Source organism: Arvicola amphibius, chromosome 4, assembly GCF_903992535.2.
Source record: "Arvicola amphibius chromosome 4, mArvAmp1.2, whole genome shotgun sequence".
NCBI classification, from domain to species: domain Eukaryota; kingdom Metazoa; phylum Chordata; class Mammalia; order Rodentia; family Cricetidae; genus Arvicola; species Arvicola amphibius.
The window spans coordinates 43,268,494-43,410,111 of record NC_052050.1 but is presented as its reverse complement, the minus strand read 5'-3'; the positions used below and the strand labels follow the sequence as shown (position 1 = coordinate 43,410,111).

At 48.1% G+C, this 141,618-nt stretch overlaps 4 protein-coding genes across 6 annotated transcripts; all 4 read left to right on the top strand.

Annotated features, from left to right (window-relative positions):
- The first annotated feature begins 25,188 nt into the window (after positions 1 to 25,188).
- Positions 25,189 to 47,749, top strand: Sez6 (seizure related 6 homolog). The gene is given in 22 exon segments (XM_042054876.1): positions 25,189 to 25,381; positions 25,425 to 25,463; positions 25,466 to 25,512; positions 25,514 to 25,636; positions 25,638 to 25,874; positions 25,876 to 25,939; positions 25,942 to 26,094; positions 26,970 to 27,103; positions 34,648 to 34,843; positions 38,377 to 38,562; positions 42,237 to 42,405; positions 42,498 to 42,664; positions 43,411 to 43,605; positions 43,825 to 43,963; positions 44,050 to 44,246; positions 44,760 to 44,954; positions 46,218 to 46,409; positions 46,489 to 46,686; positions 46,958 to 46,996; positions 47,245 to 47,362; positions 47,448 to 47,550; positions 47,720 to 47,749. Coding segments are annotated over 22 exon segments (3,114 nt in total).
- A 5,441-nt stretch (positions 47,750 to 53,190) lies between these two features.
- Positions 53,191 to 102,316, top strand: Phf12 (PHD finger protein 12). Of its 2 annotated transcripts, XM_038326233.1 has the most exons (15): positions 53,191 to 53,843; positions 54,480 to 54,661; positions 79,039 to 79,111; positions 81,549 to 81,942; positions 85,330 to 85,450; positions 88,229 to 88,361; positions 91,302 to 91,466; positions 94,204 to 94,362; positions 94,898 to 95,693; positions 96,984 to 97,109; positions 97,705 to 97,848; positions 99,161 to 99,259; positions 100,038 to 100,120; positions 100,613 to 100,751; positions 101,092 to 102,316. In XM_038326233.1, the coding sequence occupies exons 1-15, from the start codon at positions 53,778 to 53,780 to the stop codon at positions 101,424 to 101,426; spliced, it is 3,015 nt and encodes a 1,004-aa protein (XP_038182161.1). In that variant the 5' UTR covers positions 53,191 to 53,777; the 3' UTR covers positions 101,427 to 102,316. The 2 variants fall into 2 exon arrangements, with proteins under 2 accessions (XP_038182161.1, XP_038182160.1); XM_038326232.2 differs by having other exon boundaries at positions 53,192 to 54,661.
- A 1,709-nt stretch (positions 102,317 to 104,025) lies between these two features.
- Positions 104,026 to 109,947, top strand: Dhrs13 (dehydrogenase/reductase 13). The gene is made up of 5 exons (XM_038327837.1): positions 104,026 to 104,207; positions 104,294 to 104,412; positions 105,721 to 105,844; positions 106,010 to 106,321; positions 108,968 to 109,947. Exons 1-5 carry the CDS (start codon positions 104,081 to 104,083, stop codon positions 109,414 to 109,416), a joined length of 1,131 nt encoding a protein of 376 aa, XP_038183765.1. The 5' UTR covers positions 104,026 to 104,080; the 3' UTR covers positions 109,417 to 109,947.
- A 54-nt stretch (positions 109,948 to 110,001) lies between these two features.
- On the top strand, positions 110,002 to 130,969 carry Flot2 (flotillin 2). Of its 2 annotated transcripts, none has more exons than XM_038326096.2 (11): positions 110,002 to 110,203; positions 118,759 to 118,840; positions 124,586 to 124,676; positions 125,620 to 125,743; positions 127,760 to 127,878; positions 127,997 to 128,110; positions 128,214 to 128,333; positions 128,417 to 128,631; positions 129,042 to 129,225; positions 129,507 to 129,656; positions 129,734 to 130,969. In XM_038326096.2, exons 1-11 carry the CDS (start codon positions 110,155 to 110,157, stop codon positions 129,770 to 129,772), a joined length of 1,287 nt encoding a protein of 428 aa, XP_038182024.1. In that variant the 5' UTR covers positions 110,002 to 110,154; the 3' UTR covers positions 129,773 to 130,969. The 2 variants fall into 2 exon arrangements, with proteins under 2 accessions (XP_038182024.1, XP_038182025.1); XM_038326097.2 differs by lacking the exon at positions 124,586 to 124,676 and adding an exon at positions 123,052 to 123,142.
- Positions 130,970 to 141,618: the final 10,649 nt, after the last annotated feature.

Below are 141,618 nucleotides of genomic sequence, written 5' to 3'. Positions count from 1 at the left end.
GACCATTCCACAGGAGCCATGTTTAACAGATCTCTAGTAAAGACTGACAGCAAGTTTTGCTATATTCCAGTCATACAGTACAAACCCATCCTCCGGGTTCAGGGCAGAGGGCTGTATTCTGGGACTGTAGTCTCCAGTGGACCCTCCTGGATGCTCAGGCAGTAGGAAGGCCATATTGCAGGTTCCCAGAGAGCTTGCTTGCCTTCCAGTCCATCCGGAGTCTCACCGTCAGGGCAAATGAGTGAGACCAGTAGCAGCCTTTAAGTCACTATGAACCTTCCTGATGTATAAGGTTCAACCTACATTGTGGCTCATGCCCATTCCCAGAGCTGTGTAGTCCTGAGGGACCCAGGGAATACCTACAATAAAGAAAGGCAGGCTCTCACAATTCTTGCTAGTTTCCAGACTTTCTGTGCCTGTTCCCCGATTCTTTTGGCTATTCTTGTTTCCCTCCCCTCCACTCCTCTTTTCTGGCTTCTCCTTACTTCAGATCCTTTCCTCAAAGGCTTCCTTCCTCCCAGCTTTCTGCTACTCTCCCCCTTTTCCTCGCTTCTCCAAACAACTATCCAAAAATCCTCTCCCAGCATCTTCCCCAGGTAATTCCGCATGACACCTGCTACTTGGGATTCCTGACAACAGGCAAGGTGGCTCCCCAGAGCCCACAAGAGAATGTACAGAGAATCAAAGGAGCAGAGCTGGAAGACCACAACGACCAAAAAATCTGAGGAATAAAAGTTAGGGCAGACATCACCTACTTCCTTTTGGGGGGGCGGTGTTTGAGACAGAGTTTCTCTGTAGCTTTGGAGCCTAGTTTCTCTCTAGCTCTTGTAGACCAGGCTGGCCTCAAACTCACAGAGATTTGCCTGCCCCTGCCTCCCAAGTGCTGGGACTAAAGGTACACCACCACCACCTGGCTAGAAGTCACGTACTTCCAGGGTAAGATGGAGGGAATGCAGTGGACAAATGATTGGTTCCTCTACAGATGTTAACATCATCCGCATGGTCGTGTGCTATTGACCTAACCGTGGTCCCTTGGATCTAAATAACAGGCTCAAGTTCCATACAATTATGACTAGCTTAATGTTGGCCTGTGGCCTGCTGGGATTCCTCAAATCACAAAGAGTCATAGAATCTTATTTTTCCACATGATTGAATGGGGTAGCCTTTGGGTTACTGCCCTTCCTTCAAGTTTCCCTCCATCTGAAACAATACTGGTGGGCTGGAGATACAGCTCAGAGGTGGAGCGCCTTTTTATGAAGTATGAGATCACGTGGGAGGCTCTAGTTCCTAGCACTGAAAATAAAAGCAATTAAATTAAAATTTAAAACTAAAACAGCCGTAAAGACCCCTGACACTCACGTGGGCCCCATTTTCTCTATCAGTTCCAAAACCCGAGCTGGTACTGGCAAAAAAAGATCTGTGTCACTGCGTCTGTGTTCTGGTTCCACAGAGGAAATAGAGGAAAAGGGTCTGGAAATTCGGGACTGCATGGGGACCGAGGGTGCTGCCTTTAGCATCCCACAGCTTGACCCAGGTTGCCTCCTACCAAGTGAAGAATGTCTCCCCAGGACACAAGTGCCACTGGCTTTTAACTATAATATCAGGATAATTAAGCTTTTCTGTGAGCACAGTTTGCTGCTGATGCAGCTGCCTGGAGCCCTGGCATTTATTGAGCGCAAAGTAATAATTTATTGTCCTTTGTACGCTCAAAAGCCGTCTTCATTATCGGCCCAGGATGGAGCTGCCACAAGGGCAGGCGGGCCTCACCAGCTGCCTCACTGATGTGCATCTTCCCCGGTAATCCTCGGAGCCTTCAGGTACCAGGATAGGGTGGGGAAAGATGGGGAGGGGGCTGTTCTCCTTAATGGAGAATCCGATTAGAACCTAACACCTTGGGAGGCTGCTAGCCCGGGAGAGAGTGGCAAGCTTGGCTGGGCGTGGGCAGTTTGGGAAGGCGGAGACTGTGTGCCACATTAGCAGGGCAGTCCTTTCTCCAGGGTTGGCGTGGCTCTGAAGCCTGTGCTCTTGCCGCTGGGTCTTCTGCGCCTTTGCTTAAGACTTTACGGTAAGCCGCTCCTCCCGCGCCCCCGCCCCCAGCCCCGCGCGGCGATCCCCGGCGCCGACGCCAGGCTCTGGCCGTGGTGCTGATTCTGTCAGGCGCTGGCGGCGGCGGCCCCGCTGCTCTCCCGGGGACCGACTCAGCCCCCCCCCCCGCCCACCCCTCTCCGAGTCCCTAGTCCCCCTGCCGCGGCCCCGACCCGGGGCGCGGCCGCAAGCAGCACCATGCACCCAGCAGCCCTGCTGCTCCTGCCCTCCGCTGTTGGCGCTCCTGGCTCACCGGTAAGGGACCCCCGGTGTCCGGCCACGGGACGGGGGCGGGCGCGGACTCCCAGGGGTAGAAAAGCAGGGTCCCGGCGCCTCGCTCCGCGCGTCTTTTGTCCCTCCCAACATCGCGTCCCGCCGACGTGCGCTGTCCCCGGCGCCCGACCCAGGCCGGGCGGGGCGCGGGCTCCACCGGCGGGAAGCTGTCGCGGCTCCCGCCATTCGCTCCCGGCCGATACCTCGCCTTTAATCATCTCCCCGGATCTAATGGGATTTCTCTGCTGCAATTCATCACGCCACCCCCTCCCCGCACACACTCGCTCACCCGTGCGCTACCTCGCTCCACTCCAGGCATCTAGGAGCGCCGGGGCGCGTTGCGGGGGTTGGGGAGTGGATAGCGGGTGCAGAGTCCGGACAGTCCAGCTGGCAGCCCGCCGTTCTGCCTCCCCTGCCGCTCTCCAAACTTCGCTCGACTTTGCCGCCAAGTCTGGGGCCACTCTCATTCTCACTGCAGAGGAACCGGGCCGGGTGGTGGCGGGACCTGAGCTTGGGTCATCTCTCACCTCTCATCGCCTTGGCTCTGAAATGTCAGAATTGGAACCTAGAGCACAATTCTGGGGAGACATTGGGGGACCCTGGGAGCCCTCTCCTTCCCCTCGCTCTTCGCTGGGCTGCAGCAACTGAGGTCCTGGGACTGGCTGTCCTCCCCGAAATTCTTTTATTGCACATACACATGCACACCCTCACATGCCCGGTGTGCTACCCCTCTCCGAGTCTGCCTTCCCACCGGGTCTTATCGACTCCAGAGCGGCAGACTAGTTGGCGGAGACCCAGCCCGAACTCCCAGCCCCGGACTCCGAGTCAAGTCCCAACTTCATTGGTCTCAGTCAAGAAAAGCTTGGCCTTGGAGTAGGCAGCAAGGGAGTTTGGAGGGGAGATGAATGAGAAGCAGAAAAGATGCTAATCTAATCTGAAGCAAGCGTTCTCGGAGTCTACAATTGCTCAGGTCCTTCTCGGCTTTTACTAGTCGCTTGGTGGGGTCCGCGAAACCGCACTTGGACTTGGGACTCCAAGTCCCTCGCCATCTGGTTATGGTTCGTAGCTTTTGCTGTGGAGGAGGGAGGAAGGGGAATTTCTAACCTTCGGGCTCGGTCTTCCTGGGCCAGAGATTGGAGGTCAGATCATCCCGACTATGGGTGGTTTGGGCTGGGATGGTACTAGGCAGCTGTTCTCCTGCCCTGGGGGCAATGGAGCATGTCTTTGCCCAGCCCATCTGGCTGCCCACACTGGCTCTTCCTAGCGCTAGGAAAACTTGGGGTTGTATATTCACCTTGCTGGGAGAAGGGAGAATTTCACAAGCCCCAATCCAGGGATGAGAAGGGATGAAGAGAAACCCATCTATCTCCTGGGCGAACAATCTAAGGATATCTCTGAATTCAAGATCTGTATGGGGTCTGGCCACATCCTGGCTACTTCCCTGGAGCACAGAGTCTGGGTCGGTTCTCTGGCAATGGAGTCCTTGCCTGAGGGTGTGAGTGTGGTCTGGGTTCTGCAGGTCCCAGGATGTCAGCACTTCAGGAGCTCCGAGTGTTGGGTGTTAAGCCCCTAGTGTGAAGGTGTAGCCTCTGCCAGCCAGGTCTCTTCGTGGAGAGACACCAACGGCCTCCATTCAGAGACCTGTGTATGCCTCACAGTCCAGCCTAGACTGGAGGTGTGGAGGAATCAACCCACGTCCCCAGCCAGTGTCCTTCTGGGATTCATTAGATTTCCAGTGCTGGATTGTCTTTCTGTTGGGTTCCATAGGAAGAAAGAGATTTGGAAGCAGTGGCAAGCCTGGCAGGTGAGAGAGCCTGAACCCAGAACTGGGTGCCAGGAGGCCCTTACCTCTACAACACAGATGGAAGGTTACTTGTTAGAGTCTGAGCCCTCTCAGTTGGGAGGTAAATCACTTGGCTTTCTGGGGCTCCTGGAGACTTTTGTAAAAGAGAGATTTGGGGAGTAAAGGCCTTAGGCTGGAAGTCTTTCAGCCTGAGGATGTAGCCCTGTAGCCTGGCAGCCTGGGAGACCTCAGAGCCCTGCTCAAAAGAGGGACTCAGACCACATGATGCAGTCGGTCAGCCGCAGACTGAACCTTCAACCTTCGGTAGTCCAGGGGAGGCAGACGCCCTGAAAGCCAAGAAGATAGATGGGTAGTACCCCCGCCCCATGGGCTCAATTCCCCATTTCTTTTGCAGCTCATGGATTAATTGGTTCCAGGTATGACAGGCATTAGACTATGGGACGTCCTCCCAACCCATGGGAAGTGCTAGGGAGGTCTTGCCACAGTGGGGGAGAAGACAGTTCAGCAGGAGCCAGGCCTGCCTAGGCCTGCTGTGTCAGTTTAATGATTTTTAATGAGCAATTACCTTTAGTCATTCTCTTAATTTCTGAATATCAATAAAGTTAATTAAACTCTGCGTGTGTGAATGTGGCCGGGGAGATTGTGAAGGTAAAAGCAGCCAAGACTAGGGTGGGATTAGGTCTCCAGGTATAGAAGCTGCCCCCACAGTTATGTGACCTTGGACCCAGGGTTCCATCTCCCTAAGCTCTCTTGAGAGTGTGGTAGCAAGATGGGGGGGAACCAGAAATAGCAAACCTCAGTTGCTTATTCTTCCAGAAACTGGGGTATAATGTGTGGGAGAAAAAAACGGAAGGATTTGGCTTCCAGGATCCCCACTTGAAACAAGGGCTAACAGCCTAGGACTGACTTAACCTAAAATGCTAATTATTGCTTAGGGATGGAACTCTGGTTGGGACTGGCTTCTGACAGCAGATTGCTGAGTCTGGGGGCTGCTTCAGAAGCAGTCCTGCTTCCTTCTCTAGCCTGATACTTCAGGATGAGGGCTTTTGCTGAGGACAAAGGCCCAAGGGAGATAGCTTAGATTCCACTCAGAGATCCGGAGGTGGACGTAGCAGGCAGGCAGGGAACCCCTGCTGGGTTTTTGAGGAGACCCGCCCTGAGAGGAAGAGAACTCTAAACTGGCTTTTTGCCCCTCACGGACCTAAGTGAATCAAGCTTGGCAGGCCCTGGCGGCCATCCCAGCCTTCTCAGCAGGGTGGCAGCTTAAAATGCCTTGGGGACGCTGTGGGGCACTAATGGGGAGCAAGAAGACAATGGGGCTAGGGCTTAATTAGAAACCGAGCTTCCATGCCCCTCCCCACACACGTGTCCTGCCTGTCAGAAAGGCTGCCTCCTTAACCCTCTCTCTCTCACCAGTCCAAGACCTCCAGCCTCCTCCAGCTCCAGCTCATCCTCTAGGTGGGGCTCAGCTTAGGACTCCTGCGTTCTATTTGGGCAGAGCTATCCAGGTTTATTATTCTACCCTCCAACCTCCCCAGAGAGAAAAGGAGCAGTAGCCAGGGGTAGCTTCAGTGAAGGAACCTCTCAGCCCAGATGGTGAAGAGCCCAGGCTGCCACGTCCTTAGCTTCACTAGCCCTCCACTCTCCGGAGCCTTCAGTGTAAGGTTGCATGAAATTCATGCTTGCCAAGCCTGGTTTTTCACCTCTGAGAGGCTAAGCCCTATAAATAAGAGTCACCTAGAAGAGGAGAAGCTGCCAGCCCTAGTACACAGCCAGGAGGTAGAAAGTAGGTGCTAGGAAGTCTCCGAGGCCAGTTCCCACAGGAACAACACCATACCAGAAAGATGACTAATAGAGCCTGGGCAAAGGAATCTCTGCATCCGTTGGTCAGACGAGCCAAGTGCTCAACATCTTCTGGGCTCCCATGCTCCTTCTACCTGTTTTTGTTTCTGTTTTTTCCCTCCTCCTCGGCCAGCCTTCAGTCTACGTCAGGCTTCAAGCATGGCTTGACTGGTACTTCGGTAATTGGCACGAGGCATCTGCTCTATGGTGTATCTTCCAGCTTGGGTCAGAGGACTTGTCCATGTCCCCACTGTCTGTTTGCTGCCCCCATCTGGTTCCCAGACTGTTGGATCAGGAGCCTTTGCTGGTTGCTTGAAGCCCCTTCCAGTAGCAGCAACCCAGAAAGGAGGCTAGTAAGTCTATCTTGGGCAGCTACTGAATCCAGACTTCGGAGGAGCTGAGGGGTCAGCTTCCTGGTTAGAATGGAGTGACAGGCCTCTGGCAGCTGGGACTGCATCATGAAGCTGAGTTTGCATAGCAAGCACACTATTTTTACATAGATTGTATGTTGAGTTCCCCCCTTCCTAACAGTTGGCCAATTATTCCTCCTGTAAATTACAGCCTTTACTTAGTTTTTTTCCTGCTACGAATTAAGCTGTCATGCCATCAGCCTTAGGTGGTTTGGGAGGTGGGGCCTGATGGCCATTCTTAATGCGGTAAAGCTTTTTCTCAGTCCATCCCTTAGTGCCACCACCGCTTGTGTCCCAGTGGCTTGGGGCCTAGCACGGGGCACACAGTAAATGCATGTTAAGAAATTTGTAAGAATTGCACGGTTAGAAATCAGCACAGAAATCACAGCAGGGCCTGGCCTTTCAAAGCCCCTCCGGCCATTGCCATTCATATCTGGCTGAGAGGGAAGCCTTATATGAGCTGAGGGACTGGGGCTCCTGTGTGTACTCACCCAGCCAGGCTTTGGAACCATTACATAGGAGCTCTGAGATCAGATATGCCCTTGGATGGAATAGTCTAAGAGTAATCTAGATAGCGATGTGGGTCCGTGAAGCTTTCTCAGCTCCTAAAAACATCAGGTGTTGGGGTACAGCCATCCAAGCACTCAGCCCCTCATTTGTTTGTTCACTGCACAAACATGGTTCGTTCAAGGTGTGAGGATTGGCCCAGAGAACACCCTCACCCACAGGAGCCCAGGCTTTGCTGATCAAGCCTTTTCTGCTCCTCTTCGATTTAATGCTCACAGTAAGAGGTTGGGAGAGAACAAGTCACTTGCCCTGGGCTGTCTAGCTAGTGAACAGAAAGGATACCCCAAAATGCCTGCCCATTTTTCAAGGTCTTGCTTCAGCCAGGACCATCTCCTCTAGCCTAGGGAAGAGTGGTAATATAGGGAAATAGGAACCCAGAATGCCACGATTCAAATAATATAAGCAGCAACAATAACAGCAAATGTTTATTAGGACCAACTACATGCCAGGTTCCCTGTATGCTTTATAGACATTCGTTCATTGCCTTTCCTATCATTTCCATGAAATAGAAGCGATTCCTTGCCTTTCATAGACCAGGTTCAAGCTCATATTGTCTGACAGACTCGAGACATAAATAGTCCATAACTTTCTTCTAGCACATTTCTGGCCTTGACAGTTGCTTTCCTAGTGATGTCTATTCCCAGTCTTTATCGTATAGCAGGTTACAGACATTTTATCATACTCTTCTCAATGCAAAGGACTGAAATATCTTGGCCCAAAGGTCTGTAGTAACTCCTGTCCTTTGGGGACCTTGGTAAATAAGAGGAATGGTCCCGCTTGTCTTGGCTTCTTGGGTTATCACACCCCCTCAGCCTTTATTGAGGCCCATTCCCCATATGGAAGGCTGAAGTCTTCCTCAGCTTCTTTCCAACTACCTACCTGTCGTCCAGCCGCCAGCCCTTCCGGGGAGAAGATCGATGCTGCAGCTGCAGGCAGAGTATTGTTGGCCATTGATTGTTGAGATTTCTCAGAGGGCTTGGGAGCAAACAAACCTGCCACGTCTCCAACAACAATCCCAGGCTCTTGCTGCAGAGCCTGCACGGAGCCTTGCTGGCAGGGCATCTGGCAGGAAGAGAAGGGGTGAGGTGGGAGGTCCTGGCTGAGACCAGCAGGAACCAGGGGCTCTGCCAGGAGATGAGCAGGGACTGAGTAAGCATGGGAAGGAGGGGAGGAGATGCAGTGAGGATGCTGGATAAAGCGTCCTCACCCTACCACCATACATGCTTTAACTGGCCATGCCTTTACAGACTGTCCTTCTGTCCTGTCTGTTTCCATTCTCCCACCTCCCCTTTCCTGATCACCCAGAAAAGACTACCCAAGAAGAACTCAGCTGTCCACTCGCCCATTCTTCCATTCTCCATTCAACAACACCTCTATACAGCACCTATTAAAAGTTAGACTGCGACACAAACCCTGACCTTAAGGAACTTAGTTTGGGGACGAGCTACAGCCTTAATAATTAAGATCAGCTCTTGCTACCCCTCTAACTAGATCAGAGACTTCTGTTTTTTTTTTCTCTGATATTAATTGAATGAGTTAGATATGACAAATGAAACCTACAGGATCCAACTACCCTGGACTCCAGAAGGCCGGATGACTCCCGGCCAGGAATCCTTCTGTACCTCACTTTCTCACTTGTGACAGGAAATTTCCATCTCATTCTGTGAAGGGCCAGAAAGTCTCTGGGGTCCTCAGGCCAGGCCATAAGGGAAGTCCTTCATCAAAACTTTCCTATCTCTGCTGGGTCTGGGTGTCCCTGTAATTTTCAACAGGCATACATGGTACAGGGTCCCACCTGCTTGTCACCAGACCAAATGCATTGCATAATCCAAGTTGTGGGTCTCCACCCCCAAAGTGCATGCCCCAGAGGTTAACCAGAATTGTCATACCCTGGTAGTAACCTAATCATGTCCTTAGGAGGCCCCTTTCACCCCTTTCCTCCCCTACCCAAAGGCTCTTCTCTTTACAATCAAGCCCCTCCCTCCCATCAGGCTGAGAGGGCAAAATTTAGAAAGCCTCCAGGCCACAGAGCACCCCTACATCTTCTCTATGCGCTGTTTTCTTCCTGCTCTCCCCCATTCTGAGACCAGCTACACTGTCCCCGCTCAGCTTCTTCCTGCTCCCTCCTCCCTCGCAGCTCTGATCACCAGCCTCTTTGTCCCTCAAGCAGCCACCTGCTGAGCGTCTGGCCAGGGTCCCACGAGCCAGCAGGTGCCTAGGGAGTCCCCAGTGCCTGGGGAGCAGGAGAATCAGGCAGTGTGGAGAGCCACACAGTAGCTCAGGAAAAAGTCCAACCACACAGAGCTAACCAGAGAGTTAGGGCCCAGGTTTAATCCTTGGGTTGGCTCTGGGTATCTAGGTGACCTTGGGTAAATCAAGTCATATCCTCGTGCCAGTGGGAATTCAAGGCACCAGATTTTGTCCCACCTCTTTGGTAGACAGCATAGAATCAAAGAAAATCAGAGAGGGTAGGGATTGGGAAGGGACTAGAATCCCTCTTTGAGGAGGCAGTCCTCCAATAGCCAGAGGGATACAGGGCACCAAGACACGTGCCTCTTTGCCAGGCAGTCACTGGACAGGCTGGACCTGATGACCCAGGAAGCCGGGGGCAGGGCTGGGCTATTGGTCAGGGGTAAGCATTAGTCAAACAAGGTCTTCCAGCAAGATAAGAAGACTAAGACAGAAAGACAGAGCCTGGGTTCGTGGGCCTTTTAAGGGTCTTCACCTGGCACACTGTTCTGCCGAAGTTGTCGTCAACATTATTTATATCCAGCCAGGAGATGTGCTGGTGATTGGAAACATCTGGTCCGACAGCTGGCAGTCCCCCTTCTGTTGAGACACCCTATTTTATGGCTGGCTAAAGAAACAGGAGGAAAATCACATTTTGAGGATAAAAGACCCCCTACTATCTCCATGCGGAAGTGTGAAGATGTCCGGTAAGCCATGGCACGTTTATTCCCCCAGACTTCTTTCTCCTTCCTCCTGTGCTGCCCACTCAGCCCTCTTCTTGTGGCAGAGCCCTGTTTTATTCTACTATCTAGTTACCTTTCTCAATCCCCTTCTGCCTATAGCCCAGACTAAGATGGCCTGTTACTCAGGTCAAGGTGGTGCTTCTGAGGCTCCAACCACCTGCTGGCCCCAAGTCTGAGTCCTGCTGTACCTGTAACCTCACACTGACTCTGGCACTCCCTTGGCCTTCCCTGCCAGGAACTTCAAGCAACAGAAACAGGAAGAGACAGGGAGAAAGTTTAACTCTCTTAATTAGAGGTGTCCATCCACCCAGCTCAGCAGAGTCCTTGGAGGTCAAAAACAAGGTTGGGTGGGGAAAGAGAATGGGGTGGTGAGGGGGTAAGGGGTTTAGCTGCCAGCAACCCTAAGATTCTGGAAGGAAAGCAGCCTAGACATGAAGGTAGGCCTGGACTGAATTCTTTTTTTGTAAAAAAAAAAAAATTATTTATTTATTATGTATACAACAACATTCCTTCCATGTATGCTTGCATGCCAGAAGAGGGCACCAGATCTCATTATAGGTGCTGGGAATTGAACTCAGGACCTCTGGAAGAGCAAGTCAGTGCTCTTAACCTCTGAGCCATCTCTCCAGCCCCCTGGACTGCATTCTTGCATGGCTTGTCCATCTTCCTGGGGTGTCCCTCTGCTCTCTACATCCTGGGGCAGAGGCCTATGGGACTATGTAGATCTCACCTCAGCTTGGGCTGCTGTCTCCCACCTCCTATCAGACTACTCCATTCTCTTTCTCCCCAGTCTTGGGCTCCACTGACCCCTCAAGGAAAACTTGAGGGGATGCCATTATTTTTAGCAACCCTGCCTCCTCCCTCCTCCCCTGCTGAAGATTCCTGTGGAAGTGGAGGGACAGGGCAAGCCTGGGGAGTCTCATGATTGGGTGCGAACAAACTGAGTCCCTCCTCAGTCCCACAAAGACGTAGTGGCCATGTCTCCCACACCACACTGTCTCGCTGGGCAACCAAGTCCGCAGTTGGTGGGTGGCAGCTGGCAATGCTGGGAAGAAGGTCCTAGGCTACTCTCTTTCTGCTCCTCACTCCCACCTCTCCAAGTCCCCAAAGGACAGGGCTTAATTCTCCCTTCCAAATGACTCTCCCCTAGGTCATCTGGAAGCAAGGTAGAGCTCTTGACCTTCCCCACAGAAGCTGGGAAAGATGGATACGGGTGCTGAAGGGTCAAGCAAGAAGGCAAGGAGAGAAGGCAGGCATTGCCTGATGAAGCTACACATCCAACAGCCTCTGATATGGTCCTTGAACCTTCCTAGAGGGGTGTCCGGCCCCAAGCTAAGGTTCAATTCTGCCCAAAGGCCACTATCAAATCATTATCTGCAGACCCAGCAGGAACAAACACTCACCCCCATTGCTACTCCCCTCTGGCCCTGGAAACTGGTCTCAGCTGGGAGAGCACAGAGCAAGCAGCTCCAGGAGCTGAACCAATGGACCCAAAAGGGAGGCAGCCATGGCTCCCTCAGAGGAGGCCCACCTCTGGGCATAGCCTGTCTTTGCACTCAGAGTCTCTTTATTTCTGTATCTGTTCCTCTGGCTTCATCTCAGACCCCTAGGCCTGCCTCCCAGCTACACCACTTGCCACAGGTAGGCCTTCTACCTAGGCTTCCTCACCTGTAGGTTGGGAGGCAGTCTTCAGATAGTGCAAGTGGGCAATGATCCAGGGCCAGAGCGTAAAAGGTGCTCAGACACTGTGGGGCTCTCCAAGTCCTCTAGTCCCACCCGAGCCACGGCCCCCCCCCCCACACATGCACCCACTCACATATACACATGCTTTGGCATTTGCACATACACATGTATGCTCATGTGTGCATACACATAACATGCACACATACTCCCACAGGTGGACACTCATAGCCTAACTCTCCAATGCTCAGCAAACAGTGACCAAGAGACAGAGATAAGGCAATGCACCCCAGAGCACACAGAAGGAAAATGGCCAGTAACAGAGTATAATCCCCTACTCTGCCCACCATCTCTATCAGCTCCTAGAGTTGGGCACCAATAGTAGAAAAGTTTTGTAATTGCCCCTCCCACCTAAGATGTTTAAGAAATCAAAAATCAAATGCTGAGAGAGGAAGCAAAAACAAAAAACAAAGGAAAAAAAATAGGCCCAAAGCCACATAGCCCATCAGCAGTAGAAGCACAGCTATATTGGGGTCAGGGCTCTGATAAGGTCTCTGCAGCCAAGAGCAGACACCCCTAGGACCTTCAGACAAAGTAGTAGCTGGAACCCTGGAAAACTCAGCATTGAGAACCAGGGTATTCTGGTGGGTACTGAGCACAGACCCTTTCTTCCTCGATTGCATTTTTCTGAATCGGTATCCCCCCCAGATGCAACAGACAGAAAGCATCAGGAACACAGATGACAAAGTTAGGAAGGTGGAGTAGCCTTCATGCACAAAATAAGTCCCTTCGGGCTGGAGAGATGGCTCAGGGTTAAGAGCACACTGACTGCTCTTCCAGAGGTCCTGAGTTCAATTCCCAGCAACCACATGGTGGCTCACAACCATCTGTAATGAGATCTGGTGCCCTCTTCTGGCCTGCAGGCAGACATGGAAGGAATGTTGTATACATAATAAATAAATAAATCTTAAAAAAAAATAAGTCCCTTCTTGGAGCCAAAGCTCAGGAACTCTTGGGAGTATAACCACTAATGATCCTTCCTGAAGGTGGGCCAAAGTGCTAGGACTGGCCTCAGAGGAGGCAGCTTTTGAACACTGGGGTAGGTGTTAGGAGGAGCAGCTGGTGTGGGGCCCAGGATGGTAGCTGCTCTCCAGTCCTGTTTGTCACTTTGTGGCTCTGCCTTGCTGGGTTTGTGGCCATAAGGGACTGTCCATGGTTAGTGTCTGGAACTGGGGAGAGGAAAGAGGAGGGGATGGCTGTTCCTTTCTTGATCATCCCTTGTCCCCTGGCTTTGTCACTGGACTGACTGAGATGGTCCAGCTACTAGCTCCAGGGAGAACGCAGCTGCTACCTCTGCAGACTTCCTGTCCTGGCTGATATTTCCAAGGTTTGTCATTCAGAGAAATACGGCCTTGGCTGCCGACGGTTTGGTATGACTGGGCTGGCCTCTGGAGGAGCTGCAACTTGAGCACTCAGCTCAGGTCATGCTCTTTCCCTCCGCTCTATACCTCTGCCTTGGGACCAGCAGATAACGTCCCTGCCTCCTTAGATCCTAGGCAGAAGGGGCTTAGGGTAGAGGATGGACAGAGGATCCGATATCTAGAAATTGCACCCTGGGAAAGGAAGCCTCAGTGCCTACCTGGACCCTTTGTTTCCTACAGCCCTGGCAGGGAGGAAGAGTAATTAGACTGGCAAGGGTAACAGACCGGGGTTCCTTCCATTGCGTCCATCCTGTCTCAAGGGCAGGGGCCAGTTCTAAAGTCCCATACTTCTCAAGGCAGTGCTCTAAGGCACTGGCCCCAGGAGTCACTAGTGCAATAGACAGGGCTTTGGTTCCCAGGTCCCCAGGGCCAGCAGGCAGACAGGAGGGGAGACACACAAGGCCGCAGGGGAAGGTGTAGACGCAGCAGGTGACAGCTGGTAGCAGAGGCCTCATTAATCACCTCTCCAGCCCCCAGCTCTGCAGTGGCGAGACCATATTAGATTTTAAATTGGAAAGCAGAGAACGTGGCAGTTAGCAGGGAGCTCCTTCCACCCTGGGCCCCTGATCACAGCCTCACAGGAGGGAAGGGACAGTGGAGAGAAAAGGGCTAGCCTGCCTGCAGCCCAGAGCAGGGCCTCCCTCCCTCTCCCTGCTTCCTCAGAGTCTGGGGAGCTGTCAAGACGAACAGCTCTGGGAAAGGTCAGGTTAGGGGCCAAATAGGGGACAATGAAAATAAGGGGCCCCAGAAGACTTTGTGGGGAACAGTGTGTCCTTCTGCTGAGTACTAGGGTCTTTCTGGACTTATGGTTCTAAGCTGTGGTAGTCATAAGCAAGGACAAATGGTAATGACTAAGGGCCCATGCATTTGGACTCACACACACATACACGCACACAGATACACACATACACATGTAGAGATACATATACACACAGACAGAGATACAGACCTACACACACAGACACACCACACCACAGCAGAGATACACGCACAGACACACTCATACAACAGATACATTCACACAGACATTGAAAACACACAGAGCTACATACACACACATACACATTGAGGACAACACAGAGAGATACATATACAGAGGGAGACACAGAGATACAGATACATACACAGATACATACATACATACATATACACACATTGAGACACACAGATACATATATACACACATAGAGAAAAACACACATATATACACATACACACATATTGAGACACATACACAGATACATACACACACAGAGACACAGACACACAGATACATACATACATGCACACACTGAGACACACACACAGATACAGACACAGACACATTGAGACACACACTCAGATATATATATACACACAGATACACATATTGAGACACACAGAGAGATACTTATAAACATAGAGAGATAGAGACAGACACATACAGATACATACATACACACACATTGAGACATATGCACAGATGCAGATACAGACACACACATACATACAGATACATGCATACACACATACTGAGGTGCACATACAGATATATACACACAGACATAGACATGCACATATACACATTGAGACACACACAGATACACACGCACACACTCAGATACATATGTACACACACATTGAGACACAAACATACACACAGACACACATATACACACAACAAAGCAATGACCAACACAGTAGCAGCAATGATCCCAGACTGTGAAACAGACAGATCCTGATGGCCATTTTCCCTTCAGAAGAACTAGGATGGTCCATATTGCTTCTCAGCCTCAAATTCTTCATACGAAAAATGTAAAGCACCAATTCCAAGCACAAAGAGCGCTCAGCAGTTCTGAAGGGGAGATGGGTCACAGTGATGCTAGGTAAATACAAGTGCCCTGCAGCTGGGCAGCTGCTCCAGGACTACCTCCGGGGTGCTCTGCCCTCTGCTGCTGACTGGGCAGTGAGGGAAAGGAAGAGAGAGCAGAACGGGTGATCCCATGAAACACACACATGCCTGGGGCCACCTCAGGTGGGATCCCAGGAGGCCAATGTTCTTCCCACAGAGTCAAATCCTCTTAAACCGCCTCTGCTCCTGCCCTCAAAAATGCCCAGCGAGCACCCAACAACCTGGGTGGAAGAGATAGTTCAGTGGCTAAGAGCACTTGCTGCTTTTACAGAGGACTCGGGTTCAGATCCCAGCACCCACATGGTAGCTCATAGCCATCTGTAACTCCAGTCACAGGGGATTTGACACTCTCTTCTGGACTCTGAGGACACTAGGCAAGCAGGTGGTGCACATACATGCATGCAGACAAAACACTTGTATGCATAAAATAAGAGAAATAAATCTTAAAAAAAAAAAAAAGCACCCAGCAACCCACAGAACACTCGGCCACAGCTGGGAAGCAAGCAGCATTGGAGAACTGAGGAGGCCATGGGCCCAGCCTCCTGTGGTTTTCATGTAAGCCCTGAAGGAGTCCCTGGGCTCTTTGTTGTCTTCCTTGCCCAACCTGAGTCCTTAGTTCTACAAACTCCTCCTCCTCCTCTCCTCCTCCTCCTCCTCCTCCTTCTCCTCTTTCTCCTTCTTCTTTTTTAAGGTTTATTTATCTATTATCTATATAGTGTTCTATCTGCTTGTATGTCTGCAGACCAGAAGAGGACACCAGATCTCACTATAGATGGCTGTGAGCCACCATATGTTTGCTGGGAATTGAAATTGGGACCTCTGGAAAAGCAGCCAGTGCTCTTAACCTCTGAGCCATCTCTCCAGCTTCCTGTATCCTCTTCCATATTACCCTTTCAGGATCTCACCTTAGGTTCTTCCCTCCTGAGAGGTAGTGAATACCGTTGGGTTGGAAGGCCAGGCATGGACATTGCATTTTTTCATTGTATGTAGTAGTCACTAATATGAAATTAAATTAAAATGTACTACCTCATCCTAGCCGTGTTTAGAATGCTCCACAGCCTCTTGTGACTATGGCCAACTTTTGTTTTTAATCTTTTGCAATGCTAGGGCTCAAAGCCAGACCCTTGTGCATGCTAGGGAAGCATTTTATTTCAGCCCTGCTCCCTGACCACACAGATGTAAAACATTTCTACGGGCTGGAGTGGAGTGATGGCTCAGCACTTGCTGATCTCATAAAGGACCCCAGTTAGGTTTCCATCTGCATGGCACCCAACAATCTATTATTCCAGTTCCAGGGAGATCTGATGCCCTCTTCTGTCTCCTGTGAGCATTGCACACATGTGGTACACATACAAGCTGGCAAACACAGATATACACAAAATATAAATAAATATTTTTTAATTATTTAAAACAGGGGCTAGAGTTCAGTGCTTAAGAGTACTGGCTACTCCTCCTGAGGACCCAGGTTTGATTCCCAGCACCCACATGGTGGCTCACAACCATCTATAATTCTAGTTCTAGGGGATCTGATGCCCTCCTCTGACCTCTGCAGGCAGCAGCTATACATGGGGCACATACATGCAGGCAAAACACGCACACATATAAAATAAAAACAAAATTTTTCTTTAAAAAAATCTTTAAAACATCTTCATTATTGCAAAATTTTTTATTGTAAAGCATATTGCTTGAGGGATAGACAACCCATGTCCAAACTGCAAACCTGGGAGCTGTGCTTTCCTTGTTCTGTCCCAGAACAAGGGGTGACAGACGATGGGGTGACAAAGCTCTATAGAACTATGTGACACTCATTGAGCTGACTCTGTAAAACACTTGAGATGTCCTTCATGGTTCACGGTGTTCTGGCATGTGGGAGCAGACAGCACCTCTACACCCTTCTCCATTTGATTGATGGGATTCGGAGGCTTGGGTTAGAGAAGTGGTTTAGATAGCAAGCAGCACCAGGCCTCTCCTATCAGGGGCCACCCGGTGAGGTGGCCTGACTCCTGGTTTGTGTCACTATCTCCAACCCTGCTCCCTCCATTATTAAAGGTGTTGGGGGTGGTAACTGCTCCTAGTCGTTAGGAGGTAACTAATGCATGCTCTGTGTCTGGAGGAATGACCAGGGGTGGTAGACACTGGAGGGCTCCCTCTTTGGAGCAGCTGAGACAGTTGCCTTTCTAGTCACAACACTAAATCTGGCCCCACCCCTGGTTTGCTGTGGAAAACCTTCACTGTTTCCTCCTGGGCAAACGAAGGAGGGAAAGATGCTCACAGAGGTGACAAGGACTCAAGTTCTGAAAACCAGCCACTCCTTCACCCAGAATCTATCTGAAAGGAGGTGTCCCTGCTTGCATTTGAAGTCTGTACGCCATTAGATCCACAGGGACTGAGCAGGAAAGAGGACGGTGACAAAGAGCCATGGGAAAGTTAGTGGTAGGCGAAGAATGTGGTAGACAGATGTGGATGGGGGTCTGCTAGCTCCTGCTAGCAATTGCCAAAGCTTCTCCCTGCTGGACTCACTCCTGCCCACCCATGCTGGTCAAGAGCCAGGCTTTGGGGAGCAGGGTGGGTCTTGATTGCTTAGACAAGCAGACCTGGGCTTAGGAACTGTGCTCTGAAACTGCCCTTCACCAAGCCCAGCTCCAGGGACAGAGTTATTTGTGGACAGAGTTCTATGGAAAGAAAGAAGCCTGGTGCTGTATCCTTGCCGCAATGCAAACGATTCCTGTGGTCAGGACCCATCAAGAAGTGCCCAGGAGATCAGAGGACAGATGGGCAGGGATGGCCATGCACAGGGGGGACAGGACTTGGACCTAGAAGGATAGGGAGGTTGTGAAGAGACAAATGGGTAGAGGAAGCACGGCACGAGGATGGACGGGCTGAGCAAATGGGGCATTACAGAAGGTACATCTTCGAACAATGAAAATCTCTTCCCACCTTAAAACACTTCCCCTCCAGGACACCACCAAGCCTCCCCATCACCACAAGCTGCAGGATTCCCCACACGGATGTCCTAGGATAACAGCACCCAGACTGGATATAAGAAAGTAGCTGACAGAGCTAGGCAGGCTGTGGGTTCTCATCCTAGGTTTCTGTGCCATCAGGAATGAAATACTTAACCACTCTGGGTTCCCAGCGTGTCCATCTCTTGGGATAATGGCACAAACTTCCCTAGATAGACTGAGGAGGTAGAGCGTGCTGAGAGCACAGTCCTCATACAGCAAGCCCTGAGGTAGGCAGGGGATGACAGCTGTTACCAGTCCCAGCTGTTGGCCTAGACCACAGCAGGAAGTGTGTGTCCATTCTGGCTCTTGAATAGCTTTTAGAAATAGCTTGGGGCTGGAGAGATGGCTCAGAGGTTAAGAGCATTTCCTGTTCTTCCAAAGGTCCTGAGTTCAATTCCCAGCAACCACATGGTGGCTCACAACCGTCTGGTGCCCTCTTCTGGCCTGCAGGCATGCACACAGACAGAACATTGTATACATAATAAATAAATAAATAAATAAATAAATAAATAAATAAATAAATAGCTTGGAGGGGCTGGGCGGTGGTGGCGCATGCATTAATCCCAGCGCGTGGGAGGCAGAGGCAGGCGGATCTCTGTGAGTTTGAGGCCAGCCTGGGCTACAGAGCAAGTTCCAGGACAGCTGGGACTGTTACACAGAGAAACCCTGTCTCAGGAAAAAGAAAAAAGAAAGAAAGAAAAAGAGAAAAGAAAAGAAGTAGCTTGGAGAAGTCACATCCCAAACCTGGGCCTCAGTTTCCTCATATATAATGTGAAGGTTATATTGTCTTTCCTGCCAGTAGGAGCAGACACAAAGCCCTGAACCTATTCAAAGGCTGGATACTATGGGGGAGCATGGTTACATGAGTAAGGAATTAGAAGTTTCTAGAACTGGACTACAGGGCCGTGTGGCTCTGCCAACTTCTACCTGGTCCATATGGTGATCACACTCAGGCCTAGAGACACCCAGGCACTCTTGACACACAGGGCCCCTTCCCTCTCTTAGGCTCTGGGATAACAGGGGCCTGCAGGGCCAGGCCCTCACTAATCCCCTATTAAAACTTGAAAGGGGCCAGGAAACCTCCAGAATAAACTCATTAATTTTTATGGGATAATAAATGGATCTCATTAAATTCTCATTCTTTCGATGCTAGACCAGCTTAACCTTTTAGAACTCAGAGGAGTGGACTCCCTGCCCACTGCATCTGCCAGGCTCCCCCTGGACCCCATGCTGTCATACTCCCTCTTCCAAGCTGAGAATTGGTTCTACTCTACGGTGGAGAATTCATCTGAACACATCAGAACCACAGGGCCTCTCTGCATACTGCACACAAGCATCTTAGGCCTTCTGTTTTGAGACTTGAGCCCCGGTCATGGCTGGGGCTGCCCCTTACTGGGATTTGAAATGACAGACATCCCGCACTTGTAGAAGCTGGGGGCTGGGGATGGCGGGTGAGAAGCAGTGTCTCAGGAGAGGTCCCTACCAGAACTCAGTTCTTCCCTTCACAGATAGGGGAGACAATACACATGCTAGTGAGGACAGCTTTGGAATTAGAACCCAAGGCTTCCTGGCTGTGTGGTCCAGAAAGATCTACAGATGTGAAGGTGCTGAGGGGAGGTCCTGAGTTTGCACACACACCCTGCAGGAAGAGAGAGAGAGACTGTATAACACCTCCGGCTTTACTGCCCACCAGCCTTGTGGTCCTATGCCTCAGTTTATCTATCTGTGAGACAGGCCATAAGACTTTCCTAGCAGAAGGTAGATAGGGCTCCAGTCTTCCATCCTGATCCAAACCTGCCAGGTATGGTACACAAGAGCCTTATCTGTACCCCCACCCCTCGGGGCTCTACTAGGGAAAACAGGGAAACGACTGGGCTGGGGCTGAGGGGTCAGACTACTATTCCTAAGAGGGGGCACAAGAGGGGGGGGGGAGGCACAGGGGCCAGGAGGCGGAGCGGGAGAGAATCCTCTGGGGAGGCATCCTGAATGGCTCATTAGTGCCGATGAAAGCCTTTTTTCATTTCGTCTAAATACTTTAAACAGGGCTCCCTCCGATGTCTATTTGCATAGCTTAAGAGCTAATGCAGGGGGAGGGCCCAGGCTGCAGCGCCCAGGGTTGGGGGTTGCTGGAATCTCTAGAGGGCCTCCAGCCCCTGGCGTAGAGGACTGGCCCCAGCCGGTGGAGGTGTTTCCCAGACCCAGACATTAGATGGGGCAGCTCCAGCTCAATAGAGCTCTGCAAGGGGAGTGACGGGAATTCTTCCTTGTGTCCAGATACTATGAGTGAACTGAGCAAGTTTATCTGGTTGTGCCCCCAGTTTTGTCCCAGGGGACGCTCCAGCTTTGTCCCCAGGGACGAGCAAGGCCTCGAAGTGACTGCCCTCTTCGAGACTGATGCCGAACTATCCTGTTTGTGGATGGCATGCCCCACAGTCAACACATTTGTCACCAACAGATTGTGGTTCACAGAGAAGAGATACCTCACCTTTAGCTAATCCTTCCTATTCCAGCGACTCTGACCGCCTTCCTGTAGCCTCTGACTCCAGAGGATGCAGCTTTCTTTTTCTTTTCGTCTTCTTTTTTTTCTTTCTTTTTTAAAGACAGGTCTCATCTCACTATGTAGCCCTGGCTGGTCTGGAACTTGCTAGTAGATCAGGCTTGGCCTCAAATCACATGTGAGTCTGCCTGCCTCTTGCCCTCCCAAGCTGAGATTAAAGGGCCTATGAAAGTCTGCCCACAGGCAGGAACTGACTTCAATGTGGCAGAGCTGACACTGTGTGCTGTGCTCTGCCCTGTTGATTCATGCTGGGCTCCAGGCTTGATTTGTTTTGGGAACAGAGTATGGGCTCTCCGTTCCAGACACCTTCCCAAGGGCCAGAATCAATTCCAACCTGCAGAGACCTTGAGGGATCCCTTTCTCTCCAGTCACTTGTGGCTTCTTCAGAGACTAAGTGTTCACAGTCATTCCCCCCTGCTTGCAAGCATTCCTTTCATTCCTCCCCACTTGCAAGCCAGCATGGTCTGGAATGACATGGGGGAAGTGGAGGAGGGGGGGGCGGGGGCATCCCTGTTGCTCCTCCTTTCCGATTCGGCACACAGCCAGTTTTGAAAGCTGTAGAATCAGGGTTATTCTCGTAGCCTTCTCAGCTGACAAAATTCTGTATGAACTGAAGTGGAAACCAGCATCCGCCTGACCTTTCTTGGCAGTTAAGGATGTAGGGAGCCTAGTGGGCCACAACGCAGAATGTGCGTCATCTCTTCAGTGATGTGGTTAAATGAGTCAACATAATCAATAGTGAGCTGATAGTCACTGGCTGACTCTCAGCTCCAGCCTGGGCAAGTCTTTGCCTTGCCCAGCTTGTAGGCTTTAAGTAACACATGAGGAAGATTCCTCTATCACCGAGGTTGCTGTGTCAATTAAGTAACGCAGCTTGCTGGGGATGCTGTCACTTGCCTATAACCCTGGAAGGTAGATAGACGACAAGAGGCTTCATGAGCTGAAAAGGCCACCTTTGACGATGTGGCAAGGACAAATTCAACCTGAAGCTACGTGAGACCCTGTCTTGAGCAATAAATAACAACAAACAGAACAACCAACAACACAACAAAACAAAAAAAACAAAACCCCTAGCCCTGAAGGCTAAGGCAGGAGGACTGAAAGCTTAAAGTCATCTTGGCTAGATAGCAAACTTTCATAAAAACAACAGTAATAGTAAATACTAATACAGGTCTTGTAGGACACTGGACTTAGCAGTCTGGACCCTTAGCACCTCCTTTTGCCCAAGTCAGTCCCTGAACACTGAATTCGGCCAGGCAAAGAGAAGCTCGTGACCTCCTCACCACAACCCTTGGCACTCCAGGAACATGCCACAGGACCCTCAGGCCTCTGACAGTCAACCAGGGTATCTCGAGAAGCCTCCTGCAGAAACGGCTTATCTCCCAGGGATTATCGTACCCTCGCTGACAGTGGGTAGCTTCCCGCAGGGAACAAGTGGCAGCCGATTTGGTAATCAATTTGCTCGTTTGATATGCTATCTCGATCTCATTAACCAAGTGCTCGGTCCCCCTAGATACACAATCAGCTCAATCGACAGTGACGGGAGGTGCCCATTAGCTCCACTCCATTGCCCAGCACCCACCTGACCTGCTGGCAGGAGAGCTGTGCACGCTATGGTCATTCCTGAGGCAGAGGCTCTGGGTGTGCTCTCTCTCTCTCTCTTCCAAGATGCCCACAGGTGCCCACCCTGAGAGCCACAGGACATGCTTCTTGATGGACACCCCTGGAAAATGGACCTGAAATAAATAGAGAGTTCCAGGGGTTCCAGCCTGTGTGTCATGTTAAGAACAGCCACTGCTTACCTGGCAAAGGCGGAACGACATCTGGGGGGTGGGAAGAGAAAGTAGCCTTGTCCTGGTCATGTCACAGACACTAGCTCAATACCTCCACGTCACTGGTTTAGATGAAAGACACCCAGCACTGCTGAACCATCTGCTCTGGGGGACATGAGCCTGGCTGGTATCTAGTTTGGACACTGTGATATCGGTGCTTGGCACAAATGCCAGGACACAGATGGGCTACTTTAGTGGGCATCGCAGGATGTAGCAATTGGTCCCGGTTTCTCAAAGCTTTGGATGGCCTGGGTCCCGTGACCCAGAAGAATAGAGAACCCTCCAAACTAAAGCCTGCCCTTTCCCAATTTTCTCCCTCCTCCCCTCTGTCTGCCACATCAGAGCTGTGATTGGTCTCCTGAACAGAATGCAGCCCATCTGCCACTTCTTCATGCTGCCAATCCACGGGGTGGGTGTGAGCCTGTGGAATGGCAGCCCCACCAGCAGACGGGTAGAGGAATCGACCTCCTCGCAAGCTCGGCTGTCTCACCCCAGTTGTACTTCCTTCCAGACTCTCGAGGCAGCCATTTTGAGGGCTGTAGAGATTGGGAAATGCCACTGCTGCTTGCCCCCCAAGACTCCCCAGAGCCAACAAAATTCTGCATGAAACTGAGCGTGGGAACCAGAACCCACTGACCTTTTCGTGGCCATTAAGAAATCTAGAGAGTCTAGTGGGCCACCGCAGAGTGCGCGTCATCTCTTCAGTGACGTTGTTAAATGAAGTCAACATAATCAATAGCAGAGCAATCTATCCTGCTGACCAGAGATAGGAAATAAGTTTCATTTTCTGTAGCCTGATGGGTTGGGAATGGCTGCCTGGATAACGGTTTGAGAAGGATTCTGTCGTCTCATGTGGTCTTAGCAAGAAATTATCAAAATTGATCAGGGACATATGTCATGAACGGAGAGGTAGCATTCCATTCTATCTCTGTGTAAGACCCTGCCTAGTCTCCTAAGAAGGATAAAAGAAGTGGGTGTGGCCTTTAATCCCAGCACTCGGGAGGCAGAGGCAGACGGATCTCTGTGAGTTCCGAGGCCAGCCTGGTCTACAAGAGCTAGTTCCAGGACAGGCTCTAAAAAGCTGCAGAGAGAAACCCTGTCTCGAAAAACCAAAAAAAAAAAAAAAAAAAAAAAAAAAAAAGAAGTGGTGTGATAATGCGTGGGTGTGGTGCCTATTATCCCAGCGCTCGTGTGTTAGAGGATTCTGAGGTTCAGGCCAGTCTATGGAATGAGACTAGTCTCGAAATAAAAGAAAGGCAGAATTCAATGAGACATATAAGTGGGGAAAGGAGACAGCATTTTCTCAACCAGTCTTAAAAATGAAGCTCCAGGGGCTGGAGAATGGCTCAGAGGTAAGAGCATTGCCTGCTCTTCCAAAGGTCTGGAGTTCAATTCCCAAGCAACCACATGGTGGCTCATGACCATCTATAATGAGGTCTGGTGCCTTCTTCTGGCCTGCAGGCATACACACAGACAAAATATTGTATACATAATAAATAAATATTTAAAAAAAAAGAAAAAAGAAAAGCGTTTTCGAGAATGTGGGTGCTTATCCAGACCACGTAGCCCTAGAAGAGACGGACCTGAGGTCTGAAGTCTTGTCTGCTCAGAACATGGGCCTCCCCATCGTAACTAACATCACTGCTCTGGAAGGATCAGGAAAGTGTGTAGTCCGTGGTGGCACATGTCTCTCATCCCAGCACTCCGGAGGCAGAGGCAGGTGGATCCCTGTGAGTAAGAGGCCACCTTACAAGCAAATTTCAGTACAGCCAGGGCAACATAGAGAAACCCTGTTTAAAACTAATCATAATAAACCTGGAAAGGGGAGGAAAGAGATTGTTTTCCGAGAAGTTAGAGAACTGGAATTTCATAGGGACCAAGCAAAGAAGTCAAGCAGGAGAAAATCTAAAATACAATTCCAAATACGTGATACATTCCTGAAACTAAGACCAGCGGTTTCACTGGGAACAGGACATGAATTTGAATGTCTTGTCATTTCAGCAGAAAAAGTCACTGTTGTAAGGGACATCACTTTTTTTAAGGTCCTCTCTCTCCCACGTTACAGGTTACATGACTCTGAATGAAGCACTTCCTTCTTATTTGCTTTTTGCTTGCTTTTTTTCAAGATGGATTTTTTCTGTGTAACCACCCTGGTTGTCCTGGAAACTCGCTTCTGTAGACCAGGCTCACCTTGAACTCACAGAGACCCACCTGCCTCTGCCTCCCAAGTATTGGGAGCAAAGGTGTGCGCCACCACCACCCATTTCTGAACAAGTGCTTTAATCCTAGCACTTAAGAGACAGAGGCAGGCAGATCTTTTGAGTTCAATGCCAGCCTCATCTACGGAGTGAGTTCCAGAACAGCCAGGGCTACAAACATAAACCCAGTCTTGAAGAAAAAAAAAAAAAAAAGCAAAAGCAAAACAAGTAAACAAAACCAAAAAGACAGACTTTCCCGTAGCCCAGGCTGGCCTCAACTCATTACCACAATTGAAGCTGACCTTGAATTTCTGCTCTTCCTGCAGGGATTGCAGGTGTGAGCCAGCTCTCTTGGTTTATACAGTGCTAGGGTCGTACCCAGCACTTGATGCTTGTTAGGCAAGCCTTCTTCCAGCTGAGCTACAGACCCCGCCCTAGCACCCATCTCCTCATTAGTAAAATAAGGCCTTGGAGGTACATTAGGACGGCAAACATATTTGGCATGGCATGGCTTCCTAGCATTCTGTGTTGGAGGAGGATTCTGAAGCTGATCTAGAAAACAGCAGGGAATAGTGCAATGATCGATTTGTAATGTCTGTCGTGGTTGCTGGAGGAGAAAAGGATAGCACACGTGCCATCTTTGAAGTATGTGATATCACCTCGCTTCCAGCTCTAACATTTTATAGCTCCATGATTCTCGACAATGAGCACACTCTCCAGGCTCTCTGTCAAAAGCAAGACGGATCTCCCCCTGCCTGTGCTGGGCGGGATGCTGTTCACTGTGGCATAGCAGGAGAGCCTCTATCGTTCCATTATTATTATTTCAGGACTCTCCTCAGAGGCTCCGATCACGGGGGAAGGTCAGGCACAGGCGTCAAGGAGATGGATGGGGAGCTGACCGCAGCCCCGACACCTTGAGCAGCCAGACCCAGGCGTCCACTTTGTCACCACAGCTCCCACCCTCAAGCTGCTCAACCACCACCCACTTCTGGAGGAATTCCTTCAGGAGGGGCTAGAAAAGAGCGAGGAAGCACCAAGGGCCGGCGCTGCCCTTCCAGCCTGATCCACCCACGCCTGTCACTTCAAGCCCCCTTCCCCGCCTGACCAACCAGGACAGCCGCCCAGTTTTTACCAGTCCGACTCCAGCTGTGGCTGCAGCACCCACCCAGCCCCACCCCAGGGAGAAGCCTTGGAACCCAGAGTCAGAGGCCCCTGAGCTTCTTATCACATCTCCTCTACCTCCAGGGCCCAGTATGGCAGTGCCCACCCTGCACCCAGAAGGACAGACCCAGTACGACACCCACCAGCCGAACATGGACTCCAACTCAGGAGGGTCCTGGAGACAGGGCAAACCGTGGATTCCAGAGGTCATGTCTCAGACTACAGGGCTTGGTATCGAGGGGACCATTGCCACCTCCACAGCTTCAGGGGATGATGAAGAGACCACAACCACCAGCACCATCATTACCACTACCATCACCACAGTCCAGCCACCAGGTCAGCTACCTGCTGGTTGGCAGGGCTGAAAGTGAGGGTGGAGCACCATGATCCCTAAATGCCTCTGTTTCTGACACTGCACCATTCCACCCTATCCTTTGCACCAGGGGTCATCTTTTTGTTTTGTTTGGGGCAGCGTTTCTCTGAGTAGCTTTGGAGTCTGTCCTGGAACTGCTTTTGCAGACCAGGCTGGCTTCAAACTTACAGAGATCTACCTGCCTCTGCCTTCTGAGTGCTGGGATTAAAGGTGTACACCACTACCGCCTGGCCCAGGGTCATCTTGCATAAAGCATGTGGATTCGAACCATATTATCCCATGTTCAGTTCTGAGTCTTCCAACTCTAACCCAGCCCTAGGGGTTTAGCCTTTCTGAGATTCAAGTGTAAAGTGGTGGTTAGAAGCCTATCCTAGGACTGCAGAGATGGCTTCGCAGTTAAGAGCACTTGCTGCTCTTGCAGAGAACCTGGGTTCCTAGCACTGACGTGGACACTTAACAACCACCTGTAATCTAGTTCCAGGGATCTGATGCCCTCTTCAGGCCTCAGTGGGCACCAGGCACACATGTGGTGCACACACATCCATACAGGCAAAACACTCATCATACACACACACACACACACACACATACACACATACACATACATACAATAATAATAGTAATAATAAGTAAATGAAAGACTACCTCACAGAACCTTTGTAAGAAATAAACTAGGGTTACATAATAGTCACTTAGCATAAGGTGGTTCCATCTTTTCAACAAGAGAAATAGACATTCCTAGAGGTTGACTGCAACACACACATACATGCACTTCAGCTAATGCTGAAACTATCCCACCCAAGCTGGTCTTAGTCTCATGTCTCCTCCTGTCTCACAGGCCCCTGTAGCTGGAATTTCTCAGGCCCAGAGGGCTCTCTGGATTCCCCCTCAGCCCCCAGCTCACCCTCTGACGTTGGCCTGGACTGTTTCTACTACATCTCTGTCTATCCTGGCTATGGAGTAGAGATCAAGGTGAGTGGATCCATCAAGAGCAAAGCTACCCTTTCCCAGTAATGGGTCTAATTGTGGGGAAAGGTAGAATTGCTTAGGGGTACCATCTGGGTTGGGGGTGCGTAGGGCTTGAGAGATAGACCAAAAATGTGGCTGGATTCTGTCTTGTGCACCAGCTGCAAGACCCAGGAGGGCTCCAGGAAAGAGCAAGTGTGCTTAGCCTCTTCTTTGGGCTTGGTAAATGACTTAGGACAGTCTGAGGAAGGAGCTCAGCCTTGGACGGGCAGGGGACTGAGTGAATACGAGTTCTGTATCTGAAGCCATGTGGGAGTGGAACCAACACAGAACCACCTGTGAAGACGCTGTGGCACCTCATTCACACACCTGTTTCTCTCTTCATTCGATCCACAAATGCATCCTCTATTGTAGCGAGTGCTGTGTCCCGGGATGCAGATGTGGGGAGGACCGACGTGCTACACCATGGTCAGGTCTGTCCCTCGCGTCCTGAGCAGGACATCCTCTCTGATGCTCTACAGGCTTTTCAGTCTTCACAGCGCTAGACAGATCTTTCCTTTTGTTGCCCCAAACCTGCTTTTTATCCCATCACATCCAGGTCAGAATCCTGGAATAGGGCTCCCATGATACAATGTGGATTTTGTCTCCTGAACAACATGGGTCCCCTGGTCTTTCTCTTAGTCCAACCAAACTCACCCCCAAACTCTGCCCTGAAAACTCTCATACTCCCCTGCTTCTCTTCCTTCATCACCCCAAACACTGTGTGGCCCACCAGTCATCATTCCCTGGTGGTGTCTCCCACCTTGCCCGGGAGGGCCTTGAATCTGGACAGTTCAGAGCCCCCCCTGCTACTTTTTGTTTCATGGCTAGCTCCTTCTTTGTTTCGAATAACTTGCAACTGATTGAATGAACTACAGCTTTTTCTGCCCCAAGTCCCAATACACACGCCAGTCCCTTTGCCTGGTTAGTCTGAGGACCTAGCACTGACATCAGTTTCTCTGGGCGTTCTTACCTTTTCCCCAAAGTCTTGGGCCATCATCCTAGCCCTTGCCATTCTCCTGTGGCTGTGTGCGCAGCTGTCCACCTGTCTCTGGGAAGACTGGAAGATGCTAGAGGGGCACTTGGTAGTACAAGGGATCAACATGGGTGTGGGGGAAAATCAGGGACATTTGGCCGGCGTCTTAAAGACTGTTGAAGGTGGAAAGGAAAGCATTTTCTCTCTCTAAGGGAAGCTGGCAGGGAGCCAGGAAGCCATAGGGAGAGCAGAAGCCTGGATTGTACTGCCATTCTCCCTACTCACCAGCTAGGGTCCTGTTTCTCACCTGTCCCAGCTCAGAGAGATCCTGGATCTGGGCGGGCTCCAGGCAGCACCTCCAGGTCTCCCCTCTAGGGCAGTCAGGTTCAGGTCTCCCAACCAGAAAGGGGAGGCAGGGGCTCTCCAACCCGAATTGGCCTCCCCTCTTCTTTCTGTAACTGCTTATTCCTTTTCTGCCGAGCGTCAGGTCCCTCATTGTGGGCTGACTGGAAGGGCAATTAGAAACAGCCACCCCCTCTCAAGCCATTAGTACTCAGTACCGCTTAATTAAGGTAATTAATGTAAAATCATCACCAAATGAGAGGTGGCACCGGCTGTGGCTCACAGGGTGGAAGGTGCCAGCTGCAGGTGTGAGGAAGGAGATGGGAGGGGGCAAATACCAGACTGGATACCCCACTGCAAACCTATACTGGCTTTGCCCGTCCCTCAACTCTGCCACCCCTACTGAAATCTTAGGCCAGGCTGGGTCCAGCCCTGGTCCCTCCACCTGGAGGGTTATGTACAAGATAATGGGGCAAATGTACTGATGGCTCTGCCTGCCCTTAAGCTGGTCCTAGTCCAAGTCCAAGCCCTACCCTGGATGCCCACCCCTCCAGCAACCCTGGGTCTGGCACTGCCACACTTTTTCATCAGAATGCAAAAGCGGTTACCAGGCAACCTTGAGAGGAAAGCCACAGCCCTGGACTGCTCTCAGGAAACATGGCATGTGCTTGCTCGCCCTCCATCTCATTCCCATAGAAGCAGAGTCAGTCCTTGAGGGCTCTGTGGCCTGAGACAGAGTCTGAGGTTGGGGGGTGGGGCACAGAGTGACCACAGTCAGGTCAGGGAAAGAGCAAAGGACAGAACAGCAGGATGTAAGGTCGGGGCTACTCCTGGCTGCCTCCCACAGACCTAGTCCTCTTGGACACACCACATACACCCTTTGGGACCTGTAAAGGTACCGATATAGACCAATCTACCCACTACATAGCTGGGGAAACTGAAGTCTGCGCAAGGAAAGGGATTTGCCCAAGATCACTCAGTTAATCATTAACAAATGGTCTTTGGTCAATAGGTTTGTTTCATAAGCGGAATCTGAGTACCATGTTTCAGTCTCTGTTCTGAGCACTGAGGATGCAGATGTCCCTGTACAAGGAGGGGAAAAATTATAAGCAATGGATATAGGATGCTCAGGGCAGGAGGGACTGGGGCACAGAAGAGCCATGGGATCTGGGTTCTTCTTCAACCTGGAAGGGTTTTCTAGAAGTAAACATACCCGTTTGGAAGCCTGTAGGGTGACATGCCAGCAACCACTGCCTGGGCTGGGAAGGCGCAGATGTGACAAGTTTGGCCCCTGGAGGCTTCCCAGGGTGTTTTGAGAAAGAATTATCATTGTATAGACAGCAGATGAGGGTCAGGGGTGGGACTCAACTGTGGGTAACCCCGGTGTACCCCTAGTTCACCAGGGCGTGTGGGAGTTGGAGTCGGGCAAAGGAGACGTGAGGAGCCAGGGAAAGGATGGCATGAAATGCCCACAAATCACACTCCGGAGCAGATCAGCCAGGCTTCAGGCTGAGGCAGTGCCTATCCGACTCTGGTCTGTCGTTGTTTGCTTAAGGTGTACCAGAATCTCTGGGTCAGACTATGGGCCCCCATAGTCTGCTGCGCCGCACGCCTGCCCCTTTCTCCATGATGCTGTAGCTCTCCATGCCCTCTGGGGGGGGGGGGTCTGAGCCAGGAGGAGGCCAGGTCAGGTCCTCCATATTCTAGGGAGGCGGACTTGCTGCAGCTGAGTATTGGGCACGGGGATGGACTCTTTCCTGAACGATCCAGAGAAATCTCTTCAGAGGACATGAGCCCCGTGACTCACAAGGGTCCTGTGCCCTCCCTGGGTGGCCAGCCTCTCGTGAGTACTCTGGACCGTTCTGGGCCTGGTGCCTGCCTCTCAGTTCATTTGGCGTTCCAAGAGCTTTCCTGCTGCCAGCCTCCATCTTGGCTTGGCTGCTGTCTGTACCATCTGGAGCCCGGGCACAGCTGCCCCCTGTCCCTGCCCTCAGGTCCAGGTGGCCCCATTGGCACACAGCTTCCTCAGGCCAGCTGTCGGTTTGATGGGCAGAACACCCTACCCTGCTGAGCCAGGTCAGGACCAGCCCTGATGAGAGCATCAGGGATGTGATGGGTTGGGGTGGTGGTTCTGGGCAGTTTCTTATTTCCTGACTGGCAGGGCCCATCTGAGAGCAGTGAGAGTAACTAGAAAGTCTGACTCTCTGATTTAGGCCCTTTATCCCATCCCTAAAGCAAACCCTAACCCCCGCCACACACACACACACATACCCCAACACACGCATAACAGATATTATAGAGAAGTACCAGATCTTAAGAAACTGGAGTCTGGTTCTGCCTTCTATAGCCCAGGTTCTGCTTATCAGTGATTGGCTAAGCCCCTGACCTTCTCTGGGCCTCAGTTTCTCCCTCCATAAAAGGTTAAACTAGATCAGTCCCTAACACTGAGTCAGGACACTCTTCCCTAAGCTCAGCTGCACAGTGGTCCCTCAGACCTTGGCCTTGCTTTCTGGTAGCCACAAGATGGGGCCTCTGCGAGGTGTGGGAATAACCAGAATCTGGGGGAGTGACACACAGGCTCACCCTGGTGTCCACTAAAAAAAATGACAGCAATCATCTTACTTGCCTTACTGCAATGTGTGTCTGTCAGTCAGACACTACTGACTAGACACGTGACCTTGGGGCTGCAGAAGGCAAGCTGAGCCCTCCCTATCTTTCATCCAGGAAGAACCAGCTCCTCTCAAAACGACTATGTTTTCTCCTTGAGCATCTCCCTGGTCTTCCAGAGGCAGGGTAGTGTTGGACAGCCCAGGGTCCTATGGGAATTGTCCTCCAAGCTCTCTCTGCTTCTGGCTCCCGCTGCCTGGCTCCCAGGGCCCCTCCTGTCACTGAATGGGGTGTGGGAAGACAGCCCTCATGAGCAGAGCTGACATTTCAATCTGCCTCCCCGACTCTTCAGATGCCTGCAAATTACACCAAGACTTCATCTCCCCCCTTGTCCAACACCCAGCCCTGTCTGGCCCCTGTCAGCCTGGCCCTCCAACAAGTGACAAATTACCTCCCAGCTTCTGCAGCAGGCCTGCAAGTGGATCCTCAGGACCCAGAGGATCCACACGGCACAGCTATCCCTGGGCTGCTCAGGGAGCCATATCCCAGCCCTCACCCTCAGGCTGAGCTGGGAGCCAGACCCCCCCCCTTTTCTGGGCCAAAAGAAAGGGGTGCAGAGATCTCAGCTCTCAATTTCCCAAGCTATATAGATTGCCAGAGAAAGGATGGCTCATGGGAACTCAAATCCCAACATCTTGAAAAGGCCAGGGCAGGCCAAGCCAAAATCCACCTCCCTGCTAAACCTAGGGCCCTGGAGCCCGGGAATAAAGATGTCTAGAAGTCTATTTCTGCAGGTGATAGCCCCAGGAGTCTGGGAGGGGAACGAAGCTGCCTTGTACCTCCAGCAAGGCAAGACTCTGCTTCTTAATAGCTGTGTGCCCTTTTCAAAGTTCCTTAACCTCTCTGAGACTCTTTTACCACCTTGACACACTGTAGATGCTCTATGAATGGTCATCGTTAATGCATCTGCCACTAGAACAAGATCGGGTGCAGGAAGTTAGAAGTTAAGTCAGAGATATTAATCTCTGAGAAACTAGGAAGAAATGCCTCCTTGATTTCAACATCTCTGCCTCCTCCTACACCCAGCTCTTAAAGGCACTCTGAGATCCACCTGCACCAAGCGCTGATCTGAGAACCGCCAAGCCCTCCACTCTCCCGCTCTCCCCTCTAGGATCCCTGCTGCCTGCATTCAGTGCCACTTAAGGCAGAATTGTATGCTGCCTGGCATCTCTCGATAATTACAGATTCCACGTGTGTGAGGCTTGTTTTCCCAACTCCAGCATCACACAATCTCCAAGTTTGAAGGGACCTCATCCAGCCTCCGCCTGCTAGGGATTCCCTGAGGGATGTCCCCAACAGATGGTCAGGCAGCCGCCACCCAAAAGTGCCTGGGCGGGGAGCTCCTGGTACAGAGGAGGCGCTTTTGCCCCTAGCATCCTGCTTTGAGCCTTCTCTTCAACCCCCTCCCACCCCTCACTCCACCCCCCGCCCAGCCCCACCTGATATTTTCCTTCCGGGGCTGGAACTTCTTCTCCCAGATGCTCCCCCCTCCCCCGCCGGCCACCACCTTAGTTCCCAGAACGTGCCAATCCTCAGCCACAATCAGAGAATTCCCTCTAAGCTTGGTAACACCCGTCTCCTTAGACCTGATTAGGCTCAACATGTCATGCTTGCAGCTCATAGAGACACACTTGTGAGGGCCAAGCCTGCAGAGGCCCACATACCTTTCTTCCACACCTCCGTGCTAAAACTGGCCTATGAAGAGCATATCCTGAATACAAGGCTTAAGTATGCAGATGAGGAGAGGGTGATCTGGTGGAAAACCTGGAGAAGAGCGATTGATGGTTTGGTGGGGGAAACTGAGGAAGGCCTGCCTCTCAAGGTAGGGAAAGGGGCGGTAATTCCTGTGCTAACTCCAGGAGGGCAGGAAGCAGGAGGGACTTTTGTGGCTGCGCCGCAGGGAGCTGAGACTGGGGAAACCTCTGAAGCTGCTTGCCAGTGGCCAGTTTGAACCTTGTCTCTGAGCAACCGGAAGCTACCGGTGGGGTTGGAATGGGAGAGAGAAGAGGTCTGACCTGCAGCAGAATGAGTTGGGGGTAGCAGGGACCGGATGTGGTCAGAGGCCATTCTCAGTAACAGTGGGCAAAAGGAGGAGAAGGAGCAGCCATCTGAGATGGCCGGGAGATAAAATCAGAAAGGGTTTGGTGACTCAGTGTGTGCCACTTAACCAGAGCAGGTGGTTAACTCTTGAAAGCCCAACATTTAAACCATTCAGTCAGAGCTATAGAACTTAGAGCTTACAGATCCGTTTCCATTGCTCGAGTACCTCATTCAAATCCGGAGTATGAGTTCATGGATCTAAAGTGGAGTCTAAGGGTCGCCCCATTTCTTTTCTTTACCCACCCCCGTGGGGGGTGGTATTCAACTTACTATGTAACCAAGGATGACCTTAAACTTCTGAGTCGCCTGTATCCACCTTCCATGTGCTGGGATTATGGGCATATACTATCACACACAGTGTATATAGCACTCAGTATTAAACCCAGAGCTGCTTGTGCGCTAAGCAAGCGCCCTACCAACTGAGCTACATCCCCAGCCCTGATTCTGTTCTTAGAAGCGCCCATGTGATGTGGCGCTGCTGATCTAGGGGCCATATTTTAAGTAGCAAAGCCCTGCCAGGCATGGTGGCACACACTCGTAGTCCCAGCACTCAAAGAGGCTGAGGCAGGAGGATCACGAATTTGATGCTGGCCTTTGCCACATGAGACTCAACTAAAAATAATAAAAAATTAAATGAAGCGCGACCAGTGTCCTTGCCCAGGAACGTGGGGTGAAGATGAGTCAGCCCCTCTATTTCTAGACTCCCTGTCCACGGTTCCTTTTCCCAAGCCACAGCACCTTTCCCCTCTGGTCAGAGTCTGGGGTTGTCTGCTCCTTGAATGGAAGCATGGCACCCAGGAGCATGCTCACGGATTAAGGGCCAGAAGAACAGGATGGTTTAAAGGGGCCACTGCCAATCAAATGAAGTAATCAGAGCAGGTATCATGGCATGAAACAAGGCCAAGCTGAGGGGCAAGCAGGAGCCATGTTTGGCAGAACCTATAGGGCCAGCCAGAGAGGCTGGCTTCATAGACTCAATGGAGAAATACTGGGTGATTTAAACAAGAAAGCTCCGGGATGGGCAGCAGGGACGGAGACTACTAATGGCTTCTGTTCAGAAACTATTGATGAGAAGGGAGGGGTAGGTTAAGTCCTCCGGGTAGGGAGGCTGGCTTTGGTGATCTAGGTGAGTAATGGCAGGGCTGAGCTAGGGAAGTGGCAGTAGCGACGAAGTCGAGATCTGCAGTCCTTCTGACAGAATGGACATGGGACATGAGGTGGCGCACAAGGCCGGCTGGACGTGAGGAGTGTGCGCAGCATACAATAGGAGTGACCCGGGGAAGCTGGAAACAAAATGGCCCGACTATGGGGCCTCGGGGCCCAGCGTACAAGAGGCTCCCGTGTGACCCCGATGGGTGATGGTCAGCAGGACTCAGGGACAAGAAGTCCTGATAGCGCTGTTCTGTTCTCTCCCACCCATCTGCAGGTGGAGAACATCAGCCTTCAGGAAGGGGAGACCATAACAGTAGAGGGCCTCGGAGGGCCTGACCCATTGCCCCTGGCTAACCAGTCTTTCCTGCTCCGGGGCCAAGTCATCCGCAGCCCCACCCACCAAGCAGCCCTGAGGTTCCAGAGCCTTCCACTACCTGTTGGGCCTGGCACTTTCCATTTCCACTACCAAGGTAAGGCCTGAGCCACAGAGAGGAGCCAGCCAAGACTGGCCGCTCTCCTAGTGGGTTTCCTGTTATTACAGTCTAGATCGGGAAGGAGCTGAAGGGACTTGACAATGACCATCTGGAGGCCTTTAGCTAACCAGACTGGCTTTCCTCACCCACCTGGGATGCAGCCTATGCCCCATGTGGCAATTCAAAATGCCTCAGGAAAGAAGGGGGGCATGATGAGGTGGGCCATGCACTGGCTGAGGGAACAGGCTTCTTGCTAGTTGCTGACTTTGAGCTAGTCCTTTGATTTCTCTGACTCTTTTTCTCCCTCTATTCCTTTTTAGTACACTAGTTGTCACTTTTAATTTTTAAAATTTTATGCATTTAATGCATTTATTTACTTTATGTGAGGGCAATTTGTGGAAATCAGAGCTCTCCCCCCCTTTTACCATGTGGGTCCCAGGGATGAAGCTCAGGTCGTCAGGTTTGGCAGCAGTGCCTTTGCATCTGGCCGTCTCTATGGCCCTTTTTGTAATTTTAATAAATAAGACAATCCCATAGTATAGAAAGAATCAAGACTAGCCATTTGCATTGAGCATGGTGGTACACACGTGCAATGCCAGCATTAAAAAGGCTGAGGGAGGTAGATCTCTGAGTGTTGTAAGCTCCAGGCTAGCCAGGTCTATGCAGTAAGGCTCTACCTCAAAAATTTAAAAAGAAAAAAAAATTAGCTGGACGTGGTATCTCACACCTTTAATCCCAGCACTCGGCAGGCAGAAGCAGGTCTACAGGCCAGTCTGCTCTACAGGGTAAGTTCCAGGACAAACAAAAGTAAAAACAATAATTAAAAGTATTTAATTGGAAATTACTCTATTTTTTTTTATTCTATAATTTTTTGGTACTTTTGTTTTTCAAGACAGGGTTTCTCTGTGTAGCTCTGGTGGTTTAAGTTAAACAAAAAGTGCTTAGTATGTCCTTCATTAAGGAAACTAGTGTTTTACCGTTTGCAGGATGAGGGAGGGAGGCAAAGCTGCTGCTGCCCCACAGGGGTCCTTCCTGCCCATCCCCCACCCCCACCCCAGACAGGAAGTCACTTCCATCCTCTGCACAGGTTAACTTTAATTCAGATCCTGGAGTGCTAATAGGGAAATAATTGGTAAGAACAATCAAGGCATTGTCTTGCATTTGGCATGGACCACTTCTGCAGACCCGCAGGGGGGGAAGAGCTGATGGACGGCCAAGCACTCTGGAGCTAGGAATGCGTGGACCCTGCCTACTCACCTTGTCAAGGCTTGGTCACCTGAACTAGAGGAGCATCCTGGTGTGACAGCAGGGATCCTAATGGTGGGCAGAGGTTGTTCAGGCCCTCAGCGGAGGTAAAGCCCCGCCCCAGGCAGGGATGACTGCCTGGGCGGCCCCTTCATTCTCCCTAATGGCTCATCAATCCTCCTCGGCAGCAGGCATAATTTCATGCCACAGTAACCTTTTCTCTTGCTGCAAATTCCTTTGCTCAAAACTACAGTCCCTTCTTTGTGTGGCCAGACAAAAGTGGCAGAATGCAATGGGGCTGGAGGCCGAGCCACAGGGAGCAGATCCCTAGCAGACTTGGAGAACTGGCCCACTCCCGCTCTTTGTCCCAGAAGCCCTTCCTCCTCTGCCCAGTTTTTGTCAATGATCAGCTCTTTCCTTAATGAGTGTAATTCCCCTAATTATAGGCTGTAATTAGCCCTGATCCCAGAGATGGGAACAGGGAGAGCGTGTGCTCACAGGCACTTCTCCTGGGCTGGAGAAAGAGGGTGCCCGGGAGAGTCAGTGAGGGCTGAGGATCATGGCTGTGCATGCACAGCGTCCAAGCCGATGAAGGAGGTCACAATTATGAGCTTCCACACCGGCCTTGCGGCCATAGGCCTTGTGGAGGGATGGATTCCTCTGGCCCAGCCCCAGGCTGGGTGGGGAGGCAGGGGCAGAGTGCCTGATAGGCCCCTCCCTCCTCCATCCTAGCATTCCTGGTGCTGGACTTGGCTCCAGAAACAGCCGCCAGCAAGAAAATAACTCAACAGATTGTGGTGGTGCAGACTCCCTGGGAACAGTTGGTTGTCATGGCAATAGGAGGAAGCTCATCTTGGGAAGTGGCACTTACCCATTATGGAGTCTGGGGGCGCTTCTCAAAGCCACCAGCCTCCTGCTTTCACATCATCCCAGCCCATTCCCTTCCCTGGCTGTGCTGGGATGCACAGGGAAGCTGACAGCAAAGTGCTGAGTCTGACCTGGCCTACAGCTCCCAGACATCAGCCTCTCTTCCGTCTACTCTGGGTAGAGTCCTCCCTGTCCTAGCCTAGCGGGGAGGAAATGACCTGCTGAACAACCTCCAAGGCCAGCCTTGTCTGTAACGGTCAAGTTTCTCTGACCACTGACTGGGGTCAGGTAGGAAGCAGGGGGCACTGAGGAACTCAGATCCCCACCCTACCATACACTTGCAGTACGACGAGAGTACACAGGCCCCCTGAACCTCAGTCTCTCCAGACCTCAGCTTTCCTTACCTTAAAATGGGTCAACAGCCCCTACCTCACCTTTCTTCCATGGATATTATAGGTACTAGATGCGGAGGGCGCGAAGGGGATGCGGAGGTCGCGAAGGTGTTTTAGGAGCTGGAAAGTACAGCAAATGTAAGAATCTGTCAGGACTCCTGACTGCAAACACTGCCAGTCGGCTGGGGTGTTAATTGTGCGCTTTGTGCCAGGCACTGCACATATGGCCTCTCATTTAACCTCCCCAGCCTTGGATGCAGTCCTCTAGATCACCGATTAAACAAAGGAACTAAGGCACGGAGCACAGAGGTAACTTGACCAAGGTGGCACAGCAAGTAGCGGAGTCTGCATTTAAAGCCAGGGAGTCCTGGTTTAGCTAAACCCAGAACCCATCTCCTAGGCATTGCCCTATACCTCCTGCCAATCACAGCCAGCCTCTTAGTGGTCATACCCGCAAAACTCTCTTCTCGTTGTCACTAAGAATAAGACAGGTGTGAGAAGCCTCGAAACTAAGTTGTGGTCAACTCGGGCTCTGGAACCTCATCTCTCCTGAGGCAGCCCCTTTTCCTAGTCACACAAGGCACGCAGAGACACAGTCAAGCCTTCTCTTCACTCCTCCTACCTCTTAGAGACTCCCCATTAATAAGCTATTTCTGGGGCTTAGCCTAAGAGTTGGGGTATGCCAGGCAATTTTATGAGATTTGCTGCCGCTATATGGGCATATATGGTATAACAACTCCAAAGCAGCCAAGTTTCCCAGAAACGCTAATCCCACCTCCAATTTCCAAGAAGGTGAGTAGGACTTTCCCATATCCTTCCATTGTCTTTAAAAGTCGTTCACTGGTCGGGATGGGTGAGGGAGTAGTAGAAAGGACCTCCACAGGGAAAGCTTAGGCAGGCTGCCCAATGTGTTACTGGAAATGGGACACTTCTGTGGAACATCCAATGCTTCCTCTGAGCCCAAAGACACCTAGAGCAGGCTGTGCGGGCCCTGCCCCTCCTCACTGCCACCCATTCTCTCTATAGCCTATCTCCTGAGCTGCCACTTTCCCCGGCGTCCCGCTTATGGGGATGTGACTGTCACCAGCCTCCACCCAGGAGGCAGCGCCCGCTTCCACTGTGCCACGGGATACCAGCTAAAAGGTGCCAAGTTCCTCACCTGTCTCAATGCCACCCAGCCCTTTTGGGATTCCCAAGAGCCGGTCTGCATTGGTGAGTGGATCCCCGCAGAGAGGGCTCGAGGAGTAAAGTGGGGGTCATCTCGGATCGCCATTGCTGTCTGGAATTTCACTTCTTTTCTATAAGGAAGTCAGTATATGGTTGCACATCTCAGCGGTACTGAACCAACCTACATTTATTCTCCGTTATGTCAGCATCACAGGTTGGGCTCAGAGTTGGTTTTCCATGTTGGCTGAGCAAGATGAATGCAGAGAGAAAACAGGACCGATCAGGGATGATTCATGTCTTGGCAGATTGCTAGCCACAGGTCGCCTCAGCTCCCTTCTGCAGTGGTTCTCCAGATGTCACAACACTGCCATTCATTGGCTGGTTGCTAAGAAACTCTCCAACTGACCCCTCTGGCCTGGGATTACCTTTTCTTCCCCAAGAAAAGGCTGAGCTGCTTGTCTGGGCCCAGCAGTGAGGGTTTCTGGGCCATTCCAGCACAGATTTCATAGAAGTTGTGTGGGGACAAGAAGGGACCTGAGTCAAACGGGTCTTCTATCCTGAGCCCCACAGTCCCAGGGAAGGCGGGAAGAAGAAGGGACCTAGAGATACTGGAGAGGTGGTTCAGTAGTTAAGACTGCACGCTGCTCTTGTAGAGGACCTGAGTTCTATCCCCAGCACACAATCAGGCAGCTCACGATTGCCTTTAACTCCAGTTTGGGGATCCAACGCCCCCTTCTGGCCTCCACAAGCACTGCACTTGTATGTATAAGCACACTCAGGCACACTCATATATATATATATAGGACTTTTAAAATAACAAATAAACCAGGAGCAGAGATCACTAATTCTAAAGCAGGGAGTAAAAAGTACCGAGGAAGAGTCATAACGTGGCTGGCATGGTACTCACGACTGTAATCCCGGCACCTGAGAGGCTGAGGCAGGAAGATTTTAAGTTCTAGGTCAGCTTGAGCTACAAAGTTAGACCTTGTCAAAGGGTGAGGGTTGAATTGGTCTGGGGAGAAAGCAGCCTTGCATTCCCAGTTGGTACTGAGACAGCTCCCTGGAGGAGGTAGCCCTGAATGTTTGGCATTTCTACGCAGGGAACAATGTAAGCTATGATGGAGGGGCACAAAGGAGAGGGTGTTTACAGCATAGAAGACAGCCAGGTGGAGCGGACAGTGCCAAGGACCTGGACTGTCAGTCTAAGGCACTAGGTGCACAGCACTGAGTTTTTTGAGGAGGAAAGGAAGGAAGTCAGAACTGCTCTGGAGACCCGGCAGTGGTTGTCTGGGGGCCGGGAGGCCATCCTGTAGAGAGGATTTGAACTGGGGTGGTCACTTTGGGGATGTAGAGAAGTTCAGAGACACTGAGCAGAGAGCCAGGCTGAGTGTACAGGGATGCCAGTTCTGGTTCCTGGAAGGCCTGAGATGGCTACAAACCCAGAAGGCTCATGGTGGTAGTGTTGTGTCTGCCACATGACAGATAACTTTTGCTTTTTTATCTTTTCGGAGGGGAAGAGCCTTGGACTTTTGAACCTTATTTCCTTTCATAGTCTTTCTAGTGCTTGTCCCTAAGAGACAGACCTTCAAAGAGCACCATCTAGTGGGGAGACTGGGGAATGGTTTATTGGGGACAACACTGGATTGGGTGATCTCAGTGTGCCCTGTATGTGGGCAAGACAAGCCAGTTCCAAATGGAGGAGACCTGGAGGGATTCCCACAGAGATAGCCTGGAGGACTTCCATAATCATTAGCTCAGGGCAGTTTTGGTGGGTTCTGTGTGAAGGCATGCAGAAACAGAATGATCTAGAAAGGTGTGCCTGAAGGTTTCAAGGAGGAAAACTGAAAAGGAAAGGAGAGAGTCCCAGTCATTATGAACATGAACATCACCTCAAGGTGATTCTAAGTCAATGGGATGGCGTTCGAGTAGAAGGCCAAGCAGAAAGTTAGACTGCTCCTCTGCAGAGAATGCAAGACAAGACTCATTCTGGCCCCAAAATCTAGACTCAATTCTTCTGTTGTCTGCAGCCTTTGGAGGAAACGGTGCTTTGTATGGCAGTGGTAGTCTGGCCTTTGAGAGCAGAGCTGTGTGTCTGTCTGTAGTCTGGCCTCCGAGAGCAGAGCTGTCTGTCTGTCTGTAGTCTGGTCTCCGAGAGCAGAGCTGTGCTTGGAACCAGCTTCCTGTTCCAGGCCCGCTTCTTGGCCCCACTCACCTTCTGTGAATTCTGTGCTGGAATGGCCTAGAAACCCTCACTGTTGGGCCCAGACATGCAGCTCAGTCTTTCCTTGGGGAAGAACAAGTAGTTCCAGGCCAGAGGGGTCAGTTTGAGAGTCCTTAGCAGTCAGTCAAGGAACGAGAGTGTTAGTCTCGGAGAACCACTGCAGAAGGTATCTAAGGCCACCTGTGGCTAACAACCTGCCAAGGCATATTGGTCCTGTCTCCTCTCTATACTCATGCATTCATTTTGTTCACCTGACATGAAAAGACATGGTCTCTGTACTGAAGGGGTCCTAGTTAAAGGACAAACCCAAACAGATAAATGCTTTTGTTCTTGTTGTTTTGTTTTGTGTTCTGGGGTTCAAATCTGAGGCCTGTTATCATGCTAGGCAAGACAGAAAATTAGTGTGTTTTTTTGTTTTTTTGTTTTTTTTTTTGAGACAGGGTTTCCCTGTAGTTTCTAGAGCCTGTCCTGGAACTAGCTCTTGTAGACCAGGCTGGCCTCGAACTCAGAGATCCTCCTGCCTCTGCCTTCCGAGTGCTGGGATTAAAGGCGTGCGCCACCACCGCCCGGCTTCAGAAAATTAGTTTTACAACAGTAACAAGGCATGGGGACATGTTTGTCATTGCAGCCTTCCAGGGGCTAAGCAAGAGGACTGCAAATCCCAAACTAGCCTGGGCTACATAGGGAGACCCTGTCATAGGGAGACACTGTTTTAAAAACAAACAACCAGGTCTGGTGGCATATACTTTTAAATCCAGCACGCAGGAGGCAGAGACAGGTGGACCTTTGAGTTTCTTGGACCTAGCTGATACTTTTATGCCACAAATTCCAGGCCAGAACTACAAGGTGAGATCCTGTCCAAAAAGAAAGAAAGAAAAAAGAACAGAAAGGAAAAAAGGAAGAAAGAGAAAAACCATGTATGATAGCTTGTATAATAGCATGTATAAGCACATGCCTATAATCTCAGTTCTTGAGAAATGGAGGCATGAGGATCAGGAGTTCAGGGTTATCATCTTTTTTGTACTGAGTTCAAGGACAGCCTGGCTTACCTGAGGTTTAAAAAAGAGGAGGGAAGGACAAGAGAAAAGGAGGAAGGGGTGTGGGAAAGGGCAGAGTGGCATAAAGGTATCAGCTAGGTCCAAGAAAGTCAGTCTTGGATAAGCGGCTTAACATACTGAAGTCAGCCTGGTGGAATCAGTCAGCCTCCTGAAGAGGTCGGTAGAGGCGCAGCCAGGCAGCAACAGATGTGCTCACTGCCAAGAAAGTTGCACATGAAACCTCAGAGATGGGGATGGTCAGCCCACAGCTGAAGTTTGGGCTCTTTGCAGCAGCAGAGTCAGGACTGCAAGACGGGCTCTCAGAGCCACCGCAGCAAAGATGACGTCCAGGCAAAAGTCCCTAGTGCCCATGCTGAGGGCACAGGGCTAGGTGGGGAAGAGGGTTTGGAGGCATTTGGAACAAGGGCAGAGACCAAGTATAAGCCCATTGCGATCCACAGCTGCTTGTGGCGGAGTGATTCGAAATGCTACCACTGGTCGCATTGTCTCTCCCGGCTTCCCGGGCAACTACAGCAACAACCTCACCTGCCACTGGTTGCTAGAGGCGCCTGAGAGCCAGCGACTACACCTGCATTTTGAAAAGGTCTCCCTGGCAGAAGATGACGACAGGTGAGGGGCTGTCCCGGCTAGATGGGAGTGCCTGACCTGGCAATCCCTTGTTGGGGGATACCAAGCACCCAGCTGCCACTCTTCTGGCCCAGGCTCATCATCCGCAACGGGAACAACGTGGAGGCCCCGCCAGTGTACGATTCCTACGAGGTGGAGTACCTGCCCATTGAAGGCCTGCTCAGCTCCGGCAGATACTTCTTTGTGGAGTTCAGTACTGATAGCAGTGGGGCAGCGGCAGGCATGGCCCTGCGCTATGAGGGTGAGCCTGATGGAACCTTACCAGTGCTAGGCTCTCTTTCCCACATCCTTCCCCTCTCTAACCACATTCTGTCATTCCTTCCACATTTCGCACCTGCTCCATGCCCCTTCCCTCCGGCCCAAGATTCCCATCCCATCCTTGCAGGAGCCCTTTGCCTCAACCATAGATTTCTAGCCCAAGAGAATGAATTCTCCAGGTTTTAAAAAAGCAAAACAGGGGGCTGGAGAGATGGCTCAGAGGTTAAGAGCATTGCCTGCTCTTCCAAAGGTCCTGAGTTCAATTCCCAGCAACCACATGGTGGCTCACAACCATCTGTAATGGGGTCTGGCGCCCTCTTCTGGCCTTCAGGCATACACACAGACAGAATATTGCATACATAATAAATAAATAAATATTAAAAAAAAAAAGCAAAACAGGCTTCAGCACTTGGCGGGGGTTGGGGGCAGAGACTGCTGCAAGAGGCATCCTAGACCCACACATACATAAATGTGCTCATTAACTCATCAAAAAAGTATTGAGTACCTTCTGTATACTAAGTGCCAGCGAGCCAACAAGAATACAATGGTGATTCAAGATGGCTTCCTGACCAAAATAGAGTTGGGTGCCCTGTCCCCCGCCTCTGATTCCAAGCCCAGGATACACTTTTGCACTGAGAAAGAAAGGCCCTGAGGAGGGAAGTGGTAGAACGCCTGTCCTCTGGCCTACCCCGATGGAGGCTGAGCTGGACTGGGCCCTGTGGTTCACAGCCTTTCAGCAGGGCCACTGCTATGAGCCCTTTGTCAAATATGGCAACTTCAGCAGCAGCGCACCCTCCTATCCTGTGGGTACCACTGTGGAGTTCAGCTGTGACCCTGGCTACACCCTGGAGCAGGGTTCCATCATCATCGAGTGTGTTGACCTCCACGACCCCCAGTGGAATGAGACAGAGCCAGCCTGCCGAGGTCAGCAGGCACCGGTGGGTGGGTCTGCCGGGGCAGCAAGCAGGGTGGGTACCTAGGAGCCAGCCACAGAGCCAGGGGTCCTGCTGTACGTGATTGATATTTCCCCTTGAGGGAGGAGGTAGGGACTCCTAGCAGGGAGTGGCACTTTTGTGGGCAGGTGGCAGCCCTAGGACACCGCACTGGAGAGAATGGGCCTCCCCGGCCTCCCCTTCCTTGCAGCTGTGTGCAGCGGGGAGATCACAGACTCGGCAGGCGTGGTGCTCTCTCCAAACTGGCCTGAGCCATATGGCCGGGGGCAGGACTGCATCTGGGGTGTGCACGTGGAGGAGGACAAGCGCATCATGCTGGACATCCGAGTGTGAGTGCCTTGGGTCAGGCAAGCCGGCTCCTGAGGCTGGGGACACCTCCCTCAGCCTGTCCTGCCCTGATCCTCCTCCTCTACAGGCTGCGCATAGGCTCTGGGGACGTATTGACCTTCTACGATGGGGATGACCTGACGGCCCGGGTCCTGGGCCAGTACTCAGGGCCCCGTGGCCACTTCAAGCTCTTCACCTCCATGGCTGATGTCACCATCCAGTTCCAGTCAGACCCTGGGACTTCGGCGCTGGGATACCAGCAGGGATTTGTCATCCACTTCTTCGGTGAGCTCGTCTCTGTCTGACTTGGACTGTAGATCCCAAATCATGGCAAGTTCAAGAGCACAGGGCAACAAGGAGCCTGGATGCCCTATCTGATGAGCAAAACCCGGAAAGGCACCAGGCAACCCCAGAAGCCTTCAGTTAGAGCAGGGGAGATTTGGGGAGGCAGCAAGAACTTCCTAACAAAAACAGGAACTACAGAAAAGGGTTGGTGACAGTCTGGAACAGAAGTGACTTCCCTATCCTTCTTTACCCGTCTCTCAGGCCTGAGGGACTGGCCAAGTGCTTCTGAGAATAGAGTCAAAGCCATGGTGACAATCCTGGAATCTTGGACACTCAGGGATGTCAGGGGATGGGGCTTGAGAAAGCAGGATGAGTGGATGAGTCACTGAGACTTTCCCAGCCAGTCTAGGCCCAGGATAATCTGCAGGAAACAAAGAGACCTCAGAGTTGGCACTAGCACAGTCACCTTGGTACTGGCCAAGGGGCTGCATCTCCCTGCTTCTGTGTTCCCAGAGGTACCCCGCAATGACACATGTCCGGAGCTACCTGAGATCCCCAATGGCTGGAAGAGCCCATCACAGCCTGAGCTGGTGCATGGTACGGTGGTCACCTACCAGTGCTACCCTGGCTACCAGGTGGTAGGATCCAGTATTCTCATGTGCCAGTGGGACCTGAGCTGGAGTGAGGACCTGCCCTCATGCCAGAGGGGTGAGTGCCCCTGTCCCCGTGGTCCCTCCCACCCTGACTCCTCTGTTCTGAGAGAAAATCTGGTCCTGTTTCTGCTAGCATTTGTGTTCTTCTAACTTGTCCCCCCCCACCCCCCAGTTTCCCTGTCTGTGAAATGGAAGTGATCCATTGTCACAGGACTTCCAGAGAAGTACCGCAAGCATTTCCTGGCTGACCAAGAACCAGGCAGTGCTTGCTGCCTCGAATGCATGGTTTTGCCGACCTTGCTGAGTAGGAAAAGGATGCGTCAGCAGAATGGTGGGCACAGTCAGGCATGGTGTGTCACATGCCTGGAATCTCAGCATTTGGGAAGCTGAGGCAGGAATTTGAAGGTGGCCTAAAGTATAGCGTGAGGCATTTATTTCCCCCCAAAAGGTGGAGGGGAGGGTGTCTGAGTGACTAAGAGCACTTACTGCTCTTGCAGAAGACCCAGGTTTGGTTCCCAGCACTCATATCAAGCAGCTCACAGCCTCCTGTAGTCAGTTCCGGGGGATCCAACACCTTCTAGCCTTGGTGGGCATCTACATGTATGCAGTACACATAAACTACACACAAACACAAACATAAAACAACAACAAAAGCAAAAGACAAAAACAAAAACAAAGGTCTGGAGAGATGGCTCAGTTGTTAAGAGCATTGGCTGGTCTTCCCGAGTTCAATTCCCAGCAACTACATGGTGGCTCACAACCATCTGTAATGAGATCTGGCGCCCTCTCTGGCCTTCAGGCATACATGCAGACAGAACATGGTATACATAATAAATAAATAAATAAATAATAATAATAATAAAAGGCTGGGGGGAATGTAGCTCAATGGTTTAAGACCACCTGGCATGCATGCCATTCTGGGTTCTAGCACTGCCTAAAAAGAAAGATACAGACATCTAAATGAGAGTAGAACCATATAGCCTGGTATTAGCTGGTCTGTGGCACTTGAAAGCCAGGGTGAACAGGCCTTTCTTTTGTCCCACCCCCATAGTGTCTTTAGCCCAGACTGGCCTCAAGCATCTATGAAACTGAGGATTATTTTGAATTTCTGATCCTCCTGCCTCACTTTCTTAGTACTGGGATTTCAGGCACCTTCTGGAGTACTGGGATTATAGGCATGCACCACCAGGCCAGGTTTCTGTAGTGCTGTCTGCTAAATCCAGAGTTTCAAGCATGCTTCCAAAGCACTCTTACCAACTGAGCTAGACACCCAGATGCTGAACCTTCCTTGCTTTCCTGCTTCCCTCTCCATCCATAGTGACATCCTGCCATGACCCAGGGGATGTGGAACACAGTCGACGCCTCATATCCAGCCCCAAGTTTCCTGTGGGGGCAACTGTGCAGTATATCTGTGACCAGGGTTTTGTGCTGACGGGGAGTGCCATCCTCACCTGCCATGATCGTCAGGCTGGCAGCCCCAAGTGGAGCGACAGGGCCCCCAAATGTCTCTGTAAGTGCCGAGTGTGTAGGAGGGGCCCTTTAGAAGGAGAGGGATCTGAAACTTGCACCTGACTCTGCCTGCCTTATAGTGGAACAGTTCAAGCCATGCCATGGTCTCAGCGCCCCTGAGAACGGTGCCCGCAGTCCTGAGAAGCGGCTTCACCCAGCAGGGGCCACCATCCACTTCTCCTGTGCCCCTGGCTATGTGCTGAAGGGCCAGGCCAGCATCAAATGTGTGCCTGGACATCCCTCACATTGGAGTGACCCCCCACCCATCTGTAGGGCTGGTGAGTGCCACTATCCCCTTAAAACCCCACCTGGACCATAGAACTGTTGTAGTAAAGCAATTCCATGTTGAGAATCAGAAGCACCTGCCCATGCCCCTGCCTGTCCCTCAGTCTCTACCCGGTCTCTGATCTAAGATCATCATGACAATGCAGGAGTGGGCTCTCCCTGGTCAGTTTCTCTCCCATGATGAGCCCACTTCTATGCTCCTTGCATTGGTGGCTTGGTCCATCAGGCTCACCCACTGCCCTTGGCGCTCCCTTCTTGTTCCAGCCTCTCTGGATGGGTTCTACAACGGCCGTAGCCTGGATGGTGAGTCCCCATGCTTGAGAGCCAGATATGTGGTCCCCCTGCACCTGGCTCTCACAGCTCCCAGGTCATGGGTTCCCACAAATGGAAGGCAGAGAAAGAACAGTTTAGGCCCAGAAGGGCATACAGCTTCTTCCCTACCCTACCCTAGCTAATGGGAGCTGGTCTCTGAATGTCCTTGAGAAGGGAGGGGACATAGGCTCCAAGGGACAGGGACATCAGCTCCAATCCCACTCACCCTTTGCTTTCAGTTGCCAAGGCACCTGCCACCTCCAGTGCCCTGGATGCTGCCCACATGGCAGCTGCCATCTTCCTACCACTGGTGGCGATGGTGCTGCTGGTGGGAGGTGTGTACCTCTACTTCTCCAGGTGAGTCTGGCTTCTCTTCCTGTTCTACACATCCAATTCACTCCTGCCTTGCACTCCTGCTTCACAGGGTCTTCTGTCCTCTCAGGCTCCAGGGGAAAAGTCCCCTGCAACTTCCCCGAACTCATCCTCGCCCCTATAACCGCATCACGGTGGAGTCAGCATTTGACAACCCAACTTATGAGACTGGAGTAAGTATCCATGTTGGCTTAGATACCTCTTCAGGACTCAAGTCCTTGCTCCCTTGGGTGGGTATGCCTATGGGTCCTGTCAAGCCCCCCTTTTGCCTTGGGAAGGTGGATTGTGGCCCCATGAATCTTCTGTAAGTTTCCAACTCCCCGCAGTCTCTTTCCTTTGCAGGAGACGAGAGAATATGAAGTTTCCATCTAGGTGGGAGCAGCCTGGGGATGCACTTGCAGCCCTGTGTCCCAGGCCAGTGGCATGGCTCCTGGCTCTCTGCTGTCCCTTCACCTCCTGTACATACCACCTGGGAAGAGACACCACCAGTCCCTCAAGAAGTTGTGCCCTTCCCTGCCTGCAATGCCCACAGTGACCTATTTTCTTGGCACCACTGCCTACTTGGGGCACCTGACTTGGCTAGAACCTAACTGGAGCACATTTCCACCAGCCAACATTCCCCGCTTCTCTTATGCCTTGGCCCTCCGGCCTGAAGCTGCAGGCAGAGCAGGGCACTTTCTACACATGGCCACCGTTCAGCCCTGGCATGTGGGGACTCCAGAAGAGCTGATTTGCAGCAGTGGAAATGGGACCAGTATGCCCCTCACAGGGCCATCACCAGTGGCCAAAATTGTTCTCAATGATGACCTCTTGGTAGTCCTGGCATGCCAATACCAGCCCCTCAGGGAGGTTTCTAGTCCTTCTCTAAAGGCTCAGAATTTGAGTTATGCCTTCTACCCTGTTCTGGGGAGGTGAGGATGTTAAGGAATTTTAAAAGGTTCAGGGACTCTGTCCCAAGCTCAGGTTGGGCTTCACTGGACACTCATGCTCCACACCAAAGCAGGATACCCTACTGTCCCCGGCATCCCTTTAGTCTGAGGGGGGAGAGACCTTCCTTGATGTTCCTCTGGATGTTACAAGTGTCTCCCCCTTCCCACTAGTCCCTCTTCTAAGCCACTTACTATGCTTCCCCTTCCTGCCACTGTGTTATGGCATGCCAGGAGAGGGTAGGTACATTCTGGAGAGGAGCAGAAGTCCAAGGACCCAGGAATGTGACACAGAACTGAAGTCAGAAGTCCCCAGGAGGAAGCCCAGTCCAGACCGAAGGCCACTTTGTACATATGATGTATTATATGAGGTCTGGGCTCCAGCCAGAGAACAATCTTTTATTTCTGTTGTTTCCTTATTAAAATGGTGTTTTTGGAAAAAAATTAAGCAGTGTGAATGGTGCTTTCTTGGAGGGGAGAGAGTGGTAGATGAATGTGATATGAATCTTGGCATGAGAAGACCTGCTGGACCCACCAATCAATCATCCCCAGATTTTATGAGAAAAAAATGCTATGTGTATTTAAATAGGCGACATGCCCCAAAAACATTAGTGTTACAGATGGCTGGTGAAGTGAGAGGCCTCAGTGGTTAATGCCACAGGGATGTGGGAGCTCAGTAACTCAAGTGCTCATCCACCCCAATGCCTCATTTCCTCCTCTTTGCCACAGCTAGATTGGCCCAGTCCCAACCCCATTTTAATACTGCTGGACTGCTGACAATGCCCAAAGTCTGATGCATCTTTCCTTCCACATCTTCTACCAAGTGAAACTTGAGAGACTGGAATCGGAACCGTAGACTGAACCTTGTACATAAACTGGCCAGCTTAGCTTGTCCTCAGAAAACATCCAGACTGTGAGTAGGAAGGACAGGGTGGCTTGGGGGTACCTGATACAGGCAAGGGCCCTACCCATAGGCTCTTTAAGGTGGCTGCTGAAAACATACATCCAAAGGACAGGATACAGACTGAGCATGTTGTATTTATGTATTTAGAAACGTGTGTGTGTAGTCACATACGTTAATGACAACAATTTTAAAAGATGTCATGAATGGGCTGGAGAGATGGCTCAGTGGTTAAGAGCACTGACTGCTCTTCCAGAAGATGCAGGTTCAGTTCCCAGCACCCACATGGCAGCTCACAACTGTCTGGAGATCCAGTTGCAAGGGATCTGACACCTTTATACCAATGCACATAAAATAAAGTTAAATAAACCATAAAAATATTTTAAAAAGATGTCATGAATTTGAAAAAGAGCAAGAAGGGGTATATGAGGGGAGTTGAAGGGAGGAAAAAGAAGGGAAAAATAATGTAGTTATATTATAATCTCAAAACATAAAATAAGTTGGTTGGTGGTGCACACCTTTAATCTGAGCACTCGGGAGGCAGAGGTAGGAAGATCTCTGAATTCAAGGCCAGCCTGGTATATAGGACAGTCAGGGCTACACAAAGAAATTTTATCTATAAAAAGCCAAAAACAAAAATAAAGACTGGTCATGGTGGTACACACTTTTAATCTCAGCATTCGGGAGGCAGAATCAGGAAGATCTCTGGAATCTGAGGCCAACCTGATTTACAAAGCTAGGGCTGTTATACAGAGAAGCCCTATTTCAAAAAACCATAAGCAAACAAATAAATGCTTTTTAAAGAAGTGATGGCTGACCAGGATATACTTAAATTTGCCCATTCCCTAAGGCCCCCCAATGCCTTCGGAGATGAAAGAATCTTCCCAGGAGGCACTTGGAAGATAAAAGACAAAAACACCTGAGAGGAAGACCAGCACCCACCAGTACCTTCTGCTTCTACAGTCTTTACCTGGAAGATGTGGACCAGAAATTCCTCCAGGCCTCTGTACAGCCCAAGTCAGGGGGTTCAGTCATTCATAGTGCAATACCTACATGGACCACAAGAGGTCGCTTTCAGAGGCTTCTGCATCCCACCTGCTCTCTTTCCTGGAGTCCCCTTGAACACCCAGAGCTGGAACTCTCCAAGGTGGCCCCAAGTCCTGCCCTTACTGGACTGACCTCAGCCTTCAGGCTTCAGAAGAAAGGTGTCTGGAGTGATTTGTTCCTCTGGCACCTGTCAGCAGAGCCAACTCTCATTTTCCTCATCAGCCCACTGCCCGCTCCTGTCTTCAGCTGCAACGGATGTGTTGATCAAAGCGAAGCCTTGCTCACTGGGCATATGCCAGCAGCTCACTTCTGTGCCCAGTAATACCTTCAGGCTGACACAGCAGCACAGCTGTGCTCTGGGCAGCAGGAAGGAAGCCAATGAGAGAGGGCATATGAGGCGCCAGCTTCTGAGGTCATGTGGCATGAAGGAGGCATAAAGCCTGAGCTCTTCCTTCAAGAAACCTATCCCAGCCCTCTCCTCTGAGAGCCACATCTCAGCCCTATAGCTAGCTACTAATCTATTGTTGGCTGTGGTGACCACAGAAGTCAGAGAGCAGCCAATTTGCATGACATTCTCCACTTCCCCATGACCTTACTATTTCCAGGCACCAACACAGGAGCACTAGAGAAATACAAAGTCTCTGTCTCTGTCTCTGTCTCTGTCTCTGTCTCTCTCTCTCTCTCTCTCTCTCTCTCACACACACACACACACACACACCTAAAACAGTTATCCATATCCTTTTTGATTTATAGTCCTGACTGTTCTAAAAGGAGAAACAACAGTTCCTCAGAGACAGTAAGCATGGTGCAGAGAACGAATTCTGACCTATGAATCAAGAAATGTTCCCTTTTAATCCCTTTTTAGGTCTGCTATAAACCCACTAAGAAACCTAAGCAAATCACTGCTCCACTCTTGTGTATCTGGAAATAGAGTTTAAATCAAATAGTCTCTGTGTTTTACGACTCTGAGAATGATGTGTGCAGTAACATAAAAACGAGTTTAAGTGGAGGCTGGAGAGATGGCTCAGCGGTTAAAGAGCACTGACTGCTCTTCCAGAGGTCCTGAGTTCAATTCCCTGCACCCACATGGTGGCTCACAACCATCTGTAATGAGATCTGATGCCCTCTTCTGACCTGCAGGAGTACATGCAATTAAAATACATAAGTAAAATAAAATACATAAATTAAAAAAAAGCACTGGCTGCTCTTCCAAAGGACCTGGGTTCAATTACCAGAACCCACAGGGCAGCTCACAACTGCCTGTAACTCCAGTTCCAGGGAATCTGGAACCCTTACACAGATAGACATATATCCAGGCAAAACCCGAATGCACATAAAAATTAAAAAAAAAAAAAACGTAAAAAAAATTGAGTTGATGCGTCGGGTGGTGGCAGCGCAAGTCTTTGATCCCAGTACTCGGTAGGCAAAGGCAGGCGGACCTCTGAGTTCGAGGCCAGCCTGGTCTACAGAGCGAATTCCAGGACAGCCAGGGTTGTTACACAGTGAAACTGTCTCAATAAACCAAAAAGAAAGAAAGAAAGAAAGAAGAAGAAGAAGAAGAAGAAGAAGAAAAGTTTAAGAAGGGCCAGGCATAGTAGCAATAGTATCACACATTAATCCCAGAAATGGGACCGGAGGCAGAGGCAGAAGTATTTCTTTGAGTTCATGGTTAACCTGATCTACATAGCGAGTTCTAGGCCAGCTAGGGCTGCAGAGACTCTATCTTTGGAAAGAAAGAAAGAGAGAGGGACGGAAGGGAGGAAGGGAGGGAGGAGGAAGGAAGGAGGGAAAATAAAAAGAAGGCAGTTGTACTGTCACCAATATTAATTAACGTCTAGTGTGGTTCATTTATCCCACTTAAACAGCTTCATCCGCAGTATCTGTCCACATCGGAGAGCGATAACAAGGGATAACAGCGGACACCCAAAGAGAGAAGCAAGTCTCTCTGCCCAGAATTTGAGACGAGGAGCTCAAACTACAAATCCCAGTACCCTTCTCAACAGGCTCCCCCTCCCCTCCCCAGTATCCTACGGAACAGTGCATTATCTACATATGAAACTACAACTCCCACAACTCATCAGACCCATCGCGATCCTTACTCCCAGGGTGCAATGCGTTCCCGTTCACCCTTGAACACAGCGCGTTGCAAGTTGGGGATTGAAGTCAACTGCAGGCAGGTAGCTGGGCGTTGTCAGGATTACGGACTGTTTGGGCTTTTGACTTCCTCTTTAAGAGCGGTTCTCAGGGACAGTGGTTAAGAGATGGTAAAAAGGCATCTTGAACCAGGCTTGGTTCCAACGAGCCGCAAGGCAGCGATGTTCGTGCTAAAATTAAGTGTCGAGAGCGAGAATTAAGTAGAAATAGCAGCCATCCAAACCGCCACCAAAAGCGTCGTTTTTTGTCGCAATGGCTTTTTTTTCCTTTACCAATATGGCTGCCTGCTCCAGCCACACCTGATGCTGGAGCCAAACAATCCACTATAGCTTCCCTATGAGTACTAATGCCGCCGACAGCATACCGGCTCCATACAACATCACATCTTGGTGACTGCGGACTCCAAGGGCACGGTAGCCCAAATCCCACTACCAAAATGGCGAAAGGAGACGCTTTCTTGTGCAGGCCGCCAGGTGACAATACGCCTGCGCGTGAGGCGGATGTGTTGTTAAGGGACGAGAGGGTGGCAACCAACACGCCTGCGCGGGAAGAAGGACCACGGTCTGCACACAAACACCAATGGGTGAAGCGTTCCCAAGTTTCTGCGGCTGCGCCATGACCCCTAGGCGCTTACCCAGGCGCCTGAGCGAGGCCTCAGGTCCCGCCCTTTTATCTCAGTACGCTGGCGCACGGCAGAAAGGCGGCGCTTCTGCGCTCCAGACGAATGCCAGCGCGGCTGCGCGCAGGGGGGTACCCCATCACCGCGGCTGCGCGGGAGCCAGGCCGCCGGCTGTCACTGCGGTTGCGCGCGGCGAGCGGCGATCCCGGGGCGCCTGCGCGGGTGGCTTTGCGGGCGCTCGCGGTAAGTTTGCGCCAAGTGCGCGGCAGCCGGGACGCAGACGGCGGCGGCGGCGAGAGGCGGAGCCCGGGGACCACCCCACATCATCCTCCCCCGAGTCACCTCACGTTCCACAACCTCACCTAACCTCTCACCCCCCCTCCGGTCCCCCAACCCCGGGATGGCAGCGCCCTCCAGCCTTCCCGGCCGGACCAGCGGTCGCCAGCGCCAGCTTTAGCCTGTGGGCCTAGGCCCCGCCGAGGCCTGACCCCCCCGAAGCCGGGACCCACTGTGCAGCCAGCCGCCGGGCCGGGGCTGAGGGGTTGCTCCCCTCTCACGGCCCTTGGGGAGGACGCTGCCTTCCCAGGGACTGGGGGCCGGGGGGTGGGGGGGAGCCAGGGCGAGGAAGTCGGAACCTGTGTTGGGAAGAGAGAAGGGGGCCGGGGGTCAGGAGTGCCCCCTTCCCCCGCCTCCCCCCTCCCCCCGGGGCTGGGGGGGCCGGAGTAGAGAGCGCCCAACCCGGGAGGTGGATGAATGTGGGAGAAAATGGAGACCAAGACGATCGTGTACGACTTGGACACGTCGGGGGGGCTGATGGAGGTAAGACTGGCCCTCATCCCCTTCCCCCAGTGCCGGGAGGGAACCTCCGCCCCACAAAGCCGGCCCTAAGCTCGAAGCGCCAGAGGGCCGGGGAAGGGGGGGGTTCTTCCTCACCCAGTCTCTCCCTCCCATCTTTGCAATTTGGGGGACTGAGCGCAGCTTCCGAGGACGTTTGCAGCAGTTTCACCTACCCGCCGCCCTCGATTCGCTCTCCTGAGGCTTCAGCCCACTCCATTTCATTGCACCGGCAGGCCTCCCCACCCCCTTCTTGTCGGCCCCTTTGTGCTTCCCCCTGCACGTCCGGGTACCAAGCTTCGGGCCTCCGGAGCCGGGCTTTGGAGTCCCCCACTGTCCATACAAGGAAGTGGCGAGAAGGGAACCGCGCACCCTCTCCCCATCCCCCTACCCTGATCCTCCTCATTTGGAAGGAGCTTTTCTCGTTGTTGTGCTGCGGGAGCGCAGTTAGGGTGGGCTTCCCCTGGTTCCGGGGACCGAGAGGTTCTGGAAGCAGCCTGGATGGGAGGAAGAAGGACAAAAGGGGGAAGAGGGGTGGGTGACGGAGAAACCGCGCCTCGGGGACTACGGGACGCCCGAGAGCTCCGAATGTGCACACACGCCGTTTGTATGTGTGTGCAGCAAATCCAAGCTCTGCTGGCTCCCCCCAAGACGGACGAGACAGAAAAACGGAGTCGGAAGCCGGAGAAAGAGTCCCGGAGAAGCGGCAGGGCCACCAACCACGACAGCTGCGATAGCTGCAAGGAAGGTGGGGATCTCTTGTGCTGCGACCACTGCCCTGCTGCCTTCCACCTCCAGTGCTGGTAAGTCCTGGGGACCCCTTTGGAGCACCTTGGCAGACCGTACTCGGTACATTCCTTCACCAGGCCTGCAGAAATAACGGGCGCTTGCAGCCGCTAGCTGCCTGCAGCCGCTGGGGCGAGCGCCTCTGCGATCCCGGCTTTTGCCGGGACCCGGCCGACTTGAGGGAAAGAGCAGCGGCGTGACCCCGGGATGGGGGTTGGGAGGAGTGAGGTGAGCCCCAACTGAGATTGGAAGTAGATAGGGAGCTGGGACTGATGGGGCGAGTGCGGCCGGCGGCGGCGGGGGAGGAAGGGGAGGAGCTCCAGGTCCAGTGCCGCTTGGCGGCCGCACGCTCCCGCCGCCCTCTGGGCTCCTGCCTGCGCCTGAGCTCTCCTTGGGGTTGGTGCGCGGAGCTCTCGGCCACCCAATTCGCCCGGGTTCAGACCCAAGCGAGCGGGTGCCTGCGCCGGTGCAGGAAATCATGGAGGATGTCTCTCGAGTCCACTTCTTTGCCTCTCTGTTTACAATATGGCGACCTGCCTTTAAATTATATTTTTATTCTCAGCGCCATTTTGGCTACATATATGATTTGCAAACGTCTCCGGGAGAACGGTGCGGGTAGCCTTTGAGCCCTTTCTGCAGCAGCTCCTCAAGGGCCAGGGCTGGGATCTCGCCGGCTTGATCCCTTTCTCTGCAGCTTGCCCCCTGTTGCCACTCCAGAGCTGCCTCCCTCCTCCCTCTTCGCTCCTCCCTCCCTGCTCTGCTGCCTCTTAGGAAATCGGGCCGAGTTAGACAATTAAAATTGCCCTTGGGCGCCGATTTCTCTTCTCTGCTCTGGATCAACGAGCCCTTCTCCACAAAATTCTTTGCTGCTGGGGCAGGATTGTATTTGGTGGCTCCAGAAAGGCAGTTTTAAGAGCTGAGAGCTGGAAAGCTGTCCATTCTCTCACCTCAACTGAATGGGGGTGGGGGAGGGGGGATGGGGTTGATCGCCGGGTGCTTGATCCTTCGCATCGTGGAACGATCTAGCAAGAAAGATAGTTTTTACTGTCTTGCCCCCAGACCACCTTTCTGCCCTGCAGAAAAATCCCACGTCTGTACTTCGAACCCAGATGGCTTCTTGTTCTGTTCAGCAACAGTTGACTGAGGCTAGCTTCTGGGAGGAGGGGCTGTTCTGTTTGTTCCCACTTAGATTGGGAGGGAAGGGGTCCTGTTATTTTCTTTTGGTTTGGGTTTTTTTATTTGTTTTTTTGTGCTGCCCTTTATAACTGGTGTTGTCTATTTTTAAAATCCCTTGTTTAAAAAAGTGATTAAGGTCTCCACAGTTCCATCCACATTCTCTCTCTTGGTTTGTGGAATAATGCCTGCTGCATTTGTACTAATTGCAGATTTTATTAGACAGATGACTGATACTCGGCAAATTAAGACTGTGGTCAGAAGTTACGTGAGACATTCCTATTATCAATTCCAAGACACTTTTGCCTAGGAGGGCACCCCCATCTTGGCTTGTAATGTTCAGGGACAAAGATTATTATCCTGGAGGAAGCTTTGCTGCTGGTCTTTAAATTTTTATTATGAAGTGAGTAATGCCAACAGTAAGGGCCTGTGGGTTTTGTTTTTAGCCTTTGCTTCCTCTAAAATGTAATCCACCTGTAAAAAATGTCTGTGATCCAGTTTCTCTTGCTATTCCTTTTTATTTGGGGTGGGTTAAGTTGGCCTCACTCTGTAGCTCTGCTTGGCCTTGAACTCACAACCATCTTCCTGCCTCAGTCTCAAAAGTGCACATCATCGCTTAGTCCTCCCTTGCTGTTCTTGAGCATAGGAGGGATTTGAACCTGAGTCTGTGTTGATTGTGGTTTTTGTTGTACTTATCTGATGCATGACTAGGACTGTGTTTTCAATTTCTTCTCTTTCTTCCTTTTTCTGTGTTTTTTTATTTTTTATTTTTTTTGAGACAGTTTTGCTGTGTATCCCTGTTTGGTTTGGCTTGACTTAGTACTTGTTATGTCGCCAAGAGTGATTTCCAACTTATGCCCATCGTCCTGCCTCAGTTTCCTGAATGCTGGGATTACAGCTGTGCACCATCATATCTAGCTGTGTTTTTTTTTTTTTTTTTTTTTTAAGTTTGGGCTAGTATTTTAATTATTACCTCTAGGGCGAAGTGGGTGTTAACTGAGATTGGTGACTCCTGTTGAGTGAATACTTGATAAATTTTATATTATCTTTTTAAGAAATCTCATTTGTTTTATAATGTTGGAATTATTAAGAATCTGAAGCACCTTAGGAGCGTTTGCTTGACAATCATGAGGAACAGAGTTCAGATCCCAGCATCCACACGGCAAACTGGGGGTCCTGCATATGCCATTAGCTCCAGCTTAGGGGTGGTGGTGGTGGCAGAGTTGGGATTACTGATACTTAGCTGGCTTCTAGCCTTGCTGGGAGCCAGGTTGGTCCAGGTCATAGCTTAACTGAGAAAACACCCAGAATTCTCAAAGGAATAGGCAGAGAATAATGGAATAATGGTAGAGATTGTTTTGAAGAATAAAAAGCAATTCTTCCCATGACTCCAGCTCGGGGTAAGTGTCTGAACTGTTGGTGTAGGAACTGTGGGCCTGGCCCTGCTTCCTCACTCTGAAGAGAATAATGGAGGGGGACATTTCCATTCCCTCTGACCTTTCCAAACTGGGGAGTATGTACTTGGACATGTGTACCTTCACTCATACACATACATACATTATTTTTAGTTTTTTTATAAATTACATTTATTGCCAGGATGTGGTGGCGTACACCTTTAATCCCAGCACTTTGGATGCAGAGGCAGGTGGATCTCTTCAAGACTTGTCTGGTTCCAGGCACAAAGAAGCCTTGTCTCAAATATATACATACATACATATATATGTATGTATGTGTGTATGTATGTGTATATATATATATATATATATATATATTTTGTGGGGGTGCCATGGAGCCCAGGTGGAAGTAAGGGGACAGCCTTCAAGAGTCAGTGCTCTCCACTGCTGTAGTTCCTAGGGACTGGATTCAGGATTTGAAGTTATCATATGGGGCAGCAAGTACCTTTACCTCTTGAGCCTAAGGTTGGGCTTTTAAACTCTTAAAAGCTGAACTCTGAGTTTTTTATTGGATAAGAGTAAATCTTGTCAATTTTTAACTGCGGTTTCTGCATTAGCTGGAAGGAGAAAGAGGGAGGGACAGTGAGACTCAGGCTTGCTCAGGCAATGCATGTCATTGACTGTTTCCCCTTTCTGAGATCATAAATGAGAACTGGTAATCAGAGATTTAAAAATGGTAGTGAATGAAGTAGGATTTGTTTCACATCTTCAGTTCTCCCTTTGAAGGTGTCAGTACTGAGTGAATGTACCATTGACTTATCTGAGTTCTCTAAGTCACAGAACATTCTAAGTATTAGTGAAAGAGGAGGAAACCATCTTTTAAATAGAATTCCCTGGGTGCTTTCATTTCATAAGTGAGGATTTCTCCACTTTTCTGTTTTTTTAAACCACATTCTCCAACAAAATTGAAATACTAAATCAGCCAGAGTTGTGAGGTCAAGCAGTTAAGGTCGAGGTTTTGATTCCTGAGTGTGTTTTCAGTAATTTTCCTGTTTTTGCTTATTTGTATGGGAGTGAGGTTAGGTAGAGCTGTATTTTCTCCTGTTTCCCCTTTGAACTGGCTGAAACTACATGACTTAGATAGCATAGTAATGATAGTGTCCTTACGTACAGAGTGTGTGAGAATGGGATTGGAATTTTATGAAATGATTATAATTTTAGTGCTACTGTCTTTTTTTCACTGAAAGTTCTATGAGACAATTGGGTAGGGATTTGTTTGCCTGTAATCCCAGCATTTTAAAGGATGAGGCTAGAGTATTGAGAATTCCAAGCCTGCCCGGGCTATATAGAAAGACCCTGTCTGAAAAGAAAAACAAAACAAAAAAAGAAAAAGTTCTGTGAGACAAGTCCTATGTAGGGCTGTTTTTTTGTCAGTATGCTTTATGGTAATCAGTATATATTAAAATGCCCCAGAAGTGCTTTCTTTGGGTGGGATAGTGCTGGGTTGAACCTAGGTAGGGCCTGTTAACCCACCTGTCACAGCTTCCCAAGTAGGCAGGATTTTAAGCCTGAAATACCAAGCCTAGACAGAAGTGATTCCTAGGCAAACCTTATCTCTTGGGCTTAAGACATAGCACCAAATGGCAGGTTTTTCTGAGATAAATTTCCTGAGTGAAGGAAAGGACTGCTCACAACTTGTGTTTGGGCCACTTTTTTTCTCAGGAATTAATGGACTGTGGAAAGTCAGTCTAGTTAGGTCTTTTCTGGGTTTTCTGTGACGATCCTCTGTGTTAGGAAATGAATTGTCCTGTGCTTGGTATTAATAAACTCAGCGTAATAGTAGGGTTACTGTGCCTGCCCCAGAGAACTAGAAAGTTCTCAGTTGTCCCCTGGTGATTCTGGCTTTGTCATCACAGTCGTGCATAAGTTGAGCCTTCTGAAGTCTGATCTACATAGACAGATCCCTAAAAATCTGCTAAAGAGAGGATAACTGACTGGGCTGGAGAGATGTCTCAGCACTAGCTGCTCTTCCAGGGGACCCGAGTTCCAGTCAGGTACCCGCAGGACGTCTCACCCACCATTTAGAGCTCTAGTTCCAGGGGATCTGATGCCCTGTTCTGGTACTTTTGCCTTTGCGGGTACCAGGCACACAAGTAGACATACATGTAAACAAAACACCTACACACACAAAATTATTTATTTGTTTGTTTGTTGTTTTTCAAGACAGTGTTTTTCTGTGTAGCCCTTGGCCCTGGCTGCCCTGGAACTCACTCTAGTTAGGCTGACCTCAAACTCAGAGATCCACCTGCCTCTGCCTCTCCAGAGCTGGGATCAAAGGTACGCGCTACTACCATCCAGTTTAATTTTATTCGTGAAGAAAAAAAAGGCTGACTGGTAGAGCTCTAGTTGTTCCTGATGCATCTTTCTGTTTGAGTTGGGAAGGACTATTGTCACTGATAGAGTGAGTACCGCAGCAGCAGTAATGAGGCTACTGGAAAGTGGGTGTTTTCCTCATGAAACGGTTCATGGAATTCTGCTCCAGACAGACAGGGACCAAAATGGTCTGATTGAGAAGTGCATCCACTTCAGTAGATCTCAGCGTGGTCCCTTCCCGTCAGACAGATTTCTGTAGCATTTGCCTCTGCGTGTTATATTTGGAATCGTTGGCTGGCTTTCCTCTCTCTGGTGTTGGCAGCAAGACTCAAAATGAGGTTTTCGAAGAATAAGAGTGAAAAGGTCTCTGTGCACAGGCAAAACTAAGCTCAATTGGAGTTTTGCATGTTTAATTTCCAGTGAGTCATAACAAAGGTTTCACACATACAATAGCATCTAGAAGTGTTCTACCTTGAAAAAAATCTTTCCCTCTAAACTTTTAAGAATTTTCTGATTATGATGTGTTTGGCTCATTGGACTAAGAGTCAACCAGTGAATCAAAATATGTAGGGCTTATTTGTTTATTTTAATCTCGTAAACTTGTTTTTGACATGAAAGTGCTTGGAAATCTGGTCCTGAGAAACTGCAAGGGACGGTGTCATTGATTCCTTTCCCTTACTTTATCCCATGAGCTGATATCATCTTACAATGCAAGCGGAGACTGTACTTTGTTTCCCGACTGCTCAGACCAGAATAATCACACAGAAACTGTGTTAATTACAACACTGCTTGGCAGATGGCTCGGGCATATTTCTAGCTAGCTCTTACATCCTAAATTAACCCATTTCTATTAATATGTATATCTCCATGAGGCTCTGGTTTACCAGTAAGGTAATCTTTCTCCTTTGGCTATCTTCTCCCTGACTCCACCTTCTTTCTCCCTGCATTCAGTTTTCCCACCTACCTATATTCTGCTCTGCCATAGGCCAAAGCAGCTTCTTTATTAACCAGTAGTAATACAACATATTCATAGCATACCAAGGGTAATCCCACATCATAACAGTACACAAGTACCTAAATTGGTTTTATGTTTATTTTATTTACTTATTTGTCTTTATGTGATGAATTGGGATTTAGCTGTGTTTATAACAGTCCACTTGAAAACGGAAAGTCCAACTTGAGTTCAGGTTCATAATGTATGCTTTCTGATTATGTGGGGCTTGGCTGTTAATCTTAGGAGATGAGTGGTTAGTACAAAGATAAAGGATACTCATTATTTAAAAATACTAGAATAGGGACTGGAGAGATGGCTCAGTGGTAAAGAGCACTGACTGCTCTTCCAAATGACCCGGGTTTGGTTCCCAGCACCTACATGGCAGCTCACAACTATCCAATTCCAGGGGACCTGACACCCATGGCAAAACACCAATGCACATTAAAAAGAAAATTGGAATAGGGCAGGGGGGAGGGGAGATGGCTCAGCAGAGCAGTTAAAACATTTGCTGTGCTAGCAAGAGGACTGAAGTTTTGACTCCCAAGCTCACATAAATGCCAGGTGTGTGTGGCAGGCTACCTGAAAGTCCAGCCTAGGAAAGCCAGACATGAGATCCCTTGCAAGCTGGCTAGCAAGACTAGTCATATTGGTGAGCTCTGGATTTGATGGTAGACCCTGCCTCAAAGAATAAGGTGGAATAGAAATGAAAGAAGATTCCCAACATCAGCCTCCAGTTTCCACATGCACACTCGTCTGCACACACACAAAATTAGAATAAGGCAGAGGCAGGAAAATCATCCCAAGTTTAAGGTTAGCCTAATCTTACACAGTGAGTTCTAGGCCAACCAGGGATGCATAGTAAGACCCTGTCCCAAAGGGAGTTAGGGGTGGGGTAAAGATTAAGAACACTGGCTCTTCTGGAGGATCTGGATTCAATTCACAGCACCCTCATAGCAGCTCACAACAGTATGTAATTCCAGGGACTACAGTACCCTTTTCTGGCTTTTGGTATCAAGTGTGCACATGGTACCCAAGCACATTAAATTTTTTTATTTTCTTTATTTATTTATTATGTATACAATATTCTGTCTGTGTGTATGCCTGCAGGCCAGAAGAGGGCACCAGACCCCATTACAGATGGTTGTGAGCCACCATGTGGTTGCTGGGAATTGAACTCAGGACCTTTGGAAGAGCAGGCAATGCTCTTAACCTCTGAGCCATCTCTTAAAAACAAATAAGGTATAATTTAAAAAATAACTTTGGTATATTTGTGACCCAAATGGTTTGAGTTTAAAAAGGAAGTAACAGATATATTAAAAGGAGAAAAGTTTTCTGTGAAATGACAGATTTGTTGTTTCTGGTGCAGTGATCCACCTTAGGGCCTTTCACTTGCTAGTCAAGCGCTTCATCACCTAACTATATCCCCAGCCCAGGTGGTTGGCTTGGTTTGGTTTTTGAGACTAGGCTACACTATATAGTTGATGCTGGCTAAAAACTCAGGTTTCTCCTGTACTGAGATTATATTAGATTGTGGACACCTGGCTCGATGGCAGTTTTTGTACAGTTTACTTAGTGGCACTGGTGTAAATTGTTTAGTAAATTTGGGACCTATTGTGAAATGACCATACTCAATGAAAGGTGAGCTACAGTTATAACCTCAACAATCTTCTACGTCAGTCTCCTGCTGTTCCCAAAGGGTTTCACAGTAATTTACACATGCGCATCACCAACATGCAGGATAGCTTCTGGCTTTTGTAACTAACGTGTATTTTTTTTTCAGTCATTTTTCACATATATTTCACATATTTGAAAGATGTGTTTAGGTCTATCTTACCTTTTTTTTTTAGGTCTATCTTATCTTTAAATCTGGAGATGAGGTTCATATTATATATTATGAGTTCTTTTTTTTTTTTTTTTAAATATTTATTTATTTATTATGTATACAATATTCTTTCTGCGTGTATGCCTGAAGGGCAGAAAAGGGCACCAGACCCCATTACCGATGGTTGTGAGCCACATGTGGTTGCTGGGAATTGAACTCAGGACCTTTGGAAGAGCAGGCAATGCTCTTAACCACTGAGCCATCTCTCCAGCCCCCTATATTATGAGTTCTTAGTCAAGTGTGCCTCCAAGAGTGTTGGGTTTCGTTTTTAAGACTTTTCAAGGGCCCAGTGGTGCACGCCTTTAATCCCAGCCCTAGGGAGATAGAGGCAGACAGATCTCTGAGTTTGAGGGCTACACAGAGAAACCCTGTCTTGAAAACCCTTCAAAAAAGCAAAACAAAACAGAAGACTTTTCAAGGACCTGATGAATTGTCTAGTTAGAACTGAAAGGAGATTCAGGTAGTGCTGCTGGTCTTGATACCTCGAATTCTGTCTAGCTCTAGGACACTAGAAGTGGTGAAATAGCCAGCTTAAAGCCAGCCTGGGCTACAAAGGTAGATGTGCCACTACTGTGTGTTGGATGAGCCTTGCTTCATTTATTTTTGTCTATCTATTTATTTATTTACTTATTTTTTAGGGCAGGGTTTCTCAATGTGTGGCTCTAGCTGTCTTGTCTTGGAACTCCCTTTGTAGACCAGACTGGCCTAAGACTCATAGAGGTATGCCTACCTCTGCCCCCTGAGTGCTGGGGTTAAAGACGTGTGCCACCATCCTTTTTTTTTTTTTTTTTTTTTCTTTTTTGGTTTTTCGAGACAGGGTTTCTCTGAAGCTTTGGAGCCTATCCTGGAACTAGCTCTTGTAGATAGGCTGGCCTCGAACTCACAGAGATCCACCTGCCTCTGCCTCCCAAGTGCTGGGGTTAAAGGCGTGCGCCACCATCCTGTCGCCACCATCCATTTTTATATTTATTTATTTATTTATTTATTTATTTATTTATTTATTTATTATGTATACAATATTCTGTCTGTGTGTATGCCTGCACGCCAGAAGAGGGCACCAGACCCCACTAGAGATGGTTGTGAGCCACCATGTGGTTGCTGGGAATCGAACTCAGGACCTTTGGAAGAGCAGGCAATGCTCTTAACCTCTGAGCCATCTCTCCAGCCCCCACCATCCATTTTTAATTAAATTTTTTTTTTTTCAAAAACACTTTTGGCATTACTGGGGATCAAACCCAAGACCTTATACACTACTGAGCTACATCCCAGTTGTTTATTGTTATTATTTATTGAATTATAAGAGATCCAGATACAAGTCCCTTGTCATATGTATGATTTGTAGATAGTTTGTCATCCTGTTGGGTATCTTTTACTTCCCTTAACTCTTTTCTTTTATTGGGGGCTGGAGTGTGTGTGTGTGTGTTTGAACAGGGAGGTATTTCTCAGCTGAATAAGGGGATGGGGCTACTACATATAGCTATCAAGAAGGCAGGGTATTATATGCAGCTGAACAAGGAAGCAAGTTCAACTAATCTCAGCAGGAACAGTCTTCAGAATGTAAATATCCAGGGTGGGCTGCACACACTATCAACATTTGCACTTGAACCAGAGGCAAGTTTTTACTAACCGTCTGAGTTTTGAGCTGGGAAGAGTTTGTTATTCCCGTGCCTGAGGCATTGGAGCCCTAATATGGCTGTGCCCACTTTCACTCAGAACTTCACCCCCACACTTGAGTTCTGACCCTGCACACCACATGTGAGGGTAAAGAACCAGTTTTAACCTTTTGGGTTTTTTTGTTTTTTTTTTTTTTTTTTTTTTTTTTTTTAGACAGGGTTTCTCTGTGTAGCCCTGGCCATCCTGGAACTCACTCTGTAGACCAGGCTGGCCTTGAACTCAGAAATTATAGCGTGCTGGGATTAAAGACATACCACCACCACACCCAGCTCAGAGAACGAATTTGTACAGGTTGCCTTCTGACCTTCATGCCCACACAAATATATATACATACAGCAAATAAGAGTGTGTGTTTTATTATTACATCTCAGTGAAGAGGACCTTACTCTGTGATTTGATTTAATACTGTTTCAGCATTTCTGGGTGACTCCTAACCAATAAAAAAAATCTAAGGCTACGAGTTACATTTGGAGAAATATTTGGAGATATGGTTCAATTGGTAAACTGTTTGCCTAGCTAACAATCCAAGAAGTTCCCAGCACTACGTGCACTACATAAAACAGGTATGGTTGTACATACCTATGATCCCAGTGCTCAAGCAGGAAGGTCAGGAGTTGAAGCTAACCTTAGTTACATGAAACTCTTTAAAAGAAAAAAAAGTAAAGGCATTTGCCTCCTAGCTTGAGGACCTGTTTGGTCCCCAGGACTGTGTGTTGAAACGAGAGAGCCAACTCTTGCAATCTTTGCTTTGACATTCACATGCAGGAAACGGCATGTGTTTATTTCTACCCTCCTACCCATAAATTAAAAAGTGTGAAAAATTTAAAAAGAAAAACAACAAAAACCCACTACCTGCTTTTAGGCAGAATATATGAGTACTTCTCTTGGAGTTCAAGGGTTTTTTTTAAATATTTATTTATATTTTACGTACATTGGTGTTTTGCCATGGGTGTTAGGTCCCCTGAAACTGGAGCTATAGATAGTTGTGAGCTGCCATGTGGGTGCAAGGAATTGAACCCAGGTCCTCTGGAAGAACAGTCAGTGCTCTTAACCACTGAGTCATTTCTCCAGCTCCAGAGTTTGTTTTAAAAGGTTTTCTTCTTTGTTTTTGTGTATGATTGTCTGATTGCACTGACAATAATACAATTGTATGTCTGTACACGTGTGTGCAGTACCCATGGAGGTAGAAGAAGGCACTTAATCCCTCGGGACTGTTACAGACCATCATAAGCTGCCCATGTGGCTGTTGTGAATTGAACCAGGTCCTCTTTAAGATTTATTATTATAATTCATGTATATGTGTGTGTATATATATGAGCGCATGTCAGGTCTATATGGGTGCCCATGGAGGCCAAAAGAAGGCATAAGATCTCCTGCATATGGAGTTATAGGTAACGGAGACACCTGATTGAGGTGCTGGGAACCAAATTAATCCGGAAGAGCAGTAGGTAGGCTTAACAACCTCTGAATCATCTCTCCAATTCCCAAAAAGGAAGGGTTTTTTCCCCTTTTTTGTGGTTTTTAATTATTTATTTTACTTTTATGTACGTATGACTGTTTTTCCTGCATATGTGTCTATGTACCTTGTGTGTGGAACCCACAGAAACCAGGAGAGGGCGACAGATCTTCCAGTCCTGGAGTTATAGAGAGTGGTAAACTACCATGTAGGTACTAGGAATTGAACTCAGGTCTTTTGGAAGATCAATCTGTGTTCTCAACCATTAAGCATCTCTCCAACCCCAAGAATGAAGTTTTTAATCATCTTAGCTTGATTGGTAAGAGCGTGGGGTAGAAATAGCTCCACGTCTTTATGCTTTTTGAACTGGTTAACCGGATGAATCATTGCGCCCTCCAGCACACACTCTTGTCTCTACGTATCTTTATGTAAACTTAAGTAGTAAAAATAGGGCCAGGTGTGGTAGTAGTCCCTTGTAATCTCAGCACTTGGGTGGCTGATCAGCTCAGGTCCTTATCCTAAAAAACATAAAGACAAATAAAATGATAGTAAACAAGGAATCAGAATGCAAAGAATATTTGCCTGAAGGTTTTATGTAGCTCATAGAACCAGGAGAACTTTTTTTTACCTTTGACATACCTGCAGGTATATTTTTAAGAGAAATGAGTTACGTCTGTTTCTGTTGTGACAAAATAGAAAACAGAGGGCACTAATTGTGTGCTTTTGGTTATGGGTAAGAGTGGTAATCCATCTCTGAATTTGTCTTTAATCTCCCGTGCGAACCACTCAGTGCAACATTCTCCTTAGGCTTCTAGTGACTCTTACAGTAATTAGTACAAGCATCTTAAAACCGGTATCGGGTTTTTACTTTGTTTAATTAGGGCCAGGGGAAGGGTGCCTTCATCTCCTATATGGAAGTCAGGATACAGCTTGCAGGAGTCATGTAGGGATCAAACTCAGGTCATTAGGCTTAATGGCCTTTTGCCTACTTAGCTACCTCTCTCCAACCCCAGTAGTCTTGCTTTAAGATGCCAGAATTCCAAATCAACAGAGTGGAAGACAGATTAAAATCAATTATCTCTCCTATCTCATTTCTCAACTTTTCTTCCCCCACCCCCACCCCTACCCTCCATACCACTGGATTCCTCCTTTGACGTAAGGGCCCCAGGAAGTACAGCATGATGATCAGCATTGGCATTCACGCAGGTGACACTTAATAAGAGCACCTCTACATAATGCTAGCCTCTCAAGAAACACAGGACAGGAGTACAGCTGTCCCCTTGCCAGTTTCCTGAAAGAGGAGGACATTGTATTCAGTACAGTCCTAGATGGGATTCAGAAAGGCACTTTGGTGTTCCTGATTTGTCACCATGCCCGGGACACATGCACGGGTCACTTGTTGACTGCTTTTCCCGTGACTTGCAGGCAGTTAAGAATGAGATGTGACTGTTTCTCCTGCCTGCTATTTCCGGCTATCAGAATCATCATCCTTTGAAGCCTAGGATTATTTCTAAATCTAGGTCTCAGCAAACGAAAAAAAAAGATGAGGTTTTAGCACATCTCTGTGGTAGGAAAAGTTGAGAATGAGATGTTTATTGATTTTAAATCTCTGGTAAGAAGGAACCAAATTCACTACTACATAGAACAGTTGTTAAATTCACAATAAGCAAATTCCAAGTACGTCTTGCAAACTGTTGCAATTTCCCAAGTAATGACAAACTTTATCCGCTCCTTCAGTGTTCTCCTTCCATTTGCTGTTGTACTGAATGAACACTGCGTCTTTCCCATATGGTTTCACGTAAGAAGCATGCGAAATAACACTGGCTAGGGAACAGAAATGCTCCATGGGCTATTCTGTGAGGGTGGTACCTCATGGCTGCTCCTTTCCTCCAATAACGTTTGCTTTCCTATATGTTACTCACTTTGCTATTTAATTTTTTCCTTTCTTTTTCTGAAAAAGTTATATGGATATGGGATATCTCCCAAAAATGCTTCCTAGTTTTGACAGACCAAAACACCAGTGCAGTACCAGTAAGTTGGGGAGTGCCAGAACCTAACACTAGTCTCCTTGGTCTGCTCTGTGTGAGGCTTCTTGTGAAACCAGCACGCATGAACAAGAGGTGTCTCTGTGGACTGGAATTTTTATCTTTGTTTGTTTGTTTGTTTATGTCACAGCCCAGAAACCTCACTTCCAATTCCAGACCAGGCAGGGGAACCCTCTCAAAGTCACTAATGAGCTTGAGTTCCAGGTAGAATCCAGATCGTAGCAACACCAGCACACCTGAATTAGAGGTTTTCACTCACTTCTGACCTATACAAAGATGTCAGATATTTTTTCTTCTGTCTTTGTGCAGAGCAAAGATGCTAATAAAATACTGAGAACTTGGGGGAGTTGGCCCTGCATTAGAAGTTAAGGAACAGGGACCCATCATGGATTTTTTTTTTTTTTTCGGGTGGGTTGAGGGGTGGCGCTTGATACAGGATTTCTCTATGTAGCCTTTGCTGTCCTGGAACTCACTCTATAGACCAGGCTGGCCATAAACTCACAGAGATTCACCTGCCTTTACTTCCTGAGTGCTGGGATTAAAGGTGTGCGCTACCACTACCTAACCCATTGTGGGCTTCTATCGTAAGCCATCAGCTAGAGTTCTACTGTTTCCCTTTTGGAAAGATAAGGATTAGTGTAAAACTTTATGGTGGACTTTTTCAATAGAAAATAATCAGTACTAGTTTATGAAAATTTTACTCCATTAACCTCACTGAATATATCTGGAATAGGTTGGTTGCATATTCTCTCCTTTAATTTTGCTTGCCATCTTTTTTTGAAAGAGCATTCTCTTAAATGATTTTTGGGAGAATTCTGTCACTGACTTAAGCTGTTTAACATTTGCTTTACTCTGTCATTTGTGATTACTTAATCCTTTCTCTGTGGTCCTCCTGGTCTTGCCTAGCATAGCCGTTTGTTACATAGCGAATAGACAGACCTGGCTAATCTGTTAATATCAGACCTCTCTGCATGCTGTGGTTTTGGTGTTGAAATAGGCTGTATATTAGCAAAGTATATGCAGTTAAGGTAAATAACTCAAATTTAGTGCTTGCATGCTTGTTGAATTACTTAAATTTGTATATGCACAGATATCCCAAAAGTGGGCCAAAGGGAAAAAATTATGGTTCTCTATCTCTGAGAGGTGTTCAACTTCTAAATAGGTCACTAGAGGTGTAACTGGAAGAGTTTGGAAGCCCAAGTCAGCATTTAGCAGTGGCATCAAACCACAAGAGCACAGCCTGACAACTTGTCGAGACTTCTTCAGTCCTAAAGGATGGGGAGCTTTGAGGTTTATGAGGAGACTTGGGGGGTAGGGAGCAAGCCTGATGCTGTAGGGCCCAAATAATAGTCTCCCTCCTCTGTCAGAGGGTGGCAAATAAGGCAGGAGTCTCTTTTATATTAAGTAAAAACTTGCTGCCTAAATTAAGTTCAATTTTTTTATTACTGTGTGTGTGTGTGTATGTGTGTGTGTGTGTGTGCATGCACACATGTCAAGGCAGGAGGATTGGGGCCTTGGGGCCAGCCTGGGCTATATGTTTCATGAGACCTTGTCTTTAAAAAAAAAAAAAAAAACAGAAAAAGATATTGTTAGTATTTTTAGCTTTGTAGGCATTAATAGAATTTTATATCCAGTATTGATAGCTGGCCCAGATTGCTGAGTTGTTTCTGTAATATGAGATTGGTCTGGCTATTACCTTTTCCTTGGTCGTCCTCTAAAATTTGGTGACAGAAGCTAAATGTGATGGCTCACTTCTGAAATCCAAGCACTTAGGAAGCTGAGGTAAGAGGATCATCACAAGTTCAAGGCCAACCTTTCTCACACAAAACAACAAAAATTTTGATATCAGAATAGTACTTTGCATACTTCTGAGACTCTTATAAAGTATATAATTGTTCTTTCTGACATTTAAATATTCTTCAGGAGTATTAAAAAATTACTATTGCCAGATAGCGTGGTGCACGCCTTTAATACCAGCACTTGGGAGGCAGAGGCAGGCGGATCTCTGAGTTCTAGGCCAGTCTGGTCTACAGAGTGAATTCCAGGAGAGCCAGGGCTACACAGAGAAACCCTGTCTTTAAAAAAAGAAGAAAAATTACTGTTGAAGTCAGAACGTTGACCCTTTCCCAAAGATAGGAAGGCTGTAGTGTCAACCAGGAGGTGAAAGAGTAAAGCTAACCCATCTATTACAAAGATATCAAAATTTCGAGAACAGCCAGGTGATAGATAGATCTTGTAGCAGAGATAGCAGAGGCAAACACTGGCGGAACTCTGGTGTTTTCCCTGCCTCCTCTCTTCCTGTGCTGTTGCGGTGCTTTCTCCAGCTGCCCTTTGCTCGGAGGCTGCCACAGCCAGTTCTATATAGAAGGCAAGAAAACTTGGGGTGCAGTCAGCTAGTATGGAAGGATGTGTGCCTGTGGAGGTGATGCAACACCTAAGTTTCTCAGTGGACATTTGTGGTTGCCTGGCACCTCGTTGGTCTCCTTGTTAACGCTGTCACTCAGACTTTGCATGAAAACCCATAGCTTGTACTTTTATGCATTTTGTGATGTTGGCTGCATTTGAGTGAGTGGTTAGGCTAGTAAAGAATCACTCAGGCACTTTTCTCTCAATATCCTTCCATGTGGCCATTTTCTTCACCTTCGAGATGTAGGTCATACTTGAAGATAATAGGCAGTGTCACACGGGTGTCCAAAGGAAACTTGCTGGTTTTTCTGACACTTAAATTTCATTCTGTTGAAGTATACAGTGTTATATTTGGATGTGTTGATAAATTTTTTAAAAATATTTTTAAATTAGTACACTCCTGAAGAAAGAATATCATGAGTTCAAGAACAGCCTCAAGGCTGAACATATGTCTCAGTAGTAGAGCACTTGTCTAGCATTCCCATGGCACACTAGTTTGAGTTCCCAGTATTACCCAAAGGCAATGGGAAGGTAAAAATGAGAAGGAACAGCCCTGGCTACATTAATGACACCAGGTCTCAAAATAATTTTTCTTTCCTTACACAGGCAGGGTCCATGTAAGCCAGCAGGGCCTAGAACTCATAATATGGCCAAGGGTAGTTTTGAAATTCTCTTCCTGGCTCTACCTCCCAAGACTTAGCATAACAAGCATGCATTGCTGAGTCTGGTCTGTGCAGTACTGGTGATTGAACCCACAGCCTTTTGCCTGCTGGGCAAGCACTTTACCAACTAAACTATATCTCTAACCTGAAGAATTTTCTTTTAGCTGGCTCAGGAGGTAGAGGCAGGTGGATCTCTTTAAGTTCAAGGCCAACCTGGTCTGCATAGTAAGTTCCAGGATAGCCAGGACTACACAGAGAAACCATGTATGTGGTGGTGGGGAGATGGATAGCAAGGTATAGGGGCATATACTTTTAATCCCAACACTCTAGGATGCAGAGGCAGATATATCCCTGTGAGTTTGAGGCTAGCCTGGGCTACATAGTAAAACCCTGTCTCAAAAAGGAAAGTGAAAATGTCAGTAGTTGTGTACACACATGGAGATTAGAGGACACGGTTTCTCCTTCCATCAAGGGTTCTGAGAATGGAACTCAGATTGTCGCTATTGTATTACAAATGCTTTTATTCTGAGTCATCTCATAGGCTCAGATGTATATTTTACATATTTTTTTAAGTTAAACTTTACCTATCACCTCTTAACTTTTCCAGAATATACCTGGTTCAGCATATTTTCTGAAAAGGCATGGTTGCTTTCCCTTTTTTTTTTTTTTTTTTTTGGTTTTTCGAGACAGAGTTTCCCTGTAGTTTCTAGAGCCTGTCCTGGAACTAGCTCTTGTAGACCAGGCTGGCCTCGAATTGCTTTCCCTTTTTTTTTCAAGATTAAAAGAAAATGGGTTTATTTTTATTTTATGTGTATGAGTATTTTGCCTGTGTGTATGTTTGTGTACCACATGTGTGCCTGGCACCTGTGGAGACCAGAAGAAGGTGTCAGATCCCCTAGAACTGGAGTTATAGACAGTTGAAGCCACCATTGTAGATGTTGGAAAACCAATGATCTTCTGCATGGACATTAAATACACTTACCCCCTGAGCCGTCTTTCCGGTTCCAAAAGGCTTATTTTCAGGAGGACCTAGAGGTCGTCTTTAGATCAAGATGGCTGCTGTAAGGTTGAAATATGATTGTGGTTCTGTCAGTAATCACCTTATCCTTACTATGTGTGTGCACGTGGGCACATGCCAATTTCTGAGCCAGCCTAGGTCAGCAGCAACAATCTGAGAGCGTAATTCTAAGCTTGTATTGTTTTTTTCTGTTGGTCTTTATGATGCTGCTAAATATGATTAGGGGATTCTAATCTAGTAGTAGACCTCAGATGGATAGATGAGATCTGTGAACTATGAAATTAAAAATCAAAACTGCTTAGTGTTATTATTTGCTTGGTAAATACCACATCTCACACCAAAACAAGGCAGGGGATGTTCATCCACCAGGGTAAGGTTGGGGGTGCATCAAATCTTTTCTGAGTCTGCTACTTTATTCCAACTGAAACTGCCGTAAATGACTTAGAAAGCCATTTAAATCTTGGAGACTGATGGTTTCTGACAGAAGGGAACCGACCAGCTCATGTGACTGACCTCTTTTACAAGCTCAGGAGAGGTTCTTGGTCTGTTGTATACAGATAGTGTTTTTAGTGTTAAGTATTTTTATTAAATTTGTATCATATTTTCACAGAGAAAATGGAGTGGTTTTTTTTTTTTTAATATTTTCATCTATTTGTCCTAATCTATACCTACATCTTTGGCTAAGTGAGATTTTTCATTGTTTTCGCGCTGCCATTGATGGCAGTTTTCTGCCTCTGTTGCTGAGATGAGTGGGGAGTTGCAAGGCACAAAGCGGTAAACCTCACTGTTCTTTCTTTATGGCTAGCGTTCAACACCAGTTTTGTTTTGTTTTGTTTTGTTTTTTAATCTGCCTGTTGTAATACAAAGAAAAGATCTCTGAAGTAGAAGGCAGTCTTTCTGCTCCACGGTCTCTCTCTCTTCCCTTTGTTCTTGTGTTCCCCTCCCCCTTCCCTTCCAGTTCCACATTGGAAAACTGCTTGTGCTGGATGGATAATTAACATAGTGCTGTGGAGCAACAGGTCCCACTGGTGGGGACTGGTCTGAAGGAAATGTTAATGTACAGGTTCACAGGTATTAGTAGGCCAGGGAAATGTGTGCAGTTAGACTCAGATCAATGACGCTGGTATAGGACTTGAAATAGATGCTCTTAATTAGAGACAACTACTAACATCTTCCATTTGTGGTGATGAGCTGCAGCCTCATTAGAGAAGCAAAGGCATTCGGAACTAAAACTATACTGTAAGTTGGGATCATCTGGCTGTGGACTCTGAATCATAGGCAGAGAAATCTATCAGTGTAGGCATTGCAGTGTCCCAGTGAGGGACGCCTATAGTTTTTTCTGTATGGCTCCAGACATTGACCAACCTAGACAGTCTCATCAGTAGTAGAGTTATTTGGGTCATTTGAATTTGTTCATGGGAATCTAGCTATGTTGGAGTTACACAGCAGAGGTTGGCTTTAAAAGAAGTGTTGGTTTTGGCCAGATGTTATGCCACATGAATTTCAATCACAGCCCTTAGTAGACAGAGGCAGGTAGATCTGTGTAAGTTCAAAGCCAACCTACCCTACATAGTGAGTTCTAGGTGAGACAGGGCTATAGTGAAGCCCTGTCTCAAAAAGGGGGTGGGTAAGTTTTGAAAAAATGATATCCATAACTAACTTTCCAATTGGTTGATATATAAATAATAACAATCTATAGGGCTTCTCTGGCCTAACAGAAAGCCACACTAAGATCAAAAAGTTTATCTTTAGTTGCATATGCAATTTATGAATACTCAGACCCGTAATATATGCACACACTTGTGGAGGTCAGAGGTCGACCTCTGGTTGTTATTCTCTAGGAGCCATCCATCTTGGTGTTTGAGACAGGGCTACTTATTCATTAGGCTAACTCTCTAGGGAATCCACCTGTCTGCTGGAAGAGTCCCAGTGCTGAGGTCACAAGTGTGCATCATCACACCCAGATTGATCTTTCCCTGGGTGCTGGATTAATTTGGCTCCTCAAGCTTGTGCAAAAAGTGCTTTACCAACTGAGCCATCCCTCAAATTCGCAATATTATTTTATTTTTTAAAAATTCATTTTATGTATGTGAGTGCTCTATCTGCATTTACAACTTTATGCCAGAAAAGGGCTTCAGATCTCATTACAGATGGTTGTGAGCCACTGTGTGGTTGCTGGGAATTGAACTCAGGACCTCTGGAAGAGCAGCCAATGCTCTTAACCTCTGAGCCATCTCTCCAACCCCCAGTATTATTTTAAAGCCAGAAAATGAAGTAGAAGTCCTTGCTCTATTGGCTAAAGAGTCACTGGTTTTCCGGGACAGGACAGCCCAGGTACAGAAGACAATTGTTAGAGGACTTCGGTCTTCTTAGAACGTGGATGTTCTCAGAGGCAATCTAAAAATCAAGATGCTACAATACTTGTATGTATCTAAGCACTCATCTAGGAGTCCCTACTCCCAGAGCCTTTTTATCACCACCAAAATGCAGAAATAAATACTTGTAAAACTCTGGCTTCCTCTAGAATCCATATGTGCCTTAACCTCACCATCTTTGAAGGGTCACTGACTGAATTACCATTGACTGACGAGCTATGAATGATAAAGAGAGTGTGCTGTCCACTGAAATGCCAAATGACTGGTGTAGGTCTGTCTGTAAAAACTGATTTGTTGAGTAAATGTGGTATTGTTACTGGGGACCCTTTTTCCTTTGTCTGTGATCTCGGGGGGAAAAACACCCTGTCTGAAATTCCAGTACTTAGCACATTGCCTGGTGTTAGTATCCAGTAAATGTTTGAGTGGACAAATAGACTAGTCCGATCCTCTGCCCAGATCTGTTTTTGATGTGTTGTAGTAAACAGTAGAAATCAGTGAGTGTTGACTGACAGTGAGGAAAACACTCAGCATGAAGGTTCAGGTACTCTATATCAGGATATTCCACTATATACTCAGAAATAGGAGTACTAAAGGTTCTTTTTTTAATTTAAAGAAAAAAAAAAACTTGGTCCTTCCGGTCCCAGGAACTTCATTTGGGAACTCGGGTTACTGTGCAGTTATGGCCAAGTCCAAGAATCACACCATGCACAACCAGTCCCCAAAGAGAAACTCCTCTCACAAAGATAGGAATCTGTAAAGAGCTTGGCTTGCCAAGAAGCACAAGATAGGGCTGAAGAAGATGGGTCAAACAGTGCACATGCTAAGACCATCTAGGCCCTGGTGGAGCCTGAGGTTAAGCCCAGGATGACAGAGGGTGCCACTCTCAAGCTCTGCTGACTTGCTTTCATTGCTCAATCCAAGTTTGTAAAGATTTGTGGCTATATAACCAAGGGCCACAGGCTCTGCCAACCAAAGACTAAAGCCCAAACCAAGGCCACCACTGTAGCTAGTTCCAGTTCAGGTCCCACTTGAGCTCAGCTCCAGTTCAGACCCCCGTGAATGCTCCATAAAAAGGGTCTGTCTGCCAGTGTGAAGGTAGACGGACGGGTATGACCCTCCTCACTATCCATAGATGTCTGGCTCCTTTTATGAATAAACTTGAGGTAGCTCTGTTTTTTAAAAAAAAAAAAAAAACAAAAAAACACTTAGTTTTAAGCTAGATGTTTATTCCTGTAATCTTAGCTCTTGGGAGGTGAAGGTGAGAGAATCAAGAAGTTCAGTTATCTTTGCTACATGGAGAACAAAGCCAGCCTGAAATTCATGTAGTGAAATTTAATAACTGTCTTAAAAAAGAAAACAATGGGACTGGAGAGATGGCTCAGCGGTTAAGAGCACTGGCTGAGTTCGAGACCAGCCTGGTCTACAAGAGCTAGTTCCAGGACAGGCTCTAAAGCTACAGAGAAACCCTGTCTCCAAAAAAAAAAAAAAGAATAAAAATTATTCCAGTGCTGTAATGAAGATCAAATGAGAGCATCTGAAGCCATATGTGGTAGCTTGCCTTTACCTAGATGAATCTGAGTTTAAGCCATCTAGGGCTACATAATGAGACTCTGTCTCAGAGAGAAGGGAGGGAGGGAGAGATCTTCTAAAGCACTTTGTGAACTATAATACACCAAACACAGCATGAAGTCATCACTCTGCCATTTCTAGGCCTCGATGATTAGGAGTCATATTGATGTCTAGGCAGCACTGGCTATTAGAGTGTTCTCGTTGCTGCGCAGTGGAAACTGGTAGAAATAAGCTCAGCATTATCTGACTTAACTTTCTGTGGTTTCCTTTATGAAGGACGGCCTCCAGCAAGCACCGTCTTCATTTGTATGTGCAGAAGTTGGAGTAGGGCAGAACCTTGTTTTTCCCAACAGGCAAGTCATAAAGACCAGAATGCATATTTAGTTTTCAGAGTTGCACGCTAAACTAGTGGAAACCCCGTTCTTTTTTTTAATTTGTTTATTATTTGAGTGTGTGTTGTTCTTAAGCTTAGTAGCTGTAAAGTGGTCTTTTGAAAACTAACAAGGAGCTACTCGTCTAGCATGTGGGGACCCTGGATTTGCTATCTAGCACTTCAGAAATGAGAAAAGTCGAGGGTGAGATGGCTTGCAAGTGTGGCCTTTGATGCCCAGGTCTTCTCACTGTTTTGTGACTTAGAAACATGAATAATTTTTATGTGATTTGACCACCAAAACAAATGCCTACCAAACGGCATGTCCTGGTCTCCTGACTTCTGAGGGGTTGGGCTCACTTCCTATAAGCTTATTCTTTCAGTATATGTCCCCATCCCTTTTTAGGTGCTGTAAGGAACCAGAGCTCTCAGAGAAAACTTTGTAGAAATAACACTTTATCCAATAGAATTCTGGATGAAGGACTGGGAGAAGACCTGTGTGGTTGTGACTTTTGGCAGTAAAAGAATAGAGACAAGAAGAAACAGTACAGGCTGTGTAAGCCAGCAGACTGATGGAACTGGAGACAAAAATGAGGTCCTGGCCATAGGGGTCTTAGAGTAGTGAGGAGCTTGAAATTTTTATTTTGGGGTTTTTTCTTTCTTTTTTTAATGTTTTGAGACAGGGTTTCTCTGTGTAGCCCTGGCTGTCCTAGAACTCACTCTGTAGACCATGCTGGTCTTGGACACAGAGATCCTCCTGCCTCTACCTCCCTAGTGTTGGGATTAAAGGTGTATGCTACCCAGGTTTATATTCTGATGCAGTAGTTCTCAACCTTCCTAATGCTGCAACCCTTTAATGTTGTGGTGACCCCAAACTATGAAATTATTTTCATTGCTACTTCACAACTGTAATTTTGCTGCTGTTATGAATCATAATGTAAATATCTAATATACAGGATATTTGATGTGACCTACAAAGGGGTTATGTCTCACAGGTTGAGAATCACTGTTCTGATAGATGAGGAAGGGTACCATTGAAGGCAACTTTTATTTATTGTAGTGTGTGTGAGAGAGAGAGAGACAAAGACCGACCCCGAGAGACTGACTGACCACATACAAAAGAATCACTTGCAGGACTTTGCTCTCCTTCCAACATGTGGGTTCTGAGGGAGGCTCAAACTCAGGTAGTCAGGCTCAGAAGCAACAAGTGCCTTTACTTGACTGAGTCAGTCATCTCATTGGCCCAGTTTATTGGGGGGGTGGGGGTGGGAGTAGAGTTGAGACAGTCTCACTGTGTAGTCAAGGCTGACATCAAACTCACAGTGATCCTCCTGCCCCCAGCCTCCTTAATGCTGGGATTATAGGTGTGAGCCACCATGCCTGGATTTAAAGGGCACCCCACAACTGACTTACGCATGCTAGACAAGTACTCTACCAACTGAGTTATGGTCCCAGGCTAGAATTTACATTCTAATGCATTTCTAGATGTTGCTGTTTAACTGGGAATCATACTTTAGAACAAGATACCTGTTGTATTAGCAATATAAATGTGACTCTCCTAGGAATTTGATAAAATCTCCATGTAACTTTAATGGAAATAATGATCTAAAGGTCTGTGAGGTCTAACCCTGCACAGCTTGGGTTTTGAAGCAGAGTTTCGTGTGTGCTGGGCCAGCTTGTAAGTCACTGTGTGGCCCAAGCTGGCATCAGTCTCAGTCTTACTGCCTTAGTTGCCCAAATTCTGGGCATATGTCATGCCTGATATAGCTCTGGTTTTAATTAAGGCTTCATTTATTAAAAATGCAAGGAGGGGGACTAGAAAGATGGCTCTGAAGTTGAGAAGTTGAGAGAGCATCCTGTTCTTTAAGGGGACCTGAGTTTGGTTTCCAGAATTCATATCAGGTGGCTCAGAACTGCTTGTAACTCCAGCACCCTCTTCGGGAGACTATGTGGTGCACGTACATACACACAGACAAAACACTTCATGCACATGCCCACACACAGAGAAAAAGGAACTCAACTGTTTAACAGAGAGAATAACATTTATGAGTAGTCTAGAAAGTGCAGGTGGAGAAGCCATGTCTGGTAACCTACCAAAACACAGTGGCCCAAAACAGACTAGTAGAGGCTTGAATTGGGGTCAGCTTGGTGGTTTTCTGTTGTACATGTAGTTGGCCAGGACCACAGTTATTTGGAGACTTATCTGCTCTGGTATGTCCAAGATGATTCATAGCAGTAGTTGGTACGACCTGTTGGAGTTCAACTAAAGCTGTTGATTGCAGTACCTCAGACCTCCTCCATGTGACTCTCTTAGCAGAGTTCAGAGACAGAACATTTTCCAAACATATAAGGTTGGAATCTACAGATTGCTTAAGGCTCGGGCTTGAAAGTTACAACATGTCACGGTCTTGCATTCTGTTTGTCAAAGCGAGTCACAAGACAAGCCTAACTGAAGAGGAGGGCAAAGGACTGCTTGTGGATGCGAGACCAAACAAAGCCATGGAGCCTAGAGCAAGCTGTAGCCATTCCGGCTAGCAGGGGTGGGGGTACAGCTTTGCTGGCAGGAGAGTATCACAAAAGAAGAAGTGGCAAATGTTCACTGGGGGCATGGTTACCTGAGGAGGCTTGTCAGGTTAGAATGGACTGTGTGACAAGGTTCTGAACCACAGAGAGAAGAGATTGGATTTAGACTCAGACTTTGAGTGAGGCATAGTACAGAATTCGGGAATGATTCTTCAGGCTCTCAACTAGCACTTTATGTCTTTTCCTGTAAACCTAGGGTTAACAGCTGTGGATTTGGCTTCTCTTTTTAAGTTGTAGAAGGAGTTTCCCCCTTGAGATGATGATACGTTGTTAAATAGGCATTTTGAAGGACATGAGAGCTCTAACAGGGCTCCAGAACTGGCCACAGCAGTAGTTAGGGACATGCAGCTTGTGCCAGATCTATTTTCAGCTGCATCCAAGGGTTAGTTACTTAGTCTTGCCCTTGTCTTTTCCCCACAGTAACCCTCCACTGAGTGAAGAGATGTTGCCTCCTGGGGAGTGGATGTGTCACCGGTGCACTGTTCGCCGAAAGGTAATAATGCTGCTTTCTGAAGGCTTCACTCAGAATGCAGAGCCAGAGCAATGATCCTTTAGAGCTAAGGGGCTTGACCTAAGGACATTTCATCCTCTTGTCCCTTCTAACACTCTCCATGTTGACTGTAAGACTTAAAACTCCAGACGTGGGGTGTGAAAGAGGGCAGAAGGGGGTGTGTTAATCCAATGAGCCATGTTAAGTCACTAGTGACAGGCTTAGTCTGATCTTATTGATCTCTTAGGAAATAGCCTGAATATGGTGTCCTTATCTGTGGCTCCAAAAAAGAAGGCTTCTTCTCAGTTCCATGGGGTCTCCAGAGGCTTGGTCAGTTTTATTAAAGGAGTGGATTTTGAACCCTCTGTCCTGGTTGTCTGATTGATTTCTCTCTGTTTCCCTTTTCTCTGGGTCAGCACTGACTGAGTTATGAGCATGGCTCATTGTTTTCTACTTTGAATTTTTAATTTTATTTATTTATTTACTTATTTGGTTTTTCAGGACAGGATTTCTTTGTGTAGCTTTGGAGCCTGTCCTGGAACTCGCTCTATAGACCAGGCTGGCCTTTTACTCACAGAAATTTGCCTGCCTCTACCTTCTGAGTGCTGGGATTATGTGCGCCGCCACCTGGCTACTTTGAAATTTTTTATAGAGAGCAAGAACTAAACTTTCCTTTATCTCCCTCCCCCCACCCCCAAAAAAGTACCAGTGTGTCACCAGATTATATTTGATCCCACCTTTACATTACGGGCTATAATTAGGATTTCTCTGTAGGTTACCCTGCTTTCTTCCCACGCTAACTGTATAACAAAAGGATTTCTTTTCTTGTGGCATCACTGCTGTTTTCTTGGTCATAACATGATGTCACGGTCACTGATGACATCCTCAGTTGCAGAAGAAGAAAGAGCTACCTAGCTTCCAAAGCCCTTTCCTGTGCATCTCATAGAGCATGTCCTATCTGTTCAGAAACTTACTGTGCAAAGAAGCCAGACATGAAAGGGTTGGGATCAGCCAAGGAAAAGAGGTGTTAACTTGCTAGTGCCCATTGTATGCCAGGTGTTTACTGTTATTCCGCTTAATCTATGCAAGTTCTAAGAATGCTGGTGGTAGATCTTAATTATGGAAAGGAACAGACTGAGGCTATGAAATATAGGTTATTTTTCTCAAGGACTCGGGAATTGAAAGAGCCAAGATTGGAACCAAATTTTCTCTCATTCTAAAGGTCTGTTACCTCTTGTTCTCTAGAAACCTTTACTTGCTAGGAACAGTATGCTCTTTTCCTAGATAGGACGTTCCTCCTGAGATGCTGCTCTGACTCACTTTCACATAGACCTCTCTACTTAAGGGTTCCACATCTGCCTTATCCACTGTTACCACCACTCCCCTTTGACCTCAGTAATCACAGTGAAATGGCTGGAAGTAGATATCTTTTGGGTCTCATGAATTGATGGTCGGTCCTGTTATGATTCCTGGGGAAGGTTTATATGCGGTCCTTTTATCACCACCATACCCTAGGAGGGGCGGGTTTAGTGCTCTCACTTTGCAGATGGAGGAGTTCCTGAAGTGCCTAGGCAGGACCTAACTAAATGGAGATTAATATGACACTTTGTTGATTTTAGAGCCTTAGGAAGCTGCATTGTCCACTCTCCATTCCTACTAAGTTCACTGTATTCTTTTTGCATTTCATGCCTTCTAAAAGTATCATTTTCCGAGTTTCTAGCTAAGATGGAAAGCCACGGTTCTTGGGTGCCTGCTTTCTGCACTGCTTCTCTCCATGTGGCACCTTTCTGTGCCATCCCCCTGAAAAGTACCTGTGCAGACTGTCTCTGTTTTGAGCTATTTTCAAAACCTATCGGTAGGTCAGGATGCACTTGTCACAGGCAAGTAAGTGACAGTGAGCTTTGTTTGTATTACAGTGTTCTTACCGTCATCTCACTAAATTTGTTCTGTGTTTAGTTTGTTAGCTGCTTGCCCTGTGCTTCATATGTATATAGGTGTTAAGTATCATACAGTGAATTACAGTTATTCCAAAATTTCCATACTGTTTTCGGTAATTCACTACTGCCATGTTTTCTCCATTTTAGTTAGTTCAGTTATAGCTGTATATAGGGCTAGAGTGATGGCTCAGCAATAGAGTACTGACTGTTCTTCCAGAGGACCTGGAACATCTACATGGTAGCTCTCAACTCCAGTTTCTGTGATCTGAGGCCTTCTTCTGGCATTGATGGGCATCAGGCATATATGCAGGCAAAATACTAATACACAATTAAAATTAAAATATATGTATTTCAACTTTAATAGGCTGCTGTCCCAGGTCCTGAGGTGGTTGATTCTGTGATGTGTAAGGGACTTTGTAATTTTCATAAGTGGTCTAGCAGGACATTGTATACCCATCTCTATTTGTTCTTTTCATGATGGGCCCACCTATTCATTTGCGCAGAAACGAGAGCAGAAAAAGGAGCTGGGCCACGTCAATGGACTGGTGGACAAATCCAGTAAACGGACTACATCCCCCAGCAGTGACACTGACTTGTTGGACAGATCAGCTAGCAAAACTGAACTCAAGGTCATTGCCCATGCCCGGATCCTGGAAAGGAGAGCCAGCCGGCCTGGCACCCCCACATCCAACGCCAGCACAGAGACCCCCACCTCTGAGCATAACGACGTTGATGAGGACATCATTGACGTGGATGAGGAGCCAGTAGCAACAGAGCCGGACTATGTGCAGCCTCAGCTGCGGCGGCCTTTTGAGCTGCTGATTGCTGCCGCCATGGAGCGGAACCCTACCCAGTTTCAGTTGCCCAATGAACTGACTTGTACCACTGCACTACCAGGTTAGCGACATCATCATCCTCATCATCTCCCCTTTCTTACCTTGGCTTTCCAAAGGATTATTATTTAGCCCAAAGAGCAGTGCTGCCTGCAAGGTTACTGCCTATAGCCATTGTCTTTTGTTATTGTTCCTCATTCTACCTGGAGATAGCATCAAAGGTTTTAGTTGTTAGAGTATTTACTCAGTTTTTCATTTTCTGAGTCTTCTGTCTCCTGTCCTATTGTTGCCCTACAGTTTTTTTTTTTCCTAATATAAGCCAAGTAGGGTGACACATAGCAATAATCTGATCACTTGGGGGGGGGGGAGGCAAGAGGATCGTGAATTTGAGGCCAGCCTGAGCTACATATTGGAACTGTCTCAAAACGTATAAAGAAGGCTCGAAGCCGGGCGGTGGTGCACGCCTTTAATCCCAGCACTCGGGAGGCAGAGGCAGGCGGATCTCTGTGAGTTCGAGGCCAGCCTGGTCTACAAGAGCTAGTTCCAGGACAGGCTCTAAAAAAGCTGCAGAGAAACCCTGTCTCGAAAAACCAAAAAAAAAAAAAGAAAAAAAAAAAGAAAGGAAAAAAAAAAAAAGAAAAGAAGGCTCGAGAAAATGGCTGAGTGGTTTCAGTGCACAGACTGCTTCTGCAGAGACCTGAGGTTTGGTTCCCATTGTGACTCATGACCATCAGCACCTCTAGTTTCAAGGGATCCAATATCCTCTTCTGGCCTTTACAGGCACCAGGAGTGCACATGGTGCACATATATGCAGGTGGGCAAACATTCATGTGCATAAAGGAATAAATTTAAAAAAAAAAACTTAGTTAAAAGAGGGACTAGAGAGATGACTTAGCAGTTAAAAAAGTACTTGCTCCTCTTCCAGTGGACCCACAAGCAGATAGATGATGCACAGAATTAAATTCTTTAAATTCTTTTTTAAGATTTATTTATTATGCATACAGTATTCTGCCTGCATGTGTGCCTGCACCCCAAAAGAGGACACCAGATCTTCTTATAGATGCTTATGAGGCACCATACGGTTGCTGGGAATTGAACTCGGGACATCTGGAAGAACAGTTGGTGCTCTTCACCTCTGAGCCATCTCTTCGGCCCAAATCTTTTAAATTCCTAAATAAATGAATGAAGAAACAAAGTTTAGGAATATAATTGGGTGGTAGAGCTACCATGCACAAGTCTTGGATTTGATCCCCAGCATCTCCTCCTCCCCTTTGCAGACAGCTGCTCTTTGGTTGGTTCTTATTTATCATTCTGGGGAGAGAGGGAGAAAGAGAGTATGTAAGTATGTTTGTCTGCCTGTACTTTCTTCTTTTTTCTTTTTTTTTTTGGTTTTTCGAGACAGGGTTTCTCTGCAGCTTTAGAGCCTGTCCTGGAACTATGCCTGTACTTTCTTAAATAACATACTATACAAACTTTTACAGTTTGTTCTTTATTCTTATAATACAGTCCAGTGGTTTTAGCATTACTGTAGCATTTCATTAGGTTTTTGTTATGGCTCCATAATAGTCCGTTATACAAATGTACTATAATTGATTTAAACAGTTTTCTGTTCATTGCCATTTAAATTGTTCCTAACTTTTTTAATTTATTTTTATGTATATGGCTATTTTGCCTGCAAATATGTCTTGTGCACCATGTGTGTGCCTGGTGCCCACAGAACCTAGAAAAGGATATCAGATCCCCTGCAACTGGAATTAGAGATAGTTGTGAACCACCATGTTGATGCTGGGAATTGAACTTGGGTCCTTGAAAAGAGCAACCAGTCCCCTTAACCATTGGGCTATCTCTCCAGCTCCTAATATTATTAGAATTGCTAGGTCACAGTTGGCAATGGTAGATTTGATAGCTATTGTCAAATTTCCCCTTTTAACAAAGAAAACCAAGTCATGACTTCTGTTTGATACCATGACACTTCTAGATCTCTTTTTTCCCCCTAAAAAACAGTCATGGCTAGGCATGGTGTCTTAATCGCCTGTAATTCCAGCATCAGTTTGAGGCAGAAGCTATGTAGTGAGTTTTTCACCAGCCTAGGCTACAAAGTGAGACCCTGTCTGAAAAAACAAAAGGGAATATGGGAAGATGGCTCAGGGAATAAAGCGCTTGCCATGCAAATGTGAGAACTGGAGTTCATATTTTAGAACCCATGTCATCAGCCGGGTGGGCAGGACAGCCTTCCTGTAATCAGATTGTGGGAGGCGGAAGTGGAATATGCTTGCTGTCCAGACAAACTAAAGTGGTGAGCTCCAGAAGAAGAGCTGCCTCAATATATAAAGTAGACCGCAGTCACAGGAAATCTCATGCCTTCAGATACAGACATATTCAAAAACAAGAAAATTGGAAGGCTTAAAAAGCACACGTGAAGCCTGGCAGTGGCGGTGCACTCCTTTAATCCTAGCGCTTGGGAGTCAGAGACAGCCGGATCTGTGAGTTTGAGATCAGCCTGGTATACAAAGTGAGTATCAGGACAGCCAGAGCTGTTAACACAGAGAAACCCTGTTTCGAAAAACCAAAGAGAAAAAGAAAAGAAAAAAAGAATACACATGACCCAAATGTGCCACATCCCTCTGGTCCCAGCATGAAAAGATAGAGGAAGATGGATCTCTGAGATTGAGGCCAGCTAGGGCTGCATAGACTGTGTATGTGAGAAAGGAGGAGGAATATGCATGTGTGCATGGAAATGCCTATCGGGCAACTTGCAAGATAGCTGAGATAGTAAAGGCACTTGCCATGCAAGCCTGGGTTTGATCCCTGGAACCCACATAAAAGTGGAAGTAGGGAAAAGTTATCCTCTGACTTTTACACATGTACATTTTATTTTAAAGGGTGCATATATCTATGTTTATTGGCACATAACTTTAATTCCAGCACTTGGAAGACAGAGGCAGATGAATATCTGAGTTCTAGGCCAGCTTTGTCTACAGAGCAAGTTCCAAGTCAGCCAGAACTACAGAGAGAGAGCCTGTGTCAAATTGGGAGGGAGGGTTGCATATGGAATCTGCTTTTCTGGTTTCTAATGAAACATGATTAAATTGCTCAGTTATCTTCACAGACTAGTCTTTGTTGACCATGTAACTTGGATGTAGGTTGCTACTATCCCAGGTTTCTGGTTATTTCATATTGGTAAGATCAGTGTGTTTCTGCCATAAAGCAGGTTACTTCTGCTTCTAGTCGCCATGTATCTGTTGTGGTCATCCCGTGTCATCGTCTCCCCCGCCCTTCTTTCTTACTCCTGTTTTGTCACTTGAAACCAGCCCTGGGATCCTCAGAAAGAAATCTATCCCAGCCATGGCACATGCTTTTGCTTAGATCTGTTCCTTTCACTTAATGTTTTCATATTCCAACAAGAAATTCGAAGCCAAGGGCAGTTCAGCACCACCAGCTTCTTTTCTAGGTTCTAGCAAACGGAGAAGAAAGGAGGAAACCACGGGGAAGAACGTTAAAAGAACACAGCATGAGTTAGATCATAATGGTCTCGTTCCCTTGCCGGTCAAAGTCTGTTTCACGTGTAACAGGTATTTTTTTCTATGCCTATATTCAACAAATGCAGTTGTTTTTTTTTTTTTTCCCTCTTATCCTTTTAAGTCCTGTGTGTTAATGTGGACAGCTCATATTCTGATGGTATAAGCACACAGAACTAATTGACTAGCCACTTCCTTGAATATGTCAATAACAAATTACCTGAAGAATCAAGATCCAGAGCCAGGTGTATGATATATGCATGTAATCCCAGTACTTAGGAGGTGGAGGCAGTTTGGGGAGTTCAAAGCTAGCCCCACTTTCCAGGAAGGTTTATTGGTTGATGGGTATTAATAAGTAACCCTCACCCTGCTCATGTGAGCAACAGTGATTAAACCCAGTAGGTCAGAACCAATGTGATTGCTCATTGGTTTAAGGCTTCCACATCATTATAACCTGAGCTCTACTCCCAGACGCTACATACTTACTGGAAGGACAAACCTGTGGCAAGTAATCTTCAAACCTCTTCAGGGGAGCTGTGACATGCACGAACACACACACACACACAATAAGTATTTTTTTAAAAAATTAAACTTGCCAGGTGGTAGTGGGTGGTGGCGCACGCGTTTAATCCCAGCACTCGGGAGACAGAAGCAGGGGGATCTCTGTAAGTTCAAGACCAGCCTGGTCTATAAGAGCTAGTTCCAGAATTACATAGAGAACCCCTCTATCTTGAAAAACCAAAAAAACTAAAAATAAAGAAACTAAAAATAAACTCTGGGTCACACCCTTAAAAGAGATGAAACACAGAAGGGACTTGTTGGGAAGTGGGGGGGAAGGGGCATATGATTATAATTTATTACAAGACTGTCACAGTCTAGATGATCAAAAGAAGCAGGTGTGGCAGCACACACCTTTGATCCCAGAGACAAAGGCAGACAGATTACTATGAGTTCAAGGCCAGCCTGGTCGACTTAGTGAGTTCCAGGCTAGCCTGAGCTATATAATGAAACCCTGTCTCAATAAAGAAAAATCGCCAGGTGGCGGTGGCGCACGCCTTTAGTCCCAGTACTTGGGAGGCAGAGGCAGGTGGATCTCTGAGTTCGAGGCCAGCCTGGTCTACAAGAGCTAGTTCCAGGACAGGCTTCAAAGCTACAAAGAAACCCTGTCTCAAAAAAATAAGAAAGGGGGGTGGGACAGAAGTAGTGTTAAATTGGTAACAACTTCAGAGGAGTTAGGATAAACTTCAACTGGAGCATGAGGAGCTGATAAGATGGCTAATAAGGTGCTTGATGCCAAGCCTGGCACCTGAGATCCATCCTGAGGGCCCTCATGTTGAAGGAAAAACGCAGTCCCTGGATGAACACTGTGGCACATGGGCTTTCCTGCCAATGCACACAAAATGCTTTTTTTTTTTTAAACCTAAATGACGTGTTTAGGTTAGCCAGCAAATTGTTAAAGATAAGATAAATTTTCAAGTGGTAGTTGGTATGCTTCGGACTAGACAAATTCTAAAAGGTCCTTGGCTACCTAAGTCACACAGCTGCTCTGGGGTACTAGTTTCCTTCAGAGAGGCTCTCCTCAGTCACAGGAACCAGATGTTTCAGTGATTAAAGCTGGATTTGTTGGCTTGAGTTATGTCAGAAAAACTGTGTTATGGTTGGAGCAGGATAGCAGGAGAAAATGGCTATCACAAAGGATGCTTGGGGACTGAGGATATAGCACAGTTAGTACAGTGTTTACCCGACATGGTTTGATACCTGGCATTACATAAACCCAAAATGTGGTGCAAACTGATATCTCAGCACTTGAGTCTTAGATGCAAGAGGAACAAGAATTGAGAATCATTCTTAGCTAACCAGTGAGTTCAGGCTACATGAGACTGTTTCATAGCCACACCCCCAACAACAAAGTGTTCATAACAAAAGCTATGGAAAACTAGATGGTAGTCAATTAGAAGTATAGAACTTGGCGGTTGTTTTGCTGTGCGTCTTTAATCCCAGCACTTGGGAGGCAGAGGCAAGCAGATCTCTATGTGTTCAAAGCCAGCCCGGTCTACAGAATGAGTTCTAGGACAGCCAGTCCGAACAGAAACCCTGTCTCAAAAAAACAAAAATAAGTAAATAGAAGAACAGCTACAGAACTCTGCCAGGAAGAGCTTAGTGTCTAGAATACCTTTGGGGTTGTGAGTATTTGCTTACTGCCTCTCCTTGAAGCGTGCTTCCATAAATATATGCAACATAATTTTCTTGCCTCCATCTCCATTTTATCAGTACTGGTTATTGGTCTTTTCACACAGAAGGGAAATCTTTTGTGTAATTACAACTCCGGAAAGACTGCTAATGTATTTTTATTACATTCAGATGACAACTTGAAAGACTTGATTCTCCCATTTAGCAATGAGTTCTATGAATTGAATTCCAGTAGTCAGGCTTGGTGGCAGTCTGCTTGTACCACTGGGCAATTAAGCCAGCCTTTCAGGGGTTTTGTTTGTTTGTTTGTGTGTTTGTTTGTTTGTTTTGAGTGAGAATTTCTTAAAAATAGGAAGATCAGAAAGCAGAGATGAGTACTAAGCATTGGTCATTCTTGCTCTGATAGCCATATTAGCCATACTCCAAATAAACATTTACATTCACAAGATGCATTTTTTTCTAGAAGATAAAATACTGAAGACCCTGGTTTCCATCTTCCTTACTGAGTGGTTATGTGACAGAACCCTGGAGGGAGGGAAGAAGCTGAGAGGACTGAGGACAGGCTCTTCTTCATTGTAGAGTTAGTCTTTAATTTTCCCATCATGCTACAGAAATCACCCATCATATCTCATTCCTTTGCAGGAGTTGTCGAGTAGCCCCTCTCATCCAGTGTGACTATTGCCCACTTCTGTTTCACATGGACTGCCTCGAGCCCCCGCTCACTGCCATGCCCCTGGGCAGATGGATGTGTCCGAATCACATCGAGCATGTGGTGGTAAGCATGGCGTGTTTAATCCGCTCTGTACAGGCCCGGCTGGGGCAGGCACTGGCCCAAGAAAGCACACTAGAGTCAGCATTGTGCCGGAGTTCACTGGTTTCAGCAGACCTCACTCAGGTCTGCTCTCATGGATCTCACCTGTGCATCTTGCCTTCCCATGGATCTTGTTGAGGCTGTGCAGCTTGACTTGCTTGCTTGTCATTTTTACACCACAAGAATTAAAGAATTGCTGTTATCGCCCTAAAGGGTGAGTTTATTAGAGCCAACCTTAAGAGAGTAAATGATTGGCTCTTAGGAATACATGTGGCCCAACCATTAAATAACTTTGTGCTCTGCTCTTGCATTAGTTCTTTGTAACTACCTTGTGTTGGCACATCCTAGGTTCTCAGTGAGTTGTTGAATGAATGAAAGTGGATGCTGCAGCAACAACAAAAAAATCTTGCCAGTGGTCATGATAGTTTTTTTTTTTTCCTTTAAATTTTTTTTTTTTTTTTTTTGGTTTTTCGAGACAGGGTTTCTCTGCAGCTTTTTTAGAGCCTGTCCTGGAACTAGCTCTTGTAGACCAGGCTGGCCTCGAACTCACAGAGATCCACCTGCCTCTGCCTCCCGAGTGCTGGGATTAAAGGCGTGCGCCACCACCGCCCGGCTCCTTTAAAAAATTTTTAATGCTAGAGACGCAACTCCAGGCCCTGTATAGGCTAGGCAGGTGCTCTACCATTGATTTACAGCCCCAGCACATTTTTTGATTTGAGGGTGGGTTTTGTTGGTTTTTATTTTTTTAATTATTTTGTGTTTTATGTGTGTATTTTGCCTGCATGTATACAAGTACACCATGCGCATGGCTCGTGCCTTTGTTGACTGGAACAGGATGTTGGCACTCCTAGAGCTAGATTTAGAACTGGTTGTGAGCCATCATGTAGATGTTGGGACTGAACTTTGATCTTCTATAAGAGCATACCACTAAGCCATTTCCAGCCCCTCAAATTCACTGTGTAGCCGAGAATGGTCTAGAACCTCCCTGAGCCTGCCTTCTGTTTTCCACCTCCCAAGTGCTAGAATTACAAGTCTGAGTCACCACCACACCAGCTTTATTATTGCTGTGTCTGTGTGCACGTGTGTGCTCTCCAGAGCATACATGTGGAGGTTCAGAGGATAATGTTGTAAGTCGCCGGGCTTGGTGATAAGTACCCTTCCCACTCTGCCATCTCACTAGCCCCCTTTCCACTTGGGGTCTGGAAATCAAACTCAAGTCACCGGGCTTACTTTATGCTCTGAGCCATCTTGCTGGCCCTCTGTAGATATTTTCCACACAGGTTTCTACCCTAGAGCAGACCTGTTGTCTGCCTCTCCAGGAGGGTCAATCCTATGAAGTCACCCATAAGCTACTTCCTTACAAAAATAGCCTTCCCAAATTAAACCATAAGACTTACCATGACTGGGCTGCGAAGTGGTGGCACATGCCTTTAATCCCTGCGCTCAGTAGGCAGGGGCAGGTGATCTCTTAAGTTCAAGGACAGCCAGGGCTACACAGAGAAACCCTGTCTTGGGGAGAAATGAATGAATGAATATAAAATCATTTTTAAAAAAGTGCTTGTTCTTGTTAAGGATCCATGTTCCATTCCCAGCACCCATATGGTGTCTCACAACCCAGCTTTCTGTAACTTCAGTTCCGGAGCATCCAACACTCTCCTCTTGTCTGTGCAGGCAAAAGATTGATACACACGAGGTTAAAAAAACATACATTACTTTTGAGATGTTTTCTCTCTAATCCAGGCTGGCCTGGATTTGTGGATCAGGCTGGTCTCGAACTCACATAGGTCTGACTATCTCAGCTGCCTCCCAAGTGCTGAGAGTAAAGGTATGTACCACCACACCCAGCATAAAGTATTAAGTTTCTTAAGAATTTTTTTTTTAATGTACACGGATATTTACGTGAGTGAATGCCACGGATGTTTACGTGAGTGAATGCCACGTGCGTGGGTGACCTCAGAGGGCAGAAGAAGGGTACTGAGTGCAGGTAGTTGTAAGCCACTCAACGTGTATTCTCTGGAAAATAGAAAGTCCTCTTAATCCCTAAAGCCGTCTCTTGTCATCCAGATCCTGTCTTTTGAACTAGAGTGTAGGGGTCAGATATACTAGAGGTTAGAAGTTCACAGGTTCTCCATGCCTTCTATCAGCACCTGCACAAGTTCCTCCCTTCTCTCCCTTTGACCTTTAAGAGCAGACCAGAGGTTTCCCTTCGACAAGGGAAGATGTAATAACTGAACTGAGATGAGTTTGGTAATGCTTGCTGGTACCCTGGAGCAGGAGTGGGATTTTGACCCTGCAAGGCCTCTACGTAGGACAGTTTTTCTGTAAGGACAGTTCCTTGATGGGTGGGGAGTCTGCTTCTTTGGCTTTCTTGAGGGCCGAGGCGTGTTAGGAAGGACCCTGGTGGGTTGTCCTGACCTACAGTCTGACTGAATTAGGGATACTTCCGGGCTACTTGACTGTTTTCTAACTCCTAAAAGCCTTTCTAGGGAGCAGGGGTCTCCTGCCCTATGACAGGCCTCTGTCCAGCTCTGTCCAGACAGAAGGAACCCATTTACTGAGTTTCTGTTTTGTTTGGTTTGGTTTTTTATTTGTTTGGTTTTTTTTTTTTTTTTTTTTTTTTTTGCTTTTTGCTTTTTGCTTGTTGGTTGTTTTTGTGGGGTCAGGGGTTTCAGGACAGAGTTTCTCCGTGTAACTGTCCTGACTGCCTGGAACTCACTTTGTAGACTAGGCTGGCCTCAAACTCCACAGAAATCTGCCTACCTCTGCCTCCTAAGTACTGGGATTAAAGGTGTGCACTACCACCGCCCAGCAAGAGTTTCTGTTTTTAAGCCCAGAAAATAGGGCTAGCTGGAAGGGGCAGCTCCCTTAGAAATTTACCACAGTGGTATTTCTGCTTGTCCCTAGCTGAACCAGAAGAACCTGACACTGAGCAATCGGTGCCAGGTGTTTGATCGTTTCCAGGACACCATTTCACAGCATGTTGTCAAAGTGGATTTCCTGAACCGAATCCATAAGAAGCACCCCCCTAACCGCCGTGTGCTCCAGTCTGTCAGAAGAAGAAGCTTGAAGGTGAGTCACGGCCCAGTCAGAACAAGCAAGACGTTGGGCGCTGGTTTCTCTCATGGCACAGGATCAGTGGGAGGCTGAAGCCCCACCTATAAACATCTTTGGTATCTCAGCAAATAATAAATGCATAGTGATAACTTGAGGATGGTAGTCATGATTACAAAGGCAAGATTCCAGGTATGTTTTTTTTGTTTGTTGTTTGTTTTTTTCCAGGTATGGTTTTGAAATCCATTTATAGCTCTCCAGACGATGAGCAGCCTTCAGCCCATCTCACCAAGCCCAGTTGTACTCCACTGTCACGTGTAACATCTTAGAGTTTCTGTTGCTGTGATAAAGCTCCATGACTGTAGTTAACTTTGCAGGTGGGGGGGGGGGGCATTTATTTCAGCTTAACACTCTCAGGTCGCACTTCATGCTGAGGGAGATCAGGGCAGGAAATTGAAAGCAAAAGATATGCACAGGCCATGGAGAAAGGCTGCTTATTTCTTGGTTTACTTTGCATACTTCTTACAGCCTCCATACCTACCACCCCAGGATTTGTCTGCCTCTGCCTCCTAAGTGCGAGATTAAAGGCGTGCGCCATCACCACCTGGCATTGATGTTCCTTTTTCACCAATGATTCTGACATATAAGTTACCATAAAACAAGCCAGCCTGATACTTAACTGTGTGTCACTGTTAAATGGTTCCCTTCTGAGAACTCTGATGAGGTGAAGTTGTGATTAATTTGGCAGACAGCCATGTAGAAGATGAAGAGAGATATCCAACTGAAAATTGAAGAAAAATGTGTTCTAGGGAAAGCTCTTCTACCTGTGGGTCTGTTTTTAGACTAGTATATCAACCAGGACAACTACAGTCTTACTACCTAGTATTTCTATGTACTTGATGCTTGCTAAGCTATATCCAAAGAGCCTGAGAGAATTTCCTTCATTGAAAAATTCTTGCTGTTTTCAAAGTATTCAATCTCCTAATTCAGTTAATCTGAAGGTTTAACATGCTATGTATCCATTAGCAATTCTCAAAAATGGCCACTTGGTGGCAGCCATGTTTTAACCTCAATCACACTATTCCCATCCCCTTTAGTGGGTGTCATTTCAGAACTTCAAGGATACTTAACTGTTGAAAATTGTACAGCAAACTCTTAACTGGGTAACTAACAACTTATCCTTCGGTACGATGGTTTTCTCAAATTAAAGTGTTTCTCATTACAGGAATAGGATACGAGGTGGTAGGCCTGATACCTCTAGTTAAATGGATCTAAAAGTAATCCAAATTATAATTCATTTACCATGTAGATTCAGAAGTCTGCCCAGATGCTACAGTGAACAACTTAGAAGGCCTTGAATAAATCTTTTCATTGACTTTCCTCAAAATATTTTCCATATTGTTGAAGAGGAAATCAGAGTTATAAACTGCCTGAAGAATAGTTTCTTCTTCAGGTGGTGGTGGCACACACCTTTAATCCCAGGCAGAGGCAGGCAGATCTGTGAGTTCAAGGCCAACCTGGTCTACAGCCTGAGTTCCAGGACAGGCTCCAAAGCTACGGAGAAACCCTGTCTCGAAAAACCAAAAATTAAAAAAAAAAAGAAGAATAAGAATAGTTTGTTCTTGGACAGTTTGAATAGGAAAGGAAGACTGCAGCACCGTAGGACAGTGGTCTTTATGCTTGACAATAGGAGTACAGAGGAAACCCGCCACCTGATACCTTGTCACATCTTCTGCAGGGGCAGCTGTGTTCTGTCCTTTGTTGCATCAGAAAACCCATAGCACTAGGTGGTGGTTCTCAGCTCCATGCTTCTTGCCTCTGTGCTCATCTTTACCGACCATTCTCGCACGTAGCTCTTTTTGTTTGTGGATTGCACGGTCCAGGTTGGGCTCCAACACACAGAGATCTGCCTGTCTCTGCCTCGTGGGTGTTGGGATTAAAAGATGTGTGCCACCACACCTAGCTCATTTTTCTTTTTACTAGCACCTTAGCTGTCCCTGTACTCTAGGATGCATTTCCTTGTATTGCAATAACATTTCTATATTTGCCCCACTAGACTTTTAGTTCCTTGGGGGCAAGGCTTAAATTTTATATTTATCTCTGGACCTCTAGGATTTGGAACAGTGCCAGACTCGTGAGGCACTCAATGTTGGCTGAATGTATGAATGACGTTTTGTGTGACTCTTCGTTCTTACATAATGTAAATCAGAGTGTGTCATTTTTCTTTGTACACCAAAAACCTTCACTTGTATCATGAGTCATGAATGAATGGATGATGGAAACTAACATTAATTAAATGCTCATTAGTCAGGTGTCATGCTTAATTTTTCTCCCATGAATATAACCTCATTTAACTTCTTAATTACTATCATTCCTGCCTATTGGCACTAGATGCTACAAACCTACAACTTGGACAACCCTAAAGCCCAATACAGTGTCAGTCTTGCATGTTTGAGACAAAACAGAAGATAGTATGTGGTAGCTTTAGAACTCTGCAAGACCTTGGACCTTAAAGAAGAACAATGAAAGCCCTGCCTATTGTTGTTATTTCTGTACTTTTTTAGGACAAGATATCTGTGCCAGAGTCAAAGGGCAACCCAAAACAGTTGCAGCACAACTGTTGAGCTTCGTTGTCCATGGTAGATAACAGAGTAGATGGTCCCTTGGGTACCAGCACTACAGATGAAATAATATCTAGTTGGAGCAGAATTCAACTTGGGCATATTGGCACTATCTTTCCTCCTATCTTAAACAGGTTCCTGATGCTATAAAATCTCAGTACCAGTTCCCACCCCCTCTCATTGCACCTGCGGCCATTCGGGATGGGGAGCTGATCTGCAATGGGATCCCTGAGGAATCACAGACGCACCTTTTGAACTCTGAGCACTTAGCCACCCAGGCAGAGCAGCAAGAGGTGAGTGAAAGCAGAATTGGGATTCCCAAGTCCAGTCTCTCTTCTGTGTCACCAGATGTCTGTCATTCCTGCCTCTACCCTATCTCCACCCTAGCACCTAAAAGTTGAGTAGCCATGGAGAATCCCAGGCTCAGATGCCAAAGGCAAGAGAACTTCAGTCAAACAGGCTGCTCCCCTCATTAGTTCCCCGTTGCTTCAAGCTGGGCAGTTCTGTACTGAAGGAGTAAATGAGCAGATCCACAGAGAGGTTGTATCCTGCCAGACACACAGCAGATACTGGGGTACTTGCTGAATGTTGATCACAAGGAGCCTTCAGGGCAGAGCCAGAACGGGAATCTCAAGTTCCATCGACTGAGGTAGTACTGCCAAGTGCATAAATAAGTCTTTCTTGGGAATGAAAAGTAGGATCCCATTCTGGTCATTCTTGTTGGAACCTTGGTAACAGTGCTTGTCAACTTTGCTGTAGCCCTGGACACTGGCAGGATAGACCAACACCTCCCAGGCCTCTCACTCCTCTCCTCTCCTTCCATTGCAGTGGCTCTGTAGTGTTGTTGCGCTCCAGTGCAGCATATTGAAACATTTATCTGCTAAGCAGATGCCTTCGCATTGGGACTCTGAACAGACAGAGAAGGCTGATATTAAGCCTGTTATTGTGACTGACAGCTCAATCACCACCTCCCTGCAAACCGCTGACAAGGCACCTCTACCTTCCCACTACCCTTTGTCCTGCCCCTCAGCAGTTAGCACCCAGAATTCCCTGGGCTGCTCTCCACCCCACCAAGCCCCAGCCCTAGAGGACATCAGCTGCAGTTCTTGTGTGGAAAAATCCAAGAAAACCCCTTGTGGGACTGCCAATGGGCCAGTGAACACAGAGGTAAAAGCCAATGGCCCACACCTCTACAGCAGCCCCACTGATTCCACGGATCCCCGGCGACTTCCTGGCGCCAACACCCCCTTACCAGGCCTCACACATCGGCAAGGCTGGCCCCGGCCCCTCACGCCACCATCGGCTGGGGGGCTTCAGAACCACACCGTCGGCATCATTGTGAAGACAGAAAATGCCACTGGCCCCAGCTCTTGTCCCCAGAGGAGTTTGGTACCTGTCCCAAGCCTGCCCCCTTCCATCCCCAGCTCTTGTGCCAGCATCGAGAACACCAGCACTTTGCATAGAAAGACTGTCCAATCACAGATAGGACCTTCGTTGACAGATTCAAGGTCTCTGGGCTCACCCCCAAATGCCACCCGGGTGCTCACTCCCCCACAAGCTGCAGGAGACAGTATCTTGGCCACAGGGGCCAACCAACGATTCTGCTCACCAGCGCCATCATCAGGTGAGTATTTCTCAGCCCCAGATGATAAGGACAATCTCTGTTCTTACTAGCACATAGACTTAAGAGTCCAAAACAGCATCCCTTTGAATACTTGAGGACTTCAATCTCTGTATCAGTGATCATTCTTCCCTTTGTTTCTATGGCAGGAGAAAGGCTGTGTTGACTTGTCCCGGCTATAAGATGGGACTATACTCACTAATTTAAGCCACTTCCTTGGGGTGGCCTGCCAGATTAAATGGCAATACTGGAACTGCAACTTGGGTCACCTGCCCCTTCACCTCTGGACCTAGTCTTCTGTTCTATCACTTCAGAAGGCACATGCTATCGGAACCACTTGGGTCAGCCTGAGGTTCAGGGTTTGCATTGACATACAAGACTAAATCCATACCTGATGCAAATTTTGAGTCAACTCATTTGAGAAAGATCTATATTCAAGAAGCAGGGACAAAAAGCAGCCCAGCTTCAGGTATGGCCCAGAAGCTTGCCCTCGACCACATCCCTTAGGTCTGTACTTAGCCCAGCACAGACTTATTCTCTCAGCTGTCCCTGCCAGATTCTGGACCTCAAGGTTGCTGATCCCAGCATCTGAACCAGGTTTCACATGCTGTTGTCACCTCTATGGTCCCCCCTCATGATCTGAAGTCATCCTCATAGTCAGTCAGGAGTCTGCTTGTGATTTCTTCATGTGTGAGCCCCTGGCCCTATCTCCTACTCTGTAATGCCAGTGTGAGTAAATTTTGCAAACTGTCAGTTGTACTTGAGCAGACAGGAATTGCAGGGACAGTTGCCATGTTAAGAGTAGAGGTTGGGGGGAGGGGCTGGAGAAATGGCTCAGTGGTTAAGAGCATTGCCTGCTCTTCCAAAGGTCCTGAGTTCAATTCCCAGCAACCACATGGTGGCTCACAGCCATCTGTAATGAGGTCTGGTGCCTTCTTCTGGCTAACTGTATACATAATAAATAAATAAACATTTTTTTAAAAAAAGAGTAGAGGTAGCAAGGTTGGGTGGTCGTGACCCAGAGAATAAAGCAAGCTCACCCCTTGCCCAGAATAGAAACCTGCAGCAGTTGTCAGTGCTCTGGATACTCCTGCGGCCCGGGTGTGTTACTGTTCCATCTACCCTTCCTCACCACACGTTTTTAGCTCTAGGAGTTCCAGAGCCTATGGGTTGAGAATCAAGAAGGGAACATCACCTTGGGTCCGAAATCCAGAACTGTCTCAGCAATGGGGGATTGGACCGGTGGGTTTCCCTCAGGCGACGTAAGTAACAGTCTTCCTGCTCCGTCCCCAGATGGCAAGGTCAGCCCCGGCACGTTATCCATAGGAAGCGCTTTAACCGTACCCTCTTTCCCAGCCAACTCTACTGCCATGGTGGACCTCACCAACTCACTTCGAGCATTTATGGATGTCAATGGAGGTGAGTGAAGCCAGTAGTGTTCAGCTCCTTTTGAAGAGGGATAAGGAGATGGGGATGTACGGTATCCATTTGGGTAGAAGAATGGGAAAGAAGGTTCCATCTCCTGTCTGCCTTCTGGATTTATGCAAAATATAATCAAAGATGAAAAAAAAGGAGAACAAGCCAAGCTGAACCAGTGGGAAAGAACAGAATCACATTAGGCAGGTTGCTTGGTGTTAGCAGAGCAGAACCCGGAGCTTGCTTTCATCTGTGGAAAACCCCAAAATCAAAGAGAAAAAGAGATGAATTGCTCTGCACAGAGAGTGGGTAGAAAAGGTCCATCCAGACCTTGCCTCACAGGCAACTGGGAATTTTTGGTTCTGTCCTTTATTTACTTAAAATTAGCCTACCTTTCTACAAGAAACCACCGCACTAACCATCCCCCCCCACACACACACACACACTGTAAATAGCATGTTAGATGCCACTTTCAGATCTTTGTTCCACTTTGGGCTTTATATTGTTTGAACAAAAGTCACTTGCTGGTTTGCCCTATAACCTTTATCTACTTCCATATTCCATTTCAGCTTTTTTGATCTTTCTCTTTGGTTGATAGAAATCGAGATAAATATGTTGGATGAGAAGCTGATCAAGTTTCTGGCCTTGCAGAGAATACATCAGCTTTTCCCCTCCCGGGTCCAAGCTTCACCGGGCAGTGTTGGGACACATCCGCTGACTTCCGGAGGGCACCACACAGAAGGTGCGCGTGCACATACCTGCCACCACACCATCAGATCTCCTGTCTGATGTGTGTGCATGACCACCTTGCTTCATGGAGAATCTCCGCTTTCAGTAGCTCAAACTCTTTGTATCTATGATGGGTTTAATAAAGTACCGTGATTTTTTTTCTCAGCATGAACAAGATGAATAACAACTTTCTGATCAGACTTGGGGAGTTTGCCATAACCTCTTTCACACGGGTCCACTTTGATTCACAGCAAAGCAGCTACCAGTACTTTGGGGCATATGTTGTATGCTTTCTGTTCAATTACTTTTTATACTATAATTAGAAGGGTTTCCCAAGGGTCAGGGTGAGAAATAGAAAAGCAGTAGGTAAGCTTCCTGGAAATTCATCTCAAATGTTCATTCTGCTTTGAGTTACTTTAATTCTATCTCAGCTCTTAGCCCTTAAGAGAGAGCCTTGATGCTTCAGGAACTTAAGGTACCATGCCAGTACTATCAGAATCCCAAGAACTTAATTACAAATACATATTCTAAAGACAGCGGGATAGCTCAGTTGGCAGAGAGACCTGAATTCGCTCCCTAGAACCCACATTTAAAAAGCCAGGTATGGCGGTGCATGCTTATAATCTCAGAGCTGAGCAAGTACAGACAGACAATCCCTGGGACTCACTAGCTGTCCACCCTTGTCTGCTTCTCAGATTCTAGGCCAGTGAGGGGTCCTGTCGCCTAAAGGAAAAAAGAAAGGAATATGAGCGGCAGCACCAAAGGTTGTTTGTTCATATATGTGTGATCACGTGTGTGTGCATAGGCGCGCACAGAATGCAAATTTGCAAGTTCTAGATCCTCCTCCAACTAAATCCAAAATCGGTTTTGTGGGTAGGTGGGTTGATTGATGGTGATTGTGGTTGTCCTAGCGATCAGATCCATTGACTTTTACCGAACAAGTACTGTACAACTAAATTATATCTTTCAACAGAATTCATGGGCAGTTGATGTGCTCATTAAAGCTTGAGAAACACTGGCCTATGCCTTATGTTTTTCCATGTTCTCTTTGTCATAAATTGGAATGTCCCTGTTAGTTCCTTATCAGGAGCCCAGGAACTTAAATCCTGACCATCTCCAAAGAAGATCCTTCCTAACCTGTGTTAGAAATGTGGGTGAGGCGAACCCTCCTCTGAAGCAGCTCTTGGTCAGGTGTGAGTTTGCGCACAAGTCACACAGTAGATTTTTTTCCAGGCCATCAGCAAAAGATCCACATTTTGTTGGTTTATGTTTGGGTCACAGGTTCTGAGTTTCTGAATGATCCTATCCCTATGTTTGTCTTGTAGTGCAAAGAAAGGAGGTACAGGCCCGAGCTGTGTTCTACCCCCTCTTAGGGTTGGGAGGAGCTGTGAACATGTGCTATCGAACCCTCTACATCGGGACAGGTGAGCCAGCCAGGAAACTGGGAGGGGCACTGGATCTTCAGCCTGATGGACACTTACAGAAGCCCTTTTAGGAGTTGATGGGTTTAAGCAGTGGTTGTCCAGACAAGAGAGGCTAAGAACTTAGACAGTCCAGTGGGGTACTTCCTTGGCTCAGGCCTTTTGCTTTAACTGTTGCTCAGTAGCATCTGAAACACTGTAGGGAAAGACTTCAAAAAGAGGACACTTTCTATCCCTGGTGTGACAGGCTCACCCATAACCCTGTTGCTGATTTAAGATAGAGTCTCCTCTGTGGTCCATGCTGGCCTTGAAGTCAGGTCTGCCCTCTTGCCTCAGCCTCTCAAGTACTAAAACTACAGGAGTAGCCCACCACACCCCAGATTACTCCTTATCCTGGAAACTGCCCTTCGAAGTGGTATGGCTTGAAGGCCCTGTTGTGTGCACTTAGATGCCCCATCCTCTTTAGTAACTCACTGCTCCTTTTGGGTAACAGCCACACATCCTACAGCAGATTAGCTTTAGAACAATAGGGAAGTGCTGGGCATGTGACACACATCTGTAATCCCAGGACTTAGGAAACAAAGGTCATGAGTTCCAAGCTAACCTATCATTAAAGGAAAAGAATAGAAAAGGAAAAAATGAAAGAAAAGAGGGCTTTTAAGCTACCTTGAGGTTTCTACTAGCGGCCACCCAGAAGCTAACTCCCTTCTCTTTCACTTCCCCCACACATACACCTTACAGTCTATTCTCTGCCTTTTCCTTGACTCCTGCCACCTTGCAGGAGCTGACATGGATGTGTGCCTTACAAACTATGGTCACTGTAACTACGTGTCCGGGAAACATGCCTGCATATTCTACGATGAGGTGAGGGGCAAAGATGGGTGGGAGGGAGCTTTCCCAACTTGAGATCTTTCCCTAGCATTGGGCTCTGGGTAAGGGGCAAGAGTGAGCAACCTCTCCTCTCCTCTTGTCTGTCTTGGGGGGAAGACAAGGGCATGGCAACCTGTTTACAGGAATAAGCTATCATTGAAACTAACGTTGCTCATAGGAAAAGCTGAGGGAGGCCACCTCAAAGCAGGGAAAGGAACCATAATAGAATGTGCCCCTGAATTTCATCATAACTATGTGCCCGTGGATATCAAGTCGACAGGGAGGGTAGTGCTGCAGGGCAGAGAGTGGGGACATGGAGTGAGTAGGGCAGGCTTTCACAAAGAGGTGAGTCTTGAATTCTACAACCAGGCTGTAACTGAGGAAGAGTATGAGAGCTTGCCAGGTAGAGCAGCAAGCTCTATGCCCTCTCCTCTTCGCCCAAGGCTTCACACAGCAACCACACATCGTGTCTTCCCCCTCCTCCAGAATACCAAACATTATGAGCTGTTAAACTACAGTGAGCACGGGACAACGGTGGACAATGTGCTGTATTCATGTGACTTCTCTGAGAAGACCCCGCCAACCCCCCCAAGCAGTATTGTTGCCAAAGTGCAGAGTGTCATCAGTAAGTTGGAGCAGAGGCCTGTGACCACACAGCTAAGGCCCCGGTCACCTTGGCTCTGCCATGCTGTCAATGACCTACAGTTCTTTGCCTTCCCAGTCCCATTGGCCAAGCTCATTGTTGGTGGGCCTGGGAAAGGTCACCAAGAATCAAGTGCTGAACACCCACATATGTATCAGACCTTCCTGGGGACTTGAGACTCCACTAACCCCATCTGAGCATTCCTCAGCCCTGATTGTGTAGCATATAGAATGGGGAGATGCAGGGGCCCAGTCTTGCCAATCAGCCCAGATAGGTCAGCTGTTCACTGTTCCCCTCCTATGATCATCCCCCTTTTTCCCAGGGCGCCGCCGAAACCAGAAACAGGATGAAGAGCCAAGTGAGGAGGCAGCCATGATGAGTTCCCAGGCCCAGGGGCCACAGCGCAGACCCTGCAGTTGCAAAGCCAGCAGCTCAAGCTTGATCGGGGGCAGTGGGGCTGGCTGGGAGGGCACAGCCTTACTGCACCATGGCAGCTACATCAAGCTGGGCTGCCTACAGTTCGTCTTCAGCATCACTGAGTTTGCGACCAAACAGCCCAAAGGCGATGCCAGCCTGCTGCAGGATGGGGCTTTGGCCGAGAAGCTATCTCTCAAGCCCCATCAGGGCCCTGTGCTGCGCTCCAACTCCGTTCCCTAGGCCATTGGCCTGGACATCCACCCAAGACTCCTGCAATGCAAAAATGTACACGAACCAAGCCCGGGTGTTTTCTATACCAGAAACCCTTCAACTACAATCTTTGCATGAAATGAAGAAAACCTTTTGACTGTTTTTTAAGACTTTTTTCTTTTCTCAAGTTCTAGGGGGCATTTGCACATATATTTGTACTCAACATTTCATGGGAAAGCGGCAGACCCGAGCTGAGGAACAGCAGCGGGGGCAGGGAGGGGAAGACCCTGGTCTGGACACTTCCAGCACACCCCTCCCCCGCCTTCTGCTCCCTCTCCCCAACCGCCTGCCCGCTGTTGTAAAATAATCAGAAACTTGTTCTATTTTGTGGCAGTGACAATAGTTTTATATTAAAAGAAAAAATACAGTTTTCATACAGCAAAATCTATACAATATCATTGTTTTATTTAATATAAAGATCGCTACCCACCCCCTTCCATGGTTCCCACCCTACAAGTTACTCTCCCTTTCTGCAGCGGTTGCACTACAGGTAGCTACTGTGTATATGGACAAATGAGGAATGAATTCTTTTTCTGGCTGTCCATCTATTTTATTTCAAATAAGGAAAAGTGTATTTGGATTTTGTGTAAATACATCTAGTGATGACATTTTTTCAATGTTTTTAAGAACTGTACAGTACATGTGGTAGAGTGTTTTTCTCCAATGTCTATTGTAGCGAAGGCGTTTTTGTCGTAAACCTGTTCTGTGTCCTTTTTTTGTTCTCTTGCCACTGCTCTTCCTCCTCACCCCAGCTCTTTCCTTCTCCACGACTAGTACCAATGTACATAGTAATTGTAATGTTTTAGACTTTACAGAAACTTTCCTGTATTCTGTATATAAAAAACCAAAAATACTTCAAATTATGTTTTCTGCCTGTCTGTCCTACCTGTCATCACCCCTAGAGGGGATCTTCCCTGGGATCTCCTTTTTTGTACCCTTTGAACAATTATCAATCTCAAGTAGGCTCCAAGGGAAGCTTGGTAGAGAGGGAAAATGTTAGAGGAGTGAGCCTCAGCTGGATGAGGGGAACGGAAAGGTGGGCACTTGGCTTTTAGGGGTGCTGTTTCTCTGGAGAAGTGTTAATATGGTAAAATCCATTCTCTAGAGCAGTGGTTCTCAGCCCTCCTAATGCTGTGACCCTTTAACACAATTCCTTATATTGTGGTAACACTCCACCATAAAATTATTTCATTGCTAGCTAATTTTTGCTATTGTTATGAATTGTAAATATCTGATATGCGACTCCCTCCCCCCCCACACACAGTCCACACACACTACAGGGATCTCGAACCACAGGTTGAGAACTGCTTGCTTCTCTAGACTGAGACTCTTTAGTGTAGCTTGAATGACTTTACTGCTGTTCTCATCAGAAAATAATCTGCATCATCCAAGATGGACATTCTTCCTGAGCATAGTCTCCTAGAAGAGTGTCCTGGCACCATTCTAAGTGGTACCTATTCGTGTATTAGTCTGCTGGTGGGGCTCGAGGCTGTTCTACATCCACAGCGTTTATAAATGTGCTCCAAGCGCACTGCACGGTTAAATGGGAACTTTCCTCTGCTCCCAGAAATCTGACCATGGCTCCAAAATACAGGTATAGTTTGGACTGGGCCATTCTACTTCTGCTGCAGGAAGGACTTCAACCCCTAAAGGCTGAAGCTTTGTATTTTGCTCAGTGTCAATAGATTATCCACAGTGCTAGACATGTCATGATTGTCAAGTCACTGTCCTAGGCAAGGTCATGCTGCGAGTGCCTAAAGCCACATCTCCCTAGCTGTCCAGCCCATCTTACCTCAGTCACTCCTTCACCTGAGTAATCGAGTGTCTATTTCTACCACCTGTGAAAATTGTTCCAGAGACAAATTACCTCAATATTTTCACTGCTTCTTCCTTTTGGAAGGCAGGGGTTAGAGATGGAGGAGCATCCCTGTAATCCCCACCATTTTGGAGGCAGAGGCAGGCAGATCTCTCAGTTCAAGGCTAGCCTGGTCTACGGAGAGAGTACCAGGGTAGCCAATAGCCAAGGCTGCGCAGAGAAAAAGAAAGAAAGAAGAAAAGAAAGAAAAACGAATCGATTCATTGAGATGAAAGCATCCAGGACCTGACTCCAAACGCACAGGCCCATTCATGTACACAGGACTCCAGACTGAGACACGGAGCTACATACTCACACCTAGAGTAAACAGAGATGTTCATTCAGTCACACGCGTTGGAGGAGACTACAGATGCATTCACAGCCTGGAGGGACTCCCGCCATGGGCACAGACACCTACGCAGTGATCTCACACCGGCGCGCGCCCAGACTCTAGAAGCACGCCCAAACCGTGAGCAGTGATCTTAAATTAAGGTCATGGGTATGCACACTCCCACCAGGCCCTCACGCAGATGTTTCCTGTACATACCTGGCACGCGCTCCCGGGAGTTCACGAGCCTAGGGGGCGCTCCCAGGGCCCCAAGATGCTCGCCCAGGCACGCCGCCAGGGCACGCAGACGCACGCCTAGGGGGCGCCCGCACGGCCCACGCGCGCGCGCACACCCCTGCCCAGCGCGTCCCGCCTGCCGCCGCCCTCGCGAGGCCGAGGCGGGAGTGACAAGGCCCGGGCGGGAGCCGGAGCATAGCCGGCATGGAGACGCTGCTTCTGGGCGCCGGGCTGCTTCTGGGCGCCTACGTGCTTGTCTACTACAACGTGGTGAAGGCCCCACCGTGCGGCGGCATCGGCAGCCTGCGGGGCCGCACGGCCGTGGTCACGGGTGAGTTCGCGCGGGCGGGCGGCGGGGAGGCCGGGCGGGTGGCCGCGGCCCGACCAGCTCAGCTGGCTCCCGCCCGCCGCCCGCAGGCGCCAACAGCGGCATCGGGAAGATGACAGCGCTGGAGCTGGCGCGCCGGGGAGCGCGCGTGGTGCTGGCCTGCCGCAGCCGGGAGCGCGGGGAGGCGGCTGTCTTCGACCTCCGCCAGGTGAGGCCACAGGGGTACATGGAGGGCGGAGCAGAGCAACGCGAGGAATCAAGATCTGAGAGGAGAGAGCCGCACTGTCCCTTAAACACTGAAGAGGATGCAGGCACTACAGTGGACATACAGGGGAGGAACATCAGAACCAAATCCCCCCCCCTCCAGGAGGCTTACTCAAGAAAGGAGTCGCTAGTCTTGAGACGTTTAAGGATCAGAAAGAGTTAATTAATGACCATGACCACGCGTGATCCCATCACAGGGCCAGGAACTCAAGGCCATCCTGGGCAGAGGAAAGACAGGGAAGGAAGGGTTAGGCTAATGAAAAGCCTCAGAAAGAACAGCAAGTGCAAATGCCCTGAGACAAGGCAGTCTCATTGAAGACTGGGGGGGTGGGGGGATGAAAAGAGGAATGTCCTAAAGGGGCTATGAGGCGCGGCCAGCTTCTGGAGGCCCTTACGGATCCCACTGAGGAGTTAAGGCCGTTGTGCTCCAGGAAGACTCCTCAGTAGGCTATGGACCTCCCGATGGCTTTTTGGAATGAATTACTTATAGTTGTGTGGTACCTAGACCGCAGAGCAAAAGACCAAGAGGGTCAGTCTCAAGCACACACTTGAGAGGCAGAGACAGGTGAATTTCTGTGAGTTCAAGACCAGCCAGGACCACATCGTAAGCGCCTGTCTCAAAAAAAAAAAAAGTGCTTGAGACCAAAGTCTGTTAAGAAGACAGTTGCAGCTGTCTGTATAGTTCATGGTACACTTGGAACACACCTGTAATCCCAGCAGCAGAAGGAAGCTCATGAGTTCCAAGGCAGTCTGGGCTACAGAGCAGAAGCTGTCTACGACAGGCACAAGGCTGGCTGCATGTAGGAGATTTTAAGGGAAAAGATGGTGGGGGAATAATAGCGATACCTGCACAGGGCTGGCTGAATATTTTACATACACTAACTGTAGCTCAGGCAAGTCTTGAACTCATGATCCTTTTGCCTCAAACTCCTGAGTAACTAGGATAACCAGTGAATGCCACTACACTAGATATAACATGTATCTTATCTGATCTGATCTTCACAACTTTTTTTTTTCAGTAGAAAGTATTATTATTATCTCATTTTACGGTGAGAGAACAGAGGCCCAAAGGATTAAGTATGTTGTTGAAGTCACACTCTAGTGAGAGGCAAAGTGGAGATCTGAATCCACACACCCATTCCATGCTGATGCCCTGGGGCAGGTTTTAGTCCTAGTGGGTAGGCTCTCAGGTGCCTGGGAAGAGGGAGAAGGGAGGTACCTGGTAACAATCCTAGCCCTTGCTGCTCCACAGGAGAGTGGAAACAATGAGGTTATCTTCATGGCCTTGGACTTAGCCAGTCTGGCCTCAGTACAGGCCTTTGCCACTGCTTTCCTGAGCTCTGAACCAAGGCTGGACATCCTTATCCACAATGCAGGTGAGAAGCTGTAGGCCCTGCAGGGGGGGGGGTGGCTGGTGGCCTGGAGAGGTAGTCCCTCCAGCTTGGCCCTACCAGGGGCCAGCAGACACATCTCACAGATGGGGATTCCATGAGCCCCGTGGAGCACCTGAAACAGCAATTCATGCCTAGCTTCTGCCCTAGGGATCAGTTCCTGTGGCCGGACTCGGGAGGCCTTTAACCTGCTTCTGCGAGTGAACCATGTTGGCCCTTTCCTGCTGACACACCTGTTGCTACCCCGCCTGAAGTCATGTGCCCCCAGCCGTGTGGTGGTAGTGTCCTCAGCTGCCCACCGGCGTGGTCGTCTCGACTTCACACGTCTAGATTGCCCAGTGGTGGGCTGGCAACAGGAGCTGCGGGCATATGCCGACAGCAAACTAGCCAATGTACTGTTTGCCCGGGAGCTTGCCACCCAGCTCGAGGGCACTGGTGTCACCTGCTATGCAGCTCACCCAGGTGAGGCCTGATTGCTCCTAATTGCTTCTCTGTCACCTTTGGACTGCACTGTGCTTCCCTCCAGTCTCCTGATGAGTCACAGGATGCAAACATGGTCAAGGAGAAAGCCTGTTTCTCACTGATCCTGGAGCCAGGCTCTCTCCTCACCTGTTTACTTCCTTTCTACCTATCAGGTTGGATGTTGATCACTTGCTAGGAGATGAGAACAGGGCTGTAATTCAATGGTAAAACACGTGCCTTAGAATAGGCCAGGTCCTGCCGGGCGGTGGTGGCGCAAGCCTTTAATCCCAGCACTCGGGAGGCAGAGGCAGGCGGATTTCTGTGAGTTCGAGGCCAGCCTGGTCTACAAGAGCTAGTTCCAGGCCAGGCTCTAAAAAAGCTGCAGAGAAACCCTGTCTCGAAAAACCAAAAAAAAAAAAAAAGAATAGGCCAGATCCTGAGTTTGTTTACTTAGTTACTGTTTGCTTACTTAAGCTTGGGGTGTTTGGTTGATTGGTTTGGTTTTGAGACAGCCTCTCACTATGTAGCCTTGGCTGGCCTCAAACACTCAGAGATCCACCTGCTTCTTCCTTCAGAGTACTGGGGATCAAAGGTGTGGGTCACCATGCCTGGCTTTAAGTTTTTTTGTTTTGTTTTGTTTTTTTAATGTGTGTGTATTAGTGTTTTGCCTGCATGTATATATACCGTGTGTGTGTGTGTGTGTGTGTGTGTGTATCTGTGTGTCTTTGTGTGTGGTGTCCCCATAGGCCAGATCCCCTAGAACTGGTTAGGGATGGCTGTGATCATCTGTGTAGGGAACCAACCTGGGTGCTCTGCAAGAGAAGCAAGTGCTCTTAACCACTGAGCTACCTCTTTAGCCCCTAGTTCATTGGTTTTTGGTTTGTTTGTTTGGTTGGTTTTTGGTTTTTCAAAACAGGGTTTCTCTGTGTTACAGCCCTGGCTGTCCTAGAACTCATTCTGTAGACCAGGTTGGCCTCAGGCTCACAGAGACCCACCCATCTCTTCCTCCCAAGTCCTGGGATTAAAGGCGTGCGCCACCACCACCCCACGTTTTTTGTTGATGTTGTTTTGAGACTCCGTTTTTTTATTCTGGAGCCCAGGTTGGCCTGGAATTCTGTGTAACTCAGTCAAGCCTCAAATTCATCCCAATTGTCTTGCCTCCTGCTTAGATTTCAAGTATAAGCCACCATGTCAAGCTGAAACCCTGGGTTTGATCACCAGCACCATCCAAAAAAAAAATTATGATGGTGATAATGATAAATTACCACTCAGTCAAGGAGCCCTCTCTTTGTGAGTATCCACTATACAATAGGCATTATGGTGCTGGGGCAAAAGCAGTGAGCCAACCTTGGTCTGGAGCTGTTGGGTTCAATTCTCAGGACCTAAAAATTATGCAAAGGAAGACAAAGATCTGCCAGGTGTGGTGGCTCACATGTTTAATCCCAGCACTTGGAATATAAAGTGAAAACCCTGACTCTCTGAAAAAAAAAAAAAAAACACAAAAAACCACAGACCTTCCCCCCCTACCCAATGAAGGGAGATGACAGACTGATGAGGGAAGATAAACAGGAAGAGAGAGCGTTCTCAGATAGAGTGTTGTGTTCTGTCAGTGACAGTCAAGGAAGGCGTTTATAAAGGACAGAGCTGAGCCCAGATCTGAATGAGACAGAAATCTTTGAAGCTCAGAAAGCAGATACAAGTGCAAAGGCAGGAATTGCTGCTGTGCTGTAGGATGGTTGCAAGGAGAACAGAGTGGGGTGATGGCGGAAGATGAGGTCCTCGAGACGGGCTGGAACTGGAAGGGTTTGAAGGTTTTACTCTGAGCAAAATAATTGATTAAAAAGAAAAAAGATAGGGCTGGAGAGATTGCTCAGAGGTTAAAAACACTGGCTGCTCTTCCAAAGGTCCTGAGTTCAATTCCCAGTAACCACGTGGTGACTCACAACTATTTGTAATGATATCTGGTGCCCTCCTCTGGCCTTCAGGCATACATGCAGACAACAAACAGAACATTTTATTCATAATAAATAAATCTTTAAAAAAAAGATAGTGAATCATCCTCATCTTTAGACATTAAGTTACAACAGGCAAACATCTGCCCCCTCTAGATGTCCAAACTGCGTTTTAGAAAACCATTGCCCAAGGCTTCTTTGTAATTGCAGTGGCAATAATACTAACCTTTATTAAGCTTTTATTACAATTACAGATCCCTAGTGTTCAAAACAGTGGCTGCTATACGCTAGGTGCTTAAGAACGGATGGCTAAAGCCAGGCAGTGGTGGTGGCGCACGCCTTTAATCCCAGTACTCAGGAGTCAGAGGCAGGTGAATCTCTGTGAGTTTGAGGACAGCCAGGGATACACAGAAACCCTGTCTCGAAAAAACAAAATAACAAAAAGAGACGAATGAATGATGGAGATTGGGTATCCGAGGACACAGAATGACCACAACCTGGGGGATGGTAGACTTCCAGTAGGAAATGGGTTGTCACCTTATGGGGGTCCTGCTTACCTGGCAGTTACTAGCTTCCCCTGGATCCAGCTTCCCCTAGATCCAGCTTCTGCCATCTGCTCCTAGGTGTTTCCCTCTGCCTGCTCCCTGGGCCCTCACTGCCGGCCTCCACAGCTCTTCTTTCTTCTCGCCCACAGGACCTGTGAACTCGGAGCTCTTCCTGCGGCACCTTCCTGGATGGCTGTGTCCTATTTTGCGTCCACTGGCTTGGCTGGTACTCAGGGCACCTCAAGGGGGTGCCCAGACACCCCTGTACTGTGCTCTGCAGGAGGGCATTGAGCCCCTCAGTGGGAGATATTTTGCCAACTGCCATGTGGAGGAGGTCTCCCCAGCTGCTAGAGATGACCAGGTTGCCCACAGGCTATGGAAAGCTACCAAGAAGCTGGCAGGGCTTGAGCCCGGAGAGGATGATGATGACTCTGATGAAGAGCCCCAACCTCAGGATTCAGGGGTCCCATCATCCCTGAATGTCCCCAGCCCTGAGAAAACCACAATTTCTGGACCTTCTCATAGCTTTCAGGGCTCATCAGACTTGCCCAAATTGACACAGCGAAGAATTCAGGTGAAAGCTGAGCCCACACACTAACTTTCCTGACCCCCAGGCTAGAATGCTTCTGTAGTGCGTGGGATCCCTCTTAAATCTCAACTGGGTGCCTGGGCACTGAGGGGTTGCCACATTTACCTCGGTAGTTACGTTTGGGGACCTCTTATGTCCTAAACGGCCCTTTTCCTAATGAAAGGAAATAACTACTATTCCTAAAACGGACAGTAACTTCAGATCCGGGAATGATATGTCAGACACTGTGTTGCTCTGGAATTTTATTTTCAGGTTTCTGGGCCCTTCCCTAAATAGTGATTCGCCCGGGGAAGGCCGGGGACTTTGCTGTCGATGCACTGCTGATGTTGAATATCACTGAACCTTTGCAACTTTCGAGCTAGGTTAATTTACCCCCATCTTACCAAGGCGGGACTAGAAAGGACTCGGGGCACAGACTGGGATTTGAGCTCGGGGGTAGGGCGAACGCCCAAGGTGACGCTGCGCGAGGTGTTACTACTGATGGGCCCCAAAGGTGCTATGGGGACCAAGCCCTCTGGAATAAAGGAAGAGTTGACTACACACGCGCTGGCTCCCGCCCCTCTCAATTTGCCGGCCCCGCCCTCCGCCGCCACACTTCCGGCGGGGCCGCGGCCGCAGAGGGGCGCAGGCAGGCGGCGCTGGGGGAAGCGGGAGAGGCTGGGCGCGGCCGGTGGCCGGTGCTGCGGGACCCGCCATAGACCTCCAGGTCACTGCAGACCAGGTGTCTGCTTGTCTGCCTGCGGCGCAATGGGCAATTGCCACACGGTGGGGCCCAACGAGGCACTGGTGGTCTCAGGTGAGGCGACGGTGAGGGCAGGGGAGCGGAGAAGGCCGGCCGAGGGTGCGCGTCCCTAAGTCAGCCCCCGTTGGAGCGGTGTCCCCTACCCCACGGTGTGGCCTCGGGCGCTCTACGGTGGGCTCGGGGCTTCTGATGTGTGTGGGTTCAAGCGCTAGGTCGCGTAGCTCTGGAAAGCAGGTGCCTGACGAGAAGGGCCTGAGGCACGGGACCCTCTTTTCCGGGTGAGGCAGACCCGTTAATTCCGAGCAGGCTGGGGCTTGCCAGGACTTACTGGAAACGCGGGTGCGGCCTCTACAGTTGGGTAACCCAGCTCTGGCCTGTAGAGCTCTAGATTACAAAATACAGCAAGCTCTAGATTTGGCTGGGTGGGGCTGGGTGACTGCAGCATTGCGAACCTTCAAACTGATGTATATTTACTTATGTGGTATATTTGGGATGTCTTAGGAGGCAGCTAAAGACACCTAGGGTCCTGTTGCATGCAAGCTCGCAACTGTAATCTCTTCTCTCCATCAGCACTGATTTTCAGCTCGTATGCAGAATTACTAAGGCTGGCTGCCAAAGGGGGAGGTAGAAGCTCTGAGCCAGGGCTTAACAGCTGCCGTTCTTGGGGAGGTGTAATGAATCCACTGGGCCCTCAATATGGCCTTAGGTGTTGTTTGGATCTCAAAATCAGTCTTTACTGAGACATCCTCACAGTCCCCAACCCGGACCCTGCTCCAGTGGGAGAAATAAGATACCCCATCTCATTGAAGACCAGAAGTCATGGGGTCAGAAGGGAAAGCAGAGAGACCAGCTTTGGCATCCTAAAACCTGGACTTGGCTCCCTCCAGTCTTCATACTTAAAGATGACTTTTGGTGCCATATAATAATTTGAGTGGGTTTGGGTTTCCAGGGTTTTTTTGGGGGAGGGGTTAGTTTGATTTTTGTTGTTTGTTTTTAAGATTTTATTATTTGTAGCTGTGTATTTGTCTATCTGGGGATATGTGCAGGTGAGTGCAGGTGTCCACAGAGGCCCCAGGTGGTGAATTCCCCTGGAGCTGGAGTGACACATGATTATGAGCACCTGACATAGGTACTAGGACTTGAACTTGAGTCCTCTGAAAGAGCAATATGTGCTCTTAACCTTTGAGCCATATCTTAAGCCCTGTGTTTGTTTTTTTGGGGAGAAAGACTTTCTTGGGACCCCTGGCTAGGACTATGTAAACAGGGTTGACTTGGCACTCCAGTGATCTCCCTGCCTCTGACTCCCTACTGATGGAATTACAGGTCTATGCCTCCACTCCCAGCTTGAGTTGTTGTAAGTGGTGCTGGGAACCAAACCCTGGGAACTCAGCTCATGCCAGTCAGTCCCTGTGCCACACTCCTCAGGCCTAGAAGGCTTTTACACATCAGAATCTGGAGCCAAGTAGGTGTTTCAACAGGTGAAGGAGATTGCCCAGACCTGATGATCTGAGTACAATCCCCAGCACTAACGTGTTGGAGGGAAAGAAACAATTACTGCAAGAGGCCTACACACGTATGTACATACACAGACATTCACGAACATACACACACACAAATGTTGAAAATGTTTTTTTTCACTGGGTGTGGTCAAACATGCCTTTAATCCAAGCTCTTGGGAGGCAGAGTCAGGCAGATCTCTACAACAAACCAGGTAGTGGTGTTGTATGCCTTTAATCCCAGCAGTTGGGAGGCAGAGGCAGGTGGATCTTTGAGTTTGAGGCCAGCCTGGTCTACAAATACAAAGTGAGTTCCAGCACAGCCAGGACTGTTACACAGAGAAACCCTATCTCAGAAAGAGAGGGGGGGAGGGAAAGAGGGAAGAAAGAGAGAGAGAGAGAGAAAGAGAGAGAGAGAGAGAGAGAGAGAGAGAGAGAGAGAGAAGCAGAGGCAGGTGGGTCTCTGTGAGTTCGAGGCCAACTGGTCTATACGAGCTAGCTCCAGCACAGGCCCCAAAGCTACAGAGAAACTCTGTCTCGAAAAAGAAAAAAGAAAGAAAGAAAAGAAATTAAACCAGTAGTAATTACATCTATCACTAAATCTTTTTGTTTTTGAGACAGGGTTTCTCTGTGTAGCCCTGGCTGACCTTACTAGAACTAAGAGATCCACCTGTTTCTGCCTCCCAAGTGCTGGGATTAAAGGCACAAAAACCTTTTTTACATGTATGTGTGTTTTACCTGTATGTATATCTGTGCACCACACGGATGCGGTGCCGAAGGACATCAGACAAGGGCATCCCGTCCTCTGGAGCTGGAGATACAGACAGTAGTTGTTAACTATCGTATCGGTGCTGGGAACGAAACCAAGGTCCTCTGCAAGACCAGGACTGCTCTTGGTCCCTGAAGTTCAGAGCCGAGGATACAGCACAGTTGGTAGACTCCTGGCCTAGAATGTAAAGCCCTGGGTTTGACTCCCAACAGTTGTGAGTTAGGAGAATTAGAAGTTCAGAGTCATCCTCAGCTATATGTCAAGTTTAAACCTGGGGCTGGAGAGATGGCTTAGCAGTTAAAAGGGGGATTCAGTGTCCTTTTCTAGCCTCTGTGGGCACCGTATATATGTGGTACACAGACATACTTAACAAGCACAACATTAAAAAAAGGTCCAAAGCCAGCCTGGGCAACATAAAATCCTACCTTAAAAATCTATTTTCATATATTACCTATTTGGTTTTTTTTTTTTTTTTTTTTGCTTTTTGTTAGCCTTTATAATTTTTCTTAGGTATTTAATTTGATGCATTTATGGGCCTTTTATAATGTATCATTAGATATAGTTGGAATATTAAAAGGGTTTGTTAACCAGGCATGGTGTTTCATACCTGTAATCCCAACACTGAGGAGACAGAAGAACTAGTGTCACAAATTCCAGGCCAGTTGGAACCACATAGTAAAACCCTGCCAGCCAGATGGATCTACAGAGGGAGTTCCAGTACAGCCAGGGCTACAGAGAAACCCTGTTGCAAAAAAGCAAAACAACAGACTGCAGAGAAGGCCCGATGGGCAAATGTCTTGCCCCTCACTCCCTGTCCCAGAACTCATGTAAAAACTGGGCGCTGTAGCATATGCTTTTAACTCTAATGCTGGGGAGTGGAGATGGGAGGGTGTGTACCTCCATGGCCAGCTTCAGGTTCAGTGAGAGAGTCTCACGATAGACAGACAGACAGACATACAGATAGGGTGGAAGTGGTGAGGAAAGACATTCCGATCTCAACCTCTGCCCTTCACATGTGCCTGCATGGACAAGTATGTACACACACACACACACACACCTACACCTACAATGGTGCTTGGGCCAAGAATAATCAACTGGGAGATACCTTCCAGGGGAAGAGGCTGCTGGGAGTAGGGGCACCCTGCCAGATTCCAGCTTCCTGTTACTGCCTCTGGGAACCTGGCATGTTGCCCTTGGCTACAGCAAAGCATCTGTGACAGACTGCTCCCAAGGCCAAAGACTAAAAGAAAAAAGTAAAAGTTAGGCATCCACCACCCTGTCCCGTTTGGTCCCCCACAGATACTACCTATTCCCACAGTGTATTGAGAAGTCTCTTAGAACTGGTCAAAGGCAAGCACGTCCCAGCCCTGGCCAGGCCAGAAGATAGATGCAGGAGTTGTGATTTTGGGCTCTCTTCCAATTTTATTTGATCCCGAGATGATTCAGGTTTCAGAGTAACTGTCTGTCCTCAGAGGCCTCTCTTTCAACACACTTGGGGCAAAGACACTCCCTTGAAAAGCAAGTTGACAAGGTGAGCCAACAAATGAACTTACCCCTGGCCATGAGGTCAAGGCCAGACTGAGCTGAAGAGTAAATCCTGTCTCAAAAGAAAAAAAAAAAAAGTATTTAGAGCACTTGCTGCTCCAGGAGGTGCTAGAGTTTGAATCTCAGCACCCACATCAGCCAGCTCACCACTGCCTGTCAATCCAGTTCTAGAAGATATGGCCCCAACTCTGGTCTCTGTGAATGCTGGGCCGTGGTGGTGCACTCCTTTCATCCCAGCACTCAGGAGGCAGAGGCAGGCGGATCTCTGTGAGTTCGAGACCAGCCTAGTCTGCAGAGTGAGTTCCAGGGCAAGGCTCCAAAGCAACACAGAGAACCCTGTTTCAAAAACCAAAATAAATTAAATAAAGAAAAATAAAGCTTGGAAGCCAGGCAGTGGTGGCGCATGCCTTTAGTCCCAGTACTCAGGAGGCAGAGGCAGACGGATCTCTGTAAATTTGAGGCCAGTCTGGCTATAGAGCAAGTTCTAAAACAGCCAGAGATGTTACATAGAAAAACCCTATCTCAAAAAAACAAACAAAAACACCACCAACAACAAAAATTATGCTTTTAGAAGAGTTATATAAATACCCCAAACAAGAGTAGAAGTATACATATAAGTCTAGCAAAAATGACTTTAAGAGACTGGAGAGATGGCTCAGTAGTTAAGAGCACTGACTGCTTTTCCAGAAGACATGGATTTGAAATTCATGCCCTGGCAGTGCTGAAGCACGCATGGGCAGCCCATATATGGCGGTTCTGTTGAACTTGTCCATATAGGGTTGCATGGTCTAATTGATGAGGACAACTGACCAGGTCTCTTCCTCACTCTTCCAGAGGACCTGGGTTCAATTCTCAGCATCCTCATGGTGGTTCACAACTGTCTGTAACTCCAGTTCTTGGGGATGTGACACCCTCACACAGACATTCGTGCAGGCAAAACATCAACACACATAAAATAAAAATAACTTTAAATTTGTATCAATAAACCAAAGTCCATACCAATGTAAACTATTTAAGACTAGTAGTTGCTTTTTTAGTTTAAAAGTAGATTCAATAATCTACCCTTTTATCCTATCATTTCTGTATCATATCCCCCTTTTTTCCTTTAGAAAGAGATCTTTGGATTTAACTCTTTTGTTTAGCTTTTTTTTTTTATAACTAAGACCAACAATAATTTTAACCAACCCCCCCTTAAATGATAATAAACATCCATAGCCCATCTTTTGGGAATGTGGTCATTGTCGTTATGGTTTTGGTTTTCTTTAAAACAAAAAAACAAAACTTTGCTTCCTGCTTTCTGAGGGCTCTGGCATCTTTTGGGGAACCTTGAGAAAATCAGGATAACTGTTACTTCTTGGTTGGAGTATTCTGTGAGGCTGGGTCATCTCAGCCAGCAGCCTCAAGGCTATTCTGGATGCTGGATCACCTGGACCATGTGTTTTTATTGGTGTTTGGTCCCCTTGTTCTGAAAATACGTAAACTTTTTTAACATATCTGCATTAAAACAAGTATAAACTGCATTGTACACAAGTCAGCCAATATGATTTTTGGTTTTATGTTTGAGCAGGTAAAATATACATGATATATCTTGTAGTTCTTTTAAGTTTATTTATGTCTGTATTCAGGATTTCAGGGGGGGTCTTCCTCGATCAAACCTGATCATCTTTAACCTGGGATGAATCTACAGTCTCTTATTTCCTGTAGAAATAAAAGCATAACCTCTCCAAAGCAACATACCTTTAGACTTCCATTTTGAAGTCAAATATTTTTTAAATATGTAAATTGATTTAATCTATTAGTTTCCACAGTCCAGAGTTTCTTAGCAGTTATTGCTTGTTTATTAACAGTTAAAAAATTTAAAGACAGCACAATAATAATTCAGGATCCAGACTATCTTCGTATTTTTAATCTTTACATGGCTTTTTTTCTTTTATATTAGTTTACTCCCATTTTATCCTGGAACTAGCTCTTGTAGATGAGGCTGGCCTCGAACTCCCAGAGACCCACCTGCCTCTGCCTCCCGAGTGCTGGGATTAAAGGCGTGTGCCACCACCGCCTGGCTTGCAGTGTCGTCTTTCAACAGTGCACATTCATCTTGCTTCTCTGCATCCAGCATTCTGTCTACCCCCGAAATCCTGGCTACCGTTTTGTACACCATAGATATATTTCCACCCATGCAGAACATTTCTTGAATGAGAATGTTCCAGCTGTAGTAGAGTGCTTGACTGGCATTTAAAAACTCCACATTCAATCCAACTAAAAAGAAGCAAAAAGCCAACCAGCTTTTTTGATTCCAGAACTTGGTAGGCAGAGGCAAGCAGTCTCTGTGACTTCAGGCCAGCCTGGCCTACATAATGGGACTCTTGTCTTTTAAAAAAAAAAATCCTGCACCAGAAGTAACACACTTGTTTCAGCCACGTACTCTGCCTGGGTTTCCCCAGAGCTGTCTGGTCTGTTTTCTTTTTAATACTTATTTATTCATTATGTATACAATATTCTGTCTGTGTGTATGCCTGCAGGCCAGAAGAGGGCACCAGACCCCCTTGCAGATGGTTGTGAGCCACCATGTGGTTGCTGGGAATTGAACTCAGGACCTTTGGAAGAGCAGGCAATGCTCTTAACCTCTGAGCCATCTCTCCAGCCCCCTGGTCTGTTTTCTTTACCTCAGTATTTTCCTCCTGGAGAAAAGTGGTCTTCGTTTCTGTTCTGTTGTGTCGTTACTGGTGATGGTGGTATTTGAGACAGGTCCTCAGAGACAATAGAACCAGTTACAAAAGACTACTGTGCTGTTGCTCTTGGGAGGCAAGCATCCTTAAGCTTTCATGAAAACCAAATTTCTTTTTCTTTTTTAAACATTTATTCATTTATTATGTACACAGTATTCAGCCTCCATGAATGCTTGCAGGCCAGAAGAGGGCACCAGATCTCATTACAGGTGGGTGTGAGCCACCATGTAGTTGCTGAGAATTGAACTGAGGACCTCTGGAAGAGCAGCTTGTGCTCTTAACCTCTGAGCCATCTCTCCAGCCCCAAACTTTTTTTTCTTAAACCTTCAAAATTTTGTTTTCTTTGATTCCTGTTTCCTGTGTGTTTCTTTGCATGGTAGATTAACTACTGTGCAGCCTTTCCTAGCACGGCCTGGACTTGGTGAGTAGCGGGAGTTCACCGTGAGAATTTCAGCAACTGATTTTTTCATTTCTGAGCAGAGAACATGCAACTTCTGAAGCCTTCCTTCCTCTCACTACTAAAAGCTAGCCTTAGGTTTGAGGCCTCACTTCCCTCCCACAAGGGGAACAAGGTGATCCTGAATGGTCTGGGTTTGGGAGTAGAGCACCAGCCCCCCTGAGATAAATTTGTCAAGCACAGCAAAGTTGTTGCCTGGACTACTAAGACTTTGCCGCATCCGCAGAGGGCTGCTTCTCCATCCCACTCCGTCTGGCTCACAATGATGAGTGAGCCTCATGTTATGATACCACCCCTCAGAGTATACTTTTTTCATGTCTAACCTCCTGTGAGGATTTTAAATTTTTGTTGTATGTGTATGGATGTTTTGCTAACATGTATGTGTATGCATTATGCACCATATGTGTGCCTGGTGCCTGAGAGAGCGTTGGATCTCCTGGGACTGGACTTACTGAGTCAACATGTGGGTGCTGGGAATCAAATCTGGGACCTCTGGAAGAGCAGCCTTAACCATTGAGCCATTTCTTTAATCTCCTATAACATTTTATCTTCAGGCTGGAGAGATGACTCAGCAGTTAAGGGTATTATCTGCTCTTCCAAAGGTCCTGAGTTCAATTCCCAGCAACCACATGGTGCCTCACAACCATCTGTAATGAGGTTTGGTGCCCTCTTCTGGCCTGCAGACACACACAGAGACAGAATATTGTATACACAATAAATAAATAAATAATAAATTTTTAAAAATAAAAATAAAAAAAAAAAAAGAACTAGGTTCTAGGCTGGTTGGTGGTGGCACATGCCTTTAATCCCAGGTTCAGTTCCCAGCACCCACATGACAGTTCATAACTGCCTGGAACTCCAATTTTCACAGAGATATACATGCAGGCAAAACATGAGGGCACATGAAACAAAAATAGAAAAAAAAAAAGCTAAGTCCTACCCTGAAGACAGGGAGAACTTGTATTTATGGGTAATCTCAGCACCTGGCCACCAACAGTAGCTTTTGTCAAATCTCAGAGCAAGTAAAGGCCAGAGTTAAACTGGGTGTGGTGGTACACACACTGTAATCTCAGGATTGGGAAGGCAGAAGCAGGAGGATCAGGGTAGCCTGGGCTACATATACATATATACATAGTAAGCCTGGTTTCAAAATAAAAAACAGAAAGCCAGACTTGGTGGTTCATATCTGTAACCTGTCCTTCAGGAGGCAAAGGCAAGAGGGTCACTGAAAGTTCAAGGCCAGCCTGTGTTGTCCAAGGTCACAGGAGCTCAGTGGGCAAAGGCTGACCACCTGAGTTCAATCCCCAGAACCCTTGGTAGAAGGAGAGAACTGATTTCAACAAGCTGTCCTCTGACCGTCATTTACAGGCTATGGCACACATTCAAGTACACACACAAATAAATGTAATTTAAAAACAATACTTAGTTTGGGAGACCAGCCTGATCTATAGAGTGAGTTCCAAGACAACCAGGGCTACCCAGAGAAACTCTGTCTCTAAGAGAAAAAAAGCAATCAAACAAACAAATAAATAATATGTAAAACAGGCCAGAACTGGGATGGAAGGGAGGTAGACCCAAGAGCTGACTGACCAAAAGTGGTTTGCTTTGCTCCCCAGGGGGCTGTTGCGGTTCCGACTATAAACAGTATGTGTTTGGCGGCTGGGCCTGGGCCTGGTGGTGTATCTCCGACACTCAGAGGTAAGGGCCTAGGGGCTCTGGAATCTGTCCTCCTGGTGGGCAAGGAAGGGATTTCCAGTGGGCCCAACCCATTCATCACATAGCCAGATAGAGCATCTCCCATCCCATTCCATCTGTGGGGAGGAGGCCAGAAATGGGGTCCTCGGGGATACGGGAGGCACACATCAGGAAGATCTGTCCTGTGGTCCTGTCATAGTTGGATTTTTATTGCTGTGATAAACCACCATGACCAAAAGCAACTTGGGGAGGAGGGAAATTCTTCAGCTTCCAACTCTCAGGTCACGCTCCACCACTGAGGAAGTCCTGGCAGGAACTCAGGGGGGGAACCCGGAGGCAGGAAGTAATGCAGAGGCTAAGGAGGAAGAATGCTTACTGACTTGCTCCTCGGGGCTTGCTTAACCATCCAGCACCACCTGCACAGGATGACGACCCCTGTAACGGCCTGGGCCCTCCACATCAATTATCAATGAAGAAAATACCTCGTAGACTTGCCTGCAGGCCAGTCTATGGAGACATTTTCTCAATTAAGATCCCTCTTCCAGGATGTCTAGGTTTGTGTCAAGTTGACAAAAATAACCAGCACAGTTCTCCCCACCCGTCATTTACGAGTGCTCTTTCCATTTGGAAGTGGTCCTGCTTCTTCCCAAGGACTGCAGAGTCAGGCCCAGGCTTGCCAGGCTCACGTCCTCCATCCCAGCCTTCAGGAGGACTGAGGTAAAGGACTGCTGAAAATGTGACACCAGCCTAAGCTGCTGGCTCTAGTCCAGGTTGGCATACACAGAACTATACCGGACATACTGGCACATGCTTATAATCCTCAGCATTTGGGAAGTAAAAACAGGAGAATCAGGAGTTCAAGGCCAGCCTTAGCTACATAATGAGTTTGAGACCAACCTGTGCTGCTTGAAACCCTGTCTCAAAAAAAAAAAAAAAAGTCTCAATTATACACTATTTGAAAGGGGTACAGAGGAAGGAAGCATCTGCTGGAACCTAGTAAGTACATCCTCTCCTGTACAGGCCTTGGGACAATTCCGGCAAGAGCTAGAGTCAATGGATATACAGTCAGATGTGATCTGTAACAGCAGGGGTCTAGGGGTATAAGAATTTCTCCTGGGGCCTGGCAGGACAGTCTGGAATCCTAAGTCAGTCTGGAAAGTCTCCAGACTGAAAAATAAACATGATTATGGCAGAGAAGTTAGCTGCCATAGTGCCCACCATAGTTCTTCCTGCTGGTACCTCTAGAGCTCAGCAGAGGGCCTGATCCAGCCTCCCCTGCCGCATCAGTGCCTACAACCCAGGACCATTCCAGCCACCATCCTTTCCTCATGGTGGAATATGGAGCTGGTATCCCAAGGGGGTAGCGATGGAAATTCCTTCTTAGCTCCCACCAGTCAGCAGAGAGCCCCATGTCTGCATGATGTTGCTGGGACTTGAGGCTCTTGGGTGTCTGCATGTACTAAGGCTGAGGGGTGGGAAGCATGACTTTTTAACATCACTGATTCCCAGTAACCCCCTCCACTCTCCTGTCTTCTCCCTTTACTTTGTTTTTCCTACCTAAGGAATGCTGAGGGACTGACTCTTCTGTCCCAAGGCCATCAGTGCCATAGACAGCCACAGTTTCCACTTCAGAGAGCCCTAGGCACATCTGGCTAGATCAGCTATCCTTCCAGAAGACATGGGAACACCCTCCAGAGACACACACCAGGCCCAGACAGCTGGACTTGCCAGAGATCGGTCCTGTATGGGTAGCCATTGCTGAGGCAATGGCCCTGCATCCTGTTCTCTACATCTCAGGCCTCCTACTCCTAGTTCTTACCTGAGGGAGCAGAGTTCCAAGACAGGAAGGCTAAGCTTCCCTGAAAGCAGGTAGGAAGTGAGAGCTGGATTCAAGTCCAACATGCTCCCTTTGGGTGAGGATTCTTCTCCTGCAGCTTCCTCCGCTCTTCCTCCTTTCTCTGGAGTTAGCCCCTTCTCCAGCCCCTAGCCCACATGTGGGACATCTCCATAGCCGGGTACCTTTATTTCTCTAGCCTGGCAGTCAGAGCAGAGGCTTCTAGCCTAGTATGGTGGCAAACTCAAGAGGCTAGATGCAAAGGTCAACATAGAGTTGGGCTACACAGAGTTCTTGACTAGCAGGCTAGGCTGTAGACTGTCTCAGAAAGACGGGGAGGGGCTGGGAGGGTGGCTCAGTGCTAAAAGAGCACTTGTTGCTCTTGCAGAGGACCCAGGTTCAATTCTCATTACGCACACAGCCGCTCACAACTGTCTGTAACTCTAGTCCCAGGGTTCTGATGCCCTCTTCTGACCTCCTTGGGAACTAGGCACACACATGGTACTCAATCATACATGCGTGCAGGCAGACACTTCTAAACATAAAAATAAAAGTTTTAAAAAGAAAGAAGAGTCAGGCATCTAACAACATCCCTTTTGAAGAACTTTCCAGAGCCAAGATGTATGTGACACCTATAGTGGCAGCCATTCTTCCTCGGGGCTCAGTGAATCCTCTTGCTTTTCTTTGCTGCAACATCCTCTAATCCTGAGGCCCTTATGTGAGCAGCTCTTTCCCCTTTCCTGAGTAATCTTTCCACTTCTGGCATCTGAGCTGCAGCCTCCCTCTCTCCCTTTTTTTTCCTCCCTCCCTCCTTCCTCCTGCTTCCCTCTCTCCTTTCCCAGAAGAGAGCTTTGGTGGGTAGGTTCCTGTCTGAGCCAGGTCAAGGTGTAGTAAACTGGTTTAGTATTTGTCCAGCATGTGCAAGGCCCTAGTTTCATCCCCAGCACTGAAAAAAAATGTAAAAAGTACTCTTAGGCCTAGGGGTACCAGTGTTAAGGGATCAAATGAAGGCAGCATTTGCACATCTGCATGACTAGAACCCCCAGGCTGCAGCTGTGAGAGTAGCCTCACCCAGAGATGAGGTGGGAGTTCTGTGTCGCCTGTCCCTCCCCAGCCTTCCCACCTTACCCACTCACTTCTGCCCCTTTGCTCTCAGCCTCTGCTTTCCCTTCCTTGAGCTTAAGGAATCATTCACACTTTCTATAGCTTGCCTCTGCCTGTACCACTGCCCCACACACATGCACATAGCTGGAGTGAATCACGCAGCCTACACGCACTTTGTTTCCTTTTTCCTTTTCTTTATTTTTGTTTTTGTTTATTTGTTTGTTTGGATGAGATAGGGTTTCTCTGTGTAGCCCTGGCTGTCCTGGAACTCAGAGATGCACTTACTCTACCTCCTAAGTGCTGGAGTGGGATTAAAAGTGTGCACCACCACCGCCCAGCTTCTTTCCCTTACTAATATTCCTTTCTTTGCCCATGCCCAACTTTGGGATTCCAAATTAAATAATTCCATCGTCCCTCATTGATTACTGTGAATATTCCTGCATAACTAGCATAACTGTTCTTTCTTTCCCAGCCTTCTTTGATCCCCCTTCCTGATCAGACATCCCAAATTTTCTTTGATATATCCAATTGCCTTTTTATTTAGGTGGTTTTGTTGTTGTTGTTGTTGTTGTTGTTCTTTCTTTCTTGTTTTTTTGTTTTTTGTTTTTTGTTTTCGAGATAGAGTTTTTCTGTAGTTTTGGAGCCTGTCCTGGAACTAGCTCTTGTAGACCAGGCTGGCCTCGAACTCAGAGATCTGCCTGCCTCTACCTCCCGAGTGCTGGGATTAAAGGCATGCGCCACCACCACCCGGCTTCCAGTTGCCTTTTTAATTGGGATATTAACCCCAACCTTGAGAGTCCATATCCCAAAGAGGATTAAGTATTTGCTGTGGCGTATTAATTCCCAGAGTGGCCACCTCATCCTGACTTCTGGAAACAGATTGTCCTATGTTAGGAGGGTGGAGATAAGGCTATGTTCCTCAGATCATGGGAAAGTGACATTGTTGCAAGTCGGGTGCCCTCTACATAGGCCCTCTGACTTCTGACCCTGGGCTCTGGACACTAACAGACCTCTTCCCCAGCCGAGCAGCTTCTCCTTGAAAAGGGGAAGGGGAGAAGACCCGACTAGAAGCCTCAGGTCACCAAGGGGGTGGCTGTGTTCTCCTGCAGCCTTAGACTGAGATGGCGGGGGGGTGGGGGGTGGAAATACAGAGAGCACCACATCATGCCCCAGGTGTCAGGCACCCGTGCTGATCTGGTAACCACTGTGTGTGTTTACTGTGTCCCTTCCTACCCTTCCTGTCCCTACCTTGCCCTACCCCCTGGCTGCTCCTCAGACTGTCTCTGGAGGTTATGACCATCCTGTGTCGCTGTGAGAATATTGAGACGTCGGAGGGGGTCCCGCTATTCGTAACAGGGGTTGCACAGGTAATAACTCACCTGTTTCCTCCTCTATATCTAACCTTCTCTTCCTGCCCTGCGGGGCCTGGCAGGCAGAAACTGGATGGACTCTCCTCCTGAGAGTGTGCCTCCCTCCTCACTCTTCTCTCTGCTGCTTCTAATGCCAGGGTAAATTCAGGTAGATCCCCAGATTCCTTGCCTTTGCCCCTTAAGGCTAACAAATAGAGAACATTCAAGGGGTTCCACAAGTTCTGCCAGGTCACCCACTGGGTGTCTTTCCTTGGCTGGTCTGCTGAGCAGCTCCAAGAGCTTCTCTCTGTGATGTGCAGATTCCCACCTTCCTTGCTTCATGTGTCAGCTCTCTGATTTGCATCTTCTTAGTTTCAGGAACTGGGAATGAGGCAGTGGACATCAGAAGCCCCTACCAGCTGTTGCTAGTAGCTCCCCAGGCTGGAGAGATTTAAACAGTATCTTGCCCTTCCCTTTCCTCAATACTAAGCTGCCCTGCAGCCTTCTCAGGCAAAAACCCAGCATCCCCACTTTGTTCCTTACGCATCCCACCAGCTCTAGCTAGTGAAAAGGGACATCCTCACTCATTAGCCTTTGCACCCAAGAGAAAGAAAGGCAGGCTTCATTCAGTACAGAGGCCCAAGAAGTGTCTCGGAATACCTTGTGTGGCATGAATAGTGTCCAAGCTTCCCTCAGCAATCACAATTCCTTCTATTCCAGCACTATACTTGAGACCTCTGACAATGCCTAGGTACCTTTCAAACTTAGCTAAATGAAGACATGGGGAGTCAGATTGGGGTACAACAGCTCTTTCTAGGGTTAATATGCTAGTATAACCCCAGCCTGCATTTTTCTTGTGACCTGCAATATTAAAAGGTGTCCTTCAAGTCATAACCTTCCCTGGCAAGGGGCAAGTGTAGAGTTTTTATACATTGGCCTAGCTGTGGGCATACCCTCAGCATGCCTGCCCAATAGGCAGAGCTTTCTAGATAGCCTCCTGAGGCATCCTGATGTACTGAGTAGACCCAGGAGGAGGTAGAGACCCCTGGGGAACGTTCAGATGGCACCCATGCACAGCCTCCCTGACAGTCTGAAGTCCCTGCCCCTGCTTTCTATCCTAGAACACACACTGCTATAGCCCTAGGCTTTCCTGTCCCCATCAGCCCCAGAGCGCCACAGCCACTTTTCTTGCTTGATTTTCCTATCAGTTCAAGGCAGGATGATGAATATAAACATACGTACACATATGTCACCCACTTACCTGCTTCCCCTGGAGCTACTTGCTCCTACCTTGCCCTCTCTCCCATGATCTTTGCACACACAGCCAGCTACATACCTCTGAAGACTCCTTTTTACTGGGACCTTCGGTGTCTCCCAGCTGGAGCAGTGAGGTACTGGTTTCTTCCACACCCCAAGCCCTGGGCCCCCGGACCCATGCCCCTGTTTTGCATTTCTTGGCAGGATTTCCCTAGAGATTATGACGTTGCAGCCCCGCTGTGAGGACGTAGAGACGGCCGAGGGGGTAGCTTTAACTGTGACGGGTGTCGCCCAGGTATAGTAACTCAGCAGCCCCACGCATGTCCATTGAGGTGCCTCGTCCCCGTTCTGGGGTTTGGGGGGAGGAGGAGGAGAGGACACCAACCAGGGGATGTCTCTCCAGAACTCCTGTCACCTCCACAACAGGATCATCAGCATTGAAACATGCCCACTTGGCCTGCTTGGCCACCTAGCAAAACTAACAGACATTCTTCTCTCCTCAGTGGCCCTGTCAAGGCAAAACCAGTGTCAAGGGCTCCTGTCTCACTAACCCACCCTTATTTTTTTACAGGCATAGGACACAACGGACCCCAGGGTTCAGGGCTCCTTTGTTCCCTGGGTGCCCAGAGGAAGAAATTCTGTGAGGCAGAGGCGTTCTGGCCTCTAGGCATTCTGGGAGCTGCTTATCTACCTCAGCTGGGGCCTGGAAGGGGTGTCCCACCCTAACACACACTCAGCTTCACAGGGCAGTGAGGTTCTCTGCTTGTTATTGTCTCTGATGAGGGAGTTGGCAGAACTGGAGAGGCAATGACACTCATGTACACCCTGAGGACCTGTCTCCTGCCCTGTCTAGGCTCTTTCCAACTCCATTTGTCTGTCTGTGTCCCTATTGCTCACTCTCCTTTTCATACTCGCTGCCCCTAAGCCTGGGGGTTTTGCCAGCTGCAGAGGAAGAGCAGGCTGGTGTGTGAACAGTGGGCTGGAGGGGTGGGAAGATGAGCCCCAAAGGCGTGGGAGAGGCCAGATCAGGACCTGGGACCACCAGTGGAGATTGAATGTCAGTATGAGAGTTCCTTGTGCTGCAGCCATCCCTCCAGGGGTATCAGAAGCCCCTTTGCAGGCCCAGGCCCGGAAGTCTGACAATGAGGGGTGAAGCACAGCGGACAGCCAGCCTCTGCTTCTCAGGGCGTGGGCCGCCACCGCCCTGCAGCTCACGTCAGTGTCTATGTCCTTGGCAGGTGAAGATCATGACAGAGAAGGAGCTCCTAGCCGTGGCCTGTGAACAGTTCCTGGGCAAGAATGTGCAGGACATTAAGAACGTTGTCTTACAGACCCTGGAAGGGCATCTACGCTCCATCCTTGGTGAGGCCCTGCCCAGCCTCTGAGCCAGGTCCAGGAACATGTGCATGGCTGGGCCGGGAGCCTGTCCCACTGAGGTTTGAGCTAAAACGTTTTCTAAGTTTTAATTTCAAAACTCAAGGTGAGGGGCTGGAGAGATGGCTCAGAGGTTAAGAGCATTGCCTGCTCTTCCAAAGGTCCTGAGTTCAATTCCCAGCAACCACATGGTGGCTCACAACCATCTGTAATGAGGTCTGGTGTCCTCTGCTGGCCTGCAGACATACACACAGACAGAATATTGTATAAATAAATAAATAAATATTTAAAAAAAAAAAAACTCAAGGTGAACTGAAGGTATAGTTCAGTGATAAAGCTTAGCATGCAAAAGGCCCAGTGTTTGACCTCCAGCACTAAAAGGAAAAAAAAAAAGGCTTGGGGAAGTAGTTCCATTGGTAAAGTGCTTGTCTGCAAGCAAGAGGACCTGAGTTCAATTTTCAGAACTCAAGATTTTTTGAAAAGCCACCGCATGCTGGGAGTGGTGGCGCACGCCTTCAATTCCAGCACTTTAAAGGCAGAGGCAGCTGGATCTCTGTGAGGTCAAGACTGGTATACATAGTGCGAGGCTAGCCAGGGACTCTGCAGACAGACTCTGTCTCAAAAAAATTAAAATAAAATTTAAAAAGCCACCATTGTCAATTGGTGGTGGTGCACACCTTTAATTTAAATAGATATTTTTTTTTGGTTTTTCAAGACAGGGTTTCTCTGCAGCTTTTTTAGGCCTGTCCTGGAACTAGCTCTTGGAGACCAGGCTGGCCTCGAATTCACAGAGATCCACCTGCCGCTGCCTCCCAAGTGCTGGGATTAAAGTCGTGCGCCACCACCACTCAGTGAGGCAGGTAGATCTTGAGTTCAAGACCAGCCTGGTTTACAGAGTGAATTCCAGGACAGCCAGGGCTATACAGAAAAACCCTGTCTTGAAAAACAAAAAGAAAATCCTCTATAAGAGAACCTGTCTCAAAAAACAAGGTGGACTGTGTCTGAGGAATGATAAGGTTGACCTCTTGCCTTTTCAGGCACCTATACACAGGCATGTGCATCCACACACATACAAATACACACAAACTAATACTAATAAAAATTTTAGGGGCTGGGGGCTGGAGAGATGGCTCAGTGGTTAGGAGCATTGCCTGCTCTTCCAAAGGTCCTGAGTTCAATTCCCGGCAACCATATGGTGGCTCACAACCATCTGTAATGAGGTCTGGTGCCCTCTTCTGGCCTGCAGACATACACACAGACAGAATATTGTATACATAATAAATAAATATTTTTTTTAAAAAAATTTAGGGTCTGGAGAGATGGCTCAGTGATTAAAAGCACTGGTTACTCGTCCAGAGGACCTGGGTTCAATTCCTAGCACCCACATGGAACTCCAGTTCCAGGGGTCTGACACCCTCACACAGATATACACGCAGGCAAAACACCAATGCACACAAAATAAAAATAAGCAAATCGTTTAAAGTTTAAATTAAATGCACATAAAAATAAATTCATTTCATTTCTGAGAATTTTTTTAGCCCAGCAGTGGTGGTACACACCTTTAATCCCAGCACTCAAGAGGCAGAGGCAGGCAGATCTTTGTGAGTTCAAGACCAACCTGATCTATAGAGTGAGTTCCAGGACAGCCAGGGCTACACAGAGAAACCCTGTCTCAAAAAAACAAAAAAACAAAAAAAAAAAAGAAAGAAAAAAGGTTTTTTTGTTTGTTTGTTTGCTTGCTTTTAATGGGAACTTGAAGAGGAAGGTATTGAAGTGGCAGGTGGCAGCCTGCTTGGATGTCTAGTACTGGTACTGCTTGGGACACATTTGCTCATTCACCCTGCTTCACAAGGAAGCGCAGGGTTAGACTCCTGAAGAGGACCGCAGGAAAATCCAGCTCGCACTGCTTGACCCTTACATGCACCCAGGCTTGCCCTCAGATGCTTCCTGTGCTCTCAGCTGGCTAGCCCCTGGAGATTGGTTTATGCTCCTTCTGTCCCTCAGGAACTCTGACTGTGGAACAGATTTATCAGGACCGAGACCAGTTTGCCAAGCTGGTACGGGAAGTGGCAGCTCCTGATGTTGGTCGTATGGGTATCGAAATCCTCAGCTTCACCATCAAGGTGAGGTGTAATAGGAAGCCTGTACCCTCTGTCCACCCGGAGATGGGTACCTGTAGGAGCGGCACCCCCTGAACTGGAGACTGTTCCCTGGGACAACTATACCTCCTTCCTTTCTTAGGACGTTTATGACAAAGTAGACTATCTGAGCTCCCTGGGCAAGACACAGACGGCTGTGGTGCAGAGAGATGCAGACATTGGTGTGGCAGAGGCAGAACGGGACGCAGGCATCCGGGTATGCAGGGTTTTCCTCTCATGCCTCAGGCCCGGGAGGGAGTGCGGGGTTGATGGCTCTGTGGTCCCTCTGCTAATTCTCACCACCACCCTTGCTACTCCAGGAAGCTGAGTGCAAGAAGGAGATGCTAGATGTGAAGTTCATGGCCGACACCAAGATTGCTGACTCCAAGAGAGCCTTTGAGCTGCAGAAGTCAGCCTTCAGTGAAGAGGTGAACATCAAGGTGAGACCGAGGACCCCAGGTACCGGGCGGCACGGGACTCGCTATGCGGTTCACCCCCTCATGTGCCACTCTTCCTGCTACAGACGGCTGAGGCCCAGTTGGCCTATGAGCTGCAAGGGGCCCGAGAGCAGCAGAAGATCCGGCAGGAAGAGATTGAGATTGAGGTAGTTCAGCGCAAGAAGCAGATCGCCGTGGAGACCCAGGAGATTCTCCGCACTGACAAGGAGCTCATCGCCACAGTGCGCCGCCCTGCGGAGGCGGAGGCCCATCGCATCCAGCAGATTGCCGAGGGTGAAAAGTGAGAGCCTGGGCCCGGAAGACTCATGAGGCTGCTTTGCCTCCCCCCACACACACCGTGCTCCACGTGCTCCCAGCACGGCTTGGAAGCTACACTATCCCCTTGCCCTAGTCTGTTCCTTTGTGAAGCAGATAAGCTCCCAAGCCAGTTGTCTGGAAGACTCTCTAAGAGTCCAGAGTGCCTGGGATTGTGGTTAGCACAAAGGGCCTCCTTGTCAGACCTTCCTCGCAGCTGGGAGCTGGTGGTTTGTGTCCCACAAGAGCTAGCAGGACAGGGCATCCCCTTCAGATGTCTCCCATCCCTAACAGCCACCAGAACAGAGAGCTAGAGGGTGTACTGGGCCCAGGTAAGGTTGGAGGGAACCCCAGCATCTCTTAGCTAACTGATCTGCATGACCTGGGCTCCCTCAGGGTGAAGCAAGTCCTGTTGGCACAAGCAGAAGCTGAGAAGATTCGTAAAATTGGAGAGGCAGAAGCAGCAGTCATTGAGGCAATGGGCAAGGCAGAGGCCGAGCGAATGAAGCTCAAGGCTGAGGCCTACCAGAAGTATGGGGATGCAGCCAAGATGGCCTTGGTGTTGGAGGCCCTGCCCCAGGTGAGGTTCCCTCCCACGCAAGTTTGCACTCAAAGTTCTAGTCTCCTTGCTTGACCATTGGGCAAGTGGCAGGATTTCTCTGGACCCAGTTGGTAACATCCACACACTGCTGGAGGCTGTGATGAAAACACTCAGCAGGCCCAGGCTATCTGACCCATGGACCTCTGGCCGTCCCTTGCTGTCTGGGTTGCTTTGGGAGTGAGTGGCATGGAGAAGAGAAGTGCGGGACAGGACGGGACAGAGTGGCACTCTGTCTAAACCTCCTAACACCCACCTCCTAGATTGCTGCCAAAATCTCCGCCCCCCTGGCCAAAGTTGATGAGATTGTAGTTCTCAGTGGGGACAACAGCAAGGTGACATCAGAAGTGAACCGGCTGCTAGCAGAACTGCCTGCCTCTGTGCACGCCCTCACCGGTGTGGACCTGTCAAAGGTGTGTACCTGTCTGTGGTGGGAATCCCTAGCCGGCCCTGGACTGCACAGCCCTCATTCCGGCCTTCCTCCTTGCAGATACCCTTGATCAGGAATGCCACCGGAGCGCAGGTGTGAGGCTCCTGCAGACTCACGCTCTTCGGCAGCTGCAGCCCCGCGGCACCTGTTTCAACATCACAGGGACAACGAGAACGCTACTGACTCTGGTGCCTTATTTTGTAGGGACCAGAAGTGCAGCATGTTCAGGCCATCTCTGACTATCCTCCCTCCTCTCCTGTTAGCCTTTTCTTCCTCTCCTTCACACCCTCACATAACTGCCACATTCATCTAGTGTGTTTCTCTTCTGCCATATGTGCCTCTTCCTCTGGCTGTTTCTCTCCTCCTTTCTTCCCATCTTCACACACACATGAAGCTGAAGTTGAAGTTGTTTATTGCAGTCACTGTCTGTCTGTGAGGAGTGGCCCCACTGCTCCTCAGAATCCTGGTGCCTTCAAGCTCTCCACGTATCTGTCTGTCTTCCCTTGTCCTGGCAGAGCCGAGCACGGGTACAAGGGTTCTGGGCAGGACACCCACTCGGCTCTCTCCTGGTCTGAACATCTAGCCCTAAACTCTGTTACAGGAAGCTCATGATCCACACACTCTTGCCTTTTGAGGCCTGAGTGGCCATGGCCTTTTGGGCCTAGAGTAATGCCCTTCACACATACCCAGGCCCAGGCCTGCTGTTATGCCTGCCCCTCTCCCCTGTGCCCCAGAGGCACCAAGGCAAGGCCTCCTGTCTATAGCAGCTTCCTCGGTTTACTACTGCCTCAGGATGCCTCAGGGACATCCCCTTCATTGGCTTGTCCTTGATTGGTAGGGTGGGTCTTAGTCCAACTCTAAGTCTTTCTGGGGTCAATATCTAGCTCTGTTGGGGTCAGGAAAGGTTATAGATCTTCCCGCTAGTGCTGTGCTGTCCTGGGCATGGGGTTCTCCCAGGGGGCAAGGCTGTGCCAACTGTAAGAGAATCAAGTGCTGTAGACTGGCCAAACCTCACTCTATGCCATTTTCTTCTTGGCCAGCATGATGGGGTCCTAGCCATGGGAAGCAGCTAAATCTTCTGTATCTTTGCACTATTGATGGCAGAAGAGCCCAAGGCCTAAGTATCCTAGTAGGGGTGCAAGGGTGTCCCATGGTCCCTGGCCCCACCCCTGGCCCTGCCCCAGCCTGGGTAGCTGTTCTGCATGTGAATGCTGCATGTCTGGTCTGGGGTTTGGATGTTGCACTGCCCCACTGCCTGTCCCCCTCTGGTGAAAATAAAGATCTCTTATGCCCACACCTTTCATTGTGTGTGTGTGTTTTGTTTGGTTTTGGGGGTTTGTTTTTGGTTTGGTTTTATTTTGGTTTTTCAAGACAGGGTTTCTCTGTGTAACAGTCCTAGCTGTCCTGGCTCTTGTAAATCAGGCTGGCCTGTCTCTGCCTCCCGAGTACTGGGATTAAAGGCCTGTACCACCACCACCTACCTCATTGTGTATTTTATGAGGAGAGAGAATAGGAACCAAGAGCCAACTGGGTCCCCCACATAAGCACTTCAGCATCAGGGTTGCTCTTTCCTACCCTAGCCACTGGGAGGCACCAATCTACTGGCCTTGCCTTCATAGAGACAGGCCTTGTCACTGAGGAGAGGGTGGAGCAAGTAACAGGCCCTCTGCCAGACCTAGTCCCACTCAGCAATGGAGCCCAGTTCTCAGACTTAAGAGCATGAACTTGGTACTGGAGAGATGGCTCAGAGGTTAAGAGCTCTGGCTGCTCTTCCAGGGGTCCTGAGTTCAATTCCCAGCAATCACATGGTGGCTCACAACCATCTGTAGTGGGATCTGATACCCTCTTCTGACATAGAGGCATACATCCAGATAGAGCACTTGTATACATTAAATAAGTAAATAAATCTAAAGAAACAAAGGAGCATGAGCTCTGGTAGGGCTGCTTGTATTTTAACTTAAATTTTAGTTCTGTTGTTGGTAAATAACTTAATCTTCCCAGGCTAATTTACTGCTATTTGTGAGGGGGTTGTTTGTTTGTTTGTTTGTTTGTTTGTTTGGAGACAGGGTCTCATGTAGTCCAGGCTGGTTTCAAACTTGCTATGTAATCAAGTCTTGTCTGAGCTCCAGTTCCTTCTGCGTTTACCTTCCAAGTACTGGAATTGCAGGCATATGCCACCACATCCAACAAGATTCTTTTTTAATTAATTAATTTATTATGTATACAGTGTTCTGCCTGCAGGCCAGAAGAGAACACCAGATCTCACTACAGACAGTTATGAGCCACCACGTGGGTGCTGGGAATTGATCTTGGGACCTTTGGAAGATCAGCCAGTGCTTTTAACCTCTGAGCCATCTCTCCAGCCAATGTAAAAACAAGAATGGGGCTAGGGAGATAATTCGGTGGAAGCATGGGGACCTGAATTTAGATCCCCAGTGCCCACATAAAAAATAGTGTAGCCAGTCAGGCTATGAGGGTGCACGCCTTTAATCCCAGCACTTGGGAGGCAGAGGCAGGTGGATCTCTGAGTTCGAGGCCAGCCTGGTCTACAAGAGCTAGTTCCAGAACAGGCTCCAAAACTACAGAAAAACCCTGTCTCAGAAAAACAAAAACAGGGGAAAAAAAACTAGTGTAGCCATACACACCTGTGCTAGAGTGTGGCAGAGATAGGATTTCTGGGGATTGGTAACAATCAGCCTAGCCAAAAAAGGTAAATTCCCGCTTCAGTGAGAACTCTCAAAGGAGTAGGGCAGAGCAGTAAAGACTCGAGAAGGTGCTTGCTGGGTTCGAGCTCCAGCACCTCAAAACCCTTAGTAATGGTGCAGCCTGTGGTCTCAGCACTCGGGGTGGGGGGAAGAAGATCAGGAGGTCTGGGTCATTATCAGCGTTGTAGGAAATTGAGGCCAGTCTGGAATAAATGAGACCCTGTCTCAAAAGGGAAGGAGGAAGAAGGAAGGGGATAAAGTTCACTGACAGAGTAATTGTCTAGCACAAAGCACTAGATTAAATTTCCAACCATTCTAGCAAAGAAAAAGGGGGGCAGGTAAAAATGAGCACTTACAAATCAGTAATAACCCAAAAGCTAATTTTTTGGTCTTTTTAAAAAGGGTCTCTTGTAAACTGGGTAGGTACATGTCTTTAATACCAGTACTCAGGAGGCAGAGGCAGGTGGATCTCTATAAGGTCAAAACCAGCCAGCCTGGTTTACAAGAGCTAGTTCCAGGAGGGCAGGCTCCAAAGCTACAGAGAAACCCTGTCTCAAAAAAAAAAAAGTTTCATGTAACTCCTAAAACACAACCCTCCCTAGCATTCAGAAAGTGGATTATTGTTTTTAACCAATAAAGAAGATTAAAAAAATAACTCATTAGAAAAATACACACAAATGACAGGCATATTTGGGTAAATGCTTTTTCACTGTTAATAAATATATATCCTACATACAAATAAAGCAAATGACAGGCATGGGCACACACAGAATGGCTAATAGATAAATAAAAATGTATGTGGCAGATTATAGTTTCTAAAGATAGTGGCAACAATATCATCCATCCCATATGTTCTCCTTACAGTGTGACTTTGACATTTTTCCAACTAAAGACAGAGCCCCTGCCTCCTTCCCTTCAAACTGGGTGGGTGGTTCTCACTATTTAGGTCACGATATGGCAGAAGAGATGCCCTGAGACTGTCATACAAGATGGCTATGCCAAACATACATAACTTCTGGTTTATTTACTAGAATACTCTTTTCTGTTTGTTTCTATTTTAATTTGTTGAGATGGTCTCAAGTAGTCCAGGATGACCTTGAATTCTTGTTACCAAGGCTGCCTTGAACTTCTTACTGATCCTCTTGCCTTTCCCTCCACAGTTCTGGGAACTGAGCTGGGTGCCACCACAACCAGCCTGCAATATTCATCTTTAAGCCAATGTGACAGTAGCATTGTCTTAATATCCTTGTCCCATGACAAAGTCTACCTAGAGAGACCACAAGGATAGGCTTTGAGCTCCCTTAAGAGGGAGCTACCTGGCCAGGTTCCAGCTGCTCCAGATGAGAGACACCAAAACCAGACAGCCCAGCTAAACTCCTAAAATACAGACCCAGAATCCAAGAGAGATCGTTCAGAGCTGTTCACTGTTTATACTTTTACTTTGAAGGGTTGAGGAGACAGCTTAGTGGTGGAGCCCTTGCCAAGAATGCCAAGATTTAAAGTTCAATTTCTAGCTAGAGACAGAGAGGAAACCTAGCCAGCCATGGTAGCATAGGCTAGAATCCCAGCACTTGGGATGTAGAGGCAGAAGAATCAGGAGTTCAAGGCCACCCTAGATATGTCAGAAAGAAGGGATAGGGGCCATAGCTCAGTGGTAGAATGCTTTGCTTAGCATGCACAAAACCCCATATTCCCTTCCCTACCATAGGAAAACAGAAAGAAGTACATAGAGGAACAAACATCCCAAGCCCTCTGGAGGAGGTGGAAGCAAGAGCAGGAGTTCAACCCAGCTTCTAGCACATGAGGCACTTCTCAAAGAAGCATAGAAATGGCCAGGTGGTGGCGCACACCTTTAATCCCAGCACCCAGGAGGACGAGGCAGGCAGATCTCTGTGAGTCTGAGGCCAGTTTGGTCTACAGAGCGAGTTCCAGGACAGCAAAGGCTACACAGAAAATGCCCCCCCCCAAAAAAGATAAAGAGAGACAGAAATAGAGAATAGCTACGCAATCACTTTACAAATCTACTTGATGGACTCACTAATCTCTACTAGTACAGCTGTGTGTCCTGTATTCCAACCATTCCACACCTAACAAAAATATGCGTATATGTAGGTACAATAATATTCATACCAGTATTGTGAATAAGGATGCCTAAGATCAGTCAGGCAGTGGTGGCTCACACATTTAATCCCAGGACTCAGGAGGCAAAGGCAGGTAGATCTCTTGAGTTTGAGGCCAGCCTGGTCTACAGAGTTCCAAGACAGCCAGGGGGCTACACAGAAAGACCCTGTCTCAAAAAGAATTATATATATATGTGTGTGTGTGTGTGTGTGTGTACACAAATACATACATACATATATACATACAGAATGCCTAAATTTAAACTATCCTAGTGTTAAACATAAAAATGGAAACATGCCGAGAGGTGGTGCCTCCTAGCACTCAGGAGGCAGAGGCAGGCAGATCTCTGAGCTCAAGGCCAGCCTAGTCTACAGAGTGATTTCCAGGACAGCCAGGACTCAGAACTACACACACACACACACACACCCTGTCTGCACTCGAGACTTAGCGCATGAGTCCTCGTCCTCACTGTCGCCATGCCCACCGACATCAGCAGTGGTCCGGGCCGCTGAGCCTGCAGGAGGTGGACGAGTGTCCCCAGCGGGTCACTTATGCTGGGGTGGAGGTGGATAAACTGGGCAAAGTGCTGACGCCTACACAGATTCAGAATAGGCCCAGCAGCATTTCATGGGATGGCCTTGACCCAGGGAAACTCTACACCCTGGTCCTCGCAGACCCAGATGCTCCCAGCAGGAAGGACCCCAAATTCAGGGAGTGGCACCATTTTCTGTTGGTCAACATGAAGGGCAATGACATCAGCAGTGGCAAGGTCCTCTCAGATTACGTGGACTCTGGGCCTCCCAGTGGCAGAGGCCTCCCCTGCTGTCTGGCTGGTGTACGAACAGAACAAGCAACTGACTGAACTGTGACGAGCCCATTCTCAGCAACAGGTCAGGAGATCATCGCGGCAAGTTCAAGGTGGCAGTCTTCCGCAAGAAGTAGCACCTGGGAGCCCCAGTGGTGGGCACATGTTACCAGGTGGAGTGGGATGACTACGTGCCCAAGCTGTATGAGCAGCTCTCTAGGAAAGAGAGGAGCCATGTAGGCCAGCGGTCCTGGGGACCCACATGGTATTGTCAAGTTGTACAAAGCATGCTATTTCTCCTTCCTTCCTACCCCCTCCTCGCAGGGAGTCCTGAGCTGTGCTAGGATAGAGGTGTAGGGCAATTTCCTGCTGCCCATCCTTATAATTCTAATAATCGTATGCAGGTTTATGTTGGCTGGAATTTAGGCTCCATCTACAGGGTGTTTGGTGTTCTGATGGAGTCCTTGTATTGTTAATTTAAGATTTGCAACTCTGAAAAGTAAGCCACTCTGCTCCATGTGAGGGTGAGGGCTAGTGTTGTCTGTACATGGCTTGACAAGGACTTGCCCAGAATCAGGCACTGTGGCATCTTCCTTCGAGATGGTTTTTAGAGTTCTGTCCCCCCCCCCTTGCCCCCGAGACAACTCAAGGGTCCAGACAGCTCAGCCTGGACATCTCAGCTGGAGCTGCACAGGTGTTGATGATCTCAGCTGGAGCTGCACAGGTGTTGATGATCTCAGCTGGGGCTGCACAGGTGTTGGTGATCTCAGCTGGGGCTGTACAGGTGTTGATGCTCTGTAACTCTACAGAACAGGGCTACTGTGCCGAGGCCCCAGACAGAGGGCTAAGCCTTGCTTCTCAGCAGTGTGAGCAAAAGTCCTTGGAGTTGCTAGGTGTGTTAATCTTGTCTGTACATCATCAAATAAAAATAAAAGCACTGGATTCAGGCAAAAACAAAACAAAACAAAAAAACAAAACAAAGCCCTGTCTCGGAAAACAAAAACAAAAATGGAAACGTAGCCAATCAGTAGTGGTGCATACCTTTGCCCCAGTACTCAGGAGGCAGAGACAAGCAGGGATCTCTGGGCTCAAGGCCAACCTGGTCTACAGAGTGAGTTCCAGGACAGTCAGGACTACACAGAGAAACCCTGTCTTGAAAATAAACAAACAAATGAACTGCCAGTCAAGCCTGCTGGTGCATACCTGTGATCCCCATACTCTGCAGAAAGAATGACCAAGGAGTTCTAGGTCACGTTCTGCTACATGGAAAGTTCAAGTCCATCCTTGGGAACCTATCTCAAAAAAGAAAAAGAGAAAAGGTGAAAGAAAGAGAGAGAAAGAGGGAGAAAGGAAGGGAGAGAGAGGGAAAGGAAATAAAGGAAGGAAGGAAGGAAGGAAGGAAGGAAGGAAGGAAGGAAGGAAGGAAGGAAAGGGAGGGAGGGAGGAAGGACATCTGCTGGTGTGACTCAGGGGGTAGAGTGCTTGCTGTACAATGCGGGCTGAGCTTGAATCCCCAGCACCCATATAAAAGTCGGTGTGAGCACACATGCCTGAAACCCAGTGAGGGGAGAACGGTGAAGGGGGATTCCTGGATCTTGTTGGCCTTCCCAGTTATAAGAGAGAACCTGTCTCAAGGGACTAAGGCAGAGAGTATAGAGGAAGACACCTATGTTTTCCCCTGGTATACATGGGTGGGTGATGTGCATGCACACACACACACACACAGACACACACACACATGCAAGCATGTGCACACAGTTCAAAATAATTTTTCTTAAAGTGGGGTTTCACTATCACTCTGGCTGGACTAGAACTCACTATGTAGACTGGGATGTCGGCAGAGACCTGCCTCTGCCTCCCAATCACTAGGATTAAAGGTATGCATCACAGCAGCACGCCTTTTATCCTAGCACTTGGGAGGCAGAGGCAGGCAGTTCTCTGAGTTCAAGACCAGCCTGGTTACAAAGTGAGTTCCAGGACAGCAGAGCTACACAGAGAAACCCTGTCTGGAAAAGCCAAAAAAAAAAAAAAATGTGTCCCTGGACAGTGGTGGCACACACCTCTAATACCAGCACTCGGGAGGCAGAGGTAGGCAGATCTCTGTGAGTCCATGGCCAGCCTGGTCTACAAGAGCTAGTTCTAGGATTGACTCCAAAGCTACAGGTTTCTACCTTGTCTCAAAAAAATCAAAAACAAAATAAAATAAAAAGTATGTGTTACTACACCCAGCTCATAAACTTATTTTTAAAAACAACTATGAAAAAAATAAAAAACTTAAAAACTAATGTTTTGTTTGTCTTTTTGGATTTTTAAGACAGGGTTTCTCGAGCTGGGCTGTGGTGGCACACAACTTTAATCCCAGCACTCAGGAGGCAGAGGCAGGTGGGTCTCTGTGAGTTTGAGGCCAGCCTGGTCTACAAGAGCTAGTTCCAGGGGACAGGCACCAAAGCTATAGAGAAACATCTAAAAAACAAAAACAAACAAACAAACAAAACCCAACATCAAAGACAGGGTTTCTCAGTGTAGCCCTGGCCGTTTTGGATCAGGCTGGCCTCAGTATCAAAGGTGTGCACTCTGGCTCTAATTAAATGTTTTACACTTTAATCTCTAGTTAATCCTAGTTAGTTAAGGACTACTACTGCCCTTGTCTATCAGACTGAGGAAACTGAGCCCCATGAAAGGGAAGACTTGTCCAAGGTGATGCAGTAGGCGCATGCTCCAGAACCAGGACCTGAGCCCAGATTCCCAGACTTGAAGCACAGGTATTTTAGGTCTGTGTGCTATAATGGGACCCAACTGGGTCTGTATTGACCCATTGGTCTAGATTGGTCAAAACCAGTGACTAGCCAGGGGAAACAACTATAGTAGTCTAGAAAAGGCAGTGAACAAGGAGACAGAGCCCTGGTGAAGAAGAAAGGATGATGTGGGGTGGGATTGGGACCAACAGACTCCCAAAGTGGAGAAAGCAGGACCAAAACCCCCAGAGTGTATACTCTCAAGAGTATACTCTGTGCTTTCATGCACTTGTGAAGGGCAGGAAAGGGTTCTGGATGCAGACAGAGCTCAAAGATGGCTCCCAGATGCTGCTGTCCCTCCTTCCTGGTACGCCTGACTCCCAGAGTTTGCATGAAGCAGGGACCCACCATGCCCCATACTGTTCCTAGGCTCCAAGCCAGAGGGCATGGCACAGAGAGGGTTAAGGGACCAGGAATCCTTGTGTCTGGGGTGGATGAGAACCGTCATAGAGAGCCTCATCTGGCCTGATAATACACACTGCCTATCTCTTCCATAGCAGCTGTGAGGTGTGCAAATTGTCCTAGCAAGAAGGGAGGGAGCTGAGAGCCTCCTAGCTGATTGCGGGAAGGGTTTGCTTCCAAAGACAGGGACTCACAGGCTCTCTGGGGAACTTTCTATACCAAATCATACATTCAGGGCTGTGACTAATGACTAGGGAGGCTGTGGCCTCAGCATAAACAGACATGGTGGTCCCTACTGATCCTGAGGACAAGCACTTACAGCTGATGAACAGGCATAAGGAGTGTTCATGGTACAGTGTCCGTTCTTCCCTCATGTTTCTCAGCAGGTATGTAAGAGGTGCACACTTATACACACATCTTTTTTTTTTTTTTTTTTTTTTTTTTTTTTTTTTTTTTTTTTTTTTTTTCAAGACAGGGTTTCTCTGTGGCTTTGGAGCCTGTCCTGGAACTAGCTCTTGTAGACCAGGCTGGTCTCGAACTCACAGAGATCCGCCTGCCTCTGCCTCCCAAGTGCTGGGATTAAAGGCGTGCGCCACCACCGCCCGGCTTATACACACATCTTTGCAGGCATAGGAGTGAACACAGGTGTCCATGGCTACAAGCCTCATAGGAGATGAATAAGGGAAGGCCATTGCAAAGCCAGAGGAAAGAAGCCTAGTTATGGTGAGTGCCACTGAACACAAGCTAGGCTGTAGGGGAGAAATATCCGTCTTTATGATCTCATTAAACTCACAAAAAAATATAGAAAAGAAGGCACTTTGAAGTTTCTGATAAAGAAGTCCAAACTTCAAGATCATGGACAGGGGCCAGAGCCACCTAGCAGGTGTCAGTAAAGCTCAGACCCTGACAAATTCCAAATCATGCTGTCCTCTCCGGCTCTATGTCTGTCCTGGACAGTGGTCTAAAAGCAAGCAAGAACTCTAAGGCACACTTCCTGTCCATGCAAGCCGAAAGCTCTGCTTCAAGTCATGGACACTCTGTAATGTCAGGGTAGCCAAGTGACATGACGGATGGCTCACAGCTGCAGAAAATTCAGAGAAAGGCAGAGTATTACTGGGTGTGAGCTGGCCACCAGCAGCACGAGAGGAGGCTTACAAGAAGGTCTGAGATCTGAGTTATGGTGGCACACACCTGAAATTCTAGCACTTGAGAGAAGAAAGCAGGAAGATCAAGAGTTTAAAGTCATCCTTAGCTATATAACAAGTTCAAGAGTAGCCGAGGTTACATGAGACCATGTCTCAAAAAGAAAAAAAGAAGGAGGAGGAGGAGGAGGAGTTAAAAAAAAAAGATGGAGGCAGGAAGATCCCGAGTTGGAGATCAGCTCAACCACTTTACAGCATGAGACCACTCTGGGCTACTCAAAACAAAACACACACACACACACACACACACACACACACACACACACACACACACAACTTTTTAAAGAAAGGGAGGAAGGAAGAAAAAGGTTTGGGGCTGAGTGTAGAGCTCAGTTGTAGAGTGCTTCCCTACCATGTGGCAGGGATCCGGTGGGTAGGTGGAGTCTGTGGAAATGGAATTGGAAGATAGGCAGGAACCCAGTATCCTTCGGGGCTTTTCCACACAACCTTCCCCTGAATCTTCCCAAGGAAAGTGAGGGTGCTGTTAGCATCACCCTTGTTTTGCAGGCAAGCAGACTGCAGCACAGAGCCTTAGCTGTCCTGGAACTAGCTCTTGTAGACCAGGCTGGCATGGACTCACAGAGATCCACCTGTCTCTGCTACCATAGTGCTGGGATTAAAGGCATGTACCACCACCACTCAGCTTGGCTATCCCTGAATTTTAAGCATTCCATACACCACCAAAACTTGCTCCAATTTCATGATTTGAAAGGATTCTGGCAGATTTGATGAGGCTTTTGTTTGCCTGTAGATTTTTTTAAATTTTTTTAATTTATTTATTATGTATACAACATTCTGCCTCCATGTATACCCACATGCCAGAAGAAGGCACCAGATCTCATTACAGATGGTTGTCAGCCACCATGTAGTTGCTGGGAATTGAACTCAGGACCTCTGGAAGAGCAGCCAGTGCTCTTAACCGCTGAGCCATCTCTCCAGCCCCCTTGCCTGTAGATTTTTAAAACTGTTTTTAATTATGTATATGTGAGCATGTCGCTATATAGTTATGGGCACATGTGGGTACACGTGTCCAAGAAGCCAAAGGTATTTGTTTCCCCTGGAGTGATAGGTAGTTATAACCCACCTAACATGATTATTAGCAACTGAACTGGGGTCCTCCTCTACAAGAGTAGCTCACGCTTTTAACTGCTAAGACTTTCCAGCCCCAGATTTGACAGTTCTTAATTTCATTCCCTCTATTTTGGTTTTGGATTTTTGTTTTGAGACAGTCTCATGTAGTCTAGGTTGGCCTGGAATTTCTGCTCCTCCTGCCTCCACCTTGCAAGTGCTGGGATAACAGGCATGTTCCACCATGCCTAAGTGATGTGTTTATTTTGGATGCAACAGAGTACTTTAGGCCTGGTACATACATGCTACTATACTCCATCACTCAGCTATACCCCAGACCATAACCCAAGGACTTCGGTTGTGCTGGTTTTTGGACAGGGTCTTGTTATACAGCCACGGTTGGTCTGGAAATAGTTATGTATCCCACTCTGACTTTGAACTTGCGGCAGACTGCCGATTCAGCATTCCTGGTGCTGGAACATAGGCATAGGCCACCATGCTTGGCTCATACTTTTAGCCCCACTCTGCTTTCAAACTGGCTGTGTAGCTGAGGATAACCTTGAGCTTCTGATCCTCCTGCCTCCAGCTCCCGAGCGCTGGAGCAACAAGCCGGCACCAACATGCCTAGCTTAGTCTAAACAAGAGCTAAGAGTTTAAGGCTGTGGTGGCAGGGGTCAGAGCTAGATGTCAGGAGAGCAGCCTAGACTGGCTCACAGCAGCCTCAGGGAGGACACCAGGCTTAAGGCCGGAAGCAAAGCTGGAAGAATGGGGACAGCCCGAGGACTCACATGGTATCCCCTACTCCGTGCTTAGCAGCTATTACATGGCTTCCAGAAGGGGAAAGGGA

Bases quoted from the DNA above. Each gene is read 5' to 3' on its own strand.
- Phf12 (XM_038326232.2), top strand. From the start codon at position 54,360: ATGGGAGGAAGAAGGACAAAAGGGGGAAGAGGGGTGGGTGACGGAGAA. The intron at 81,943-85,329 runs GTTAGCGACATC...CTTCTTTTCTAG, and splicing joins TTGTACCACTGCACTACCAG to GTTCTAGCAAACGGAGAAGA. The intron at 91,467-94,203 runs GTGAGTCACGGC...TATCTTAAACAG, and splicing joins TCAGAAGAAGAAGCTTGAAG to GTTCCTGATGCTATAAAATC.
- Dhrs13 (XM_038327837.1), top strand. From the start codon at position 104,081: ATGGAGACGCTGCTTCTGGGCGCCGGGCTGCTTCTGGGCGCCTACGTG. The intron at 104,413-105,720 runs GTGAGGCCACAG...GCTGCTCCACAG, and splicing joins CTGTCTTCGACCTCCGCCAG to GAGAGTGGAAACAATGAGGT. The intron at 105,845-106,009 runs GTGAGAAGCTGT...CTTCTGCCCTAG, and splicing joins CATCCTTATCCACAATGCAG to GGATCAGTTCCTGTGGCCGG.
- Flot2 (XM_038326096.2), top strand. From the start codon at position 110,155: ATGGGCAATTGCCACACGGTGGGGCCCAACGAGGCACTGGTGGTCTCA. The intron at 128,334-128,416 runs GTGAGACCGAGG...TTCCTGCTACAG, and splicing joins GTGAAGAGGTGAACATCAAG to ACGGCTGAGGCCCAGTTGGC. The intron at 128,632-129,041 runs GTGAGAGCCTGG...GGGCTCCCTCAG, and splicing joins CAGATTGCCGAGGGTGAAAA to GGTGAAGCAAGTCCTGTTGG.